The 144,179-nt window shown below is 48.0% G+C and overlaps 1 long non-coding RNA gene across 3 annotated transcripts; it reads right to left on the bottom strand.

Annotated features, from left to right (window-relative positions):
* Nucleotides 1–46,485: 46,485 nt before the first annotated feature.
* LOC138580626 (uncharacterized) lies at nucleotides 46,486–99,085 on the bottom strand. Of its 3 annotated transcripts, XR_011304306.1 has the most exons (7): nucleotides 99,013–99,085; nucleotides 98,523–98,636; nucleotides 48,069–48,237; nucleotides 47,889–47,932; nucleotides 47,635–47,704; nucleotides 47,309–47,462; nucleotides 46,486–46,917 (listed from the first exon to the last, which is right to left on the bottom strand). It is a non-coding gene; the product is annotated as an uncharacterized lncRNA (long non-coding RNA). The 3 variants fall into 3 exon arrangements; XR_011304304.1 differs by lacking the exon at nucleotides 47,309–47,462; XR_011304305.1 differs by lacking the exons at nucleotides 47,309–47,462; nucleotides 47,889–47,932; nucleotides 48,069–48,237.
* Nucleotides 99,086–144,179: the final 45,094 nt, after the last annotated feature.

Raw genomic sequence — 144,179 nt, 5'->3', positions numbered from 1 at the left:
TTAGCTCTGCCTTCCATCCACAAACAGATGGGCAGACTGAACGGCTCAACGATACTCTCGAGCAATACCTACGCTGCTTCACACTTCGTTTCCAGTCCTCTTGGTTGGCGTTGCTACCACCCGCTGAATTCGCTTACAATAATTCTCTGCATGCCGCTTCTGGTGTATCTCCCTTTTTTGCACTTTACGGACACCATCCGCGGTCCTTACCCCTGGATCCTGACCCCCCGCTCGCTTCTTTCTTCAGCTGAGCGTGGAGAGCGGTCGCCGGTGGCCCTAGGGGAACAGCAGGCCTGGGAAGCCCTGCCTGGGCCTCCGTGAGTGTTTTTAAAATAATATTGAATAATTTGTTTTTCGTGCTCTGAGCGCGGTGTTTGGCCTGCTCCTGCTCACCCCCTCCCACTTCCTGGTCCTCCTCTCCCTTCCCGCCTCCCTGCCCGCCCACCCCCCCCTCTGATTGGCTGTGTGCCTGCTTCCCCTCTGGCCTACTCGACGGCCGTTCCCCCCGCTCGCTTCTTTCTTCAGCTGAGCGTGGAGAGCGGTCGCCGGTGGCCCTAGGGGAACAGCAGGTCTGGGAAGCCCTGCCTGGGCCCCCGTGAGTGTTTTTAAAATAATATTGAATAATTTGCTTTTCGCGCTCTGAGCGCAGTGTTTGGCCTGCTCCTGCTCCCCCCTCCCACTTCCTGGTCCTCCTCTCCCTCCCCGCCTCCCTGCCCGCCCACCCCCCCTCTGATTGGCTGTGTGCCTGCTTCCCCTCTGGCCTACTCGACGGCCGTTCCCCCCGCTCGCTTCTTTCTTCAGCTGAGCGTGGAGAGCGGTCGCCGGTGGCCCTAGGGGAACAGCAGGCCTGGGAAGCCCTGCCTGGGCCTCCGTGAGTGTTTTTAAAATAATATTGAATAATTTGTTTTTCGCGCTCTGAGCACGGTGTTTGGCCTGCTCCTGCTCCCCCCTCCCACTTCCTGGTCCTCCTCTCCCTCCCCGCCTCCCTGCCCGCCCACCCCCCCCTCTGATTGGCTGTGTGCCTGCTTCCCCTCTGGCCTACTCGACGGCCGTTCCCCCCGCTCGCTTCTTTCTTCAGCTGAGCGTGGAGAGCGGTCGCCGGTGGCCCTAGGGGAACAGCAGGCCTGGGAAGCCCTGCCTGGGCTTCCGTGAGTGTTTTTAAAATAATATTGAATAATTTGTTTTTCGCGCTCTGAGCGCGGTGTTTGGCCTGCTCCTGCTCCCCCCTCCCACTTCCTGGTCCTCCTCTCCCTCCCCGCCTCCCTGCCCGCCCACCCCCCCTCTAATTGGCTGTGTGCCTGCTTCCCCTCTGGCCTACTCGACGGCCGTTCCCCCCGCTCGCTTCTTTCTTCAGCTGAGCGTGGAGAGCGGTCGCCGGTGGCCCTAGGGGAACAGCAGGCCTGGGAAGCCCTGCCTGGGCCTCCGTGAGTGTTTTTAAAATAATATTGAATAATTTGCTTTTCGCGCTCTGAGCGCGGTGTTTGGCCTGCTCCTGCTCCCCCCTCCCACTTCCTGGTCCTCCTCTCCCTCCCCGCCTCCCTGCCCGCCCACACCCCCCTCCCTCTCCCTCTGCCTATAACCTCCCCCCTCATGGGCAGCCCTCTGCCCGGCAGCCCCCGCGGCTAAGGGCCCCAGGCCAAGGGCGACTCCTACAGTGCGGCTCCCTGTGTGTCTGCAGGTGTCCGCAGGGGACGCCAGGCGCCAGTTCCACCTGTTCTCCGTTCCCCGGCCCACCCCTCCTACTCCTGGTTACATCCGCATGGGGCCTTGCCTCACTGTATTCACAGTTGAGGTAAACTAGGGTGGTATCCTCCCCTCGCAGGATTCTCAAACTTAGGTGGCCCGGTACCTAATACGCATTACTGTTTGCTCTGAACTGTGGTAAACTAAGGTGTTTTTCTCCCCTCGCAGGTTTCTCAAACTTAGGTGGCCCGGTACCTAATACGCATTACTGTTTGCTCTGAACTGTGGTAAACTAGGGTGTTTTTCTCCCCTCGCAGGATTCTCAAACTTAGGTGTCCCGGTACCTAATACGCATTACTGTTTGCTCTGAACTGTGGTAAACTAGGGTGTTTTTTCTCCCCTCGCAGGATTCTCAAACTTAGGTGGCCCGGTACCTAATACGCATTACTGTTTGCTCTGAACTGTGGTAAACTAGGGTGTTTTTTCTCCCCTCGCAGGATTCTCAAACTTAGGTGGCCCGGTACCTAATACGCTTTACTGTTTGTTTGCTCTAATTGTGGTAACTTGTGCTTGCCGCTCACTTCCTGTCTGCGTGCTCTCGTTTCGTCTGTCTCCCCCCCCCCTCCCTCCTACTCCATGGTGCTCTCTGTCTCGCCTATCTTCTCTAACTGCTTCTCCATTGACTATCCTGCTCTCCTCACTAAATCTGGTAGGAAAATGTTTAAAAAGGACATCCTGGTCTCCAACCCAGGCCTCCCTATCGCTGACACCTACACTAGTGCCTGCTCTAAGGAAACTCTCACTGACATCCTCTTTTTCGTGCCTTCACCTGACCTATGGACCCTTCATATGGTCTCTGTGCTCTCTCCTTTCTCCTCCTCTCCCATTAATGGTGGCACCCGTTGGGATGTCCTCTTGGCCCCTTCCACTCCTCTAAGGCCATCATTAATGTCTACGCTAATGGGACCATCTTGGTCCAAGGCCCTCAGGCCAACCTTCTCCTCTTTGATAGATGCTTCCCACACCTCATCAACTTCCTCTCCTCTCCTGCTGTCCCCCCTCCTCTATCCTTGGCTACCTTGCCTCTACCCTCCCTCCCTGCCCCCTCTCGTGCTCCTTCTTCACCTCCTTCTTCAACACCTCCGCAGGGCGTACCTCTGATCTGTACCCCTCCCCGGAAGTTCTTCAAGGAGGGCAACCTTCTCCACATTGCCACTCTAAATTCTCGCTCTGCCATCAAGCACTCCTCTGATATCTGTCACCTTCTTGAGGAACTGGACCTCGACGTCCTCTGTCTCACTGAGACATGGTTCACAGCCAGCTCTGCCACCAGCTTTGACACACTCCTACCTGACGGTTACAAGATCCTCTCCATGCCCAGGCCTAACCGTGCAGGGGGTGGTGTTGCCCTTATCTTCCCTGAGTGGATTCCTGCCACTGTCACTCCTACGCAGACCTACTCCTCTTTTGAATGTCTTGTCTGCCGACTCTCTCTCTCTCTCCTAGCCATTCCCTTACCGTGGCTACTATCTATCGGCCACCTGGTCAAATTTCCTCCTTCCTCTCTGAGTGGGCTGACCTCTCCTCCTCACTCCTGTCCTCAACCACTCAACTCCTCTTTCTTGGCGACTTCAACATCCACCTTGATGCCTCCAGTCCCCCCACTGCTCTCTTTCGTGACCTCTGCGACTCTCTCTCACTCTCTATTCTCCCGTCTGGGCCTACTCACTCTGCTGGGCACACTCTTGATGCTCTGATCTCTTCTGACCTTCCCCTCTCCGTCCCTCTCTCCACTTCTCTCTCCTGGAGTGATCACTTTCTCCTATCCTCCCACCTCACCCTCCCTACCCCACAGGCAAAGCCACCCTCTTCACTGCCACCCACCTTCTCGGTCATCCGACCCATGAAGCGTGTGTCAGTTGAGGCTTTCGCTGCTACCTTCTCGCCCCCCCCTGCCCCTTCGGCTGACTCCCACCCTGACACAGCCCTCTCCATGCTCCACTCTGCTATATCTGTTACTCTTGATATCCTTGCCCCCGGCATGAGAATCCGCCTGAAGCCCAAAGCCAAATGTAACTCCTGGTATGACTCGGATCTCGCCACCCTAAAACGCAAGTGCAGGGTTGCAGAGAGGAAATGGCGTGCTTCATGTTCATCCTCTGACAAACTGGCCTGCCGCCTGCTCCAAAGGCCGTATCGGCTCTCCGTTCTCACCAAGAAGAGAGCCCTTATCCAAGCCCGCATCTCTGCGGCATCTAACAACTCCGCCGAACTCTTTAAAATCTGCAAGGAGCTGGCCAACCATGTTGCAGTCTCTACCTCTCCTGTCCCCTCCCAGGGCTTCTGCACTGCATTGGCCTCTCACTTCATCTCTAAAACTCAGGACATCCTGTCCTTGCTCTCCTCCTTTCACCTCCCTCCCTCCCTTCCCGGCTCTTCCTCTGGCCCTTCTGCAGTCACCCCTCCTCCCTCTTTCTCTGCCTTTCCACTTTTCTCTGCTGACGAGGTTTCCAGACAAGTCCGATCTATGAAAGTCTCGTCTAAACAGGTTCACCCCTGTTCCTCCAAAACTATCAAGGACCACATCGACTCCCTGGCTCCTGCCCTGGCTGACTTTTGCAACCACTCCTTCGCCTCTGGAGTCTTCCCTTCCCCCCCCTCAAGCACTCCCTTGTGCACCCTCTTCTCAAGAAACCCTCTTCCGACCCCTCCTGCCCGGCTAACTATCGCCCTATCTCCATCACTCCCTTCCTGGGCAAGCTCCTGGAGAAACTGGCCATCTCCCAGCTTAACCTCCATGCTGAATCTGTTGGTAGTCTTCATGACCATCAATCTGGTTTCAGAGCTGCCAGAAGCACGGAAACTGCTCTCCTGAACATCCGTGAAGACCTGCTCTTGAACCTCGATTCCAACACTCCGTGTGTTCTCATTCTGCTCGATCTCTCCTCTGCCTTTGACACTGTCAACCATGCCATCCTGCTCAACCGTCTCCGTGAAAACCTGGGTATCACTGGTCAGGCTCTGGCGTGGCTGACCTCTTTCCTTTCAAATCGACCCTCCCAGGTCCAACTGGGGTCCTTCCTCTCCGACATCTTTTTCTCCACATGTGGTGTCCCCCAGGGATCTAATCTCTCTCCCTGGCTGTTCAACCAGTATCTGGCACTCCTTGCCCACCGCATCGCCGCTCTCTGCCCTAATTTCCAGTGCTATGCGGACGATACCCAGCTCATTTTCAGGCTACCCTCAGCCTCCCCCTCTCCTTCCCTCATCTCTGACTGTCTGTCTGCTATCCAGGAATGGTGTGCCGCCAATGACCTCTGCCTTAATGCCAGTAAGACTGAGATTCTACTCATCGGTACACCCACTCCCTCCTTCCCTGCAGCTCTCTGGCCTGCCTCCCTTGGCCCCCTCCCTGCTCCTACCTGCAATGCAAAAAACCTTGGGGTCATCTTCGACTCCACACTCTCCTTCTCTCCTCATATTTCTGACGTCGCTAAGAAGTCACAGTACCAGCTGCACCTCCTCAGAGGTATTCTTCCCTTCCTCTCCTTCCCCCAGAAGCTCATTGTTTCCCGAGCCCTGGTTCTCTCGAAGCTGGATTACTGTAACAGCCTCTATCTTAATCTGCCTGCCTCCACTCTCCGCCCTCTGCAACTCATCCAGAACAGAACTGCGAGACTTGTCCTTGGCCTCAAGCCCAGGGACCGTATCTCTCCAGGACTGAAATCTCTATACTGGCTCCCAGTGGCTGCGAGGATAAAGTTCAAAACCCTCTGCATTGTCCACAAGGCCTTCTGGGGCCTTGGTCCTAAATACCTTCAACTCTCTCTTCCCAAATATCTTCCTTCCCGAGCCCTTCGCTCATCCGCCTCCAACTCCCTCAGGGTCAGCCACTTCTCGAAGCAACGAGCTGGGGGTAGATCTCTCTCCGCGGCAGGGGCCTCCCTCTGGAACAGCCTTCCTGCCTCCCTGAAACTTGAGGAGAACCATCTCCGGTTCCGGAAGCACCTCAAAACCTTCCTCTTTGCTTCTGCTTTCTCTCTCCCTCTCCCCTGCTGAACAGCTAATATTCTTCACTGAAACTGCACTGATTCTGCAACTGGACCACTCTTAACGGCCTCGGTCCTGGGCCCAGCCACTCTCCACTTGCACTGATGCCCTGGAACCCCTCTGCACTGCGGGAATGTCTCTGTATCCCTACAGCCCCCCCCTTTTCCAGCACTTGTTCTGCACTTACCTTGCACTTGCCACCAGCTGGCCCTATTTATTTATTACTTTACGCCACTTACCTTGTACTGCACTTCCCCCCCTCCCCTTCCCCTTGCACTTTTCCCCCTCCCCCACCCCTGCACTTGCACGATCTGAATGACACCTGGCCTAGTAGGATCGTTGTCTGTCTCCCCTTGTTCCTCCCCTCCCTGCCTCGTCGCGCCTTGAAACACCTGTGTATAGGCGCGTTACAAATGCCATATCATATCACAATACAGCGGCTCATGCGTGTGTTTGGGACCTCAAGTCCATTCATGGGGTCGTTCGTCAACACTTGCTGCATGCTCAGGCAAAGAAATTTGCAGACATGCATCGGACACCTGCACCCAACTAACGTGTGGGTATGAAGGTTTGGCTGTCATCACGCAACCTGAGAATACCTGGTAAACGAATGCTCTTACCCAAGTTTGTGGGTCCCTTTCCTGTCACAAAGGTCTTAAATCCAGTTGCTGTGCGTCTTTCATTGCCCTCGTCCTGGAAACAGCACCCAGTGTTTCATGTCAGTTTGCTGAAGCCTTGTCCGGCCAACATGCGGTTGCCGGTCTGCCCACCCCCGGTGTGGGTGGATGGCAATGATGAATTCGAGGTGGTTGATATCCTGGATTTTCGACTTCGGAGGGGTCGTCCTTTTAACCTGGTTGACTGGAAGGGTTTTGGCCCTGAGGATAGGTCTTGGGAGCCTTTATTTAATATTCATGCCCCGGCCCTGCTTTGCCGCTTCCATGCCCGTAGGGGGGTGGTGCCGCCTTTGGGGGTGGATGCTGTTACACCTCGGCAGGCCCGCAGGAAGGTTATTGCCCTCCGTAAGGGTATGCGTCATATTGCAAACCCATTCTACGCCCACTGGCAACTGCCCTGGAAAATAGTGGCTTCGGCTCACTCCGCAGCACTCTGCGGCAAGTTTGGACTACGATTCCCAGCTTTCCGCCTCCCGCTGTCAGCTGAGAGGCGATGATGCGTGAGCCTCGGTTTCGTCCAGTTCCGCCTTCTCCTTCCCGATTTAAACCTCGGAACCGGGCGAAACGCTGCTTCTGATTAAAGTTGCATCCCGGTATTTAGAAGTTCCGTCTTCAATCCTACTTTACTTACCTGTGTACCAGACTTGTTTCCTCTTTCACGGACTGCTTTTGCCTGCCGCTTTTTGGAAAACTACTTACCCGTGTACCAGACCTGTTTCCTCATTCACGGACTGCTTGTGCCTGCCACTTTTGGAACCTTGTGATCACGGCATCGGTAAGACTCTTCTTTTCACCACTTGCTAACAAGCATATCTCCTGTACTCATGGTACCTTGCCGCTGAACTATATCACCTGCAATACTCCAACTCAATTGTGTCCTTTATTGTTGCTGTTACCATCCTTTCCACAATCAGACTTCCATTGGACATTCTTCAGTAGTGCACAAGGACGCTTTGCGGATAGTGCACCTACCCGACTGTAGTGCGGCCCTCGTTCCGCCCGGGTTCAGTTTCCCTAACTAACCTACCCATTTGTTATTTTGCACTTCCGTTTTTATGAACTCTTTGGGACAACACAGACTCAACAGCACATCAGTGGTAAGGGTTTTCTTTTGTATGATTATCCATTCTCCTTAGCTAATTGACAACTATAGTCAGGATAGGTTACATTCTCCTCTCTTACTTGTAGGTGGTTCTGGTTGCCTTGAAACAAGGGGAGGGCATAGTTCTGGTACTACTAGAAAGAAGTATCGAGGGAAAGGGATCTTTCTTAAATTTCCAATTGCTCACCTCTTGTTTTTCCTTTACAGCTGGGTTCTTGGCGGCGTGTCCTCCCCGCCCTTTTGAGCGATCAGTCCCTCTGCCTGGTCCTACCCAGCAGAGAGTCATATCGTTAAAAAGGTCTTGTGCCCTTACAGAGAGGAGGCTAGGTTGGAGGCCCTGACCTAGCTCTTCAATCAATAGTTCAGTCCTGTGCCTTCCGGCCACCGATTTGGTATACTTCCCGTCCGGTGAGTAACATTTGGCCTTGCTCAGAGTGTGTTTTCGTGCTGCGCCTTTTATCCCTATGGGGAAAAGGAAGGGAAGTCATGTGTGTGTAATTCTCTGCAATTGCCTGACTCTGCCTGACCCTTGTGTTGGGACAAGTCAGGTATATGGCTCTAGTGTTAGTCTGTCGTCTTTCCTGGTAATCGGTCTGTGAGAAAGTGTTTGTGTCAAGAAAGGGGCAGGGGTTGAGTTTCTAGATATCCTATGGGGTAGAATGGGGACAAGGTGTCATAAGGAAGGGGGTACTGGATCTCACCCTTCGGCTTCCCACTTCCATCCACCGAAGACCCCTCACCCAGGTGATCCTCACACACTATACCACCCCCAGGTACTGGATCCAATAGCGATGGCCGTGCCCTGGCCACCTGAATGACAGATGCCCAGGAACTAGCTAGGGAGACACCTTCAGGTTTCTCACATTACCCACTGCAAACCATAATAAAGAGGGAATAGATATAAATCCAGCAGGAGAACTCTGTTCTCTTGACCCTGTCAATTTATCAAGGTACGTTCACCATTGCTTCGTTGCCATGCTGCACTCAATCTACAATAAAACAAACCCTCTGCCCGGAGAAGTGCAACACTTCTTTTGGAGAAAAGAATATCAATCCAGAGGAGCACCACACAACCACATGCTTTTGTGGATAAAGGATGCTCCCAAATGTTGCCATGGCAGTGATGCCCCTGTTTTACAGTTTATTGAAACATACCTGCAACATCCCTTCAGAAACCACACATAGTAACCTGCATACACAAATCCTATGCTTCCAAAAACTTAAGTGTGGAAAATACTGCCTGCGTAGATATAAAAACAAAGGTAAATACTATACCAAATGTTGCCTGTGCGTCTCTAGACCAGTATGCAAAAAAGGAAAAGTAAATAGCTTGATTTCTTCTGTTAGACACAGTGTAATAGGCATAGCCCCTAAAAACAAATACAACATCCAAAAGGACGAAGCATCCAAGTACATAAATGACTACAATGCAATCATTGCCCTCTTGTGGACTGTAAATATAGACATAAAATACATTGCAGGCAATTCCACTGCAGCTGCAAGATATGTCACAGCCTATCACATCAAAGCTGAGAAAAGAGAGCTGAAAGACCTCTGGCATAACATATCATCTGACAAAACACTGTCACAAAAATTCTACAGCTTCGATATGAAAATGTACAGCTTTGTAGCTCCCATAGAGAATGTGGGTGCTACGAAGCTGCAGACCTTTTAACAGGTACAGTCTTATATGGCAAATCTGACCATATGATCTGGCTAAACCTTGGTCCAGCTTCATCCCGAAAAGGAGTACTTAAATCCTACAAAGAGATAGAAATAATAGGCACAAATTATACCAACAGCCAGGACATAAAAAAAATAAAACAACTGAATTGATACATACTACCCAAACAGAAGTACTGCTTTGGAAGATATGTGACTCTACATCATAGTCCAAAACTACTCCTACAAAAACAAGCCCCACCAGATGAGACAGCTGACAAATATTCAGTCTCAACTTGTGAAGAAAACCTAGTAAAATGTACGAAATCCAGCCTAATTAATCATACAAAGTTATCATTTAAATCCCTGCAACATAGAGAACTTAATTACATTTCCCCACTAAAAGTTTTCAAACCTTTGAGAAAAGAAGAAGAATTATTTGGTGACCATGACTAATTTGAAGCTGCATTCAATGCTAATGAAAGCAGTATAACAAATGTCAATGTTAAACAATCCAAACACATGTTGGACAAGAGCCCCAACAAGTGGAAGAAATTGACCTTCTACTAGATAAAGGCACTCCTGAGGGCAGTCAACCTTCTCCTACAGGAAGCCAAGAACCACTTGGAGAACCGCTAATTCTAAAAGAAGCAGAAATAGCCATGACTGAGGTAGAACATTCCGTTTATCAATATAAACAATCTGAAGAATGCTTGTCAGTGCTGAAATCACAGCTAAATGATGAACAACTCACCATGTACATAGAAGTCACTGAAGACATTGAACTTGGTTGTACACATGAAACTAAAACGTCTAGCTGTAAACATTATAAACCTCTGCTCCTGTATGTAAGTGGTGAAGCTGGTTCTGGTGAAACATTCTTAATTAAAATAATCAGCACATTTCTACAAAACTTAACAAACAACAACCTTTCGTCTGTTGTAACAGCCCCCACTCTGTGTTCCTCCTAACATCCCACTTCTCTCATAAATAGGGAGTCCAAGATACTGGTCAAGGTACTAGCTAATCGGGTGCTGTGGGTGATTACCTTGCTGATACACCCAGATCAGCGTGGGGTTCATCCTGAAAAATCCACCCACATGAACATTAGATGCCTTCACCATTGGACTGGCCTTCAACCCTTCCTGCGCCCCTAGCACTCCTTGCCATATATTACGAAAAGGCCTTTGACTCAGTCCTTTGGGAGTACCTCTGGGGAGCTTTGGCAAGAATGGGATTTGGGGACGGGTTTGTAAATTGGATAAGACTCCTGTATGTAGCTCCTGTGGCTGCAGTCAGAGTGAACAGGGTTCTATCTAGATCTTTTCGCCTAGGATGGGGGACTCATCAGGGTTGTCTGCTTTACCCCCTACTGTTTACACTCGTTGTCGAGCCACTGCCTATAAAGCTTTGCTGGGCCGTGGCATGGGAGGGTTGCAGTGGCCCAATGGTGGCATTGATGAGATCTCCCTCTACGCAGATGATTTATTGATCTTCTTGAGCAACCCAAGGGTCTCTTACCCTTTTGTGGCGCAGTGTCTGCAGGACAGCGCGGCAGTCACTGGACTAAATATTAACTGGAGGAAATCAGTATTGTTACCGGTGAAGTGGGGGGACCTAGCAGTCCCCCCTGATAGTGCCTATGCAATCTCTCAGGAGTGCTTCTGTTACCTTGGCATCCATATTGGGCTTGACCCTCTCGACTTCCTCTCTCATAATCTTTAACCGATCATGGAGTGATTTCAACACGATGTGAAGCATTGGCGTAGTCTTTCCATAACACTGTTGGGGAAGGCTGCATTATTCAAGATGCTTATGTTGCTCAGGTATCTTTATGCCCTCCAGAATGCACCTCTTGCGGTCCCCCGGGCAGAATTTGCAAATTTGGACTCAGGTCTTAGAGATCTGCTATTGGCAGGGGAACAACCCAGGATAACCCTCTCCACATTACAGCATTCAGTGTGGGAGGGAGGCGTCGGGCTGCATAATGTGGCACGTTAATATTGGGCCTTACAAATGTCAGTGGTTAACGACTGGCTACACGGTGACCCTGCTTTACCCCACATCAGGGCTTAGTGGTTCATTTGTGGTCATTCGGATCACCCATCCTTCCTGCATTTATGTTTTTGACTCACAATGTACTTCATTTCCTCATTTCTGCTGTATCTGGAATCCGTAACTTTGTAATGTCTGTCACTTAATTTGCTGCTATGATGTGTTGTGTTTAAATTCAACAAAATGTGTTATAAAAAAAAACATATGAACAGAAGACCTTGGCTAAGGATCAGGTCGATGAAAGGCAGTGGACTAGTTGGGAAAACAAGGAATGAATTGATGCATCTCAAGCACCTAGGTTTTGTTTTCACTCACGTGCTGCTAAACAAGCCGAAAGTCCAAGGTTGGATGGGGTTGCCAACCAATCATGTAGCTAGCCACACAATTTACATACAATGTTGTATTTACCAATCCACTGCCATATTCACTGCTATAATCAGTATATTACGAATGTAGAAGTAGCTCAGGGTGTGGCCCACAGACAAGGAGAAGCCAATGATATATTAACCCTTATATAATTCTATATGTAGACATGTTCCCCTAACCCAATTCCCCCTGGTAATAGATTTTGCAAATGCCACGTAGGATGACGTCATAAATGGCATTTGTAAAAGTTTATTAACTCTGTACAAGCAAGACAAAGTGTGAATATGCATGCATCTAATTTGATAGCTGTTATATCTCCCTGCTTTCTTTCATTGAGATTAAAGCAGTATTTTACCATCTTCCCTGGGTTTGTCTGGTTATTTGGTCTACGATATTTACTGATAATTCCATCTAGCGCATAGAAGACACTTCAAAGTGCTAGAGCACACTATCTCTCATCTATGTTCTCAGTATAGTCTCCTACTCATCCTCTTCACCCTCAATTCCTATTCTTTTTCTGTTTCTAGACCTCCCTGTGCTCCTTCTCGCTTTTGTTGCTTTTCCCTTTTAGCTCCAAACACTGGAACTCCCTCCTCTATCTTTTTGCTCTTCACCCTTTCTACACAACATTCTCTCCTGTCTTAAAAATGACCTTCTTTATGCTCATTCTAATAACTAGCTTCATCCACTCACCCCCTACACTTTTTCAAATGTATATCTTTTTTCCACCTTTGCTAACTTGTTGATGTACTGCGTTTGATAAATTATTGTAAAGTGCTTTGGTGAAAGCATTAATACATGTCACTAATTACAAGTACAAATGAAAATCAAGGTGTTGAATCAAAATTATGGGTGTAGTGAACTTGGCTCATAGTAAGTGCTCTACAAAGTTCCGGCTGAAAAATTGCTATTTGGCTGCGGCAGAATAATTTCCTACCATTTGGCTCAGAGTTGAATACTTTGGGCCCGATTCAGGGAATAATTTGTGCTGAAATCAGGTACATGAGTGCGAAATTGCACGCAAGTCCCCGTTCATTGATTCATGGAACACAATGCGCAACGCTTAAAAGGGACTTGCGAGGAATCAGCGCCTGTCCAACACGTCACTGTGACCCGACGAAATTCTTTCAGTAGACTCCAAGAAGAGGGTTGGCTGGGCCTTCGCAGCCACCTAAAAGGGGGCAGAACACGCGGAATGAGGAAGAACAGGCAAAAATGTGGCTGTTACGAGGAACACTCCACAGTCAAACAATCGCACCGCCCATACGCACACAAAACAACTGTATTCATAGAATAGAACAGGGATGGCTGGTGCGCGAAAATGCAAGCGCAAGTCCAGAAACACCTACGCCACGTGATAGCAGGCATAAACGTCAACGCGCATACAAACAAATGTATAAAAAGCATGCGCGATCAACAAACTCATGTAAACAGCCACGATGAATGCACCATTCTGGGACACTGCAGGAGGAGGACGATGGCCAGGGCCCGGATCTTCCACCCAAAGTCCAGCTTTTTGGGATGCCTGATGACCAGGTCTATGCCAGGTATAGGTCCCCCCCCATATCATCCTAGACCTGGTCACAAAGTGGGAAGATGCCCTCACATCACCCACCCTGTGCTCCCAAGCACTGAGCCCCTTTCAAACGTTGCTCACTGTACTGCATTTTTTGGCCACTGGCCCATTCCAGTGGACCACCACCATAGTTGGTGGCATTTCACAGGCCATGCAGTCACGCTGCCTACACCACGTATTGGCAATAATAACTGCATATACTTCTGTCGCCAGCATATCTATATGCCCAAAACACCTGCAGAAAGGCAAGCAGTGGTCTGGGATTTTTAAGGGGTGGTGCACTTCCCAAAAGTGCTAGGTGCCATTGATTGCACCCATGTTTCACTACGCCCACCTCGAGAAACAGAGCACATCACTGAAGTGTATGCCAACTATCCTTGCAGCACCATGATAGTTGATGGGATATGTGACATGCATTTTCTGCATGTCATTGAGGGGGGAAGGCAGTGTGGGGGATGTTTTTGTTTGTCAGTGTGTGTTTGATGTGCAGGCATTTTTCAAGTGTTTGTGCATGTGTGCTGGGACACATGTTGATGGTTGTCTTGTGAGTTGTTGTTCGCATGTGTTGTATGTCACTGAGGGGTGCCCGTGGGTCTTCCATTTTTAGGGGCATGGATGTGTTACCTGCACTATGTTTCATTTTGTTCTTTGCAGATCCTTCCATCAGGGAATGATGGCTATTTCATGGCATGAGATGTGACTGTCAACTGCATGGCAAGGGAACATGTAAGATGTTCATTTATATTGATCATTATGGAATGTTGAGGAACTTGTGGGTCAATACTGCACTTTTTTTCTACACCTCACAATAGGGACATGATTGCGTGCATCATGCACAATCTAGTACATGTGTGCATATATTTGCAATTGTGCTTGTTGAGCTTTCTGTACACGTAAATAGCTGACGCCATGTATGGCTTGCAGATCAGACATGATGTTTCTGGATTTATAGATGCTTAAACATTTGACCAGTATGTTAGTTAGTCAGATCCACCACAGCAGAAGGGGACCACTTCAGTGGGTATGGGGCACAGTATAATGATCCTTTTTACATTACATATCAGATGGTTTTGATGACACAGAGGTCATTTAATTGAATGGTTGGCATGGTGGTAGTGGCGTACTCCCTCTTCAATGTGTTTCTTTTGGAAACACAAGATGAAATGTCTTTTAGTTCTAAGGGATGCACACAATTTAGCACTTCCAAGGGCACTTTCTCAGGGTGGTTTTCTGGGCACAGTGGATTGCCCCATTGTCATCATTGAATGGCACCTGGGATGTAGTGGGACTGTGTGCACTCCACAGGGGAGGGATTTTAGGTGAAATACGATTGCACAAGCTAGGTGCATGTAGCCACTCGATGTGCCCTTTGCCCAGCCATACGCAAGCAGTGGGCCTGTGGGTGTGGATGGGCTGCCACCACCATGTCCTCTGGGACGCCATGCCGTGTTGCAACATTTTGCAGGGGCCATGCTGCCACAATGATATTGCAGACTACTGGTGGTGCATATAGCAACACACCACCAGAGTGCTCAATGGAGCAGAAACATGACTTGAGCACTCTGAATGTGGGCTCCACTATTCCCTGAGTTGCAATATGGGCAGTGTTGTATCGTACCTCTGCAGGTGTGTTGGGGTTGCGTATGGGCGTCATCATGTATGTGCTCAGAGGGTATGCACTGTCCACTGTAAAGGTGAGAATGGCTGTCATTGTAATTTGTTGACAGTGTCTATTGGTCTGTGCTCAACATGCATGCATGTGCATGGCCATTCATATTCACCAATGAGCCATGTGTTGGCATGCATCCCAGCTTCCAGGGCCCGCTGTAGAGGGGACACCCTGAAGATGTAACTATCATGGGTGCTCCAAGCAAATGATGGATAGCCCCTTCTTCATGGACATCGGGGGAACAACCTATTATGTAAACCACAGAGTGTGATGCCTCATGAAACATGAAATTGATTTAGATTAACTTCATTTTAAAGGGCTCTGGAAAAATGTATTTAAACAAAGGATCAGTGTAGACTAATTATTTAATAAAATTCATATTTATTATTTTGAAGTATACATATTTTATACAACCCAATATATAAACACCACTGAATAAGTCTAAATTCACTCTTTAGCATACTTCTAACATCTGATGAAGAAGAACTTGTTGAACAGAAATTGGTGAATGTTCCTCTTAACTTACATAGGAGCTCAAAGGACATTATGAAGATTTAGCGAAGTGTCAGTGTTTTATTCTATTTTCATTATGTTTTTATGTTTTTTTGTGTTTAGTATTATCAATATACACTATGGGATGGTAAGAACAATAACAAGAAAGATCATCTCACCATTTTTCAAGTCCTGATGAAGACAGACATCAGCTACCATTTGGGCCCTAGATGTTGTTTCCATCGCAACTATTGCTAAGGGAGATTTTGAAACTACAGATAGAGGGGTTCACCCATGTTCCTACTCCTCTTAGATACCTTTAGTTGACAATTACTTGAATGACCCATATATTTTGAGCCTCAAATTTGGTGTGCAAAAGAGTTTTTTAACTTTTGTACATTTTTTCTTCAGAGTTGAATGCATTAGATTGGTTCAGTAAATTTGATAATTACATGCATATTTGCACATGTGAACTTTGCACTTTAGCTGGAGACTAGTTTTGCACATTAAAATGAATACATGTTTTTTAGATGTATGTAATATCACGTTTTAATTGTTAGAAGTATGCTAAAGAGAGAATTTAGACTTATTAAGTGGTGTTATAAATCGTTTTTTATGGAATATGTATAATTCTAAATAAAGAATGTGAATTTTGTTGACTAATTAGTGTACAAAGATCCTTTGTTTACTTCACTTTGTCCAGAGCCCTTTAAAATGAAGTTAATCTAAATCAATGTCATGTTCCATGAGGCATCAAACCCTGTGGTTTACATAATAGGTTCTTACCCGATGCCCATGAAGAAGGGGATACCTATCCTTTGGTTTGAGCACCCATGATAGTTACATCTTAAAGACGCATGGCAAAAGAATGGAGACATGCGGGAAGAAACAGGTGGAGATGGAAGGATGGGAGGAGAAAGGGCACAGAATGATTTTGTAGGAATGGATGTTTAGGAATGAGCTAAGCCAGTCCACTGCCCGCTCTGAGATAACAAGTGTATCATGGAGCATTTTAATGAGGATGGAATTGTTAACTGTGTCAAACACAGATGAGATATCAAGGAAGATGAGGACAGCATGGAATTATTAATTGAGTGATGTGAACAGTACTTCATGTGTGTGCAGGAGAGCAGTGTCCCTGGCTCAGGAAGGTTTGAATCCACACTGGTCTACATGTACACCACCAACTAGTACGCCATGGGCGTTCATTTGGGGGAGGGACAACTTCTCAAGCAGTTTCCCCAGGAAGGGTGTGATTGAAATGGGGTGGTAGTTGGCTGAGCAGGAAGGCTGTGCAAATGGTATTGTAAGGGTGGGGTGTACACAGGAGTGCTTGAGGGAGGATGGAAACAAAACAGCAGAAAAGAAGTGGTTGCAGAGATCAGCAAGAGCAGGGGCCAGAGAGGGCATATTGCCCTTGATGGTTCTGGATGAGCATGGACCCACCTGTTTGGAAGAGAACTTCATGGGGTTGACAACTCTGGTGACTTTATTAGGGGCAGAAGATACAACCGATGAGTTGGAAAGTTTGCAGCACATTTCGTAGAGTGCAGCCATGATGCAAACCACAAGAATGCAAGTACACAAATACTCACCTCTTGCACTCCTGGCAGGACCATGCTTGATACATACATTCACAGAGGCTGATGTCACAATGGAATGCTGGCCACAGAGGGAACTGCTATGGAAGACATAAGCAGACAACACAAAGCAATGTGACACAGCAAGCAAGGATGAATGCATGATAAATATAGGATGCAAACAAAAAGAGCATGGCCAATGTAGACTTCATTGTCACATCATACAATTGGTCAAATACTGCATTCAGTAGAATCCAGCAGTACCATGCACCCAGGTGCTGTAAACTTGAAGCTGCAAACACCATGGTGCAGCATGCATGGTACATGCATGAGACAGCAAAAACAGCACTAAACCTAATGTGCTGGTAGACAACATAGCATCCCAAAAACATGCATAAATACCCACATGTTCGTGGCTTTCAACTGGTGCTGCACACTGGTTGATCCATAATCAAGACAGCCCAAATGTGCCGTCGATCCATAACCTCACAATTATTGCAAGCATTGTGAAGTGTCACTCATTACAAATGCTCAAAGTGCCATGAGACACACACCTGTACAACCAGCAGCACCTGTCACAGGCGACAAACAACCGGCGATGCAACCCACTCCCAAACACCCATGAAATGCCCACACAGTTTGAATGCCGACAATTTAGAATGTGAAACCAGTGGCCCCACCTATCCATCAAAACAACACCATGCCCAGACCCATCCACAGAAGCACACCCTCTGAAACATGCAACCATGAAGAAGTACTGGTGGCCCACAAGACATGTCACTCCCAAGTGAACACACACAGTGGTAGACTCCCATGCAAATACCACACAAGCGTCTGCTAATGCCCTTGCCTTACCTGTACAGGGTACCCATCTACTATGAATATGATGCCACCATCGGGAGACGCTTCCCCTAAATGCAATCACATGCATGATAACAACAGAAACAACATGCGCATCCATGACAACACATGATTTGATACAGAAAATATGCAGAGACCACCCACTGCAGGAGCAACACAGGGTGCAAGAGTGTGACAGGAAATAGATTGTGATCAGCCCAGGACTGGAGTGTACCACAACAGAGGGAGGGAGAGAGAGAGAGAGAGAGTGACACTGAGAGGGAAGCCCAAGGAAATGCCACATTAAGGAGTACACTGCCTGGATTGGAAATGGACAATGACATGCTCTACAGCAGAGTAGGTGCGGCCATAGCAGAATTCACCAAGGTAGGTAACAGAGTGACATGAGCACCACTTAAACAACCATACTGGCATGTTAGCATACAAAGCACATATATGTTAAGTAACACATGCAGCAAACATGCAGACTAATCATGCATGCTCAACATGCAAGACAGGGCTCATGCTTACCCGCTGAGTGCACCAGCATGGTGTGAATCCCACATCACCTTCACCCGGAACGTCTCCTAATCAGGTACAGGAGGGACAGCGCCTGGTGGAGGGCATTGGGAGCATGGACATGAAAGTGTGCAGTGTGTCTCCCCTGGGACAGCAGTCACCACCAGATCACGAATTTCTGAAACAGCATGGGAGAAGACATTACAACAAGCATAGTGAAGTACCATGCACGCAGCACACAAGTGCGATGGAACACTTAAGCCATATTTACCTGCACATGCCATCCTGTGCACCACCATGCAAACATGCACGTTGACCTCACTATGCATGCCTGCATGTCCACCACTGCAAACATCATGGCCTTGAGATGTTAACAGCACACCTCAAGGAAAAAAATAGTAAAATACTAAAAAATAAACCAGGAAAGGGCAACTCAAAAATAAAAATGCCCACATCCGGGCCTTTGGCGAACAAAACTGTCCAAAAACTAAAATAAAATAAATAATACAAAACAATGTCCATCATGGACTGAGGGGGGGTCCACCCAGGAGAGGGGAGCTGCAGGGTGCATGTTAACTTCCACATGGTTGAATGTTAAAAAAACATTTTTTTGAAAACCTCCATGGGCTCACGGACCACACAGCTATGGTGGACCGGGAGGCATGTCTCCGCTGGCACCCCCATCATGGTCGAATGTAAAGGTGGTAGTGGTGCTTGAGGCTGACCACACAGTGCCCTGGCCTGGTCCTCAGTGGCAGCGGCCATGCGTGACACTGATGAATGCACCAGCACACTGAGGGCTTGGAGGTTACCATGCACAACATCACGGTATGCACGGAGTTCCCCCAAGATATTATCCGGCCTCAATGTTAGCATCTTCTGTTGGAACAGTCTCCTGGTGGCTGCCTCTTCCTCATGGATTTCAGCTCTGTGGGCCAACAACTCTTGCCTCAGGGCTTTCCTCTGTGCCCGACCATCTGCAAGCAGGGATGCCTGCAGAGACCTCAGATTTGCCCGTCGGCTCCTGATGTTGGTCTCCATACGCAGCATGTGGGAGCAGCATGTGGACTGCATTACCTGCAGCTGTTGCTCCACCTGTGTTGCTGATGGGATCATGGCACTGTCCACCCTATCCATGCCCTCAGCCAAACTCTCAAGGGCAGTACCCTGTCGGTGTGTGGAACACAACATATGCTGTTTCCACTCGGTCTGCCCAGGCTGCACATGTCTTCATGTGTACGGGGCCCATGCCTGCCTGACCTAAGGGAGCATGGCCCTTGCTGTGATGCCACTGTCTCTGGCTGCAGGACTGCATCCCTCCCTTGGACATCTGCCCCAGGACCCGAAACCAACCCATGGGAAAATTACCTTGCATCTGTAACCACCACAGGTGGCGCTGACTGGACTTGTGAAGGCACCTAACCCCCTGCAGACTCATGGCCCCAACTGCTCCAACAATTGGTGCGCTCACCTCAGCCAGCATTGAGGACTGCACATCCGGTTCAGCATCAGATCTATTGGAGTCCAAAGAGTCTGAATCGTATGCAGGAAGGCCGAGGATGGTCTGTAACACCAGTAGATTCTCACAGCCTGCCACGCCATGTCCTCCAACGGTGGTTTAGACCACCATATACTCTTCTTCCTCCTCTTCCTCCTCCTCTTCAGCTGGTGACTCCTCACCTGCACAAGGACAGAAAAAGAAATGAGGAGTCATGTGCAAAGTGTCTACAGTAAATATGTGTATCACATTGCTGTCATGCAACAAAATGCAGGGCATGTCACCATGAGTGAAACAGCATCTACACACTATGCACAAGAAGTCATCTGATCATGGCATATGCAGACTGGCAACACAATTCCCTGCTCAGGGCCATGCAGACAGTGGGCATATTGCCAACAAATATGGTTGTTAGCAAGCACATTATGGCACATGGCACAGCAAACTATTGACTGATACCAGTGAAATTGGCATGGTCATGTGGCTCTGTGACATGCTATTACATGACATGTTAACAGGAAGACACAGATATTCATATCCAAGTATGCATCCATCACATGCCACTCCAGTGTTGACCTGGCACAGGGACTGCACACAATGGAACATGCCCTAAGTGTTGAAAAAAGGAAACAGCCCCAGTTGAAATATGACTGTAGGAGTAACACCTAGCCAAGGTCTGTGAAGTGGAGAGAGTAAGTAAATGCAGGCGGAGATAGGAAGAAGGAACAGTGACCCACAAGAGGGACAGGGGCATGGACCCATGGAGTGTGGTGAGTGTGGGAGGGCACAGGGATCAGGCCTGACAAGGATTTGACTCTGGAGTGATTGCCATAGTGGCAGTGGGGATGTGCACAGTCTAGACATATATACACTCACTCATGGCACGCAGAGAGGCATGTTGGTAGTCATCCTCTATGTTCTATGTAGCATAGAAGCACCTACGTACATGTGGGAATAGGGAATCTATGCCCTGCAGTGCATGAAGTGTAACCCGTGCTTCAGACACAAGCACATGTCTAGCAGAGCAGAGTCACTGACATCAAGGATGCAACTAACAAGATGGCATGTTGTTGTATCATTTTGCAGATGTTAGGTGGTATGCTAGTGGGGGATGAGTACTGTCACGCAGCCATGTTCAACTGATGTATAACACATTGGTTGTATCCACTCTCCAGTACACTGGACAGGAGTCAGTACATCATGACATAGTTCACCCAGTCAAGTCATTCAAATGCAGCTAGATGCGCAACACAATCATACATCTTGGTTATGCTTCACTAGACGCACTCAGGATGCACAATCTTGGTCACTCACTGGACTTGCCCTTGTAATTTGGCAGGTCTTCCACACCTTGCATCTGCTCCATTAGAATGAATTGGCTCATAGCCTCTTCACGTTTGGTGTGCTCCTCCACCTCTGTTGACCCCCCCTCCAGTTTCCATAGCAGAGGCGAGGTTGACAACCCAGTTTGGACTTGGTGCGATAGGTGAGGTCTTTCCAGCACTTCACTACCTGAGCAGCAGTCTGCCTCTCAAACCCTAAGGCATTGATCTCATCAGTGACATGCTCCTAATGCACCATACAATGAGCAGGTGGATGTGTGCTCCCCGGTTGCAGGTGCATGTCACAGTGGTATTCTGTCACATAGTCCATGAGGATCTGGAGTTCTTCATCATTGAAGTTCCTCTTCCTCACCATGCCAGTGTCCTGTGCCGTGCCATGGGGTTGAGCCTGTTCCTGCTGTGCAGGCTTTGCCTTTTTGGCACGTGGTGTTGATGTTGACCCTGTGTGGCTGAAATGACTCTGGGCTCCAGATGCCAGACCACTAGTGGCCGGGGGCATGGCATTACGCATTGGGGCAAGGACAGCTGGTTTAGCTGCATGTCCCTTACCTTTCGGGGCTGGGATAGCTGGTTTAGCTGCACGTCCCTTACCCTTTGTGGCTGGGACAGCTGCTTCTGATGCATGTCCCTGGACCCTTGGGCTGGGACAGCTGCTTCCACTGCATGTCCCTGGACCCTTGGGGCTGGGACAGCTTCTTCCGCTGCAGGTCCCTGGACCCTTGGGGCTGGCACAGCTGCTTCCACTGCACGTCCCTGGACCCTTGCACAATCCTGGGCCCTTGGGGCTGGGACAGCTGCTTCTGCTGCACATCACTGGACCCTTGGGACTGGTACAGCTGCTTCCGCATTATAATGTTGGCCTAAGCACGTACACATTGAACTGCGCTATTGAGGCCTCCAAACGCCATCTTGGTTGTTTTGCTCCCATTCCAGAGTTTTCATTCTGAACGTGGTGAGAACTCACAAAGTCACCACTTCGGAAACTCTTCCAACATGCCCCATGCACAGGAATACTTTGACTGTTGAGCGCATTGTTTGTCTTTACCCTTATTGCCTTGAAATACTGGCATGAATGTAGCTAATCTGTAAATTAGGTGCCTTTCAGTCTTCCCGGGCACTCTTGCCCTCTCCGCAGCTAATTGTGAATGTGTATCCAGACTATTAAAGCAAAGCACAATTCATGGCATATGTTGTTCTAAAATCCCGAGTTACTGAGTAGAAATACAGACTGACCATTTACTTCAGAAATAACATAGATAAAGTAGCGTGAGGAATGTTACCTTGTGTTAGGAACACAATATACTCCTACACCCCACTCCGCTCTGCTTCCAAGACATTTAATTGTCTGCGAGATGACGTTGAGTGCTCTAGCACATGTTGCTATGGTAAAATGCCCACATCTCTAGGTCTGTAGCTCATGAGCCATCATCACGTGATGAGCATTCCCAAATTCATCATGGTATTCCAAACCTGTATAAAGTACATCCACTTCCCCATGTCTTAGCTCACTTTTTCTATGCCTGTATACATGCATTGTGAAACCTGAGTCCGCTCAAGCGCTAATAAACTGTTGTTTATATATTTGTTCCTCGTGACTGGAGTGTCTTCATTTCTTTGCAGTAGCCTCATATTTTTGAACTAACAGAATGGCGCCAACGTGGGGCTCTTCTGATTATGACCTGTCGCTTTGCAAGGACGAAGTGGTTGGACTGAGATCAGTGAGTATCATGGGCACCTGCACCTTGAGACGCGATTCCTCAGCAGGCCTCTGCTTACGATCTCCGGATGCCACGCTTCACCCAGAGATCATGACGGCAAGATACCCGGACTAGAGACTTTTGGAAAGATGGCCAGCCACAATGATTTTGGTGCTTTGATGGGGGATCCCTCTTTGATTGGATTCAGGTGAGTCTGTTTCAAACTGACAGTGCCTGATGTTGTTTTGATTGGTAAATACTTTTTACATGTACAAATATTGGCCTGGTAGAACTGCTTATTTTAGACATGCCAGGTTTTAGTAAGTTGTCATCCTGTTGGGCAACACTTTGTTGTAGGGGAAGACAACTGAATGATTTGGACCATAGTATGCCGGCACCACCTGCAGGGTCCCCGGCATATGAAATCTTTGTGAAATGTGGTGTAGGAGCTATAGTATTCAATAGTATTTGGCATCGTCAAACCAGACATGAACCAGAACTTCAGTGGCCGAGATTAGGGAGTTTTGAGATAGCGAGAATTGGGCATTTGGAGACTTTAATTATTACGTAAGAAAGTGAGACCTGCTGTATTTGATGTTGTTAGGGATTGGTGAAAGGGAGCCACCGAACGTCTCAAATGCAGAGAGAAACAAGCTGGTAAAGCCTTAGCGCATGATCAACAAAAAGAGGAAGAGGCTATGAGAAGTATGGATAGGGGGTTCTAATTAGAGGTACAGAAGATATACCCATCAAAAGATTTGCAATCATCTGATAAACTGATAAATAAACTGTTAAATTAGAGGAGAACATCTCCTACTGCACTGCCTCCTTATGTACCGCCACAGCCGCAAGCACCACAAGCATTGCCTACACCAACTACACAGCCTGATGAATTTCCTTTGCCTCCTAGTGCACACGACTTACTCTTACTTTCATTAATGACTACTTCTAGCACTCCACTGCTGACGTACGACGATACTGCTAGTGATCAGAGAATTGTAACACATAGCACAATACCACCAGCACGTAAAAGGATTAAAGGGATTAGGCAGATAAATATATAGAAGAGGTGACGAGGCAGCGACTTCGCATTTTCTATCAGACCATGGGGGTATTCCTGAACAAAAGATATTGATAGATGAAATGGGCTCATACTTAGCTGAGGTTTGGGGTGACTTAACTGATTCAGCTGTACCACAGGAATTACGGGATTTTAATTTCTTGTCTCGTACTAGAGATACCGCACTAAAAGTGCGCAATCATGTGTCAAAATTATTTTTCTATAAACATGAATTAAATCGTTTGCATCAAATAGCATTAGACGAGGGTACACGATTGCCATTGTATGTACAGAAAAGATGTTTGCCTTCATCGAAACTAGTTAGTGAAGAAATGCGCATATGTACAACAGACGCTCTAAGATGGATATCAGATGCCCCCATTTCACCTATCGAAGTTTATGACACGTTTAGCCAATATTCTCCGCCTATGCAGAGAAAGATATTACAAGCTATGGCAGAATATTTACAAGATGAATGTTTGAAGAAGAAATTGTGTTGTCCTGCTGACATTATGGTAATTTACAAACGCGCATTCTCTGCTGACACCACGCTAACTTCATTGTCAATCGATTTGGCTTTACTCCTTAATAAATGTTCAGAATTTCCCACTGTACAATTGCCTATGAGCGAGGTTCCTCCAACTCTTGTTCTGAAGGTGGAGGTACCTGATCTAAATGGAGCAGCTGCCATGACTATTCCAGCCCATTAAATTTCACAGTTTGTTCATGTTCCATTTTCACGACAGGAAGTAAACACTCTTAAACAATCTGTTCCCGACATTAGAAAGAATCCAACAGGATTCTACAAAGAAATAGAGTCAGTTCTGAATTTGTCGGTTTTCACTTCAGGTGTCATCGACTATTCCCTGTAATTTTACCCACAGACTTATGGAAGCAAATTAGGACCATAGACGATCAGCCTGCAATGAGCAATACTTGGGTTGCCCTGGAATTAGCCGATAGATTTTGAAAAGCTGGAGAGAAACCGCTTCAAAACATACTAATGTTACCAAACCACATAGTAACTAAACTTAAAACTTTAGTGCCTGAAAAGGGAATTATTTGGGATAAATTAACCACGTGCATGCAAGGAAAGACAGAGGGAGCAACCACATTTTTCAATAGGTTTGAACAAGTGTTTTCAGATTTTAGTGGCCAAGACTTAAGCACAGAACCTGGAAAGAGATTGTTTATTGACAAGTTTGTGCGAAGATTATTGCCAGACATTCAGTCACAGATCATTGCTTCTGAAAATGCATGGCAGACAAAATCGCAATCAGAAGTTGTTACATATGGCTCAGTATTATGAAAATAGAATTAATAATGAGAAAGAGAAAATATAGAAGAAGAAAGGAGATTTAAAGACTAGGGTCCTTTAGTAACAGATTGCAAGGGGATCATGGGGTGGGATAACACAACGAGAGGCCAGTTAATGCCGCAAAAAGGGCCTGTAGATATGAATCAATGTGCCTATTGTAGGCAAGAGGGTCACTGGAGGGCACAGTGTCCAACCCTCCAGCAGAGAGCAGCGAATGGAACGATCGGTAGAAGATTGAGAGCACGCAATGGCATGTCCGGTCTAAATAGGAATCAGTTTGCTCAGAATCAACAAACTAGCCACAGGATAATAATGCGGGTAATCAGGGAGGTCAGCAACAGAATACTGGCAATACGAACACTTTTGACACCAATTTGCACTCCTATTTCACTGAACATTTCACATCTGATTATGTGTTGGTTCGTTAGGACAGCCCAAAGCAGAATTTGGAACCTATTCCTATTCCCATAGATCAGAAAGGACCCTACGTAGAAATAAAAGTAGGGAATAGTGCGCATATTTTTTTAGTAGACAGTGCAGCACACAAGTTTTCCATTGACCATCTGCAGCTTCCAGATATCCCACTGTCAGGGCAGAATAATGGTTCCATAGGGTTTTCTAGTACTCCAGTAGTGAGTCCAGTTTCTCGATCGGTGGCAATAGCTTTGGGTCCATTCACTGATTCATGTCCATTTATATTATCTGGGGTTGCTGTTGGCACTCTTGTTCAGAGGAGAATTGCCTAGCATTTCGGTGCTGGAATGCCCCAAGGCAGGACAAAGATTGATAGGTTTGGGATATTTCTTCTCTGTGAAAGCTAGTGAGCTAAAGACTCTGGGTAAGTCTCTCGTAACCAGGACTAATGTCTGTCAGAGGGACTCCCAGGACCCCCCTTGTTAATTTGCATTTGTATTGACTACAAATTGTGGTTAGAATCCTCTGAGATTAAATCTGTTAAAGAAATTGAATGCAGTGATTTATTGCTCGCCAGACGGAGTGTATTTGACCATTTCACCCCAGCTGAACCCTACTTCACAATTTATGACTTTGCCTTTACCGAGTGAATTACAACAGGTGCCTACGCATTTATGGGCAGTAAATGATAACGATGTAGGGATACTAAATGTTGAACCTGTACGCATAGTATTCAAATCTGGTATTACATTGCCACACCTTGCGCGGTATAAAGTATCTGTTGAAGGGAAACAAGCCCTAAAAAGTATTGTTTCTGATTTAATGCATCAAGGTGTTATTGAAGAGATGTCTGCTAGTACATATAATAGTACGGTTTTGCCCGTTTATAAGAAAGGTGATAAGGCTTTACCCTATCATTTTGTTATTGATCTCTGCGCAATTAACACTGTAGTAACGCCACAGTTTCCCATTGTCCCTGACATTACTAACATCCTGACTATGATTCCTGCTACGGTTAAACATTTTTCCGTCATCGACTTGAAGAACGCATTCTTTAGCATAACCATACACTTGGACAGTGGATGCTTATTTTCATTTTCCCTGGGAGGACACTCTTTCACTTCTACATGCATACCGTAAGGGTACACTGAGAGTCCTAGTATATACAGCCGAGCACATAAGGAACAACTCTATATGCTTGAATTGCCTTCCACTTGCACATTGATATAGTACATTGATGACCTACTTATTGCTGCAGATTCCGAGGACGCTTGCAAGGAGAGAACTGCGTTATTATTGAAGCATTCAGCTGAGCATGGCCATAAAGCATCTTTAAAGAGGTTCCAATATTGTCAACATGAGGTCACCTATTTGGGCTATCTCCTGTCAACGGAGGGTAGGTGGCTTGCACCTGAATGTATACAAAGCATCTCTGGTATGACTGTTCCAAATACGCAAAAAGAAGGTAGGGCCTTTATCAGTGTGGCTTCATATAGTAGGCAATGGATTCCGAATGTTTCACTTTTGATCAAACCAATGTTGGCATTGACAAGGACGGATGTAGCGTTAACTCTACCTTGGGATACAGATTGTCAAGAAGCTTTTGAACTGCTCAAAACTGCATTATGTTCGGCACCAGTTTTGGGCACACCAAGCTATACAAAATACTTTTTTTTGTTTGTTCATGAGCGGGATGGATGTGCCTTGGCTGTTTTGACACAGGAAGATGGGGGAAGAAGCAGACCATGAGGTTATTTTTCCTCCATGTTAGGCACTGTTGCATGCGCTTTGCCAAAATGTCTCAGGGCTGCAGCTGCTGCTGCCACCTCAGTAAAACAAAGTGAGGGTATGTTTCTGGGTCACTCCTTAACTATGATGGAACCTCACTCAGTGGATTTTTTGTTAAATAGAATGCAGAATCAGTATCTCATATCTGCTAGACGTATGAGGTATGAGTTGATTCTATTTGCACCTCACATCAACATTAAGAGATGCTGTTCTTTAAATACAGCTGAACTATTGCCTCCTTTGAACAAGGATTGCACTAATAATGCATCCCATGACTGCCTGTACGTTACTGAACAGGATACAAAAGGCAGAATCGATTTGAATGATACACCATTGACATCGCCAGATGGAGAGCTATTCTGTGATTACTCTTGTTTTAAACTACTTGATGGCACTTCCACTGCTGCCTATGCAATCACCACTTTAGACAACATTATCGAGAGCAAGGGCATTACACAGAACTCCGCCCAGGCTGTGGAGATAGTTGCCTTGACTAGAGCTTGTGAGATATCCCAAGGGCTTAGTGTTGATATTTATACTTATAGTCAGTATGCCTTTGGAGTCGCTCACAACTTTGGAAGATTATGGGCTGAAAAGGGATTCTTAACATCTCATGGTACAAAAAGTTAGCATGGTGCCTTGATAGTGCAATTGTTATTGGCATTAGCCCTTCCCAAACAACTAGCTATAATGAAATGCACAGCACACCAGAGGATGACTGTTGACATTGGAAAAGGAAATGCCTTTGCAGACAAAATAGCTAAACAAACTGTCACTGACCCACACTCACGAATGTAGATTCTGCTAAGTGAGTTGCTGACACTGGGATGATGGGAGAGGTTGTTAGTAGCGTAAAAGAGATTCAGGTTGAAGCCACAAAGGAAGAGATTGAATCTTGGGCTTTGGGACCTGCAGGGTTGGATAAGGAGGGATGTTGGGTTGATCGGGAAGAACAGGAATGGATGCTGCCAAACGCATATGTAACAGCGATAGTTATTATCACATATGGGCCAGCACACATTAGTGTGAAGAGCATTTGTAAATGCTTAGACACAGTCTGGTATGATGATAACATTCCCAAAATTGCAGAACGATTAGTTCAGAACTGTATGATTTGCCTAGAACATAACATTGGTAAGGGTACACCAGCACCCAAAGGTAGTTTTGCACCTCCCTCTTTGCCATTTGAAGTGATACACTTTGACTTCATTGAGATGGAGCGATGCCAAAACTACAAGTATGTGTTAGTAGTGATATGTGCCTTTAGTAAATGGGTTAAAGCTCTCCCTTTGAGAGATAACACTGCCATATCCACTGCAAAAGTAATGCTTAAAGAGTATTTCCCTAGATTTGGATTACCCAGAGTATTTTGGTCCGATAATGGACCACATTTTATTGTGGCTATCATGTTACAGGTATGCAAGGTACTACAAATAGATAAGGGATTTCATTCAGCGAGGCATCCACAGAGCGCCAATTTAGTAGAACGTCATAATGGTATTCTTAAGAATAAACTAGCAAAGGTGTGTGCACATAATAAACTGAAATGGCTTGATGCCTTTCCATTAGCCTTAATGTCAATGAGGACAGCGGCTCAGCCTACAATGGGACTTTCTCCCTACGAGATCATCATGGGGAAACCTGCTAATACATGGAATGCACCTGGACCTAAGAAACTATGTGAAATAGAGTACCCGTTATTAAATGATTACTTTGATCAATTGACTCAAAACCTGTGTTTGATTCACCAACAGGTTTGAGCTGCTTTGCCTGAGAAATACAAAGGACCTGGTCATCGCATTTGACCTGGGGACTTCGTCCTAGTGTAGGACTTCGAGAGGAAGTCCTGTCTTGCAGCTCGTTGGAAAGGACCATATCAGGTGCTACTGGCTACTCAGATGACTGTTCCAGTTGATGGCAAACGCCACTGGATTCATGCAGCGCACCTGAAATGAGTGCCCTTACCTTTAAACTGTGACAAAGGGGTTAAGGAGGGGTTTAATTATTCTGATTACATAAATGTGCCTTTGAACAAAGCCACCCATTCTGATCCTGGGCAAAATTTTGGGCACAAGCAACTCAAGAATTCTTCACTTTTTTCAGATTCTATTCCTTTGTTCACCGACCTCATTGTACCTGGAGTCACGAGGTACAACCTTCGACCACGGAAATAGTTAGGGAATTAAATTTATGATAGATTAGGAAAGTGTAGTTTGTATACTGCCCCCACAAGAAACCTGTGACCTTCCCTCCAATCCCCCTAAAGACAGTTCAAGGAGTTCCATAGGGGGCAGGGCAAGAGGAAGACTACAAACAAGATTGGTCACGTGTTCAAGTGCCACCTACGGATGAACTTATAAAGCCTGTTTCAGTGAGGCTTCGTAACAGACACTGAAAACTATGCCTATATTTGGGGGCACATAGAATGGAGGACATGGACAGGATTGCCACTGGAAAGCCCATATCTAGAGTGCTATGATCAACGAAGGAGAGGTTAATAATAATAGCAATTGTAGAATGTGTTGTGATCACATTAATATCTGTATTATGGTACTTGGAGAGTTCACATCTGCTTAGTGTACTACTGCCTACTGTCAGCACTACTTTGTCTCCCCTCTATGTACACTCTCACACTCTTTGTCCCCTAGATCTGAAACAATGAGAAGGTTATCATTATAATACTCTCATACAGATAATCAATGCCACTCATGCAATCCTAAACAAAACTAACTGCTGGGTATGTTCTCACCTACCAAAACACAGTGAGAAAGGTTTGGGATGGTACATCTATCCGCTTCCATTATTGACTTCTTGTTATGCATCCTTTAGAGCCCTATTTTTTGGTAAGTGGAACGATAGTGCCACTGGTAACTTCGATGGGACGAACATCAAGGAATTCGATCGACTAGTTTTGCTACCCCTAGGATGTTCTGTCTTTGCGAATAAGAGTACGACCAATACTGCCTCCATTAAAAGTACTGATAAGCATGCTAGACCCTACCAATCCATGATCTCATTTAGAATGTCACCAGTAGGAAAGCGGGAAGCAATTCCTCCATCCTATACCATTAATCATGATCCGGATATAGTACCATTTTGTTTGCGAAAAGAAGGTTCCCGATATATGGTCATGTATGATAAATGTGTAAATACTGCAGTTCTGGTGAAGGAAAATAGGCCCTTGTACATTGGGGGACCCATTTACTTTGTGTGTGGAAAGGAAGCCTATCCATGGTTACCTAAAGATTGGAAGGGGACTTGCTATCTGGGGTTATTACTGCCAGGAGTTTATGTCACATCCACTGCAGACATACTAAAACATCACCCTAGGAGGTGAATAGATGTTGATACCCCCCTCCAGGTATTGGGTGATGTACCAAAAGCTATGGTTCCCTTTTGGGGCCAAATCATACACTCACAAGATATTAGGAGACTGGCTATAGTCTTAGAGAACACTATCAATGAAACCACTGACATATTGTTTAACATGACATTAGAACAAAGCGCAATTAGATTAGTGGCTCTTCAGAATAGAATGGTTTTAGAGGTCATGTTGGCTGAGCATGGTGGTGCATGCAAAATGGTCGCATGTTGCGTGTACGCACCTGACTCCTCCCCAACGGTGTTCCAAGCGATCAAACAATGACACATACTTAGTACTGAAGTTCACGTTCCTGATGGGGATTGGAACAGAGAATCATGGGCCTGGAATTCGCTCCGAACCTGGGGTTGGAAAATATTCTCAGCACTTGCTGTTATCATTGGGGTAATTCTGTTTTGCTGTTGTTGCATACAATGTTTGCCCATTCTAGGTTCTACATTAGGGGACTGCTGTTCTAGGTCTTTGTATTTGTATTTGTATTTGTATTTGTTTTATTTATATAGTGCACACCAGGCCCAAGGGCAACCAGGCGCATATCTTAGAAGAGCGTTACAGGCATGACATAGTTACAGTGGTCACAATAAATTGTGAACAAAATATACAATTGATGTTACCATTCAGAGCAACGAGCAGAAATATACAATTGATGTTACAGTTCCGAGCAACAAGCAGATAAGTAATGGAGGAGCAAAGCATAACAGGGACACAGTGGTCCAGCCATGATCAGAAGAACTGTTGTTAGTGAGATGAGACTAGCCAGAGCTTGGCTTTGTGTTTGAAAAGGTTGAATGAGGGTAGGGTTCTGATAGAGAGAGGTACGGTGTTCCAGAGCTTGGCCGCCAGGACAGGGAAGCTGGCGCCCCCTGCAGATTGGAGCTTGAATCTAGGGATCGCAAGGCCTTGGGATTGTGCAGATCTGAGTACTCGCGATGGGATATGTTGTGTAAATCGTGAGGCAAGGTACGTTGGGGCCTGATCGTTTACACATTTGTATGTGAGGGCCAGTGCTTTAAGTGAGATTCTTTGGGTGACTGAGAGCCAATTGAGGTTCTTCCTGGTTTCTGAGATATGAGCAGAACGGGGGATATTGAGGGCCGCTCTGATGCCATTATTTTGGGTAATCTGAAGTTTGTTGAGATTGCCCTGGTTAGTGCCTTGGTACAGAGCATTTCAGTAGTCCAGTTTGGACATAACCAGAGCCTGGCCAAAGTAATGCAATTCTGAGTGGTAAGGAATGGGCGACAGGCTGAAATCAGTTTGCAGGTGTACGCAGATACGGTAGCTACTGCATTGGTTTGCCTAGTGAGAGTCAGGGAGGAGTCCAGATAAATACCCAAAGTTTTTGTGTCTTTGGAATCTTTAATTAGGTTGCCGTCAATGTTAAAGGAGCCGAAAAGAGAACTCAGTTTGTTAAGTCTCTGTTGCGTACCTAAAATGAGAAGCTCAGTCTTGTCATCGTTGAGGCACAGCTCATGTTGGGCCATCCATGCTTGGATGACAAGGTACATATCATTGAGGGCTTTGGAGTCGGCAATGTAGTCACCAGTGATGGGCATGAGTATCTGGGTGTCATCAGCGTAATTCGTGTAGGTGACGCCCAGATAGTCAAGCACATCAAATAGTGGTTTGGTGAAGACATTGTAGAGAGTTGGGGAGACTCCACAAGGGACTGGAGTGGGATCAGCCGATGAAGTCGGATAGAAAACTCTCATGTGCCTGTTGTCAAGGAATGACCTGATCCAATTGGATGCATTGTCGGAAAAGTGGGCGGTGGATTTCAGGTGCCGACATAGTATTTGGTGATTGAACAAATCGAAGGCCGCGGATAGGTCCAATAGAAGTAGAAGGGCCAGTTTGCCGTTGTCTTCAATGTCCTCAATTTGGGTTTTGAGGTCTAATAAGGCTGTTTCAGTCCTGTGCTTAGGTCTGAAGCCCGATTGTCTAGAGCCGAGGAGGTTATTGGTTTCCAAGTAGTTCTGAATTTGTAGGTATGCTGCTATGTCAAGTATTTTGAGTAAGAACGGTACGGTGCTGATAGGTCTGTAGTTGGTTGGAGTTTCAGGGTCTAGAGTCGTTTTTTTTAGGAGAGGGATAACCCATGCGTCCTTTAAGTTATTGGGTAATGTTCCAGTTAGGAACAAGGAGTTAATGAAGGTTGTTATGAAAGGAGCAAGGTCATGTGCCGCTTCCTTAATAATAGGTGCTGGGCAGGAGTCACCTTGGCAGTTAGATGGTTTTAAATTGCAAATGGTGTTTTCGACCTCGAGGATGGTAAGTGGGGTGAAGCTAAAAGGGGTGTGAGAAAAGGAGGTTGTGGGGGTTATGGAAGGTTTGGTAGGAGGGTTGGTGAGTAAGGAGGTTTGTTTGGCGTTGATTTTTGATTGGAGGGTGGTGATTTTGTTGAGGAGAGCGTTTTGGATGTTATTGCACCAATTGCTATCTTTAATGCAAGTATCAGGAGCAGGGGAGGGGGATTCCAATTCTTTAAGGATTTTAAATAGCTCCTTAATGTTGGATTCCGCTTGGGAGATACGTAGATTGTAAGTCCCCTTTTTGGCTTGTAGGATTGCAGCCTTGTAGTTGTGGGTGATAATAAGGCGATCTTTGTTCGAGTCACATGGGTGGCTCTTCCAGAGTGATTCAGATTTGCGTTTTTCTTTATGTAGGGTTCGTAGCTGCGGGGTGAACCAGGAGTTCAGGTGGGCTTGTTGTTTAGCTTTCCGTAATTTGAGCAGTGCTATATTGTGAATGGCTTTGAGCAGTGTTTGATTGAAGATTGATTTAAAGACACAGATAGATGAGCTGAGCTGAGAGATCAAGGAAAGACAGCACTCCTCCTTTTACTCGACCTCTCTGCTGCATTTGATCTTGTGAACCATAAAGTCCTTTGTAGACATTTGGACTCAGCCGCCCACTTCTCCACTCAAGCTATTAGATGGGTAGAATCCTTTCTGAGTGAGAGAACCATGAGAGTCTTTTCCCCCTCGGCAGCAGCAGACCCTATGCCTATCACTTGTGGAGTCCCCCAGGGCTCATGTGTCTCTTCAACTCTATAAAACATTTTCACCAAACCCCTCTTTGACGATCTGGACCTTCTAGGTATCACATACACTAACATGCAGATGATACACAGATTCTCCTCCCGCTTTCTGGGGATCACAGTAGGGATGGGGAGTTGGTGAATAGGGTGTATCTCATCATTCAGGCATGGATGGCATCCCATGGCCTCTGCCTGAATGATGATAAGACAGAGTTGATTATCCTAGGCACACAGACCAATATCAATAAGCTAGGCACGGACTACTCTATGTTCAACATAGACGGTAATGTCATTAAGGTCTCTAGGGAAGTAAAAACGCTTGGCTCTTATCTTGACTCTACCATGTCATTCACTAAACAGGTTAATGCCCTATCGTCTACTACAGCATATACCTGTAAATTAATAAGAGCAGGAAAGCCCGTCCTTTCTAATGATAGTTGCCTGATCCTGGTGAGAGCCTTAATACTCTCCCGACTCGACTACTGCAATGCCCTCTACAGTGGAGCTAACCAAGCTATCACTAAAAGGCTTCACATTTTTCAAAATAATGCCCTAAGAGCAGCTCTTGGCATAAATAAAAGGGATCATGTATCCAATATCAGATGCCAAAACAAATGGCTCTCTACTGACAACAAAATCCACTTAAAAATGATCTCCTTAACACATAAAGATCTCAACAATGCTGCTACTAGCTACCTGATGGACAAAATAAAAATAAAAACCTCTAGTAGACCTACAAGAACTACCAACTCTAATTGTCTGGTAGTACCCAGATTTAAACTTGCCAAAATTGGCGGAATTAGCTTCCCTGTGATAGCTGCCAAATGGTGGAATGCTCTGCCTCACTACCTTAGAGCAGACCAACCCTTCTCACTCTTCAGAAGGAACTACATTAATCACATCAATTCTAACAACCTGTAAATCCACTACCAGATGTGTATATTTGCTGCGCTAGCATATCTGAACTGTATATATGTATTATCAGAATTTGTACCTCGAATGTAAATAACTCTATTAACACTGTATATAACCCATTGTATCTTTGACATTAGTACCACGAAATTGCATCTTTTATGCATCATTGTAAATTATGTACTGTGTATATTCCTGCAACTCTGTAAGTCTCGCATATTCTTTCTGTTGCGCCCGGTTACCCCTGGGTCTGGCGCGCATTACAAATAAATAAACAAACAAACAAACAAGACATCTACTAGGACAGTGGGGTAATTGCAGTGGGATACGGAGTCATTCAAGATGGGAAGGATAAGTGGGAGTAGTTTAACCCTGGTGATGTCTTCTTTATTCCTTGTGGGGACAGCAGGAGCTATCGTAGGAATGGTGTGCGGATTGGTCGCTGGTATGTGGAAGATGATTGTGTGATGGTCAGACCAGGCGCATGCATAATTAGCACTTATGGTGGTGTTGCAATTGAGATTGGTGATCCAGTCAAGCGATCTGCCCTTAATATGGGTAGGTTTGTCTATGCGTTGGTGGAAGCCTTGGTTAGCTAGTGTAGTAGCGACCTCAGGGGCCAAGTGGTTCTTAGTGTCGGATAGGCCAAGGTTAAGGTCACCTAGAAGCAGTACCTGAGAGTTAGGTTTGGTATTGACGGTCAGAATGGCCGTGATCTCATCTAAGAAGGAGCCAAGAGGTCCTGGCGGTCTATAGATGAGGTGGAGAGTTAATGAAACTAAGACCTGGTCCTTATCTTCCTGTAAATATGACCAATGCCTATCATGCAAGATGTCACTATAAAACAGTTTATGGCTATCAATATAGTAGACAGTGATGACTGATGATGATGGTGATGATGATGATGATACATGGTCAGAGAATACTAGCAATGTGTTGGCTTAGGCCAAAAGGAGGGTTTGTAAAAACATATCTCTTTTGAATTATAATGTTGGCCTAAGCCCGTACATATTGAGACGCGCTATCGTGGCCTCCAAACGCCATCTTGGTTGTTTTGCTCTCATTCCCGAGTTTTCATTCTGAACGCGGTGAGAACTCACAAAGTCACTGTAAAGACTGGTAGGGGGTGTCTGTACTTCCGCTCTCTATATGATAGAGGAGAGGCACAGAGGACCCCAGCCAAGATTCTCTATCATTGGTACGTGGTCGAGCAATCAAGGCCTAGCTTCTCAGGAGGTGATGCAGGCTGGTTCTTAAGTACAGTGTAGTCCCCGAACCCCCACAAAGGAATGTCCACACACTGTATTACTGAAAACACAGTCTTTATATAATTAATATTCAAAGGTATGTACACGATCACAATAACGCACTTTGTACTCGGAAGTCAATAATGATAAATATATACAATTCTAAAGTGGTACCACCAATGTTATGGAATCTCATTAAAGTGCATCAACTGTACGGTTAAAATATCACACAGATCAATAATGAGTAAACCAGCAATAGAGATACGAAGGAACGCAAGATGGTTGAAACAATAGGCAGGATTCTGGCCCCGTTACCTAGACACAGCTCTGTGTGGAGATTCCCCCACCTGGGCAACCTGTAAATAAAGATATCTAGCACAAGCCCAGTCCATATGTTCAATAGTCTCACTTCTTCCTATTAAGGTTTTACCCCCCCAATGTACCTGGTGGAGTAGAGTTCTCCGACGATGCGTCGACCAATCCTTCTTGAGTGCCTCCCTTTAAAGCAGGAGCCACGGATCGTCAAGAGGCGTCGGGGGAACTTGACGTTCGGTGTCGGAGAATCGACGGCCCTTCTTGAGTGCCCTCCCTTTAAGGCAGGAGTCACGGGTCGTCGAACGTCCAATGGTGAACAGGTTGAACTACGGCAGAGAAGTGGCAGCTTCGTTCCTAGCGGTGCTCGTCGACGACAGAGCGTGGGCGTCCTGCAAGGAAGAGGCGTGCGGGGCGCCTCGGTGACGATAGTTCTGGACCGCAAAGAGATGATGAAGAACTGTGGCCCAGCAAGGGCATCGAGTCATCGGCGTCTCTGTGGTCTTTAGGTGACGGGAAACCCACCGGTGGATGCTCTTCGGCGCGTCGACGGTCGGGCCTTCTCCAGCGGGAGACAAGCGGGTGACGATGCAGACGAGAGCGTCCGATGATCAATTGAAGTTCTTAGGCAAACGGGAGCACGGCGGCTCCAGTCGGCGACGGCGGTCGTCGACAGTGGCGGACAACAGTCCGAGTGCTTCTCCTTGGAGTTCTGCAGCAGTCCCTGTCTCGGGTCGGCAGCCTGTCGAAGGTCTGTCTACCAGGGAGCTTTGGCAAAGATCAGCTGTGCACGATGGTCTCTCATAGCTCGGGAAGAGGGCGCCTTACCAGGTCCTCTCTGGGTCAGTCCTTGGAAACACAGCAGCTTTCAGATTGCGAGGGAGAGCCACAGCACTCCTTCTCGTCCAGCGGGGTTTCAAGGTCAAGCGTCAGTTACTCCAGTTACTCATCGTAGTGGACTTCAGCTTCTGAACACGATTCCTAGCAGTGAGAGGTCCCCAGATATACTGTTGATCTCCGATTCATTCCGCTGGGTCACACTCAAGCATCCAATCACAATTACGGGCATTCATGCAGGCAGGCAGCCAATCAGGCACACAGGGTATTCAGGCCATTCACTTCTCTCCAGACACTCACAACAAGTTATGTGTATTGGGACAAGTACCAAGCCATTCAACACTCCAAGCTGCATTCATACCGGTTTCGGGCAGGGTTGTCTCAGTCATTGTGTCAACCACCAGATACTAGACACCCACAACACAGAATGCATATTCGTCACACACTCTATTCACCCAGGTCCCACCCACAGGAGGTACCCACAACATACATCACCGGGAAGACTCCAGCTAGTCTGGCCGGGCCTTCACAACAACACCATATATGGCATTTCCACCCAACAGCCAGTCAGGGGGAAGGGACAGAGTCAGGGCTTCCCAGGACTTTGGGAAAACAAGGTAATGGGTAATAGAAAGCAAGAGGCCACAGGGGCCATCTTGTTTTCCATCAGGAATCAACTGATCCCAATGGCAGGGCCGGGGTATCCCAAAATGGAGGATACTCCGCGCACCTGTCAAGTTCAGCATGGAGCTGCCACCAGCCCATACCCTGCTCTGCGGGCCACCCACAGGTGCCCACAAACATACACTAGGGGCACAGGGTTGTACCCCCATCCATGGGTGCCATAAAGGTATCCCACGGGTCCGTTCACCAAACCAAAAGAAAGAGAGCTGCACCGCCAGGAGTCCCACATGAACTCCGGTGCTGAAAACACGACAGAACACATGATAAAAGCAGTAAAGGACAAGGATACGGAGGCCCTGTCCCTCCGATGCATTTCCAGCATCACAGTCGCCCCCCCCCAGACTGAGGTGGAGGGTGCCTAATCTCCCACGGGATAGACACCCTCATCCAGAGGGTCAACATACCTTCTGGACAGGCCATCTGCATTATCGTGACTCTTCCCTGGTCTGTGCTCTATGGTGAAGTCTAGCCCTTGCAGGCTAATGGACCACCTGAGCAGTTTCGGGTTTTCACCCTTCATCTTCCTAAGCCAGTTCAGGGGCTTATGATCTGTTTGGACCTTTAAGGTAGACCCCGTAAGGTAGGGCCTAAAATGCCTAAGGCTCCAAACTATACTAAAACATTCCTTTTCAACAGTAGCCCACCTAAGTTCTCTTCCCTTGAGTTGCCTACTGATGAATATGATAGGATGTTCTCTCCCTTTGTCATCTAACTGGGACAAGACAGCTCCAATTCCGGTGTCGCAGGCATCCGTCTGGACGATAAAGGGTCGGCTGTAGTCAGGCGCACACAACACGGGTGCATGACACAGACTTTCTTTCAAGCCATCAAAGGCCCTCTGACAGTCTCCATTCCAATTAACCTTCCTAGGCTGCTTGGGTGAAGTCAGAGCTGTCAGGGGTGCAGCTATGGTTCCATAGTCCGCCATGGAATTGCGATAATACCCGGTGAGGCCCAAAAAGGCTCTCACCTGGGTTTGAGTAGTAGGAGTCTCCCAGTCCTGTACATCCTGTACCTTACTGGGGAGAGGTTGGTCCTACCTCATGACCAAGATACGTGACTTTCCCCTGAGCTCTCTAGCACTTGGTGGCCTTGATAGTGAGGTTAGCCCTCCTTAAGGCCTGCAACACTCTACCCAGATGTGTGAAGTGCTCTTCCCAAGTGGAACTGTAGACGGCAATGTCGTCTAAATAAGCCATGCAAAAGGCTTCTAGCCCACTGAGAGCATGATTGACCATTCTCTGGAAGGTGGCAGGGGCATTCTTCAATCCAAAAGGCATGGCCCTAAACTGGTAGAGTCCCTCTGGTGTTGAGAACGCCGTCTTTTCCTTGGCATGGTCCGTCAGAGCTATTTGCCAATAGCCTGAGGTGAGATCAAAGGTGCTCACAAATTTGGCAGCACCTATGGTGTCCACGAGCTCATCAGCCCTGGGCAATGGGTGCGCGTCAGCTTTGGTGACGCATTGACTCCTCGGTAGTCCACACAGAACCTCCAATCCTTGGTACCTGCCTGGGAACTTGCCTTGGGGACAAGGACCACGGGACTGGACCAAGTACTGGTTGAGGGTTCAATAACACCCAAATCCAACATCTTGGCGACCTCAGCCTGGATGTGGTTCTTAACCGTATCTGACATTCGGTAGCTCCTGCTCTTGACAGGCATGCTGTCACCAGTGTCAATCTCGTGCTTACACCACGGTGTAAGGCCTGGCGTCAGCGAAAACAGAGAGGCATACTGCTGGAGCAAAGTCCTGCAGGCCCTCTGCTGCTCGGTTGTCAAATCTGGAGAGAGCTGCACTCCCTCCACTGAGCCATCCTGAGGGTTGCTATGCAGCAAATCAGGAAGGGGCTCACTCTCATCCTCTTCTTGCTCTTAAGCTAGCAAGAGACATGAGACTTCTGCTCGCAGGTGGAAAGGCTTGAGCCTATTGACATGGAATACCTGAGGGCCTACCCCTGGGACTCCCATGTCAAACAGATAGTTGACCTCGCCCATCTTGGAGATTATCCGGAAGGGTCCAGTCCATTTATCTGCCAATGCCCGAGGCTTGGTAGGCTCCATCACGAGGACCTCCTGTCCCAGAGTCCAATCCACTTGCGATGCTTTAAGGTCATGCCAGTATTTGTTCAATTCCTGGCTGGCCTTGAGATTTGCCGTTGCTTGACCCATCATCTGTGTCATCCTCCGTCTGAGGCCTAACACATAGTCCCCCACTTGCTTGGCGGGATGGGGAGGGGTGGCTTCCAAACCTTCTCTGATCAAGGCGAGGGGCCCCCTCATGGGATGTCCAAAGAGTAGCTCAAAGGGGCTGAAACCAACGTCTTCTTGAGGTACCTCTCTGTAAGCAAACAGTAGGCATGGCAGGAGGCGATCCCATTTCCTCCTTAGGGGCTCTTCCAAAGCACCTAGCATGCCCTTGAGAGTTTTATTAAATCTCTCAACCAGACCATTGGTCTGGGGGTGGTAAGAAGTGGAGAACTTGTAGGTTACCCCGCACTCTTTCCACATGGTTTTCATGTAACTAGACATGAAGTTGGATCCTCGGTCAGAGACAACCTCGTTGGGGAATCCAACACGGGTGAAAATGCTCAGGAGAGCCCGGGCAACCACCTTGGCCGTAACAGTCCAAAGGGGTATAGCCTCAGGGTACCTAGTGGCATGATCTACCAAAACCAGGATGAACCGATGTCCACCTGAGGTGGGAGGGACAAGGGGACTGAAAATGTTGATGCCCACCCTCTCAAACGGTGTGCCAACCACTGGCAATGGCTGCAGTGGGGCAATGACACTGCCTCCAGTCTTGCCAGACAACTGACAAGTTGGGCAGGTCCTGCAGTGGGACTCCACTTCTACTCCCATCCGGGGCCAGTAGAAATGGGCAGAGAGCCTCTGCTTAGTCTTCTTGGTACCAAGATGACCAGCCAAGGGCACCTCATGCACCACTGCAGTAGGAAGGGCCTGTAAACCTGGGGTACCACCAACCTCTTGAGGGCACCAGGTTCAGGCTTAGTGGGCTCACTAACAAGGAGCTCACTCTCCCAATAAATCCGGAAAGTCCTAGGCACTTCTCCTTGTGCCTGGGACAGGGCCTGTTTCCTCAGACCCTCGAGAGAGGGACACTCTCTCTGTCCTTTACAGAAGTCTGCCCGGGAGGGTCCCCCTTCAGCTAAAGAGCATTGAAGATCGGGATGATCCTCCGGGTTGAGAACCTCTCCCAAAGGAGAGTCTTCTGGCTCTTCTCCCGCAGGAGTGGAGACGAGATTTACCACTGGACCCAGCCCGTCTGGAGCATGGATCTCAATGGGTGCTGTAGGAACAGCAGCAAGAGAAGGAGCTCCCTCCACAGAGGTGGCCTTCTTGCTCTTCCTTCGTCTTGCCTTAGGCTGCGCCTTCGGCTCGGGTACCTGACTCACAGCCAGACCCGGTGTCACCTGTGATCTAGTGATCACAGCAGCAGTCAGGGGAAGACCATCCGCGATCAATCCCAACTCGACTAGATCGATACCTAACAGAATGTTAGCAGGGACATTGTCCTGAACCAGGACAGGAAGCTTTGCTGTCTTGTCTCCAATTCCGAGTGTCACTCGGGCTACAGGCGATAATTTGGGAGGCCCACCAGCTAACCTGGTGGTTCTCAGAGGAGCATCTACATAGTCCTCTGGCTTGAGCAGGGTCCTGTCCACCACTGTCATGCTTGCCCCAGTGTCTCTCAAACCAGTAGAAGGCTGGCCATTCAGGAGGATACTTCTCAAAAATCTACGGGTGTTCTGTGGGATAGTCGCCAGTACTTCCGTGTACTGGTCCCAGGCCCCAAGGGACACTAAGGAAATCTCTACGGGAGCACCAAATGTGATCCCTGTAGAGGAGGGGAGGACAGTGGCCTCCACCTCAGACATGCGGTATGGGTAGGTCAGGCTGACAGCCTGTACTCCGAGTGCCTTACCTTTACACTTGGAGTCACCCCTTTTGTGATCCAGAACCCCACAGTCCCAACAAGTGCCGGGAGTGCGGGGTACGGTACTGGAACCACCGGGAGCCTGCTTTGCAGCAGGTGGACCACTACTCTTATTCCCACCCACAGATTACTTATCCCCACTAGATTTTTGGGTCTTAGGAGAGGAGGGTTTAGGTTTATTCGACTGTGGCTGCTTTTGGGACTCCTCAGCTTTCTGAGAGGCCCCCTTTTCTTTGTCCTTGTCCTTCCCACTGGAGTCCTTATGGGGACTCCAGTGGGAAGACCCACTTGTCAGCCAAACTAGCCAGTTTAAAGGGATCCAAAATGTTCTGGTCAGCAACATACTGACGCAGCTCCGGTGAACAGGCTTCAGAAAAATGCTCATAAAACAACAGGTGGGACAATTCAACAAAAGTTTTCACCTTGTAACCATCAATCCACCCCATCATATTCATGTGTGCAGCACTCACCCAGTCAACCCAAGACACATTCTCTCTTTTCTTAAAATCCCTGAACCTTTTAAGGTATTGGGTAGGTGTCTTGCCAAACTTGGCAATCAAAGCAGATTTCACACACTCATACTGACCCCTTTCTTCCACACTTAACTTCAGAATACAGTCATATCCAGTTTGAGGCACTCTGCTTAGCAAACACTTAGCCCAATCTCTTTTGTCAACATCATGAATTGCACAAGCCATTTCAAACGCTTCAATCCATTGGAGGATATCAGAACCCTCCGAAAACACACCAACCAAATCCTTCATAAACTTAGTTGCTGGGGACCTGACACTCTCAATGGGTTTCGCTGAAGTCTCCACTCAAGCTTTCTCTAGCTGGATTCTCTGACATTCGGTTTCCTTGTCTTTGAGTTCAAGATCCCTATTCTTGAGCTCCACTTGTTGAGCCAACTCCTCCTTCTTAAGCTCAGCGTCTATTTCCAACTTGCGATATTCAAAGGCCAATTTCATCCTTAATAACTCAAGTTCCACGGAATTGATGGGGTTCGGAGCAGAGGCAGCAGGAATGGCGGCATTCCCAGAAACAGATTCAGTAGAAACCCCAGGGGCAGAGTCCTCATTGGTTGCATTCCACCCCTCATCAAGAGTTTCACCATCGGTCTGGTAGTCCACCAGGGCAGCTATCAGCTCAGCCCTAGACTTATCCACAAAGTCTAACTCCTTGGCTTCACAAGAACTCTGGAGAACCTCTAAGCTCATCCGAGTTAATTTACCATTCGCAATAGACTCCATTGCTCGTAATGCAGTTATTTTGAACACACCCAAACCTTAATCTAATAAAGTGCAGATATTTTGTAAATGGCACGGTTATACACTGATTCTTAAAACCATAAGCATCCCACCACTGCCACCAGTGTAAAGACTGGTAGGGGGTGTCTGTACTCCCGCTCTCTATATGGTAGAGGAGAGGCACGGAGGACCCCAGCCAAGATTCTCTATTATTGGTACGTGGTCGAGCAATCAAGGCCTAGCTTCTCAGGAGTTGATGCAGGCTGGTTCTTAAGTACAGTGTAGTCCCCGAACCCCCACAACGGAATGTCCACTCACTGTATTACTGAAAACACAGTCTTTATATAATTACTATTCAAAGGTATGTACACGATCACAATAACGCACTTAGTACTCGGAAGTCAATAATGATAAATATATACAATTCTAAAGTGGTACCACCAATGTTATGGAATCTCATTAAAGTGCATCAACTGTACGGTTAAAATGTCACACAGATCAATAACGAGTAAACCAGCAATAGAGATAGGAAGGAACGCAACCCGTGACTCCTGCCTTAAAGGGAGGGCACTCAAGAAGGGCCGTCGATTCCCTGACACCGAACGCCAAGTTCCCCGACACCTCTCGACGATCCGTGGCTCCCGCCTGAAAGGGAGGCACTCAAGAAGGATCGGTCGGTGCATCGTCGGAGAACTCTACTCCACCAGGTACATTGGGGGGGGTAAAACCTTAACAGGAAGAAGTAAGACTATTGAACATTTGGACCGGGCTTGTGCTAGACAAGGATACGGAGGCCCTGTCCCTCCGATGTATTTTCAGCATCACAGTCACCACTTTGAAAACTCCTCCAACATGCCTCTGCACAGGAATGCTGAAACCCCTGAGCGTATTTTGTGTCTTTAACCTTACAGCCTTGAAATACTGGCACGAACATAGCTAATCTATAAATTAGGTGCCTTCCTGTCTTCCTGGGTGCTCGCAGCGTATTGTTTGTCTTTAACCTTAGAGCCTTGAAATACTGGCACAAACATAGCTTATCTGTAAATTAGGTGCCTTCCTGTCTTCCTGGGTCCTCTCGCCCTCTCTGCAGCTAATTGTGAATGTGCATCCATACTATTAAAACAAAGCACAACTCATGGCATATGTTGTTCTGAAATACCGAGTTACTGAGTAGAAATACTGACTGACCTTTTAGTTTAGAAATAACAGATAAAGTAGCGCAAGGAATGTTACCTTGTGCTAGGAACAAAATATACTCCTACACCCCACTCCGCTCTGCTTCCCAGACAGTAAATTCTCTGCAAGATGACGTTGAGTACTCTAGCACATGTTGCTATGGTAAAATGCCCACGTCTGTAGTTCTGTAGGTCATAAGCAATCATCACGTGATGAGCTATCCCAAATTTATCATGGTTTTCCAAACCTGTATATAATACATCCACTCCCCCCATGTTTTAGCTGACATTTTCTATGATTGTATACATGCATTGTGAAACTTGAGTCCGCTCAAGTGTAATAAACTGTTGTTTATATATTTGTTCCTTGTGACTGGGGTGTCTTCATTTCTTTGCAGTAGCCTCATACTTTTGGACAAACAGGAAGGCACACCAAGCAAGTGTATGTGATGGAAGACATACTTCTATGGTCCAGCAAGGCTCAAAAGTACCCCATGTGACAAAAATACAGGATGTGCAACACACGGGCACCCCAAAAAATGACAAATTGCATATGCGAGACCTGGATAGCTTCCGTAAAAAGAAAAAGTGTTACGCGAAAAGCAGTGGCACCCAGCAACACTAAAAATGCATGTGAATCCCTGAAACCTACAGTAAAGGTAGGAATAGAGGCGCGTGATACACAGGGGCACCCAGAGAAGGAAAAATGTGTACGCGATTCACTGTTAGCCTCTGAAAATAAAAAATTAGACATGCGTATGCGCGGAGGCAAATCGCCAACCAAAATAAGAAGTTTGTAAAGTCCCTGAAGTGAACGAATTGCGTGGCACCCCAAAAATCGCAGTATTCCACTCATCCATTTCCTCCCTTCGCACGTACGGTCGGAGTTGCTTCTACACGTACTTATGTATCCCACATTCTGGCATGCTCAATGCCAGATTGCAGGGTGTCTCACATAAGTTAAACACCGAGGGCCTTTCCTCGGATTTCACATGCCCACGCTCATTTTTTACGTGAAAAGTCCCATCACTCTGTTTCTGCCTGCCCATGGAATAATACACAGAAGACCCACGCTCCTGCCTCTGTGCCATTTTACCTGCCTTCTACTGCACTGAGCTGCCTCCTCCTAGCCATCTGCTACTGCCTGTCCAGTGTATGTGCCTGCTGCCCCCTGCACTGCGTTTGGAGTACCTGCTGTCCAGCCATTGCCAGTGCTCCTGTCCTTGGTGCTGTGACCACCTCAGCTGCTTCACCTGACTCCCACCGTGGCATACCACCACCACCGCTCCGGAGCCCAGCTCCAGGACCAACTTGCCCACCCACACCTGCCTCGGGGTGTCTGCACTGTCATCTTCAGACCAGGGCAGCAACCCCATGGTAGCGAGGCAGAGGGCTGTCAACTTCACTGCCAGGGAATTGACATCCTGGTGTAGAATGTCCTAGAGAATTATGATGCCCTTTTCAACCCAGTGATGCAACATGGCAAGAAAGGACGTCTGCAGATCTGGGACGGCATAATGGATGCCATCAATGTGGAGGGGGTGGCATCCCGGACTTTGAAGACAGTGCACTAGCGCTGCAAGGGCCTGAAATCCAGGACCCACAGCAAGGCCCTGCTCTACATTCAGGCCCATGCCACCGCAGAGATGCACTGTGTGCGCAGGTGCCGGCTGTCCAATACGAACAAGTGGGTCCTGGAGAAGTTTTACCCAGCGCTACACACCCACGTATGTGAGTAGCCTGAACATCTAGAGTCCACTGGTGAGTATCCATGTGTTGCTATGCTATACAGTGCATATGCATGTGGCTGCATGTTGGTGTGAGCCTCTTAGGCTTGCAGCAAGTATGCCTCTGAGACAGATGTCTGAGTGCCTGCCCCAGACATTGCTCTTAATGTGTGCATTGGACCATATGTATTTTGAATGGGATATCACTTGCATTGTGTGTTGGAGTGCTGCCTTTTAGAAAGTACACATGTATGGTTACTTTTGTCTGAGGCGGGCCAGTGTGGCAAGTGTGACAGTTGAGGTAGTGTTGCCCTTGTCATGTGCATTCATGATGTTCATGTGTATGTGCTGAAGATGGAAATGTGTGACTGGCCTTCACTCACCCCTGGATGCTACACGTGAATTTGGATGTCTGACGTAGTCATGGAGTGGGATCCAAAAACAAAGGTGGGGACCCCTACATGGGCATCTGGGGTGAGTTCAATATATACTAAACAGAGAGGATGCCCTATGTGCTGAAAAATTCAATAAATGTGTTTCAGAAAACGCATGCTGAGGACCAGAGAGTGTGTTCTTCTTAAAAATATATCATTTTATTATGTTACAATTTCATAAAATACATCATTTTTGATCAATTACAAGACAACAATTCATTTCCAATCAACATATATTTTTGTGAACAAAGGTTTTTTGTGCAAATAGGACATTTTTGTGTAAACATTTCTCCTATGTGTATATCACTAACACACCATTCTACCATTCATCTTCACAATCAAATCTAATTTGTGTAGAGACATTCTAAATAACTTTTACAGTAGTAATCTTCCTACTTTGACAGTCCACCATTATGTATCAACTATACGTATCCAAGATTATTCTAGTAGTATTCCTCTCATCATTGGATTTCCTTTTGTATAGTTTCGACTTGACATCAATTGGCCAGATTTTACAGAACCATTGGTCAACGTCTTCTCCAGGATTAGTGACTTATTCAAAGGCTTTATCAGTGCTACAACATATAAAACAACAACAACACCATGATTTAAAACATTAAATAATGCTTAAAAACATAGACACAAAACACTGTTAAAAACACGATCTCTGAGCTCCCTCAGTATGCTACCGTTATTTCATAAATGGGGAGCAAACTTCAATTTTGTTATAAACTCAGACCCAAGATGATCAGGGTTAGTTAACCTCCTAATGCAAAAAACAGGGGTAAATGAATTACCATTGTTAAAATTGGGCCACAAAGTCCCCAACTGTCTTAAAATAGAAACCAAGAAAACCCCCTTAATGTACATTCCTGTCAGTTCAAGCAATTATAAACCCCCAAAGGGTGCACCATACAGAAGGCCAGGGTTATCGATATCTTTAAAGCAAAGCAATCTCATTTGTACCTTTAAATGTCTGTTTAGAAAAAGTTTTCTTTCTACAGCTTTGCAAAAAGTTCTGATTCCTGTTTCCCACTCTGTCTTTCCACTAGCGTTCAGTAAGCGAGTGAAATATTTATAGCTCCACCTCAAAGGCAAAGTGTTCCGCTAAATACAATTCCTGTGAATATAGTAGTATACAATAGATAAATGTTAGCTGAAGCATAATGTGTCTCTAGTTACAAAAAACGGTGTTGTACCATATCTGATTAACAAGAACGGTATAGTACCATTATGCTTTTGGTCTTTCCAGTGCTAGTGTTCATTTTTGCATAGGAAAAAAGTCATTTTACCTTAAATAAGTTTCTTCCGAACTGGGGCACACTTGATTCCCTGCTACCGAATTCGCTCAACAGTAAATATCTACCAAGAGAAAGAGGAGGGAAGAGAAGGAAGAATAGTCAATGGACTTATTATTTCTAATGTGTGAAACTACTTATCCCATAATTCCATTTTCATTTGCTTAACATCAGAATTCGTCAGAGAAAGGGTGCTTTAAGTCTTTCCATTGCTAGTATAGATTGTTACATGAAAAATGTCATTTTACCTTCAAAATGTGTTCTAGCGCGCTGGGATACACTTGCTTCCCCGCTGTCAAATTCACCCACCAGTATTTGACAAAAGAAAGGGGAAGGTGTTGGGAAAGAAAAAGATGGATAGTCAATAGACTTAGCCCTTTATTTAGCATCAGAATTTGTATGTGAGAAGGGGTCCTAGGTTAGCTTACCTTGAATGCTGGCTTCAAAAACAAGGGCCTCGTCTACTCAGAAACACACGAAAAACGGCAGAGAAACAGAACCGTGGCAGTCAGCTGTTCCAAACTGGACATTAGGTTTACTTCCTGCTTCCTTTTAAAGGGGAACTTGCAATCTCATCTGCCAATCGCGCGACTGCTCCTTCAATCATAAAGGAGATAGAAAGAGGACTAGGCATTACCTCAGTCTAACCCAAGCTCAGGGTGCACTCATAGAAACAAAAAATCCACTATTTCTTCAAGATGAATTTAGCAAAAACACTCTCTAATGCATAAAGGTGGAATACGATAAAGGCTGAAAAATAAGGACAACCCAAGTTAGTCAAAAAATAAAAATAAGAAGTATAATTATTAATGTAGATTATAAAAAGGAAAAGGAAATAAATAAAAAAACGAAAATAGATTGAATAAAATAAACTGAATAAAGCAGCCCAGCTAGCGGCTTATGTTTGAAAATACACCCCTGGGGACAGCCCCCTTACACCCAGCATGCTGCACAGAGCCAACAACGTTTCATTAAATGGGAAAAAGAAATAAAGATAATAAAGAAAAAGAAATAGGTATAGAAGGGCTAACTACTGTTGCCTAGGAAAGAGAGAAAGGGTCTAACAGCTGTTGCCTAAAAAGAGAGAGCATCTCCTCTTAATCGTCACTATCTAAGAAGGACTTGCCTAGCGGCAAAAGGCAAAGAAGCCGATGAGTCCATATGTCTGAATGTCTATTGTATCATTAGGGAACAACAGGACCGCCAAAACCGGTGTATGATATTTTGCAGCATTACTAAAGACAGGAGTGTAACCATAGCAGATATATTAACTCCATTCCTCCTGCGAATTAAGCCCGTCAGTATAACCTTTGGTATGGTAGATCCACCATTGTTCCCTTTGCGAAAGCCTTTTTGCAGTGTCTGCTAGATCTGTGCCTCTTACTTTCTCAATGGCCCACCATTTTAGGGTATCATGGTTATGATTAAATTCTAGAAAATGTGCCACAAGCGGAGCATTAAGCTGTTTATTCCTTAGTTTTGATCTATGTTCAGTGATTCTTAATTTCACTTGTTGCGATGTCTTACCTATGTATGTTTTACCGCAGGAGCATACAATAGCATAGATAATGTTACTGCTATTACACGTAGTATGATCCCGCAGGGCCCAAGTCCTCTTATTGATAGTGATGTTTTTACAGGATGTGGTGAGGTTGCAATTGCAACATCCCCCACAGGGGTAATGGCCTAGAACTACTGGCATACACCAAAGAGTAGTAATTAATGGTTATTTGTCCTGTATGCTACTCCTATCTGCTTTACTGATCCAATTTTTTATATTCTTTCCTTTCTTAAAGGCAAACATAGGTTTGGCTTGGGTAGGTAGATTTAGTTGAAGCAAATGCTAATGCTTGGCTATAATCTTTGTTATCTTATTTTGATTTGTGTTGAATGTTAATGCACATACAAGTCGATCATTTGATGGTCTTTGTTCATTATCTTTTTTAGACAATAATATCTCGCAGTGTTGGTTCCTGGCTCTTTTTTTGGAGTTTTGAAGTAGTTTAGATGGCTATCCTCTCTCCTTTAATCTCTTTTCAATAATATTAGATTGCTTTCCAAAGTCCTCTAATTGGGAACAGTTTCGGCGGGCTCTAAGAAAATGACCATATGGGATATTGGATTTAAGCACCTGTGAATGGAAACTTTCATGATGGAGGATGGTGTTCCTATCTGATTCTTTCCTATATACATCCACCAATAGAACACAATTGGCTTCTTTAATCAGTAGATCCAAAAATGGGAATTCCTTGTTATTTGCCTGTATTGTGAATTTCAGGTTAGGATTTAACTCATTTATCCACTTAAAGAAGGCAAGATGATCGCCTTCTTTTCGATCCCATATTATAAGGATGTCGTCAATGCATCTTTTGTAGAATTTCAAGGCTTTTGTGAAAGGATTGTGGTCTGCCAAAATGTTACACTCTTCGAAGGCCCACATATATAATGTTGCATAATTAGGGGCAAATGCTGCCCCCATCGCAGTACATTTAATCTGTATAAAATGCATATTCTTAAAAGCGAAAGAAATTTTTTGTCAACACAATCTCCAAAAGCTCAACTAAGAAGTCACTAGGTACTGTAGCTTTGTCTGCCCTTTTCTCTAAGAATTTTTTAATTACTCTTAATGAGTCTAATTGCGGAATGTTGGAATATAAAGACTCAACATCAAGAGTGATCAAAAGGTCGCTACCCACGTTAAAAGGTAATAGTTCTACTCCCCTGATCACATTGGTGGAATCCGCTAAGTAGGTAGGTGTTAATCTGGCCAAGGATTTCATTAAAAAAGTCCAGATATTGACCAATGGGTTCTAGAATAGACCCACACAGGGATATGATGGGCCTTCCTGGGGGATTAGTTGTACTCTTATGTATTTTTGGCAAAATATATATTAAAGGAGACCTCGTCTTGTTAGGAGTTAAGAACAAAAATTATTTTTTGTTTAGGATACCCTTTTCTAGAGCTGTATTGCATAATTCTCTAGTGTCCTTCAAAATGGACTCAGTAGGATCACCTTGTAGTTTGACATATATATCATTATTGTTTAATTGCCTCATCATTTCTTCATTATACTTATGTGCATCCCAAACAACTATTCCTCCTCCCTTGTCAGCCTTTTTAATTACTACAGATTTGTCATTTCTTAAAGATTGCAGACATTTCCAATCTGTTTTGAAGAAATTGAAACTATGTTCTGTGTTTTTTTCACAATTTTTCTTTTCATAGATGGCCCCAAAGTCCCATAATACGGCTTTTTCAAAGGTTGCTGTCTCCTTTGAAATCATATTCAAAGTGGGGATAAAGGAGGAAGCTGGTTTAAATGGGGTATTAGCCCCTGTCATTTGACTATTCATTTCATTAGCACCAAAGAAATCTTTAAGTCTATCTTTACACAAGAATGCTTGTAATTCTATTTCTGTCTCCATCTGGCTTGGGTTCTTCATAGGGATAAAGGAGAAGCCCTTTTCCAAAAGTGAACTTTCTTCTAATGAAAGTGTTCTATTAGAGAGATTAAATACTGAAGAAGGTGAACTTACCTTCTAAAAGACTTTCTTCTTGTTTCAAACACATTTTGTAAAGGCGGTGGTCCTACCTGCTGAGGTGGAAAAGGGAGTTCCTGGGGAGGAAAAGGCAAACCTTGACCTTGAATATTGAACCCTTGGGGATAACTGTACGGGGGAAAAAAGGGAAGAAATTCTGGAATCCTCTCCTGCTTCCCCTCGCATGCCCTCTATTTCTCTGTCTAGGGTTGTACTGGTTGCCTCTTTGGCCCCTTTGGCTACCATCTCCGTCATCTGAAGACGTGTCAGAGAAGGTCATTCGCTTAGTTCTGGTGGATGCACCCATAGTGCTATTGTCTTGGTCCTTCCAATAGTGTAGTCCTTGATAGTCAGGGCTCCAATAGGGATATGCTAGCTCCTTGGAGAAATTCTTGATATCCTTAGCCAATTTTTCCATCTTTTTAGTTGTAATTTTGATGAACTCATTCACTTGTTTTTCTATAGTTTCTAATTTTTCTTTGATATTCAATATGGTTTTGTCTGTCGCAAAGGCTAATTCAGCTTTCTGAATTTCTTCTTCTATTAACGTACTCTTTTTTTATAGCTGTGTTTATCGTCAATAGCATCCAATCCCTGCTGCATTTGGTACCAATGCCTGAAAACGCATGTTTGTATTCTGCATCATCTACAAAATGGCAAGGTTAATTGTGAACCAATAGGCCGATAGGGATTATATTTTTCTTTAAATATTCAGTGAGAAGATGGCTGTGCATTTCTGTACTAAATTTCTTCTTTTTGAGCCTAATAATACTTTCACTAGAAATGTTTAGGTAATCCCCTGTGACATTGTCTACCTGTAGCTTCTCAAAATATGATGGCTCTTTAATTACCTCTGCCAATTGCTCTTCACTAAACCAAACTGCATCCGATGCAGCCATGATCAGAATGTTCACAGGACGCTTTCCCACTTCAAAAGAAGACAGGGTCGCTGTGAGGGATACATTCAAACCTCACTGCTAAGCAGAAAAAATGGTGAAAGCACCGTCTTCCCACACAGCAAAAGGTTGCTGCGCTTGAATCCAAAAACAAAGGTGGGAACCCCTACATGGGCATCTGGGGTGAGTTCAATATATACTAAACAGAGAGGATGGCCTATGTGCTGAAAAATTCAATATATGTGTTTCAGAAAACGCATGCTGAGGACCAGAGAGTGTGTTCTTATTAAAAATATATCATTTTATTATGTTACAATTTCATAAAATACATCATTTTTGAACAATTATAAGACAACAATTCATTTCCAATCAACATATGTTTTTGTGAACAAACTTTTTTTGTGCAAATAGCGCATTTTTGTGTACACATTTCTCCTATGTGTATATCACTAACACACCATTCTACCATTCATCCTCACAATCAAATCTAATTTGTATAGAGACATTCTAAATAACTTTTACAGTAGTAATCTTCCTACTTTGACAGTCCACCATTATGTATCAACTATAAGTATCCAAGATGATTCTAGTAGTATTCGTCTCATCATTGGATTTCCTTTTGTATAGTTTCGACTTGACATCAATTGGCCAGATTTTACACAACCATTGGTCAACGTCTTCTTCAGGATTAGTAGACTTATTCAACGGCTTTTTCAGTGCTACAACATATAAAACAACAACAACCCCATGATTTAAAACATTGAATAATGCTTAAAAACATAGACAAACAACATTGTTAAAAAAACAATCTCTGAGCTCCCTCAGTATGCTACCGTTATTTCATAAATGGGGAGCAAACTTCAATTTTGTTATAAACTCAGACCCAAGATGCTCGGGGTTAGTTAACCTCCTAATGCAAAAAACAGGGGTAAATGAATTACCATTGTTCAAATTGGGCCAATAAGTCCCCAACTGTCTTCAAATAGAAACCAAGAAAACCCCCTTACTGTACATTCTGTCAGTTCAAGCAATTATAAGCCCCCAAAGAGTGCACCATACAGAAGGCCAGGGTTAACGATATCTTTAAAGCAAGGCAATCTCATTTGTACCCTTAAACGTCCATTTAGAAAAAAGTTTTCTTTTTGCAGCTTGGCAAAAAGTTCTGATTCCCGTGGTTTCCCACTGTGTTACAGTTAACAGGACTCTAATATGATTGCTCATCACACTGCTTGTGGCCTTTCTATTGATGTGTGTGCATGACATGTGTATGTGCTTGTTGCTGTGGCATGCTGACATGTACATGTGCATGTGTGTGGACCATACGCAATTCATTGGTTGTGACAGTGGCACATAGTCTGATGTGAATGTCTGGAGTGATGGGCCCACATGTATCTGCATGGATTTGGATTGCAGGTCCATGTGTGTGGTGGTGGAGGATGATGGTTGTTCCCTTGACTAGTCATGTGAATTTTGGTATTGCTATGCATAAATTGGTGCAGTACACTGATGTTTCTGTTCTGTGTCTCCTTTTCCACAGTTGCATCTGATGAAGCAGGTGGTAGCAGTGCTGTGGAGCATGGCCACGGGGATGCCTCCACCAGGCAGAGGCGCAAGGCCCAGCCATGCCCCCAAGAAAGCACTTCTTCGGGGAGTGGCGTGGCTGTGGCCCCGCATGTGACATTGTGCAATGCTGCTGGGGGTACGTTCAAGAAGGTGAGGTGGGAATGGACTCCTCAGCAGCGGAGGGGACAGGTGATGCCACACAGGGGCCATGCATGGTGGAAGACACCACAAAGTCATCCAGGTTGGTGGGGGGAGTGGGAGGAGGTGGTCGTTGAAGTCCAGCCGATGTGGTCAGGTGAGGGTGTTGAGGTTGGCGTCCTACTGCAGTCCTGTGCCAGAGGCATGAGGCTGTGCAGGCCACTATGGAGGTTCCTGTGCTAATTCAAGTCCCTGGGCCATCGGATGCAGCTGTATGCACCTGCCGGGATACCTCCACCCAGACCCACCGCCCGATGTCAGCTGTGTCCACCCAGACCAACACCCCCTTACCATCTGGTGTTGCCATCCGGGACTACGTGCTACCCATGCAGGCCGGGTGGCAAGGCGCACATCCATCATCCATGATGATGTGCAGGCTACATGTAGTCTGCTTGCACATCATCACAGTGAGGTATGCCACCCCATCATCTGGCTTGCAACATGCATGTTCCATGTTGATCTCCAATGGCTGTTCACTGATGCAGCCCCCCACCCCCCTTGTCTTCCTCCTCTGTGCGTCATTCGTCCTCCAGGGTGCTTTCCATCCCAGATACCACCAGGTCCCCCTGTGCACCAGTCCCACCCACATTGCCAAGTCTGGTGGAGCCAACATCCCTGCCCGAGTTGGGAGTCCAAGGTCAATCGGCTGAGGTGGTCACAGTGCCTACCCAGGCACCAACAGTGTCACCGGCAATATAGGGACAGCAGGCACCCAGAATCAGGGCACGGGCCATATGGCCCCGGGCATCGTCATCAGCCCAGAGGGCGTACACACAAAGCAGGCCCCGGGCACTGTGGCAGCAGCTGGCAACCAGGAGGAGGCTACAATTATCAGGGCACAACATCCAAAGAGGGTAGGTGTGCAGTGTGAGGCGGGAGGAACACGTGGATCTGAGGGACAGGATGTCTTCCATGTTCCAGAGATATGGGCAGCAGATTGGAGCAGAGAGGCAGCGGACTCGGGAGGCGGGGATTGTGTCGGCCATGGCTGGGATTGCGCTGCATCAGGCAAGGAGGCGGGCTGCTATCTTGGAGGCCACTTGCAGGAAGCAAGGTAATAGAGACACAGATGCTGGAGAACCTGCAAGCCCTCCAGGCAAGAACAGAGGCCTGCCTGAGGAGTGATGACGTGGCGTTGGACTCAGCCCTGGTAAAGAGCCTGCGTGAGATTGGCGCGGAGGAGATGGACTATCCCACTCCCTGTGTACATAGTTTTTTAGGTGTAGGTCTCCTTTCTTTTCTTTATTATTTTTCCCAGACTTTTTAGACATTCCTTCCCTGTTTTATTGTATATAGTTCTTTAGGCTTAATGATTTATTTGTTGTACATATTTTACATGGACCACTTTTACCTTTATTAGAATTTTTTTACAAATATTTCTTCAATATACATCATTCTCTTTGTTAAATTCCACGCTTTGTGCAGTTCATTTGTGTGTCAGCCTGTTTGCTACTTCTATTTTTAGCCAGTGCATCTCTACATTGCAAGCCATGTGTCTTGTTGCGTGCATGTTTGTGTTTTGTTGTGGTAGGGATGTTTTTGGATGGCAGGATGCACATGTGCCTGACCTCGGTGGTGTGTCCATCAGACGAATGGGTGTGCACTTTGTATTTGGATTAACATTTACCTGTGCTGCATCACTCTGTGTTTGACATCAGCGTGGTTGAGGTGTTCATAGCACATTACTTTGTTATTGCTGTGTGAAACACATGTTATGCATACACCTTCACCAGCATGTGCAGTCACACAATGCCTTCTCTCATGCGTTGCTCATCCTCTGCCACTGGAATGCAGTAGTGGTACACATTTGATCATCCTGAGTGGTTGCACAATTCACCAGTCTCTGTGATAATGCTCTCTCTGACTGTGCTACCATCACCCATGCATGGACCCGTCATGTGATAGTTCCCTGACAGGTAGTTTGCCACCCAGCTCACTAATGCTCAGGCTGTGATACGCCTGGCCATTGTTTATGGATCATGCAACAAATTATGGTAGGTTTGCTTCTGTCGTGGACACACATTTTGTCACTGTGCTTTGATGCCTTTGAAATGTGGCATTGGCAGCATGCACATGTTTTTGCACTCACTTGTCACATGTGTATGTTGGGGGATGATTAAGTCCTCATGGATGGACCTCTGGTGATTCCAGTAGTTCAGGTTTGCGGAATACATGTTGGTGTTGCAATTCTTGGTCAGATGTTCTGGTGAGCAACAGACATGCATTGCAGTGGTAATGTGTCAGACTGTCAGGGTGCTGCTTGTGGGGGGAGTCACTGGTGAGGGGGTTAGGGGGTGGTGTCACATCTGGAGGGGGCTTCCTGTCTGTGGTGTTACAGGTGAGGGGGCCTGGCAGGTGGTGTCCCGTCTGGAGGGTACTGCCTGTGGAAGGTGTCACAGGTAAGGGGGGCTGGAGGTGGTGTCCTGTCTGGTGGGGTCTGCCTGTGAGCAGTGTCCTGTCTGGAGTGGGCTGCCTGTGGGGTGGTGTCCCATCTGGAGGGGCTGCCTGTGGGTGATGTCACAGGTGAGAGGACCTGGGGGGCGGTGTCCCGTCTGGAGGGGGCTGTCTGTGGGTGGTGTCACAGGTGAGGGGGCTAGGGGTGTCCCTTCTGGAGGGGCCTGCCTGTGGGGGGTGTCCCGTCTGGAGGGGCTGTCTGTGGGTGATGTCACAGGTGAGGGGCCTGGGGGGCGGTGTCCTGTCTGGAGGGGGCTGCCTGTGGGTGGTGTCACAGGTGAGGGGGCTGGGGGCTGTCCCTTCTGGAGGGGCCTGCCTGTGAGGGGGTGTCCCGTCTGGAGGAGGCTGCCTGTGGGTGGTGTCACAGATGAGGGAGCTGGGGGGGTGGTGTCCCATATGGAGGGGGCTGCCTGTGGGTGGTGTCCCATCTGGAGGGGGCTGCCTGTGGGTGGTGTCACAGGTGAGGAGGGTGGTGTCTCATCTGGAGGGTGTTGCCTGTGGGTTTCAAAGACAAGTCGAATTGTACAAACTTGTTTGTAAGTTAAAACTCAAGACATTTTTTGCTGAAACCACTCCATCAACTATGGCATCCTCAACAACTACAGAATACATCGAATTCAAACCTCACAGCACGTTTTGTCCTCCTATTAATGTACCATCGATAGACATTTTTCAAAAAATGGTACTCAACGATTTGAAGAAGATACAATTTCATGCACCCAAGAGGCACAACTTGAATAGGGGCTAATTGTCACAAATTAAAAATCTCTTTACAGATGAGACTATCACCATTCGACCAGCTGATAAAGGGGGAGCTATTGTGATTCAGGACACGTCTCAATATCATGAAGAATGTTTACGACAACTTTCAGATGTCAATACGTATAAGAAACTGTTGCATGATCCGACACCACACATTAAAAAGAAACTAGAAGAGATTCTTGAACAAGCAGTAGAAGATGAATGGATCAGCACCAAAACCAAAGCATACTTACTGACCACACATCCCGTAATGCCCCATTTATACACCTTGCCGAAGATACATAAACGATTAGACAACCCACCTGGAAGGCCCATAGTGGCCGCAACGCAAAGCATTCTGCAACCACTCGGGACGTACATAGATTTTTTTCTTCAGCCAATCATCCAAGCCACAACCACATATGTCAAAGATACCACTCATTTTTTGAGAATATTAGAAACAATAACATTAACTCCAGAAGACATTCTATACACTATTGACGTGGTCAGTTTATATACCAGCATTCCACACGATCTTGGACAGAAGGCAGTTGAAGCTCTACTACTACAAACAGCTGAGATTGGAGCCAATAAGGAATTGTTAATGATTCTTCTTGATTTCATTGCTAAAAACTCAAACTTTACGTACGATTGGAAATACTATACACAAATATCAGGAACGGCCATGGGAGCCACAATGGCACCTGCATATGCGAATTGTTTTATGTACCAATTTGAAACGTCACATGTACTCAATAACCAAAGATGGAAACGTCACCTCAAGACATGGGTTCGGTACATTGACGATATTTTCGGTACATGGGCAGGCAATCAGAATGAACTCCAAGAGTTTTTGGAATACTTAAATGGAATTGACCATCGTATCCAATTTACACTTGAGATAGGGGATCCCGATATCCACTATCTAGATGTTCAGACCATTATCAAAGACAACAAGATAAACACTACTCTTTACACCAAACCAACAGATCGAAACAACCTTTTGCACCGCATGAGCTTCCATCCTCCAAATACCTTGCGCAACCTGCCTTATGGACAGATGTTACGTATAAAAAGGATAGTGAGTGATCCAGAAGACTGTCACATTCAGCTTCAGAAACTGCAAGAAAAAATGCAACTGAGAGGTTATCCTGAAACAGATCTATCTGCGGCCAGAGTTAAAACAGATACACAATGTCGACAGGAATTACTTGACAAAAAACATGAAAGTGCCAGTCCGGATCTTGTGTTCGTAACAAAATTCTCCATACAAAGTAGGCAGATCAAAGCTATCATACACAACAGATGCAATGTGCTTACCAGCGACGAAAGAACAAAAGAACTATTTCCACTTCCTCCGGTTTTTGCATATCAGAAAAGCAGCAACTTACGCAACATGTTGGTTGACACCAGAGGCAGGGCATCCTCGATTAAACCAGACAAACACCCTGGAACATACCCATGTATGAGTTGTGGGAATTGCAACAACATTATCAAAGGCAACATAGTCACGCACCCACGAACAGGAGAAAAAATCAAACTGAAACAGCACGCCACGTGTCTATCAGAAAATGCTATTTATGCGATCAAATGCCCTTGTGGTAAATACTATGTAGGAGAAACATCACGAAAAGTTTGCATCAGGATGAATGAGCACAAATCGAACATTAGGAACAAGAACAGAACGTCGGCAGTTGCCAGACACTTCAATGACAATGGACACTCAATCACCCAATTAAGGTTTTTGATACTTGAGGTGATATCCACCAAAGGTCCTAACCGTGACATTAAGAAATGGCGAGCACAAAAGGAAGTTTATTGGATTGATAGACTGGACTCACAATCACCTAATGGGATGAACGAAGAATTAGACCTCAGTTGTTTCCTTTAGCATTCTTGAGTTACGACACTGACTTTATTCAGGTCTCTTAAATATTGCACACGAAAGTAGTCTTTATATGTCAATTCACATTCTAGTTATTTCTGATGGAGATTATAGCGACAGACCTTAAGTTACTATGTTGGGCGATTTTTGTGTTAGGCGAGAGGGAGATTAATGATCATTTTTGGTTCCCCTGTTTCATCCAAGCACGATTAATGTCAATATCAGCAGTTGACCTTTTTGTCTTCTGATGTATACCTACTTGAATTGAATATATAGTGGTTAGCAATGTAGCAAGGTGGTTAACCGTATTTGCATCCCATAAGTCCATATATGTCTTGCCAGTGACCAGCAAAGGTTTTTTCTTGCTTTCTCTCCTTTACTATCATCTTGATTTTTTCATACTATGACATTATGACTGTTTATGTTTTGGAGATATGGAGATTTTTGTAACACATTGTAGGTCCTTGTGCACCACGCAAGGTTGATTTTGAGTTTCACTGAGTATTATGAACTTTCAATCAGGCAGTAGAATACCATATTAGCATACCCCCGTTCACCATACCAGGCAGACCTCGAGTCCGGCACAGCATGATGCACTCGTTTTCAGACAGTAGCTAGCCTACTCACAGATGCCACACGTGCGCATCAAGATACATCCTCGTCCTTTTCTTCACGATTGTAGCGCCTGCTACACATTCCAGCACATATCACTGCTTACCATGAATTACGCTTTAGCAGGATAGCAAGACGTTATTTAAATATACCAGAACATCTATGCCGCCAGCATTCAATCCCAATTTTCTAATCATTATTATTTTCTAAATTTTAAGTTCTATTTATTTATTTACTCGATTTTTTTCATTTCGAGTTAGAAGTCATTCCATCAGGTTCTTGGGGGACGCAATAGAGACTAGACTTATTAACACAGGGAAAGATTACATTTAGCATGACCCAACAGTAATTATATATGTTATAAGATGGCCGCCACGTAACGAAGCATTGGGCTGTTTCCATGGTTACGCTTTCTAAACAAGCTGGAGAATCTAGTTATTCAGCACAGGACTCGCGCGCTTTCGAGGCGTCCTTCAAGGATTCACTCTTGTGGTTACTAGGTAAGTAGCCCGTTGATTTCACACGCTATCACAATGCACCTTTTAATCGCTTTCAAGTCTGTGCTAACCGCACGTACATAAGACCTGATACTTTCACTTGTATACATTTTCTAGCGCTGCAGTCTTCGCTAGCCAGCCATACTGAGCAGTTTTTCCGTGCTACTCTACAGTATAAGTACTGACACTGGATACACACCAAGGTCAGTACCTCTAGTTTATTGATAGTAGTTTTACAGCATTTCACATTAGCGGACAATCAGCTAATTTAGTAAATCCTATGTTTTCTCATTCATTTTTTCTTTTTTTCTTTTCTTCTTTTTTCGTACCTCCGCGACTCGGCACGTATGTATGGGCTATATTTCATGATTTTATATTACACTCATAATCTAAATGATGCGCTTTGTATTCTCACACATGTGACACTAACTTGATGATGATGGTGGCTGATATGATCAAATGCTGACGCGGTGAAAATTCACTGGCCTCATTCGGAATGTTAATCATGATGATATTGCACCTTACTGCCTACTTATGCCTTTGTTCTATTCACAATGTAACTACTGTTTACCATAATACTCTCTGTATGAAAACACTGCACCACTATTTTGAATGCCATTTATACGATGTATGCCTGACATATATACCGATGATAGGTTTTTGACACATTGAATACTACATGAGCTGGCCCTGAGGAAGGATATTGACTCCGAAATGCATAGGCCAATTTGGGCTCTTGTGACGCATCTGCTAAAACAGTGATACATAACTGTAGAGCACTAAGGAAATTAAACTCTATTTCTTTATAAATATTAACAGAGTATTTGAATGATTATTACCTCTGATTGACCGACTGAAAACAGTTATACCACTCTGTGGTTATTGGGAGTGCAGCCCGCACCGCTGGCCTCACGGCCTTGGTCCACTTTTTTCGTATACTTTAGCGTGCTACTTCACGGAGGAACCTTACCAGCGGGTTTGCACCCCGTCTTGAATCGCATTTACATTGAACTAACCGAATAACCAACACATCAACCTAGGTGGTGCACGTTCACCTCAACCCATTTGCCTGTGGGTGGTGTCAAAAGTGAGGGGGCCTGGGGGAGCGTCCCATCTGGAGGAGTCAGCCTGTGGGTGGTGTAACAGGTTAGGGAGTCTGAGGGGGTTCCGTCTGGAGGGGGCCACTTGCGGGTGGTGTCCCTTCTAGAGGGGGCTGCCTCTGGGTGGTGTCAAAGGTGAGGGGGGCTGCGGCTGGTGTCCTGTCCAGAGGGGGGCTGCCTGTGGGTGGTTTCACAAGTGAGGGGTCTGGGGGTGGTGTCCCGTCTGGAGGGGGCTGCCTGTGGGGTGGTGTCCCATCTGGATGGGGCTGCCTCTGGGTGATGTCACAGGTGAGGGGAGCTGAGGGGGTGTTGTCCCTTCTGGAGGGGGCTGCCTATGGGGGTGTCACAGGTCAGGGAGTTGGGTGGTGGTGTACCATCTGGAGCAGGCTGCCTGTGGGGGTTGTCCCGTCTGGAGGGGGCTGCCTGTGGGGGGTGTCACAGGTGATGGGGCCACGGGTGGTATGTATACTACAGTGGTTCATAAGCAGTAGAGGGGTATGTGGACAGGATGGGTGCAGAGGGTGTAGGGGGGAACTCACATTTTTGTAAGGAGTGTAGCCTACGCTGACGAGGGGGCGCGCTATTGAGCTGGGGTACAGGCTGGGCTTGCGAGGGAGGGCATGCATTTTCTTTGTGGTGCGGCCTGGGATTGCGAGGTGAGCTGAGCAATTTCTCTGGGGTGCTGCCTGGGCTTGTGAGGGAGGGCACGCGTTTTCTCTGGGTGCGGCCTGGGATTGCGAGGTGAGGTGCATGATTACACTGGGGTACGGGCTGGGCTTGCGAGGGTGGGTGTGCGTTTTCTCTGGATTGCGGCTTGGGATTGTGAGGTTAGGCACGCAATTTCTCTGGGGTGCGGCCTGTGATTACGAGGTGAGGCACTCAATTTCACTGGGGTCAGAGGTGGCGCTGAGGTTTGCCCCATGTTAGTCCTTTGACTTGCTTTTTGGTGTGCATGGGGGCGTGTTGTAGGCGTTCCTTAGGCAGCTTATTGTGACTTGCGCAACGGCTAGTAATGCGTCTTGGAATCCATTAATACGCGTGGCACGCAATATTTTTTCGGCGACACAGCTCGCGCAGGGTCCTTCTCGGCGCTCAGCCCTTGCATCATTTCTGCACCGGATTCCATGAATCGGGCCCTTTGTCTTCTCACTTTAATATAATGTAACAACTCAGAGAGGCACACATGGTGTGCAGATTTCAAAAGGGAATGTAATTAAAATTTGAAAGAAAGCATTCTTGATTAAATATAAAACTAAGATGAATATGTTTGTGTATTGCAGAAAAGGAGTGGTGAGGTGAGCATGCTTTGTTCCTAAAGGAATTGTCTATGGAAAAACTTCAATTCATAACAGGTGGTGGAGACGTGTCGGGCTTGGGTAGGCCATTGTTTGTCAGGCAGAGTGATATGACCCCACCTAAGAGGTCAATGAGGAACTTCATGTTGGGATTTTGGTCCATTATCCCAGTGAGCCAGTAAGCCAGAGAGATTATAGAGAGGTAGGTGTGAGGGCTCTGCATGGTTTGTTGTAACATTGGTAGAAGAGAAGGATGCTTGGAAATCAGAAGACTTCCCAACCAGTGGGATACCTCTTCTAGGTCTATAGTTACATGTCAGTTAGTGCAATATGCAGCATACATTTCCCAAATTCATGTTGGCCTCTTGAGAGAACTTGCTTATTGGGAAATCTCATAAACATCATTATAAGCCACTCTGTACAAACAGGAAATGTATGACACATTGTTCTGTGTGGACACAGAGATAGAGAGCACTGTGTCTATTGGGATCGTGGGATGGAGGGTTGAAGAGTGATAGGAAAAAAATAGTAGACCCTTGCATCCCCTTGTGGGGTGGGAAGGAAGTATGGTAAATTGACAGGGATTGAGAATTGGTGAAATTGAGTGACTATCCAACAGACAAGTGCCTTCTTAGAGCTTGCAGGGTGTGGGCAGATTCACCCACATTCTAGACCTTCCATCCTTTCCAATCCCATCTCCAACCCTCCTGGAGAGTCATCTCCCATGTTTGGTGTATGGGGGAGGTAATCCCATCTAAAATAAAAGGGAGATACAGTTCAATCACCTCACATGTACCATCAACTGGTCTTCTGCACAAGCAGGCAGAAACCATTTACACGTTTCTACATTCGCTGGAAGGTTTGCAATTCACGTTCCACATAAGCTAGTGTGCAGCTCACATGAGATTGCAATGCGTGTGATTTGCAGTGGCAGTTGCACGTTGCAGTATCCGTGCTATTCACTGCAACCTGGCACTTTGCAGTTGTGAAGCCTCCAATGTTAATTGGCACTGGTTTTGCATGTGCAGCATCCTTCCATACATATGGTCACTGCTTTTTTGGTAATCTGATATTTTCTAGCTTGTGTGCTTTAAATAAGGAGATGTTCATTAAAATAAAGAGGATAACTGAAACATAGAACACCTTTAAAATAGTGCTTTCAGTTTATGACAAAGTGTATTTTTGAAGTTTTAAACATGATTTATTAAATAAGACAACTAGTCAGCTTTATTATTGGCTTCGGCTGAATACTTGGCTATTTATTCAGTATTCGGCCGATACCTAATTATGATTTTCGGTACACCACTATTCAAAATCTCCACAAAAAAACAATTCTTAAACGTGTCCTTAAAGTGGACAACATTGCAACTCATTTCTGCGAAACCAGCACACTTATTGCACATGAGTGAACGTGATGGTTTTCTGTCTGTGCTGCCACCTGCACAGGTGACAACATTAATAACACAGCGGCCATCTGACTTCCAGTGTTGTCATAGTGCTGATAATGCTGAACCAACTCTTGCCAAGACACGGTCGTTTTCTTATTTTCTTTTTAAACTCTATGGTGGAGAGATGAGATATCATACATATTGACGTAGTACACAGCACAAGAGAAATGAAATTATAATATATCAAAGTGTAGTCTTGTGCCATGGGGTGGCACGCAACACCTGCTCTGCCTTTTCTGAGCAGTTTGACCTCCTCGGAGATTCTGCTCCGTCAACTCTTTCCCGGGACTGTTTGTGAAACCCGAGGCCAGGAGGATTACCTCTAACGGGGTGCACATGTGACCCTGTATGTCATACGAATCTATTTCGGTTCCCGCATTGAAAATGGCGGTGCAGGGAGCGACAGGGTTCATTCTGAAAACCTCCGTCCTTTTCGAGGACTAGATATTCCCACGAATCCAAGCAGCACCCGACAGCGATCAGTCCTGACACCAATTTAAAAATCATTTGTGCAAAAACAAACAACCAGGGGCTGGCCACATCCAGCACAACTGCCTAGCACATAGACGTAGGAACTCTTTGGAAAGTGTGGGTGAGAGGTTTTTGATGATGATGTTGGCAATGTCGATTATGTCGGACTGAGACAGAAAATGGGGCCTGGCACAACAACTGAAAAACGCAAATCTGCAAATCGTAATCTTTGCCTTTTTTGCAGCAAACTAACTGGCATTTTGTGAGGAACATCTCTGCCGTGGGGTGCATTGTGCCCACTGCCAGTCAGTAACATTGGCCAGAACATGTGTGCTATAGACTGAGCAGCTCATTATGGCTACATGAGAAGCCGAACGTTCCCTTGGCGCCACCCCATCACCAAGCACGTCAGTGGAACAGGGCAGGCGCGTAGGGAAGGAGCTTGAACTATCAATCGCCTGAGTTCAGTGCACTCACTGCACTCATGCAGTGAATCCGATCTGCTCTCGGTCTTGCACACCTGAGCACAGTAGAGATGAGCAATGGCAGCCACCATTACAACAACACAAAAGGTTGCCGATAAACCATCATTGAATTCCATGGCTTGCGCCTGGATATTGCAGGCAATAGCAGCATACATTAGTCCATTCCACTAGAATCATACTTTCCCTGCTTCGTGGCGTGTAGAGTGACCTCTTTGGTGCCAGTTCACATTCTGGAGCCAATGTCATTCATCCCCCGAGAAACTGGAATGTATGGATATACAAAAAACCAATCTGGCGTGGATGTGTACAGATCAAAATGAAGCCCAGCATCATCAAACGGAATGGGCCACGGCACTTCAAGGATTGCCCAATAGGGCATAGTTCACTTAAAATGCTGAAATGGCATCATCCGGGTACCCATTGGGGCCGATTCTCAAACATGAATGCTAATGAAAAGAAGCACAGTGGATGCGCTTTTATTCATTTGCATTTCTTTGCTAAAATCTACAGATCACATAGGGCCTGATTCATAGAAATGTGCGCAGAAATCCTGCAAGAGCCGCGTGCCGAGAACAACACTGTGCAAGCCTGCGTGCAAAATAAAAAATGCGTGCCCGGCATATTCATGGAATTGTTTGCGCAAAGTAACCGTATTCGCAAGTCACGGCCGGAATCGCACCCGACACGCCCACATGCAAAGCATGAACAGCCAGATAATTGCGCGCTTCCCCGGGCGCAAATACATGCACCTTTCAATCAGTTTGTGGGGTCCCCCGCAATAAGACCTGCATCTCAGGGACCCGCCGCAGGGTCTCCTGCAACTGTTTCCGGCACCCCGATAACCTGCGTATGAAAAATCATAACTCGGTCTTAAGTCAGAAAATCTGCATACGAAACCCCTTAAACCATTCCTGCATCACTCTACACTGCTTACGCACACCCCTAAGCTACATCGAAACCCCGGTTGAGTACATGCACCCTGAAATCCGACATGCAACCCCCCTCCGCGCTGCAAATCCTACGTGCAGGTGTACCTTCGCCTTCGGGTGGCAGATCATATGAAGGACTTGCGTGGCCATTTCCCGGCTAAGAAGTTGCGCAAGAGCATCCATGAATACGTCTCGTGGCATGCAATTGTGGGCGTGCGAAGGACTGCCTGCAGGCCGTCCCTCGGAACGCCCACTTTTGAGCAAGTTCTTCCCCATTTCTACTGTTCCATCCCCTTCCTAGCACTCTGCACAAGCCATACCCACACTCTGCGTGTAGTATTGTGGAAGGTCCTCAACAGCTCACAGAGATGTGCAGAGCCTGCCCGAACTCCACCCAAGTCCAGGAAAGGTACCACACACTCAATTCCATGAATCAATGAACACTGATTTGCATGCAGTTTGGCGCACAAGTACCCTTTTTTCCACGCAAATTATTCCATGAATCGGGCTCCTAATCCACAAAGGTAACCTGTGAATTTCTTGAGAGCTGTGCTGTACCACAAAAGAAGTGCTGGCCAGCCCGCTTGCATACATTAGTGTAGGGGGCGGGCTCCTAACACTTCTCTATGACAAGTTCCCAGCACCCAAGCTGGTGCTGTGAGCACATTTCATAGTGGCAGACCATTCAAGGTAAGGTACTGTTCCACAGGATTGACCTTGTCTTGCAATGCTCACCTCACAGCTAATGTGCATTTCTAGATACAGGATGTGCTTTTGAGCAAAGGGGGAAGAACAAGGTATTTGAATAACCTTTGAAGATAGGGTGCATCCTTTTTTGGTGCACATGATGAGATGCAGTAGCGCATCTCATATTTTGCACCCATAAACGTTTTGATAATCTGCCCCATATTAGAACTTTGAGGTACACTTCCTATCAGCAGGGCTCAAGTCGAGTGTACACGAGGGGGAACGGAGTACCACCACTTTTTACAGAGGGCACCTTGATATGCTAATTTCTGGTGCACCACATTCAATTGGTCTGTTAATGAGTCCACCCACTTTTTTAGGACTTGACCCCTGCATACCAGGGCATGTTTTTAAATTAAATTATATCGAGGCTCTCTTGCCTTTAATCTGTCTGTGTATTCCTCTTATTACGTTTGTATCTCCTTTGTTCGAACTCTTCGTACCTAGGGAGTGGGGCTAGGGGGATTTCATCGAATATGAGGCGATTATATGTTATATAATAAGGCATGTGTTCCAGTTCAACAGGTTTGTATAAAAGAGCTTAAAATATGTTATAAGTAATAGCTCCGCTGCCACTGATTTTCGACACCCTATTTTACAAGGCATTGCGATTTTTAATATCAAATATCCATATCTTGAAGTATTTTGCATTTTTCACTGCTGGGTGTCCCCTCTATCTGTTCTCCCTGGTCAAGGATCCACTCTAAACAGCATTTCGGCAGAGAAAGGAAATACACTTAGGGGTGTTGACTCTTGTCACATAGCTCAGGTGTTTTTGGTGAAAGCCTCGGAAGCTGTTCACGCCCAGAGGCCTGAGGTATCCTGTGACAGTTGAGAAGTCTCATTAAGTACTCTTCAACGTCTGGGTAGCTAGCTTTGAGAGCCACGCCCACTTTACACACCAATGAAAGCAGCCACTCTGTGCAATGTTTATGAGGCAACAGCTGTGGAACCGAGGATGGCAATTAGCAGAGAATGCAAAACAAGCTTCAGGTTTTTGAAAGGTTTAGTTTACATTGCATATAGCTCACCCAGAGCAGCTTATGATATAGCCTCTTGTTTCAGCGAGGAAGTAGTCCCTCTCCTGAAAGTGGCGTTTAACCTGCAGGTCGCCGGTTGCAGTCCGGGTGGCGTGGTTTGGGCCTCTCGTCCTTTTCACGTTGATTTAATGAGCACCAATTAGCTGGGTCTGTTACACCATTTTCATGCTTACATTTTCTTATGCTAAATTTGAGCAATACACTCCAGAAATTAGCGGTTTCGCCACCTTGTAAAGGCCTCGGAATCAAATTAGAGGTCAAACCGCTACAATGGCCTTAACGAGCAGCCCAGTAAGATACCAGGAGCCTTATTTAGAGACTTATGGCTGACCCGTCGGTCGTTCAAGCTCACCATGAAACCAGTGTATAACGACATGTATGCCACAGCAGCATAAAGGCAACGTGTGATAGGACAGCAGAGACATATGTGACGGCGGGTCCACCAACGCTATCCCAACCTAACCTTTTCCCGGTGGAAATGACATTGTGCCACTTCCGGCATCTAAGTGTATACCGCTGAAAATAAATTCGTATAACTCCCGGAGTGCATGCTGGCGGAAATGAAGTCATGCCAGTTCCACCGTTGGAGTGTATGCCAGCGTAAATGATGTCTGGCCTCTCCTGCCATCCGAGTGTATGCCAGCAAAACCCTGCTGTACACACAACAGGCCCCATGCCACCAAATCCACCCGCACCAGGGAGGCCATGAGACATCCAGGAAGTGGCCATGTTGGCAGGAAGGCAGGACTCACATCGAGAGGTAGTTGTAATGCCAGGTGCTAATGACCCCCATTTCACAGACTCAGAACTGTAGGTGCTTGTGGCGTTGCCCCGTAAGGGCTGCGCACGCGGCGGCGTGACGTTGCACGTCGCCGCGTGCGGCTTAAATAAACGGGACGTTCCCGGAAGCGGGAGAGCGACCGGGGAGCCCGAACCTGATGGACGTGTGAGTGTGAGCGTGAGCTCTGTTGGGTTGGGGCTCATGGGCACGCCTGGGGGGCAAAGGACAGACCCCCAACAGTGGCGACGAGTGATGTCGGATGCCCGGGCCCGGCGGTGAAAGGCGTCCGGAATTTTTTTCAAACGATCGAAACGTTCACGGACGTTTCGTTTCATGCCGTGGCTGCGGACCGCACACGCGGCTGGCGGCCATTTTGCATACGAGGCCGCAGAACTTCTCGGAGCTCCGGTTCGGACCGAGAAGGTGATCCGGGTCTAATTTTTTGATTTTGTGGTTGCTGAGTGCATGACCTGCACGCCCATACCCAATTTGTGTGTTTTCATCAGATTTTGGGACTGTTACGTCGAGTGTAAGCCAGGATAAGGACTAATATGGGAGGGCCTGCTTAGTCCAGTCCATCCACGTGGCTCAATTTTTGGGACTTCTATACAGCAGTGCTTTGCTGCAAGGTGGCAACAAGGCACTTCCTCGCCCCCTTCATCATCAGGACACTCTTTTTGATCCTCTTCATCATCACGAGGTGGTGGCCGTTTTGGAAGTTCTTCGTGTGTTTGCACCAGGCTGTGTGTGGCACGGGGGTGCATCCTTCCGCATGGTGATGGTGGGAATCTGAGTTGCGGCCCCAGGTCTGGTAGTGGGGTGCCTGTGCGCTCAGTCCCATGTCCGACAGCGAACAGGACGGTGACACCGCGGATCCTGGGGAAGAATCTCAGGACGAAGGTCAGGCGGCCCAGCCTGCAGCTCTGCAACCGCTGCCACCGGGGAATCAGGGGCCTGCACCACAGGCACCACTAAGGGCACAGCCTGTCGCTCCACAAGGGCCCCCCATTATGGCTCAAGCTAGAGCCCAGGTGGCCCTGCAACCGATACCAGAATTCGATCCTACGGGCCCCCCGTCCAGTCTGGGGCCCCGATGGAAGAGGTGGGTGGCCCACCTGGACATGTACTTCAGGGCTGCTCGAGTGGATGACAATGACAGCATGGTAGCCACCATGCTGTACTCGGCGGGAGCCGCGGTTCAGGAGATCTTCGAGTCGCTGACTTCGGTGGACCAGACCTATGGTGAGGCGAAAGCGGCTCTCCTCGCACACTTCCTTCCACTTGCCAACGTGGACTTTGAGAGATTCGTGATGCTGTCGGCCAAGCAGAAGGATGATGAGACCCTGGACACGTTTTACGGCCGCCTACGCCGCCTTTCCCAAGGGTGCGCGTGGGGGGACGCGGAGGACATGATACGGACAATGCTGATCCAAGCATGCTCCTCCGGCAAACTGAGGAGACAGGTCCTCAGAGAGCCGGGAATCACTCTGCCCCGTATACTAGAACTGGGTCGATGTCACGAAGTGGCTGAGGCACGGGCAAACAAGATGGAAGCGGGTTCACGCTCGATCAAGGCCGAAGAGGTGTGCGCTGTGTGGCGGGGCGGCAGAGGAACAAGAAGGCCTGGTGGAGCCCCCCGAGACAGGGCAGGAAGATCGGGGGAGTCATGTCAGAAATGTGGCTATGACCTCCCCCACCCCACAGAGTGCCCAGCCGCAGGAAGAACATGTGGCCGATGTGGACTGCCGGATCACTTCTCGAGAGTGTGTAAGTCGGCTCTACCTGTCATGGTACCCAGAGGTCCTGCCCGAATCTGGACTCCGCGCCAAACCCGGCCATCCAACGTGGCCCAGGTGGATCAAGCGGAAGAGGAGGCTCAGGCAGAGGAGGCTGAAGTAGAGGAGGAGGAAAACATCTTCTTCGTCTCAAGCATGGGGATCCTGAAAGGCAAAAGCAGGAGACAGCCAAGGTGCGTGGTGGAGGTGAACCGCTCGCCTGTTCCCGTGCTGGTGGACACAGGGGCATCGGTCAATGTTATGGCGAGGGGACATTATGACGCTCTTGACCCATTACCGAACCTGTCTGTGCCAAGAGCTCGCATCTTCGCCTTCGGTGGACTCGAGCCCATACCGCTGGACGGAGCGTTTGTGGCGAAGGTGGAGCATGAAGGCTCGAAGATCAGAGCCCGGTTCTATGTGACCCCCATAAGCAACAACACCCTGCTGAGCTGTGCGGCTGCGGAGGCACTCGGGATAGTGAGTTTTGCGTACTCAGTATACCTGGAAGATATCAACGATCTACTGGACAAGTACGCAGCCCTGTTCAATGGCATTGGGAGAATGACCGGTGATCCAGTCCGGCTACACATTGACGACTCAGTACAACCAATTGCCCTGAAACACCGGAGAGTTCCTTTTCATCTGAGGGAGCAAGTCGACAAAGAACTGGACAACCTGGTGGCCTTGGACATCATCGAGAAAGTGGAAGGCCCAACACCATGGGTGTCCCCCATTGTCGTGGCCAGGAAACCAAAGCAGCCGGACTCCGTTCGCATCTGTGTGGATATGAGGCTACCCAACAAGGCCATAAAAAGGGAGCGACACCTGACCCCGACCATCGATGACATAATTGCTGAGGTACAGGGGGCCAGATTCTTCTCCAAACTCGACCTCAGAGCAGGGTACCATCAAGTTGTCCTCCATCCGGAGTCCCGGGACATTACTACATTCACCACCCACCGGGGACTCTACAGGTACAAGAGGTTGAGGTTTGGGGTATCGTCAGCTGCCGAAGTGTTTCAGAACATTATCCGGGGTGCACTTGCTGATCTTGAAGGGGTACTCAACATCAGTGATGACATTTTGGTGTTTGCCAACACGGAGGTGATCCACCTGAAGCGCCTGGCCAAAACCTTCGAGAGACTACAGTCATTGGGCCTCACCCTCCATAGGGACAAGTGCGAATTCCTGCGCCCATCAATAGAATTCTTTGGGTTCGTGTTCAAGGAGGGAGGGGTGTCACCCGACCCGCGGAAGGTTCAGGACATAAAGAGTGCACAGCCCCCGGAATCCGTGTCGGAAGTGAGAAGTTTTCTGGGCATGGTGACCTACTGTGGTCGGTTCATCCAAAACCTGGCCTCGAGGTCTGAGCCGCTCAGAGCTCTTACCAAGAAAGAGACTGCCTGGCACTGGGGTCCACTGGAACAGTCGGCGTTCGAGGACATCAAGAGCGCCCTAACAACGGAAGACACCATGGCGTTCTTCGACCCGGCGCTACCCTCGGAGATCGTGGTCGACGCCAGTCCGTTTGGCCTGGGGGCGGTCCTGACCCAGGTGGACCGGGATGGAAACCTCCGGTCCGTAGCATACGCCAGTAAGGCGCTCTCGGAAACGGAGCAGCGGTACTCCCAGATCGAGAGGGAGGCCCTGGCGGTCTTGTGGGGATGCCGACATTTTCGCTTCTATGTGCTGGGGCGCCCGGTGACTGTGGTGACTGATCATAAACCCCTGCTCCCGATTCTGGCGGGCTCGTCATCAAAGCCCCCGGCCAGAATTGAGAGATGGATGCTCGCATTGCTTGAGTACGGGGTCACGCTGGTATACCGGCCAGGTGCCAACAATGCAGCGGACTTCCTTTCCCGTCATCCCGGAGTGCGTGGGGGAGTGGCGGGAGACACCTGCGCAGAAGAAGCGGACGACCATGTCCGGATGGTGGTGGAGGGAGCAACACCAAATGCACTGCCCCTGTCGGAGCTGGAGGCTGCGGCGGCCGAGGATGGGTGCTTCCAGATACTGAAGCAGTCGATGCAGAGCGGTTCCTGGGAGCTCATCTTGGAAGCTCTCGCAGGGCGGACCCATGAGGCGAAGACCGCCCTTGAACAGCTGTGGAAGGTGAAAGATGAGCTGTCTTTCTCTGAGTCGGGGCTCCTGCTCCGGGGGGATCGCATAGTGGTCCCCCACTCCAAAGTGGGTGAGGTGATCGCTTTGGCCCATCACGGACATCAGGGTGCTGCCAAGACGAAGGCGAGGCTGCGGATGAAGGTCTGGTTCCCGGAGCTGGAGAAAAGGGTCGATGACTTTGTGGCAGCCTGTGTATGGTGCCAGGCAGCCTCCCCGGTGCAGAGGGAACCGGCTATCGAAGCAATGCCTCGAGGGACCAGGCCCTGGGAGGTCGTGCATGCGGACTTTGGGTCCACGTCCGTGGGCACCCATTTTCTGGCCATAGTCGATGAGTACTCCCGGTACCCCGAAGTGGAGTTTGTGGAATCGGTGGCATTCGAGCATGTGGTAGTCGGCGTGGAAAAGATCTTTGCAACCCACGGATTTCCCCTGACGCTGTGCTCGGACAATGGGTCGCCATTTCAAAGCGAACGCTTCTCAGAGTTCCTGGCCAGCTGTGGAGTTCAACATCGAAAGATATCCCCGCTGTGGCCTAGGGCCAACGGCGATGCAGAAAGACTGATGCGAACACTAAACAAGACATTTCGGATTGCGCAAGAACAAGGCCAGCCCCTCCAACGGGCATTGTATCAATTCCTGAGAGTGTATCGCACCACCCCACATGCCTCCACTGGTGTCGCCCCGGCGGAAGTGCTGTTCCGGCGATGCCCCCGGGGTCTACTGCCGGAGGTACAGGAGAGAGAACCCAGGATTATCAACGACCAGCAGGTTGAGGCCGACCGACTGGCCAGGATCAGCCAAGAGAACGTGCGCCGGGGCCTGTGGCCCCAGCGGCTGGAATCCGGGGATGAGGTGCTCATCCGGAACCGCCATCCTCACGGGAAGTTGTCCCTACCTTATGAACCAGTGCCCCTGGATCTGGTCGCCGTGAAGGGGTCAATGGTGACGGCCTCCGATGGGCGAACGGCTGTCACCCGTAACGTCAGCTTCTTCAAGAAGCTGGGGGACTCGAGAACTGAACCCCCTCTGGACCCTGGTGTCGCCGAGATCCCTGAGGAAGATGGGCCCCCTCTCGGTGTCCCGGCCTCTCCGTGTCGGGAGGCTACTGTTCATGGACTGCCGGTGCCAGAGGTGAGCGGGAGGTACCCCCAGAGGACTGGGCGAGGGAAACCCGCTTACCTCAGTGAGTATGTGTTGGGACAGTTGGAGAGTCGTCCGGGGTGAGGGTGGCTGACATTAAAGGGGCCTGGGTCCAGGATGGGCAAGTTGTTTGTTGTGTGATATGTTGTGTTTAACTAATAATGTAATTGTGTGTCCTCCTGAAAAAGGAGGAGTGTGGCGTTGCCCCGTAAGGGCTGCGCACGCGGCGGCGTGACGTTGCACGTCGCTGCGTGCGGCTTAAATAAACGGGGCGTTCCCGGAAGCGGGAGAGCGACCGGGGAGCCCGAACCTGACGGACGTGTGAGTGTGAGCTCTGTTGGGTTGGAGGCTCACGGGCACGCCTGGGGGGCAAAGGACAGACCCCCAACAGTGCTTAAGAAGAAGATGGTGGCGGAGGAGACACGTCTCCTGGGATCCAAGCACTATACAACCACTAGTCCCAAGAAGAGAGATGTGTTTGAGTGTTGTAGCGTCTGTCAATGGATTGTCCACTCTTTCATGAGAAAAGGAGTACCTACGCAAGTGCTGGAAGGATCTGACATGCCCCGGCACAAGCATATTTCCAAATCCCAAGAGGCAAAGGACAGCATTGACAAAGGGGGACCACACAATAATTTGGATATCCTGAGAGCAGAAGGTTCTTGCCATCATTGAAGTCGAGTGTGTGACTGGCTTGGCAGAGGGGCATGATACAGGTCACTGTGGAACATGCATTTGACAAGTGACTTACAGCCGCAGACAGCTTACATGGCACACAGGTATCCACTCCATTCAGGCACAACATTGGCAGACACACAGCAATGACTCACTCAACAATGACCTGGCAGACAGCGACAATCACGCACACGTGGGTCTTGCTACTAAATGAGAGCCCCTAGGTGTACTTTGTGGAGAGAGACTGGTTGAGGCTTTGCTTTTTGCTGTAGCTAAAGTAGAGCGTTGTGCAAAACTCAGAAAGTCTTTTCAGCAAAAAATACATAAAGGGGTTAGCTAATCCTAAACGATCCATAGAAGTTCATAAAAGCTTAAAAGATCATAGAAATGCATAAACGTTCACACACATCGAATAATCATGAAGTTCATGGGTGTATGGGTGAGGAACACAACGACAGCTTAGAGGGCTGCCATAGTCCCCCAGACGCCACCCAAAAAACCTGCACTTCTAAATAAAAAAGTATAAGATGGATGGTAGCAATGACTGCTACACAGCAACACTCTTGACCACGTTGGAGCAATTGAGAGAGGACCACAGGAAGACTGTGAGGGGAAGAAGGAGACTGTGTACTTGCCTCATCAAACAGGTGTTTAACTGGAGCTGTGTCTGCCATGGGAATCCTGCAGCGGGCCTTACATGTTGACTTTGTACTATGTCAAATGCTCACACATTTTGTGCAGGACAGGTTGGCCACAGTATTGGACTGGCAAAACCAATTGGTGCAACACATCTTGTTCCATTTGGACAACAGTGAGTCTATAGGAGGCAACGTACCCTGTATTTATTTGGTGTACCAAGTCTGGGGCTGATCATATTTGGCAAAAGAGAGCCGGCACAATAGGCAATGTTCCTGCGATTTTATCACATACCCTTCCAGGGTGGGCTGTGTGGATGAACAGTGCTTTGCAACACACCTTTGGACGTGGACCAGACACTACAGGTCACTGCTGCATTCATCTGTTCCCCCACTGTCATGCAAACATTCCCAGTGACCTGAATGATGGCCCTGTGTAGCTGCAAATGGGCACATGGGGTGTGGCCGTTTATAGTAACGTGGGGCCGGTGAAGGCAGGTTTATGTGAGGGCTATTGCAAGTCCCTCCATGCAAACATTTTGCACTCAGTGTGATCCAGTGTGTATGCAAAGTGGGTGGACAGCTAGAGCACCTCCCCAGGCATGTGTCATCATGCACAGCTGGCCTACTAATTCCCAGTGTTGTTGCCCACGGTCGGGCGGACTGTGATCAGGTGTTTCAGGCCTGGGACTCAAGGGTGGCAGCCTTGAGGAAAAGATATTTCGTTGTATAATATTGATTGCGGAAGTGTTTCAAGTGACTCGGGTGTGCTGCAGATGGATAGTTTTGAAATTTTGTCTGTGTATCCCAACCTGCGGAGCGCAGAGGCTGGGAGTGTGTTGTGTGTTCCCTTTCTGGCATTTGTTAAAGGAAGGGGGTGTGTTGTGTCTTGTCCTGCTTGGATGCCAGGGCTGTGATGTCACTGCAAGAATGTTGAGCAAGTGCAGAGAGTGTTGGTATGTGAAAGGTGTTCCGCACCCAGGCAGTTGGAGCTGAGTTGCCTGCATGGTGGGAGCCAGTTGGCTTCTGTCCTGTGCCCTCTACCATGATGTATTCATGTACTGTTCCTGTCCTCATGTAACCTGTATCTAGTAAAGGAGCCTCTTAAGAACCTACATGCTGCCTCCAGGAGTCCCTTCTTAACAGTGATGAGTTATTCTATATGGGAAATGAAGGCATCCAGCACCTTTGTCAGAATGGCACTGAAAGTCTGTTGGAATATTCCTACCATGCCACCCACTGTGATATAGAATATTCTAAAGAAGTGCAGGATCATCACCTCCAGGGTTGGTGGTATTGGAGTGTCAATGTCAAATTGTGGCTGAAGGTCCACAGCCAGGGCATCGCTTAAGTCCATGATCATCTCCTGTTTATCCAGACGGTACATACGGAATGCCTCTTCATAGAGTCACACATGTGCGTGTAGGCACATGATTCACTTGCATGTGATGCTGCATGCATCAGGGCTATTTACCCCGTTGTGTTGTGTTGTCTGTCAACATACTTTGTATGGTGCACAGCGATGGCCAAGAGGGATGCGTGTGACGTGAGGTAGCCCCCATACTGCGCTGCTTTGTTTCTTGTGCCCTCCAACATTTGGGCAGAAACACGTGTCGACTCATGCATCAGGTCCAGTTGAGACTGGCAACTTAGTCAGACCCATGCTGAGCTTCTGGGGGAACTGGAATTGACACCGTGGAGAATCTTCTATTTCGAATTGTCCTTTAGATAGACACAATTCTGTTTTTGTAATGCTCTTCTGACACCTGGTAGGTGGACAATATCAACCCAATTCAATTAAGAGGTTCTTTCTGAGTGCCCAGCAGTTATCTGTTTGTCGATAGGTTTTCAGCGTGTTGTGCCTTAGGCACAGAGTTCCTTGGCTGGATCTTGTTCCGTAAATCTGTAACTTCTGGTGTTTTGCTTCTATTTCCCACACTCCAAAGTCTGGTGGCTAATGTTCCGTCTCTGATGAAGACATAAGTTTGCCGGTCCGGAAACAAGGCTGCCGGTACGTGTATGCGTCTGCCTGCCAATGCCGCTGTGCCCGACAGGACAGACCCTGCCGGGCGCAGCGGCCACCGTAGGTGGACCATTCATGGAAGCACCTGCACCGTTAGTAATGGTGCCAGTGCTTCTGAGTCTGGGACTTACATTTCACCGGCACCTCACTTCCCGTCTGCCGAATTTGGAATCTCCCGGTAGTACCAGGAAGTTGTTGGGTGCCGGTAACATTTTACGAGTCCGGCGGCAACCCACCGGTAGCACTGGCAGGGTTACCGCCGGACTCTTAAGGAGGCCCATTTTTGTATGGGTTTCCACCATTCCCATTGATCTCCCGAGTTCTGCCCAAAATCAGAGATCAATTGTTTGAAGTGATTTTATTGGTCCTCTGGGGGCTGGGACTGAGTAGATTTCTCTTACTGAACCAACTGGCACTTGTCATCATTTCCATCCCATGTTTTTCTGCCTTTTGCGGAATTTAGTCTCTAAAAAGAACGTTGCAGGTGGGAGGTTAATCTGCAAGGCTTACATTAACAGGGGCTCTCCTGGGAGTTATCTCTGCTTACCTAGCAAATTAACACCTGTCCTGAGGTCGTCTGTTTGGCATTGGCACGCATGTTAGGGATGCTGTATCAGGAAGGGTATTACCATTTTGGAGTTCCTTTGCAGTGACATAACTGTTTTTTTATTCATGCTGGGTTCCGCTTATTAGACTCGTCATGCTTAGGTGTGCGTGTATATTACACATTACATGCAGAATTTCGGGCGAATAACGTGGCCTTGCCTGAAATGCTTTTTCCCTGCACGGCAAAGAGAATTGCTTCCCAATGTTTGAGTATATTTCTATCTAATGTTATGAACCTGTACATAAAGCGGCCACGCAATTCAGAATTCCTTGCACAATTCTTCCTGCAGCCAAAGGAGTTTCAAGTGGGAGAATCTCTCGTTTTTATTTTTCTTTCTCTGAGAACGATATGTCAAGCTGTGTGTGTGCGTGTCTTCGTTGCTCATTTATCGTGTGGCCATGTGATGAAGACGTCTCTGGGACTTCTGAAGGCTTTGCATCTATCATCTCAGCATAATATTAGTAGTGTGGGATGTTTTTACCCATGCATCCAAGCCCTACCATAAAACTGTGCAGTACTGGCATGGAAAACATCATGATGGCCAGAACTCCCCAGAGAGTGCACAGGGAAAACATGAAGAATAGGCTGCCACCCATTTTTGCCTATGTTGTGAGCACAGGAGGGCACTGCCTAAAACCACCATTGGGCTACACACACAGTAGCCTGAAACCATTGGGAATGGCAATGCTGATTGCCAAAAAGCAACTCAGAACTGTGGGGAATTCATTTTCTTAATCCCAAAAATGGTTGCAATACTGGTACTCACCACTATCAGAAAGCCGACGTTTTAAAACCACCAGACTTTTGTGTAAAACTGAACAGAGGAACCCAAACCAGACCAAGGAAAGACTTGCTAAGAGGTGGATACAATGTAAAACTATATTCTGAAATGACTTGAAGGAAGTAATTATTTAATGTATATGTAAAAATTGTAAGTTTTGATTTAAACTGGGAACTAAAGTGACATTTAGCTGAATTCTGCCTGACAACAACCCCCGACAGGAGTTGAAACTTGATCAAACTGCATTCCCAGGCCTGGCTGCCTCCCGCTTCCCCGCCAAAAGGAGATCACACCTCCCTGATTGAATTAAGGGAGGGGACCTGCAGACTGCAGGAGGTGGAACAAAGCCTTGTCCTGGACTCAGGCAAATGTTATATTGGGGGGGCCGTAAAGTGGCTTCCTCTTGGGAGAAGTGGGAGGAGAAGTGCCTCTGGGAGCCACCCGAGCTAGAGGCGGGGGCAGACAGAAGCTTCCCCCATGTGCTTTGGAACCTAAACCACACCCATCTGGGCCAGAGCATAATTTTAAAAAAAGATGGATAATTCATAGTACGGCCTTGTCAGAATTATATAAGTAACATCATTATTCTTGTGATTTTTTAGTGCACGTTTTAAGAGGTGTTAGGACCCTGTGGTGTATGCTGGGGGGTTGCTAGCGGAAAATAGGGTCTTACTCCAAATGTCTGCATGTTAAAAATCTGACACTTCATCAATTAATGTCCATACTCCTTGCGCACATGTGTGTAATTTTTGGTAAATGTCCGATATTGGTAACCCAGTCAAAAAGCGCAAAATGTTGTCATTTTTGAATGCAAGCCCCCAGGAAGATCAGAGGCGGACAAGCATGGACCATAAGGAATATATAATGTGTACATGTAATTTCAACAAATTGTGTATCTGGGAAATATGTATTTGAATCAAATATAGATTTGTGGGCAAATTGACCAGGGGAGGATCCTCTGACCCATAAACAGACCTCATCATGATGACAATCCATTTCCTTCCCCCAATCATGGGAGAGGGGAGAATTGGGCCAATGACAAGTAGAGAGGGGCAGGCTTAGCTAGGCCCAGGCACACACCCATTTTCAAAACACATAAAAAGAGACTGCTGGGACAGGTAGAGAGATTCAATTCCATTTTCTGCGGGACTCTCTGCCGGGAGACTCCAGACTTCACATCCATCAATCTTCAGAGACCAGAAATTTACTTCAGAACTTAAAGCAAGGGCCTAAACCCACAAACTGAGAGCTCTTCTCAGCAGGCCTCGGCATCCTTAAAATCATTTGCAAACTATTCCACAGCCGGGCGAGCTGTCTGAATTCTTTTGCCAAGGACTTTTGCCAGTACCCAGAAAGTGTTACATCCAGAATCCACTTGATCCGGACCGGAAAGCAGAGCAGTATCCAGAACCAGAGGCCGCTGTATCCAGAGAGGCTAGACCGGCAGAGCAGAGCTGACCCAGACCGCTGTGAGCAGAACCAGAGATCCGGATCGCTGTGAGCAGAACCGGTGCCTGATTGACCCGCCAAGCAGACCGAACTGCCGCCGGACGTGTTGACCAGATCCGTGACTAGGCCTAGTTCAAATTTATATTGTGAGTACCTAGCAGAACTGTGCAGAACCAATCTCTTAGTTAAAATAATCTAATTCAAGCTATTTTAACCTAAGTAGAACTGCCTCCTAGAAATCGTGTCATCTGTCATTTTTAAAGCTGCACAACTGTCACCTGTCAATTCTGCAGCTGCAAGCTGTCACCTGTCTTTTTGAGTTTTACTTTAAATCCGAAAATCTACCTTTATTAAATCGTCCGTATCTCTGGAACTGTTTGGGTTCCAGAGATATGGACGAAATTAAACTTTCATTTTAAAGCTGTGAATCTAGGCTTTCCAACGAACCTAGAACCGACTTCCTACTCCCTATACTTTTTCCGCAATCGCGATTTACGCACTCGCGAAATTTACCGCGATTAGCGATTTTGGCTCAATTTCTCCACTTGTCAAAATAGCTGCTCCATTCTTTCCTTTGTTAAAAATATCCGTTTGCAACCTGGTAATAACTCATAGAGCATTGCTAAAGTGAGCCTGAACTAATACCAACAAGCATCTCTCACACACCCTGAATCTCTAGAGGGAATTAAAATCAGTTAGCACATTTTCCCATCCATTGCCATCACATTTAAAAGCATTTTGGGCCTGTGTTTCAAACTTCTGCCTGTTTCCTCTAAGCTTGCTGGGGTGGAACTGCATTTCGTATTGCATTTTGTTGGGATTCTTGAAGACTGTGTGCTCTCCTTCCATTTCTTACATTGCATAGGGGGGAGTGAATTGTCAAGGAAAAGTGATTACATTGTCTTTTGTGGAAGCCATATCAAGTTATTTTCTGTACTGTATTTCATTCATCATTGCGTTTCCTTGAACCATATAAAGCATTCTTTCCCACCTTATTCTTCTGTTCCTATTCATAAGTTACCTCTTGCTGATTACTGCTCATATTCACAAGTGTAATATCCATTATCAATTTATTTATAGAAGTGTGATATATATATATATATATTGTTTACATTTTCAAATAAACCTTTTAATTTGCAAAACAAGCCTACTTCTTGGCTCAGTGGGGTCAGGGAGATTCTAAGAGGGGGGTGTTATACAAGGGTTGTCATCCAGAGTACTGAACTGGACATAAAAATACATCAATAAGGGTTTTCCTCAGCATCCCAGACTAGGCATTGACTTAGCTGTAGTGTTGGATGAATATCGCTTAACAGTAGTTACTCGAATAAAAGTTATTCAAACTTAGACTTTTTTTGATTTTAAAAGTAGACAAGCATGGTTCCAAAAATGTTCGCTGCACATTTTATTCTTTACAAATGTTGGGCTCCTGAAGATGGTTGTTCAGAATGAAACATGTTGTGCAATATCACTTCACCATATGTGCTTATTAAGATTGCTTTCATTTGAATTTTGCTGGAAAGTCATTTTTTGTATTGAGGTCTAGAAGCATCCCTTGGACTTTACTGTTGATATTCTTATAAAAGATGGTTATGTTCACATTTCAAGAACTTTAAAAAAGAAGTCTGTCTAGTAATCATCAATGAGGCATTGTTGCCATAAAGAGTGCAGTATCAGTCAATATTCATTGATAGTGCAGCTGGTATCAATCTGTGACATTTGGTGCTTTAGGTTAAGGGAAGCAGATTTATGCAGTTTATATGTTCTCAGATGGATAGCTCAGGTGAAACATACTCGCCTTGGGACCATATGAAACAACACAGGTTCGATCCCCAGGTCCACGCTTAGAAACCTCTGGGTATTAGGCATGTTATAAATAACCTATCACATATGAGCAAGTGTATCTGTTCAATGATCTCTTTAATATATTGCTTTATCAGGTGCTTCCTCTTTCCTGGTGTTTTTGGGGTGGATCTCCTGGAGATGCCTCATTACGAAGTTGGAGGTAGCCTTGCTGGTAAAACCGACAAGGCTACCTCCAAACTCGCATCCGGGTCCGGCACCCGCGAATGGGCAATTAACAAGCTATTCCAGCCAAGCCAGCCGGACCCCGTAATTGCCCTTCCGTGGGTGCCGGGCCCGGTACTTCACCATTGCCAGTAGCGATACCGGCGCTGTTGTTGCCTTACGGCCATACTTGTAATGATTGCTGCTTCTCCAGCTATGGTGCAGAGGGATCTCTTTGGTTCGTATCTGTAAGGCACCGAACTGAGCAGCCTTATACCATTACTGTCCTCTTCACCTAGGGGACACATGAGCACACAGTTTAGCATTCCACAGACGCTTGGAGACAAGTAGAATTCTGCATACAATTGTAAGGTGAATTCTGTCTGGTTTTGAAATAAATGAATTCTTTCAATTTTCCAACAAATTTGAGCATAAAAAAAAACATTAAAAGTCACCCAACCACATGCAAAAGAGTATTAAAATGCATGAAAGTTGCCCATCCCTAAAAGGTCAAATTAAAAGAAGAAACACAGCAAAGTTCCACTTGCGTCCATCTAAAGGAGCATGTTCAGTACGAAAAATGCTGAATATAGAACTAAAAGTATTGGTAAAAAACGTCAAATAACCTGGGCCTATAATAAAGCAAATATCTTTTCACTTTTCACCTGTGCTACATTTGGTCCAAATCCATGATAAGCTTTGGAATACCTCATTAGCAAGCAAGAGGGCTATGCAAGTAATATCTACTGGCCTAAAAAATAGTCCTACATCTCCTCCACACACTATCCTTAGTCCCCACCCTACCCTCCCTCAGCAAAGGGGCTTTAATTGAGGTGCGCCTTTTTGCCAGCTTGAATATTGACAGATGAATTATGAGCATTAAGGGCGTTAACAGACTCATCTGGAAGGAGAAATAGGGGTATGCAAGAAATGTGTGTGTGTATGCATGCAAATGCCTTACCAATAATTCTGAAGTAACGTATTTTCATAGTGATAAATAATCCAAAACGGTGTATAAATGCTTACAGGCCGATTCATGGAATAATTAGCGCGGCGCAAGTGGGCAAAAACGTGCGAATCGCAGTGGAATAGCGAAAATCGCAGTGAACGTGCGAAAATCGCACGAAAAGCAGCGCACGTCGATTCATGGAAGGCCGTGCGCGAGAAAACCAGCGGATGTGCGAAAAAAAAGTGCGCGGCGCACGTTGGCGCACGTTGGCGCACAGGCCATCTAACAGCGTGCGCCAGGTCACAGCGAAAATCGCACAGGCCACAGCGAAATTCGCACATAGCGCGGCGCACGCAATAAAAGTAGGCGGAACACGGGCGTAACACTCGGAATGGGGAACAACTTGCCAAAACGTGGGCGTCACGGGGGAAGTACAGGGCACAAGTGCGCGGAACGCCCACACGCTCGCCTACAACACGTATTCATGGAATAGAATAGGGGAAAAAAGCGCACGCTCAAACCAGCGCACAGGCACAAACACGACCGCCACAAGAAAGGAGGCGGTAGCGTCTCTGCGGCTGTAAGAAATGTGCGCCAAAAGGTGCGCCAACAAATAGCACCTATATACTGCCATGATGAATGTCCCATACTGTGGCCCTCCAGGAAAAATGACGTGCAAAGGGGTACCCACAAACACGGACACCCGCTGACAAAAAATACGTGTGCATGTATACCGGGGTGCGCGGGAAGTGTCACACGCGATTTGCAGGGTACGTGCATCACAGGGGTTCGCGTGAAGTTATTCACACGATCGGGCCTGGGGGAGCGGGCTACGTGTATTACAGGGGTTCGCGTGAAGTTCCTCACGCGATCGGGCCTGGGGGAGCGGGCTACGTGTATTACAGGGGTTCGCGTGAAGTTCCTCACGCGATCGGGCCTGGGGGAGCGGGCTACGTGTATTACAGGGGTTCGCGTGAAGTTCCTCACGCGATCGGGCCTGGGGGAGCGGGCTACGTGTATTTCAGGGGTTCGCGTGAAGTTCCACACGCGATCGGGCCTGGGGGAGCGGGCTACGTGTATTACAGGGGTTCGCGTGAAGTTCCACACGCGATCGGGCCTGGGGGAGCGGGCTACGTGTATTACAGGGGTTCGCGTGAAGTTCCTCACGCGATCGGGCCTGGGGGAGCGTGCTACGTGTATTTCAGGGGTTCGCGTGAAGTTTCACACGCGAATAGCCTGGGCGCGTGTATTTCAGGGGTGCGCGGAAAGTTTTACACGCGATTTCTGCACGGTACGTGTATTTCAGGGGTTCGCGTGAAGTTTCACACGCGAATAGACTGGGCGCGTGTATTTCAGGGGTGCGCGGGAAGTTTTACACGCGATTTCTGCACGGTACGTGTATTTCAGGGGTTCGCGTGAAGTTTCACACGCGAATAGCCTGGGCGCGTGAATTTGAGGGGTGCGCGGGAAGTTCCTCACGCGATCGGGCCTGGGGGAGCGGGCTACGTGTATTACAGGGGTTCGCGGGAAGTTCCACACGCGAATAGCCTGGGCGCGTGTATTTCAGGGGTTCGCGGGAAGTTCCACACGCGAATAGCCTGGGCGCGTGTATTTCAGGGGTGCGCGGGAAGTTCCACACGCGAATAGGCTGGGCGCGTGTATTTCAGGGGTGCGCGGGAAGTTCCACACGCGAATAGCCTGGGCGCGTGAATTTGAGGGGTGCGCGGGAAGTTCCTCACGCGATCGGGCCTGGGGGAGCGGGCTACGTGTATTACAGGGGTTCGCGGGAAGTTCCACACGCGAATAGCCTGGGCGCGTGTATTTCAGGGGTTCGCGGGAAGTTCCACACGCGAATAGCCTGGGCGCGTGTATTTCAGGGGTGCGCGGGAAGTTCCACACGCGAATAGGCTGGGCGCGTGTATTTCAGGGGTGCGCGGGAAGTTCCACACGCGAATAGCCTGGGCGCGTGAATTTGAGGGGTGCGCGGGAAGTTCCTCACGCGATCGGGCCTGGGGGAGCGGGCTACGTGTATTACAGGGGTTCGCGGGAAGTTCCACACGCGAATAGCCTGGGCGCGTGTATTTCAGGGGTTCGCGGGAAGTTCCACACGCGAATAGCCTGGGCGCGTGTATTTCAGGGGTGCGCGGGAAGTTCCACACGCGAATAGGCTGGGCGCGTGTATTTCAGGGGTGCGCGGGAAGTTCCACACGCGAATAGCCTGGGCGCGTGTATTTCAGGGGTTCGCGGGAAGTTCCACACGCGAATAGCCTGGGCGCGTGATTTTGAGGGGTGCGCGGGAAGTTCCACACGCGAATAGCCTGGGCGCATGTATTTCAGGGGTGCGCGGGGAGTTCCACACGCGAATAGCCTGGGCCCGTGTATTTCAGGGGTGCGCGGGAAGTTCCACACGCGAATAGCCTGGGCGCGTGTATATCAGGGGTGCGCGGGAAGTTTTACACGCGAATAGCCTGGGCGCATGTATTTCAGGGGTGCGCGGGAAGTTTTACACGCGAATAGCCTGGGCGCGTGTATTTCAGGGGTGCGCGGGAAGTTTTACACGCGAATAGCCTGGGCGCGTGTATTTCAGGGGTGCGCGGGAAGTTTTACACGCGATTTCTGCACGGTACGTGTATTTCAGGGGTGCCGGGGAGTCCCACATGTGATTTGACAGTGTGGGTCCTCCCAGGTGTACCCTGTACACCCTCCACGGCCCCTGCAGGCAGCCCACACCACAGGGGACTACCCTGCATCCCTGGTCATGTCCCGCAGGCAGCCCACCCAACATGGGCATGCCCCCCAGCAAAGGCACATGTCTCCTTGAACTAATGAACACCAACACATGTCCCCTTGCACCCCCACCCCCCAGCACTGTGGGGCACATGCCAGCAGTCCCCCACCCATGTCCAACTCATGTCCCCCACCACCCCCACCCCCCAGCACTGTGGGGCACCTGCCAGTAGGCCCCCACCCATGTCCAACTCATGTCTCCCACCACCCCCACCCCCCAGCCACCAGGGTCACCCTCCACCAGGGCCCCACTCATGTCTCCGACCACCCCCACCCCCCAGCACTGTAGGGCACCTGCCAGCAGGCCCCCACCCATGTCCAACTCATGTCTCCCACCACCCCCACCCCCCAGCACTGTGGGGCACCTGCCAGTAGGCCCCCACCCATGTCCAACTCATGTCTCCCACCACCCCCACCCCCCAGCACTGTGGGGCACCTGCCAGCAGGCCCCCACCCATGTCCAACTCATGTCTCCCACCACCCCCACACCCCAGCACTGTGGGGCACCTGCCAGCAGGCCCCCACCCATGTCCAACTCATGTCTCCCACCACCCCCACCCCCCAGCCACCAGGGTCACCCTCCACCAGGGCCCCACTCATGTCTCCCACCACCCCCACCCCCCAGCAGTGCAGGGTCACCCTCCACCAGGGCCCCACTCATGTCTCCCACCACCCCCACCCCCCAGCACTGTGGGGCACCTGCCAGCAGGCCCCCACCCATGTCCAACTCATGTCTCCCACCACCCCCACACCCCAGCACTGTGGGGCACCTGCCAGCAGGCCCCCACCCATGTCCAACTCATGTCTCCCACCACCCCCACCCCCCAGCCACCAGGGTCACCCTCCACCAGGGCCCCACTCATGTCTCCCACCACCCCCACCCCCCAGCAGTGCAGGGTCACCCTCCACCAGGGCCCCACTCATGTCTCCCACCACCCCCACCCCCCAGCACTGTGGGGCACCTGCCAGCAGGCCCCCACCCATGTCCAACTCATGTCTCCCACCACCCCCACACCCCAGCACTGTGGGGCACCTGCCAGCAGGCCCCCACCCATGTCCAACTCATGTCTCCCACCACCCCCACCCCCCAGCCACCAGGGTCACCCTCCACCAGGGCCCCACTCATGTCTCCGACCACCCCCACCCCCCAGCACTGTAGGGCACCTGCCAGCAGGCCCCCACCCATGTCCAACTCATGTCTCCCACCACCCCCACCCCCCAGCACTGTGGGGCACCTGCCAGTAGGCCCCCACCCATGTCCAACTCATGTCTCCCACCACCCCCACCCCCCAGCACTGTGGGGCACCTGCCAGCAGGCCCCCACCCATGTCCAACTCATGTCTCCCACCACCCCCACACCCCAGCACTGTGGGGCACCTGCCAGCAGGCCCCCACCCATGTCCAACTCATGTCTCCCACCACCCCCACACCCCAGCACTGTGGGGCACCCTCCACCAGGGCCCCACTCATGTCTCCCACCACCCCCACACCCCAGCAGTGCAGGGTCACCCTCCACCAGGCCCCCACTCATGTCTCCCACCACCCCCACCCCCCAGCAGTGCAGGCTCAACCTCCACCAGGCCCCCACTCATGTCCCCCTGCACCCCCACCCCCCTGCCACCATGTGCAGCCCCCACCAGGTCCTCACAATCCCCAATCATGTGCGTAATGGTCAGCCTCCACAGCCAAAAAGACCTACCAAGTAACCCATTCACCCACATGGAAATGGAAATCACATGTTACACCCCCAATGTACATGAAGCAAATGAACCCATGTCCGTCACACACATATTTTCAAATTGAATGGGAAAACACACAACATGACATGCATGAAACCAATGACATGAAACCACACAGTGAACAATGTAAAAAAAAATGTATTGAAAAAAATACAAATGCCAAAGAAAGAAAACTAACTACAATGTAAATGTGAAAAAATAAGCTGCATGTCCGCATAAAAACACAAAACTAGAAAATCAAATCAAAAAAATTATGTCCAAAGTGAAATGTAAAAACTCTCCATGCAACAAAGAACTATGTACAAAAATAACAAGGGTCCATCATCACAACTGAACTAAGGAAACCTCCTAAAAAACCTACCTAAATATCAACTATATACAAAAAGTGGAGCAGTGTCCGTCGACTCCAAATAATAATAAGAACGAAAGGAAACCTAAAACTAAAGAACTATATACAAAGGCGGCGGGCAAGTCCAGCGGCTCACTCTGTGGTGTTCCGGGCCAGGGCATCATCGAACTCCTGTTCGATGTCCCGGAGGCGGTCCAGTTCCATGGCCCCGAGGGTCCGCAGGGACGACGCTGTGTCCTCCTCCAACCCCCTGCGGATTGCCTCGAGGCACTCGGCCCGCCTCAGGGCCCTCCGCATGGAGTTCTCCGCCCTGACCATTGTGAGCCGCGCCTCTTCCGCCCGCCGCCGCTCCGCACCTATGGCGTGGCCCAACCGCTGCCACACGGAAGACACTCTCTGTCCTGGGTCCTCCTGCCCTCCGGCCGATGCCTGCCCCTCCGATGTCGAAGGCCCCGAGCCTTCATGGCTCCCACCATCTTGCTGCTGCTGCTGCTCTGCCTCTGCCCGTGCACTGCCTCCTGCTGCCTGCACATCCTCCGCCGGCTGGGGTGCACCTGTTGATGTGGCCACCCCTGCTGGACGTCCGACTCCCGACTGTGGCAGGGATGCCTCCTCCACCAGCCTGGCCGCACTGTCAGAGGCAGCTCCACAGGGCACCCAGGTGACTGATGGGTGGGAAGATGGCACAGAGGACGACTGGCGCGTAGGGGGTCCAGTTGAGGAGGGGGTCGGAGCAAGCCCCATCAGACAGCGGAATCCGGCCTGGGTGACCTGTCCCAGCAGGCTGACGTGGTCAACGAGCCATTCGAGATGACGTGCAGTCTCTCCATGAAAAGACTGCAGGTCACCTCGCATGGCCCGTTGACGCAACGCCACACCAGCCAGGACAGGCTCAACCCGGTCCTGGATGGCCACGTCCGCAGGCAGAGGAAGGCCAGTTGACGTCAGCTCATCCCCTGCCTGAAAACGGGTCTGGACGTAGGCATCCCTGCTGGTGCAAGATGATGCAGGGACAGGATCGGGGACAGGATTGCACACAGGCACCTCCGCGGCCGCCTGTGCTGCCTCCTGTCCCTGGTCCTGGACTGCACCACTAGCACCAGTGGGATCCCCACCTCCAGACCCCGTCTCTGGTGCTTGCACGGCCTCCTCCTCCACCAGACCCCCCACCAACCTGGATGACTCTGTGCCATCTTCCCCTGTTGGGCCCTGTGGGGTCCCAGCTGCCCCTTCTGCTGCCGAGGAGTCCAACTGCAACCTCCGCCTCTTGGACCTCCCCCCGGCAGCTGCGGCCTGGGACGCGGCACCGGACTCCTCACTCCCCGACGAGATGACAACACGGGAGGGGAGCCGGGCCTTGCGTCTCCGGCTGGCGGTCGGATCCCCGCCGCTGTGCTCCACAGCACCTTCTCCGCCCTCTTCATCAGTTGACGCTGCAGACAGGGAGAAACAAAACACAGGCATCAGGGCACTGTACAATGGACACATACACGCATGACAGTTGCACATGAGTGGCATTGGCAAACCTCAGACATGTCATCACAATCCCCAACAGACATGTCATTGCAACTGGCACACATGAGCCATACCACAGCCATATCGCAACTGCCACCACCATCCCCACACATACAACAGCATCAGCAGCCAAAGGGGAGCCATACATCACATGCAACACAGGAAGTGCACCACACATGTACACACACCACCACACTTGCATGCATGTCTACACCTCTGCCAAGTGTCGCACTGTTCAGACGGGCATCCATGTCACATCTGCCAATCAGGCTTCCACATACCGCTGTCACATGCATCCATGTAGCATCACTGTTGCACCTTTGACAAATACACACACATGCACATGTACACAGTGCTCATACATGCAGCCGAAAACAACATACATGCCTGACATCACGGACATGTCTACTTACATACACATTCATCCAAACATGTGTGCACGCACAACTGCATTTGCCATGCAAGCCCACACACACAAGCACCATCCATGTCTCACACATTACAGCCCTCGCATGTGTCAGCCCCACGGCCCTGTACACCCCCACCCATACTCCACCCCATACAAACAGATGTGCAACTGGCAGAATGGGGAATGATCACCACACGCCCTGCTCACAACCAGGATGCATGTACACTCACCGCTCGACTCCAGACGGCTCTGCTTCTCTAGGACCTGGACGTGGAGCGCTGGGGATATGCGTTCCAGGACCCCCATCTGTTCTTCCGACAAGTGGCCCCGGCGCCCCTTGGCATCCGCTGCCTTCAAGAGGCGCCGGGCCTTGTTCAGGGTCCTGGACCTGAAGTCCTCCCAGCGCTTCCTGACATGTTGTAAGTCCCGGACTGCCACCCCCTCCGCGTTGATGGCAGTCACGATGTCTGTCCAGATCCGAGTCCGTCCTTCCTTGTCGGCGCCGGAACTTCCAAAGAGGGCATCATACTGCCCCAGGACTTGCTCCACCAGGACACCAACTTCGGTGGCACTGAAGCTGGTGCCCCTCTGCCTCTCTGGCCGGGGGTTGTCAGTGGTCACAGATGGTGTTAGCCCCGACATGACAACCCCAGAGGCAGGAGTGGGTGGGCAACTGGGTCCTGGGGCTGGGCTGTGGAGCGATGGAATTCCAGTCGGGAGTCTTCTGTTCCAGCAGGGGTGGTCACAGCAACAGCACCCCTGGCTGATGTGCAGGCAGCAAATGGCAGTGCACGTGGGCAGCAGGCAGTCAGGCAGCAGCAGATAGCAGGTGGGAGCGTGCTCGGGGCTCTGGGGGGCAGTAATTCGGCCTTCTGGGCAGGAGCGTGGTCTCCCGTGTGCTCACGCGTGGCCAGCTTGGTACGGAGTGAATTGGCACGTGAAAATCCTGCACGTCAGCGTGAAAACCGAGGAAAGGCCCTTAGCGCGTAAGCGCGTCAGCACGCATACGCGATTCCATTGGACCAAAGGCCCTCAGCGCGTAAGCGCGTCTGTGACGTGACCCGCACGGGTGTTTCCCACACAGCACGTGATGACAGAGCACACGTGGAAAGACTGCACGTCAGAGTCTCATCGCGTGTAATTGGACAAAAGTGCGTGTACACGCGATTGGCCTATGTACGTGTATATGAGGTGTGCGCGGACACTTACACACGCAAGTACGTCAGCGCACCTGTATCCCGGTGTACGGCCATTTCCACCAATCACACGCAATGAGACTCTGACGTGCAGTCTTTCCACGTGTGCTCTGTCATCACGTGCTGTGTGGGAAACACCCGTGCGGGTCACGTCACAGACGCGCTTACGCGCTGAGGGCCTTTGGTCCAATGGAATCGCGTATGCGTGCTGACGCGCTTACGCGCTAAGGGCCTTTCCTCGGTTTTCACGCTGACGTGCAGGATTTTCACGTGCCAATTCACTCCGTACCAAGCTGGCCACGCGTGAGCACACGGGAGACCACGCTCCTGCCCAGAAGGCCGAATTACTGCCCCCCAGAGCCCCGAGCACGCTCCCACCTGCTATCTGCTGCTGCCTGACTGCCTGCTGCCCACGTGCACTGCCATTTGCTGCCTGCACATCAGCCAGGGGTGCTGTTGCTGTGACCACCCCTGCTGGAACAGAAGACTCCCGACTGGAATTCCATCGCTCCACAGCCCAGCCCCAGGACCCAGTTGCCCACCCACTCCTGCCTCTGGGGTTGTCATGTCGGGGCTAACACCATCTGTGACCACTGACAACCCCCGGCCAGAGAGGCAGAGGGGCACCAGCTTCAGTGCCACCGAAGTTGGTGTCCTGGTGGAGCAAGTCCTGGGGCAGTATGATGCCCTCTTTGGAAGTTCCCGCGCCGACAAGGAAGGACGGACTCGGATCTGGACAGACATCGTGACTGCCATCAACGCGGAGGGGGTGGCAGTCCGGGACTTACAACATGTCAGGAAGCGCTGGGAGGACTTCAGGTCCAGGACCCTGAACAAGGCCCGGCGCCTCTTGAAGGCAGCGGATGCCAAGGGGCGCCGGGGCCACTTGTCGGAAGAACAGATGGGGGTCCTGGAACGCATATCCCCAGCGCTCCACGTCCAGGTCCTAGAGAAGCAGAGCCGTCTGGAGTCGAGCGGTGAGTGTACATGCATCCTGGTTGTGAGCAGGGCGTGTGGTGATCATTCCCCATTGTGCCAGTTGCACATCTGTTTGTATGGGGTGGAGTATGGGTGGGGGTGTACAGGGCCGTGGGGCTGACACATGCGAGGGCTGTAATGTGTGAGACATGGATGGTGCTTGTGTGTGTGGGCTTGCATGGCAAATGCAGTTGTGCGTGCACACATGTTTGGATGAATGTGTATGTAAGTAGACATGTCCGTGATGTCAGGCATGTATGTTGTTTTCGGCTGCATGTATGAGCACTGTGTACATGTGCATGTGTGTGTATTTGTCAAAGGTGCAACAGTGATGCTACATGGATGCATGTGACAGCGGTATGTGGAAGCCTGATTGGCAGATGTGACATGGATGCCCGTCTGAACAGTGCGACACTTGGCAGAGGTGTAGACATGCATGCAAGTGTGGTGGTGTGTGTACATGTGTGGTGCACTTCCTGTGTTGCATGTGATGTATGGCTCCCCTTTGGCTGCTGATGCTGTTGTATGTGTGGGGATGGTGGTGGCAGTTGCGATATGGCTGTGGTATGGCTCATGTGTGCCAGTTGCAATGACATGTCTGTTGGGGATTGTGATGACATGTCTGAGGTTTGCCAATGCCACTCATGTGCAACTGTCATGCGTGTATGTGTCCATTGTACAGTGCCCTGATGCCTGTGTTTTGTTTCTCCCTGTCTGCAGCGTCAACTGATGAAGAGGGCGGAGAAGGTGCTGTGGAGCACAGCGGCGGGGATCCGACCGCCAGCCGGAGACGCAAGGCCCGGCTCCCCTCCCGTGTTGTCATCTCGTCGGGGAGTGAGGAGTCCGGTGCCGCGTCCCAGGCCGCAGCTGCCGGGGGGAGGTCCAAGAGGCGGAGGTTGCAGTTGGACTCCTCGGCAGCAGAAGGGGCAGCTGGGACCCCACAGGGCCCAACAGGGGAAGATGGCACAGAGTCATCCAGGTTGGTGGGGGGTCTGGTGGAGGAGGAGGCCGTGCAAGCACCAGAGACGGGGTCTGGAGGTGGGGATCCCACTGGTGCTAGTGGTGCAGTCCAGGACCAGGGACAGGAGGCAGCACAGGCGGCCGCAGAGGTGCCTGTGTGCAATCCTGTCCCCGATCCTGTCCCTGCATCATCTTGCACCAGCAGGGATGCCTACGTCCAGACCCGTTTTCAGGCAGGGGATGAGCTGACGTCAACTGGCCTTCCTCTGCCTGCGGACGTGGCTATCCAGGTCCGGGTTGAGCCTGTCCTGGCTGGTGTGGCGTTGCGTCAACGGGCCATGCGAGGTGACCTGCAGTCTTTTCATGGAGAGACTGCACGTCATCTCGAATGGCTCGTTGACCACGTCAGCCTTCTGGGACAGGTCACCCAGACCGGATTCCTCCGTCTGATGGGGCTTGTTCCGACCCCCTCCTCAACTGGACCCCCTACGCGCCAGTCGTCCTCTGTGCCATCTTCCCACCCATCAGTCACCTGGGTGCCCTGTGGAGCTGCCTCTGACAGTGCGGCCAGGCTGGTGGAGGAGGCATCTCTGCCACAGTCGGGAGTCGGACGTCCAGCAGGGGTGGCCACATCAACAACTGCACCCCAGCCGGCGGAGGATGTGCAGGCAGCAGGAGGCAGTGCACGGGCAGAGGCAGAGCAGCAGCAGCAGCAAGATGGTGGGAGCCATGAAGGCTCGGGGCCTTCGACATCGGAGGGGCAGGCATCGGCCGGAGGGCAGGAGGACCCAGGACAGAGAGTGTCTTCCGTGTGGCAGCGGTTGGGCCACGCCATAGGTGCGGAGCGGCGGCGGGCGGAAGAGGCGCGGCTCACAATGGTCAGGGCGGAGAACTCCATGCGGAGGGCCCTAAGGCGGGCCGAGTGCCTCGAGGCAATCCGCAGGGGGTTGGAGGAGGACACGGCGTCGTCCCTGCGGACCCTCGGGGCCATGGAACTGGACCGCCTCCGGGACATCGAACAGGAGTTCGATGATGCCCTGGCCCGGAACACCACAGAGTGAGCCGCTGGACTTGCCCGCCGCCTTTGTACATAGTTCTTTAGTTTTAGGTTTCCTTTGTTTTTTCTTATGATTTGGAGTCGACGGACACTGCTCCACTTTTTGTATATAGTTGATATTTAGGTAGGTTTTTTAGGAGGTTTCCTTAGTTCTGTTGTGATGATGGACACTTGTTATTTTTGTACATAGTTCTTTGTTGCACGGAGAGTTTTGACATTTCACTTTGGACAACATTTTTTGGATTAGATTTTCTAGTTTTGTGTTTTTATGCGGACATGCAGCTTCTTTTTTCACATTTACATTGTAGTTAGTTTTCTTTCTTTAGCATTTGTATTTTTTTCTAATACATTTTTTTTTACATTGTTCACTGTGTGGTTTCATCTCATTGGTTTCATGCATGTCATGTTGTGTGTTTTCCCATTCAATTGGAAAATATGTGTGTGACGGACATGGGTTCATTTGCTTCATGAACATTGGGGGTGTAACATGTGATTTCCATTTCCATGTGGGTGAATGGGTTACTTGGTAGGGCTTTTTGGCTGTGGAGGCTGACCAATACGCACATTGTGAGGACCTGGTGGGGGCTGCACATGGTGGCAGGGGGGTGGGGGTGGTGGGAGACATGAGTGGGGGCCTGGTGGAGGGTGCCCCTGCACTGCTGGGGGGTGGGGGTGGTGGGAGACATGAGTGGGGGCCTGGTGGAGGGTGACCCTGGTGGCTGGGGGGTGGGGGTGGTGGGAGACATGAGTTGGACATGGGTGGGGGCCTGCTGGCAGGTGCCCCACAGTGCTGGGGTGTGGGGGTGGTGGGAGACATGAGTTGGACATGGGTGGGGGCCTGCTGGCAGGTGCCCCACAGTGCTGGGGGGTGGGGGTGGTGGGAGACATGAGTGGGGCCCTGGTGGAGGGTGACCCTGCACTGCTGGGGGGTGGGGGTGGTGGGAGACATGAGTGGGGGCCTGGTGGAGGGTGACCCTGCACTGCTGGGGGGTGGGGGTGGTGGGAGACATGAGTGGGGGCCTGGTGGAGGGTGCCCCTGCACTGCTGGGGGGTGGGGGTGGTGGGAGACATGAGTGGGGGCCTGGTGGAGGGTGACCCTGGTGGCTGGGGGGTGGGGGTGGTGGGAGACATGAGTTGGACATGGGTGGGGGCCTACTGGCAGGTGCCCCACAGTGCTGGGGTGTGGGGGTGGTGGGAGACATGAGTTGGACATGGGTGGGGGCCTGCTGGCAGGTGCCCCACAGTGCTGGGGGGTGGGGGTGGTGGGAGACATGAGTGGGGCCCTGGTGGAGGGTGACCCTGCACTGCTGGGGGGTGGGGGTGGTGGGAGAGATGAGTGGGGGCCTGGTGGAGGGTGCCCCTGGTGGCTGGGGGGTGGGGGTGGTGGGAGACATGAGTGGGGGCCTGGTGGAGGGTGCCCCTGCACTGCTGGGGGGTGTGGGTGGTGGGAGACATATGTGGGGGCCTGGTGGAGGGTGCCCCTGGTGGCGGGGGGGTGGGGGTGATAGGGGACATGAGTGGGGGCCTGGTGGAGGCTGCCCCTGCACTGCTGGGTGGTGGGGGTGGTGGGAGACATGAGTGGGGGCCTGGTGGAGGGTGCCCCTGGTGGCTGGGGGGTGGGGGTGGTGGGAGACATGAGTGGGGGCCTGGTGGAGGGTGCCCCTGCACTGCTGGGGGGTGGGGGTGGTGGGAGACATGAGTGGGGGCCTGGTGGAGGGTGCCCCTGCACTGCTGGGGGGTGGGGGTGGTGGGAGACATGAGTGGGGGCCTGGTGGAGGGTGCCCCTGCACTGCTGGGGGGTGGGGGTGGTGGGAGACATGAGTGGGGGCCTGGTGGAGGGTGCCCCTGGTGGCTGGGGGGTGGGGGTGGTGGGAGACATGAGTGGGGGCCTGGTGGAGGGTGCCCCAGCACTGCTGGGGGGTGGGGGTGGTGGGAGACATGAGTGGGGGCCTGGTGGAGGGTGCCCCTGGTGGCTGGGGGGTGGGGGTGGTGGGAGACATGAGTGGGGGCCTGGTGGAGGGTGCCCCTGGTGGCTGGGGGGTGGGGGTGGTGGGAGACATGAGTGGGGGCCTGGTGGAGGGTGCCCCTGCACTGCTGGGGGGTGTGGGTGGTGGGAGACATATGTGGGGGCCTGGTGGAGGGTGCCCCTGGTGGCGGGGGGGTGGGGGTGATAGGGGACATGAGTGGGGGCCTGGTGGAGGGTGCCCCTGGTGGCTGGGGGGTGGGGGTGGTGGGAGACATGAGTGGGGGCCTGGTGGAGGGTGCCCCTGCACTGCTGGGGGGTGGGGGTGCAGGGGGACATGAGCAGGTGTGCAGGGTAGTCCCCTGTTTTGTGGGCTGCCTGCAGGGGCTGTGGAGGGTGTACAGGGAACACCTGTGAGGACCCACCCAGCCTAATTGCGTGTGATAATTCCCGCACACCCCTGTAATACACGTACCAAGCCAAATCGCGTGTGATAATTCCCACGCACCCCTGTAATACACGTACCTGGCCAAATCGCATGTGAAACTTCCCGCATACCCCTGTAATACACGTACCCTGGCCAATCGCGTGTTGAACTTCCCGCGTACCCCTGTAATACACGTACCCTGGCCAATCGCGTGTTAAACTTCCCGCGTACCCCTGTAATATACGTACCCTGGCTAATCGCGTGTATAACTTCACGCGTACCCCTGTAATACACGTACCCTGGCCAATCGCGTGTTCAACTTCCCGCGTACCCCTGTAATACACGTACCCTGGCCAATCGCGTGTTAAACTTCCCGCGTACCCCTGTAATACACGTACCCTGGCTAATCGCGTGTTAAACTTCCCGCGTACCCCTGTAATACACTTACCCTGGCTAATCGCGTGTTAAACTTCCCGCGTACCCCTGTAATACACTTACCCTGGCTAATCGCGTGTTAAACTTCCCGCGTACCCCTGTAATACACGTACCCTGGCCAATCGCGTGTTAAACTTCCCGCGTACCCCTGTAATACACGTACCCTGGCTAATCGCGTGTATGACTTCACGTGTACCCCTGTAATACACTTACACTGGCTAATCGCGTGTTAAACTTCCCGCGTACCCCTTTGATACACGTACCCTGGCCAATCGCGTGTTAAACTTCCCGCGTACCCCTGTAATACACGTACCCTGGCCAATCGCGTGTTAAACTTCCCGCGTACCCCTGTAATACACGTACCCTGGCTAATCGCGTGTATTACTTCACGTGTACCCTGTAATACACTTACCCTGGCTAATCGCGTGTTAAACTTCCCGCGTACCCCTGTAATACACGTACCCTGGCCAATCGCGTGTTAAACTTCCCGCGTACCCCTGTAATACACGTACCCTGGCCAATCGCGTGTTAAACTTCCCGCGTACCCCTGTAATACACGTACCCTGGCTAATCGCGTGTATGACTTCACGTGTACCCCTGTAATACACTTACCCTGGCTAATCGCGTGTATGACTTCACGTGTACCCCTGATATGCACGTTACCCGCTTTGCGTTCCTTGTTTGGCTGCCCTGTAAACTGGTCCAGGGTTAGCGCAGCCCTTTGCGATGATTTAGCGATTTTGCTGGCTTTTCCTTGCGCGAGGGCGTTCTTGGGGGCGTTACTGGCGCTGCTGCAGGGTCGCTGCGATACTCTGCGCCACGGCTGGTTTGGGAGCATGAAATCCATGAATACGCTGTGCGCGGAAATCGGTTTTAGCGCACGTGCCTGGCGCAGTCAATCGCACGCGGACACTCTGCGCCAGCCGCTTGCGACACTTTTCTGCGAAATTCTATGAATTACCCTGTTAATGTTTTGAACATGGGAAACAAGCCTGCATGTTAGCCGCCTTCCGTCATTACATTTTGATTCGAGGAACATTTCATTTTTACAGTGGTAAACACAGATAAAAACTCTTTGGGTGCTTTGTTTAAAAATACCCCAGAGCTGTGCCATTTTGCAGGCCCAGGCCTTTGCCAAAAAATACATTTTGAACTAAATAGAGATTTTCAAAGGAGACATACATACACAATATATACATATATATTTTAATAACTCAAGTTTATTATAGTCAACATTAAAGGCAGCCGATAAACTTGGTCATACAAGAAAATATGAATTATCTGTAATAAATAGGTAAAAGTTATCCAATCCCTCAAACCCCCCCAAAGAGAATAATGACCACCCATATTTACCCCCCCCCCCCTTATCCCCACTCTCCTTTAATTGCCTACCCCAGAAACCAAAAAAACAAACACCCCATCCCCCAACCTCTACCCAGTGATACATATTTATGTAGGCGGAAACATGTTCAAACCAATAGTAAGTAGTTTACATAAGTGAAGTCAAATAGATTTCTTTAGCTTGTGAGATATTGAGACCCTACCTATACAAATATGACCAGCCCTCCATGAGCAGTGAAACCTCTTAAGGAAAATTATGCTTTGATTCAGTCTGTCAAATTGAGAGTCGGAAGAGGAAAGAGACAAAAAGATAACAACTGCCATGGAGTAATTGTAGCATGGCGATCTTCCACCATTTTCACCATAAAACATGCTGCAGTATCTCCAGTTCAGAATCCATGCAAGAGTCTCTCTAGTTTGATATCCATACTCTAAGGGTGCAGAAGTAAGACTCTGGCACAGAGGGGTCATAGTATTTGCAATAAACCTTTATTCAAGGATAAAAAGTAAAGGAAAAGCTCTATCTCACCCTAACTCTAAGAAGAGATTCCCTGCCTCAACTGAAAAAACTAGTGTCAGTTTCGTTCCCGAATGGTAGATTTGACGATCTACAAAAATATATTAAACAAAAAGTGCCATTAAAAACAAAGCTCCTACTACCCAGCTGGTTTAAAGGTGATGATTCATATAGCATATCTGAAGAATCACCCATTTCACCCACCTGTTGTCCATATAGTGTGATTTTAGGACTTCTGAGTATGTCTACTTGGAATTATTTATCCAGTATACAAAAAGTTCAGAAAACATAAAGAAGATGGAACTAGTGAGTATTCCGTTATTTCTACTATCGGATTTATCTATATTCAAACTGGAACTTACAGTAAATCTCTAATGTAGCCGTAATCCAATTTTAGTTGCTTAATCTGGCTAGGGCCAGGCAATGGCAGTCTGGCGATTTGGAGCGGCACTTCAGGAATCCTTCTGTTGTGCTATCTGTGAATGATGAAAAGACATAGAATTGTGGACGTTGCACCCTTTATTTGTATCATGGATGTGTCTATAGTTTAAACTTTGACAGCGATATCTGTCAATAAAAGGGAGGAGTATTTTTAGCCTCTCGTGGTGCACTTCGCGAGTGTAAACTATTTCATATATATTATTAATCGTGCTGTTAGCTGTACTACTGTAAAGGGCATATCAAGGATTTATAAATGTGCCTCTGTATTTCTTTGTAAACTTAATGGGTCCGTAATATTTTGTAAAGCATGGTGATGAGATCACATGGCAGAGGGTTGCGTCTGCCGTGTTCTACTCTAGGCAAAGATGCCTTAAAAAAGCAAGAGGAATTTACTAAGCCCGTTCGACTTACCTTGCTGCAGCTAGTAGTAGGAATGAATTCTGATCCGAAACGGCTGTAAAAGTCTTCCTTATTACCAATCACGTGACTCGCGTCATGTTGTCACGTGACAATTTTTGTTGTACGAACATTTAACAGGACGTAACTTTTTTCAAGTAACTTTCTAAATGTGTTTGACAGAATATTGGTGTTCTTGTCTGCCCATTTTCTTTACATGGCTTTTTTAAAGGAAAATTGATGCTTAATGTTACGTGCTCATCTGACAGTGTGTCATCACGTACCTGTGTTATATTGCAAACGTCTATAGATCGATTAATTAAATCGATGTATCAGGCGCAAAGGCAGGTTGTTTTTATGATCTCACTTACTTAACTTTGGAAAGTTTTTTTCTTGTTTGATAATATTACCATATTACAGGTAATAGGGACTCTCAATCTCCTATGGTACATAGGTGAAGTGACCTGACCAATCCGAGTATGTGGACAATGACCCCGTTTGTGGTATTGACATAGTTATGCATAAAGTATATATTAATGCCATAATGTTACGTGCTGTTGCCATCTATGGAGCTGCCAGTGGATGACCCTCATGTGTATGTCAGGTGGCATACAGGGCTTTATATGAGGAAAGGTGAATGATAGAGGTATCACCATTTATAATTAAAGATAGGTCCCCTTATCTGGGTCTTAATACGGGTACAGAGCTTGACCATGGTGTGCAGATCTGGTTCCCTTTCACCAGGTGCTGCGACAAAGAAGAATTGCATGGACAGACTTTCCAAGCTGAAGGGGGACTGTGACACACGCTTAATTCACTAACCAGCCAAGCACTTATATGAACTGTCAATCAAGTTCCAGTCCTCTTCATCTGGGTGTGAGTCCAAGACTCGCAATTCAAAGCTCAATTTTCCCTTTTCTGGGCCTGGTTAACTCTCCTGCGAAGACCTAGTTCAACTCTGTGCACTTCTCTGGCTTTTCTCTGACTGCATAAGGGTCCCAAACCCTCCTTTCCCGATTTCCCATGTGTGCCACAACCTCCTTGAGCCTTCACCTCCTTTCTGACTACCTGCATACTTTCGAGTGTGGTCTGTGTGGTTTACGCCTCCATTGAGGTAGCTGGGTTCATTTGCAGGGCTCCGGTACCATACTGCAGCTTTCATTGCTTTGCAGCATCTCCGTGGTCTTGCTTCAGGCCGTGCAGTCCTCATGTCCTGGACTGTCCCCGGACTCTCTATTCTTCCTCTTGCCATCCTGGCCAGCACCCGTATGTACGCCCGGTTCCTCATGGCTCTCACGATTCCTCCAGGGAGGGCTTGACAATCTGCCAAGTCCTTCTTTGGATTTATCTTGCTTCTTCCAATCAATGGCTGTGAACCAAAGGGGTTCCAATGGTTATTCAGCATTACTCGGTACCTCCTCCTCATCCAAGTACTAAGTAAGTATTGTGTGATAACACACTAGTAATCTTCCACATCTCAATACTAAGTGTGTGCTGGTATGGTAACTCACTAGGATTCTTTCTTGTCTCAGTACTCTCTTTATGGACTGCTTTAGAAAAGTACATATGGTATAAGGATAGGAGTGAAGAGGACTGAGGTGAAGGAGAAGTGGGGTAACTGTAGGTAGAATGTCTGTGGTCATGGGATTGGTGAAAATACTGCATTCTCCCCGGATAGTCGTCCATGGTCCCATAGGGGGGATCCCTCCCCATGAGATCCTCCCGCTGAGTACCACCCCCCAAGGGGACTAGCGGCCTCACCTCCCTGACCTCATGAAGAGGGACTCGCCCTAGGGGGCCTAGGGGAGAAAGGACAACATCCGAAGACTTGTCACAGTAAGTACACAGAAAGATTAACAGATTAAATGGTTTCAAGTTGATGATGAGTACAGCTCACATTGGGGTCAATGCATTCGTCTCTGATCAAGAATATTATCCAATTGCCAGCTTCTAGGACACTCACAATTGCAGAGAAAGCTTGCTCTTAATGGTGGAGCTGTTCCTGGTAAAATGCCAGGTACAATTCCATGCCAATTCTGCTCTGTTGAAAGGTATAAGTAGAATCCTATTTAGTAGGAACCAACTGTTGAGACTGGGTGGAATGGTTCATCACTCAATATTACCTCATGTGAGCATAATGAAGGACTGTTTGCTGTCCAAGTCGATAACTCTGTCTTCTTCTTGTGCACCAACTTGATTGTTATTCATTGCAGCACTTCACTCTCATGGTTAGAGATCAGCAACAGGCACCCCTGCTGCGGTGCTTTGCAGGAGGCATACAGTAGGTACTGGGGAACTGTTGTACAAGAATAGGATAAGTAGCACTGGTGCTACTGGAATCGCTGTACTATTTAGGATAACCAGTTGCACCTTCCTGCCAACCTGAGTTGAGTGTAAGAATGTCCATTCTGTTCTCACCTTAGATTGCTTTGATAAGTGCAACAGGAAGTGATATGCCAAAGTTACTGCAGATGCAGTCCAATTGTTAGCAGACGTAGTCCACCTGTTTACTCTCAAGTCTGTTTGTTCACCAAATATGATTACAACAGTCGTGCTTTTGGTTGCTTTCAGGGCATGAAGAAAACAATGAGGAGAAACAGAATTACTCCAACTGCAATGATACAAAAGAAATCTGGAATGCCAGTGCGCAGAATTCCTGCATCTGTCCTCATCCATCTGTTTACTTTCAAGTCTGTTTGTTCACCAAATATGATTACAACAGTCATGCTTTTGGTTGCTTTCAGGGTATGAAGAAAACAATGAGGAGAAACAGGATTACTCCAACTGCAATGATACAAAACAAATCTGGAATGCCAGTGCCCAGAATTCCTGTATCTGTCATGATGACAATCTGTGGATGTTCTGTTTCCAGAAATTCGATTTTTCCTGAAAAGGTAGACCTTTTGAAGATTGTACTCATGCCATCTGAGCAGATTTAGCTGCTTTCCACAGGAATATGGTCAGACACCTTGCCTTATCATCTGATTCTTGGAATGTCTCGGTTGTTCTGGCAATGGCTAGGTTCTTCATTGTGCCAACATCAGTGACAGTAGCAGGAACTGGAGATATGTGACATGACTTCGGGCTATTGCAGTTGCATTGGTTCAGCATGTACTGGGTGGTTGGTGAATGATTCCACAGCAAGTGAATACATTGGTGACAGTGACCAGGCAGAACATTCTCACTGGCACAAAACAGCACATTTTGTTAACCTGAGCAATGTAGGATCCATTGGGTAACACGTATGATCTGCTCAGAATAGTTAGAACCCATGTAGCACTCATGGTGCCGACGGTAGAATCGGACATCAGTTGACCGGTCTGTATTTTTGTGATGTCTTGCCATTTAACTTGAAGTGTACTAACAGAGGGCTTAATTCTCAACCCTGTTTTTTATGCAAGTGGCGCATCTCCTCACCTGAGCAAAAAATATAAGCAACCCAATTCACAAAAGGTATCTGAATGTGCTCCCCTTTTGTGCATTTGCGCAAATAAGGGGGGCATTTCAGGGCATTTAGAAGTGCAACCAGAATTAAAAAATGGGATGCACTTTTAAATGACCTGAAGTGTGACAGCCGCGGTTGGGAATTGTAAATATTACTGTAGTGCCTTTTATACTATGCGTATATGTGTTGGGCAAACCTTAAGTAAGGCCTAGGACAGCTTGCTTCTAGGCTTGCATATCTTTATCTGTATATGCAGAAGAACATGTCACTGCTGCCACCGCAGATCTTGCATTCTGAATTCTAGCTGACAAGTCTGCCCATTGCATTGCCAGACCTGTGCACAGAATCTGTTCTGTGTGTGTTTGTGTACGTAACGCATACAGGCTGGATTCATCTCTTTGATGTTATAAACCTTCTGCTAGAACTGTTCAGCTACTATAGATTTCTCTCTGGAATCTTTTAAGTTACTTTCTACCTACCATTGCATGTCTGACATTTATCAATTGACAATGTATAACTAATCAGAGACAATAAGTGTGGGCTTGTGCAGAACAACTTTTTGGAGAACTAGGAGAAGTCAATCTAACGCTGTTGTTTGCACTTATGTGTGTTGCAAGTGCTTTTCTTTTTGGGTGCTGACTTTCAAAGGTATTATTATGGTTGCATTTGCAGATTACAGAAGCACATGTAACTGAATATGTCGAGTTTGTCCCAATGCCTAGAATTGCTGTCCCACCACTGTAATATACCTCTGCAAACCCTCACAGCGGGATGTTTTAGGACCACTTCTTGTGCATCTGATTGTAACGTCCATTCAGGAGCATACATCTAATTTAACTCTGATTTGCAATGCTGCTGCACACCAGATGTTCCTGAGCAGAAGCACATTAATCCATCTAGTGTGAAGTGCTTTAACGCTCAAGCTGCTTGAGGGTGTTGCCGCTTCCCGGTGAACTAGTAGAGTATTCAGGTGTATAGTGCTGTCCACAAGAACCCTCCCTTTTTTCTGTCCAACAACCTGCCCTGCTGTTAAGACCCTTTGTTGGGGAGTGAACATCAGTCCTGGTTTTGTGGAGCCCTGTGAACAATATGCTATTGAGTTGGTCTCAACATAATTACAAACTATGCATGCAAATGTACTCTGACCAGGAACCAATGTTACTTGCACATCCTTGTCAGTGATCAATATCTTGAAGAGGAGTGCTTTGATTAATTTGATTGTAATGTTTTGCTGAATTTGTTAGCTTTCCACTCTGATCGATGGAAATTTAATTTTACTAATGCATAAATTAGTCTCATCAATGCTGCATAGTTTTCTTCATATGTATGACCACAGATTAACAAATAATATATTCCGGAAGCTGTCTGAGTGTGAGAGGATTCAGCAAATGTGCACAGTGTTTTAGAAACTGTGAGGTGCGATTCTCCCCTCATCTGACAATAGGAATCATACAAATGTAACCTCTCTTTGTGCCAACTTTAATTTGTTTAAATTGAAAACATGCACCACTTGGCAATTAATATTTTTATGATTGAATATGCCGTGTGAGTGTGGATTTTCAAATGATCATCTTTTGATGTTATCCATATACTTCCAGCAATCAATAATGCCTTCTAATGGACTGTATTCTGCTTGAATATGTTCGATCACATATCACATAAATATACCAGAGATTGACTAGCTTACAACCCAAGTCAAGCTACATGCCTGGAGCCTCATTTCATATCTATTGGTTTTGACACACACTATGTTTGCAGTGCACAGAATACACGCTTATGGGTCTGCTTTATACTTTGAAAGCAGTGGTCATATTTCATGAAGACATTATGCCATGGCCTGTACCTCTGAGCAATGTTTCACATTTCTCTGCCGCTCTGTGGACAAAACTCTCTCTGTCTTTATATATGTATTGTTTTCAAAATAATGAATCATTGTTAATTCTGCACTGATATGTAAAGTTTAATTTCCATGCCTGCTTTTTAACATTCAAGACAATGGGCCTCATTATGACTTTGTCGGTCCGTAAACACCGGTGCCGGTAAGCCTACTGGCACCAGTGTTTCCGGATCGGTACAGTACGACTCTGCGGATGGCTGCCGTCCCTCCCGCCAGGGACAGACCTGGCAGGCAGAACAACACCCGCCCGCAGAGTTTCACGGAAGCACAGGCACCATTGTGGTCCCCATTGTGGTCCCCATTCCCATTCTATGGGAATGGGGACTTGCAAAATCACTGGAGCCTGACTTCCCGGGGGCCTGGGTCGGAATTTTACCGGCACAGTTACAGCCCGACCTGTAATGAGGCCCAATGTATTTCATTTGTATTAATAATGCATTTCACACACAGCTGCCACTTGTAACAACCTGAGTGTGACATTGTATTTCATGAAATACGATGAGTCATTAAAAAATGATGGGCCTGATTAATGGAATGGGGTGCAGAAATTGCACAAGGTCCATGCGCCGAGATTGACCCTGCGTGCAGAAAAAAATATAATAACAAGCTGCATGAGGAACACCCAGACCTGTCAACAAATCATAGGACATAGAACAATTTTACTCCTGCCAACTCTTTGGAGATCAACTTGTGCAGTGGCCCAATAGAAGCCATAAATAAGAATATTGGTTGGGATCTAGGCCACCATACAGTTGGCAGTTTGTTGTCCAGTTTTTTTAGAATTCTCTTTTGTCTACTTTGTTCAAAAGTTTGAAGAAAAACCTATTTTTAGGGTTTTGTGTTTGGTGTCTCTTGACTATTAACCTTCCAACCATCGGACAAATGCTTTTATATGTTTGCTATGTATTATTTACACAACTATTTCTTTGTTAAATACATATTTTTTACGTTTTTTCAATCATCAGACTACCCTGTTTGCTTTCAGAGTCTGCTACAGCCTAAAAATTTGAGTGATACCCTTGTGGTACACCCTGACAGATAACTTGTTACTCGAACTAATTATTAATTAAACCCACAGCAGTACGGACCCTCTTGTTTTAGTTGAGGAACACCCACAACATGCCCCCAAACACAGCAAAAAGCAAGCAAAAGGACTAACACGGCGCAAGCCTCCGCGCCACCCCTGGCCCACCGTCCAGTACCCCTGTGAGAAGGTGCACCTCACAAGCCCAGGCTGCAGCCCAACAAAATCGTGCACCTCACCTGGTAAGCCCAGGCTCTACCCAGCGAAATTGCGCACCTCACTTCTCAATCCCAAGCCGCACCCCAGAGAAAACGAATTCCCTCCCTCGCAATGCCAGGCTGCACCCCAGTGAAATCGCAGCTCTCAACTCGCAAGCCCAGGCCACACCCCAGAGAAAATGAGTGCCCTCCCTCGCAAGCAAAGGCTGCACCCCAGATAAAACATGTGCCCTCCATCGCAAGGCCGAGCTGCACCCCAGTGAAATCGCGAGCATCACCTCGCAAACCAAGGCTGCACTCCAGCAAAAATGTGAGCCCTCCTTCGCAAGGCCAGACAGCCCCCTCCACACATGACACCCCCCAGGTATCCCCCTCCAGACTGGACACCCCCTGCAGGCTGGACACCCCCCAGGCATCCCAATCCAGACCGGACATCCCCCATAGGCATCCCACTCCAGACTGGGCACCCCTTCCAGACTGGACACCCTCCCCTCAGGCATCCCACTTCAGACTGGACACCGCTCGAGGCATCCCATTGAACACTGAACACCCCCTTCAGAGTGGACACCCCCCAGGCAGCACCCTTCAGACTGACACCCCACAGACATCCCACTCTAGACTGGACACACCCTCCAGACTGGACACCCCCCAGGCATCCCACTCCTGACTGGACACCCCCGCCAGAATGGACACCCCTTCAGGCATCCTACTCCAGACTTAACACCCCATCCAGACTGGACACCCCCAGGCATCCCACTCCAGACTGGACACCCTCTCTGAATGCTTTGCACACCCCCATTTCATCTACCTTGCCCTACCTGGCCTCTCTCCTCCAATGAGAAGATTGTGCCTGTGAACACACACCCCTCGCAACAGGCCAGTGACATAGAAATGGGACGACAGTTTTATAGCAGTCCCGTTTGTGTTTATTGTAGTCCTACTTCTATGTCTATGGCATGTCCCTTTTTTCATTTTTTTATCGGGTCATCCTAGGTATGGTGGCTGATATTTTACATAATTACAGCCCCATTAAATTGAAATCATACCACAGGGAGCTCAGACTAGCTAGGAAAGGCTACATGGATTCCAGGCATGCCTCGATTTACTCTCTCATAGGATGGGTAACTCCTCCCTTCCAAAACAGGTAGCTCCCACCAGGCGATCTCCTGAGATTTTGGCTTTAAATAGGCCAATCCAAATCAAGTGCCTGCCTCACACAAGGGGGTGGCAGACTAGAGAGCCTAGAAGCTGCTGGCAGAGAGAGGGTCAGACTTAGGGCCCTCAGAGAGCACAAGGATGCATGGTTAAGGGTTGCTCCATTTTGTTTTACAGTGGAATTTTCTTTCTTTCCCTTCCCTTGGTATTGGATCAGAGGTGCAGATTGCAACGCAACCTCTGTCTCCAGTTACTTTGTGTAACATTGCCTGGGATGTCTCTGCCCATACGCTTACCTGTTGCCTCCCCAGTGGGCACCGCTGGCACTTCCTCCCCAAGGTGACCCTAATTGCACTTACCGCCACCCCTCCTTTCTTTTCACTGCACTTGCATGCTCCAAATGTCACAAGGCCTAGAAGAATTGCTGTTCCTTTCTATTTATTCATTGTCATCATCGTTTATTTTCTCCCTTGTTTCCTTCCATTGTGCCTTGTGGGGCTTTGAAACACTGGGCCTCATTACGAGCATGGTGGTAGCCGTGCTTGTATGGCAGGTACAGCTACTGCCATGCTCGCAACCGGCACCACCTCCCGTGATTGGGCAATAACCGGCCCATTACGAGATGAGTGGGCTCGTAATTTCCCATTTGCGGGAGGCGGTAATGCCGGGCCCCCGATCCCCATCCTGCCCCATAGGGCAGAATGGGGGTGGGGAGCATGGTTGCACCGGCACCGTTGATAATGGTGCCGGTGCATTCACGAGTTCTGCTTGCGGGTGCCGCACAGCCCCTGCAAGCAGAACTTGTTATGTGGTGGTCCGATATGAACGGTGCCGGTGCCGTACCAGCAAGGTTCATACCGTGCCCGCCACTGTTATAATGAGGCCCACTGTCTTGTTGTATAAATGTCTTATAAATACCCAATAAATAAATAAAGAAATAAATAAATCAGAGCACCTGTGATTTCTGAACCTGTTTTGTGCCACTGGAGAACAGGAGCTGCAGATTAGGGAGACTGATGCATCAGGGCACAGATGTACATTGTGCTTTTGTCATGGACTTTAATGAAAGGGGGTCTGGTTAACAGACCACCCTTTCTGAGATGCAATAACCCACATCATTTTATTATTTAATAAACATAAAAAAGCGACAGCTTTTACATCCTTACCAGATCGCAATTTCTCACACTGGAGAACAAGTCCAATACTTACCTTGTTATTTTGATTTGAGTGGGAAGCAGTGAAGAAGGATCAGACCCAGACTACATCTGCTGCTGGAGTTTGTGCCACAGGGTTTTGAAAACTTTCCACATGAAGTAGATAATATCATGCAAATCTGTGTCTCTGGAGTTCCATGCCATCATCTGCTCCATGCAGAGAATGCATCCGGATCACTAATATATGTGCATGCATGCAAGGTAGTTTGTTTATTAATTTGATAATGCGCACCAAACCCTCAGGTAGACGGGCGCAGCAGTAAAAGAATTCTCGAGGCTTGGTTACAATGCCAGTTTTAGGCAAGTACATACATGTAAATAAAATACAGTAATAAATGCAGTTAAGTACAGTGTATATTACAAAAGGGTGTAGCTGATTAGGTACAGCTCAAGACCGCTTATTTACAATACGTTTATACAATATATACATGTGAGTGCAAACATATAATACAGTGTGAAATACCGGATCTCGCTGATCAAGGTGCAAGTTAGAGACCGGGCTAGGCGAGTCAAGTAGGGATGGTAAGGTGACAAGGGGGTTATAGGTCGTTGGTGCGAAGCCAGTTGATAGCATTGTGTCTAAATCTGGTTGAAGGTAGTGGACGTCTAAGGTGAATTGGGAGTGTATTCCATTATTGCGCAGCTTTGACTGGGAAGCTAGTTCTTCCAGCCATGGACCGCTTAAATCGTGGGGTTTCAAGCATGAATGAATTGGTGGACCTGGTAGGTCAGCTTGTAGTTCTCCTTAGAATTCTTTCCGCTAGGTATGAGGGAGCTAAGTTGTTTAGGCATTTGGATGTTATGGAGATAGTTTTGAGAAGAATTCTGTCTTTTATTTTTAGCCAGTGGGTTTCTTTCCTGAATTTAGTGATGCGGTCTCTGGTTGGGACATTCAGTGCTGCCCTTAGGGATTGGTAATAGAGGCTGCCATATAAAAACATGGTGGTCGTCGATTACCATGGACTTGTGGACTTATGGACTCTGCCTGCCCATTGCACAAGCAGTGAGTATAATGGTAAGGGGGGGCAATGGGAGTGCATGGGAGTACAAAATTCTCACAATACCGCCAGTTTCCCTTTTACTGTCAACCTGTTCACACAGAACCGCATTCCCTGCACAGTGTAGAGATGAACAGCATGGATTCTGTGCTTCGTGCCCCACTCCATCCAGGAAATGCTAGTCAAAATGGGTCAGATACGGTAAGACACACACAAGCATAAGAAACATTATTAGTTATGTGCAAAATTGCTTCAATTACAGTGGAAAAAATATTGTTTTTTGGGAATACCGTGGAATAACACAATACTACTTTGGACATTGTATGCATGGTACTCATAGATGTCAAACTAACTCTATACACTTGCACATGCATTGCATAGTTAGCTATACACATTAGCTGATATTGATGATTCTATATATTATTTACTCATAAGAGTTTCAATCATGAGAAATGTGCCATAATGACTATTGCTTTGCAGGAGTATAGGGATGAGTAGTGGCTAAACTGCCTAAAAAAAAGCCCCACACTAAAACGAAACCAGTAATAATGACAGTCTTAAAGGTAACACAGGCACACCCGAAGGGTACACCCTCTTTGCCTTTTATGGTAAGGTAGGTAGGCTATACCCTTAGCAGGGTTGTGGGGTGATATAATATGATATTTTATTAACGGCGCACCTGTACACAAGTGTTTCAAGGCGCAACGAGGCAAAGGAGGGGAACAAGGGGGAACAAGATAACAATCTTACTAGGCCCAGTGAAATTAAGATCGCGCAAGTGCAGGGGAGAGGGAATGGGAGAAGTGCCAGGGGAAGGGAAGAAGGAGCAAGTGCAAGACATAGGAACAAACATCAAAACCAAGAAGTGCGGCCAGGAGGTTGCAGTGCAGGGTTAAGTGCAGAAAAACATGTGATAGATAAGTGCAAGTAGGTGCGGTTGTATGGTGGCATGTACAGCCCCAAGTGCAGGGCTGCCATGGGGCAGTGCAGGTGTCCAACTGGGAGGGCAGGAACCTGGGCTTGTGGTTCAGAGGGTAGCCATGTAAACCAGTGCAGTATCAGACAGGAGATCAGTAAGAGAGAAGGCTGAAGCAAAGAGGAAAGTCTTGAGCTGCTTCCGGAACGATAACATTAGCAACCCAAACAGCAATAGTACCAAGACTCCAAAATAAAATAATGTCCAATCAAGGTTCTACAAAATGCATGCACTTTAATTAAACAATAAAGTAAAAAAAAAGGATGAAAAACACTACAATAAAATAAATGTAAAGAGAACACAGAAAATGCAGACTGGTTTAGCATGGCACTCTGGGTGAAAGCGCAGAGTTGTTCAGGCAACACATTGCAGCAATGTCACTGTTCAAATGATATGTTCTTGAAGAATATGCTGAAAAAGGGAGCTTGCAAGCAACTAAGCTCCCCGAAAGTGGACCAGGGGGACAGGGTTTCTTAACCATACCTTTTTCTTGTCTTGGGAGGCTTGACAGCATTGACATAGGCGTCTTGGCACATTTTAGTGGTTGAAACGGTTTGGAGATGTTGTGAGTCACATTGATCCAGCAGCGAGTCAGCACTGAGCCAGTGTTGAGACAGGATTTTGTGCAGTTTGAATCAGATATCGAGAAGATGCGGTTTGATGAATCCAACATGGTAGAGTCGGTGGTCCAGTCAATTGAGATGGTAGTTCAGTTGGGCAAAGTCAGTGTGTGACATGATGGCTTCCACTGGTTTCAGTTCAATCAAGACAAGGTCCTGTTGGCTTGAAGCAGTGCTTGAAAATGCATTGAGTCAGGTGTCTCCACTGCAATGAGTCGGCATTCGAGTCAAGGCAGAGAGGAGCACTACTGTTGAGACCCGGCATTGAACTGGTTGAACGATGCAGTCAGTGGGTCAAAGATGCAAATGAGTGGAAAAAGAAGCACCCGGGATCCAGGGACGGCTCAAAGGTGTCAAGCATGGTTGAAGCAGTTTGAAGATTGTTTCAGCAGAAAAACTGGATTCCAGGATACTTTTAACTTTTCATGTTGTTGTGAGTCCTAATTCTGGTGCTCCGGAAAGTTGAGTCCTGTTTGCTCTCCATTCCAAGTCCATGGAGTTTGGTTGGTGCATAGAGGCGTTCCTTCACCTACAGCAAGGAGCCTGGTTTTAGTGCAGCTAACAGAGCTGCAAGCAATGGTCAACGGCAGATCACTGCCAAGGTTAATTGGGGATGGCTGTAGGACGATGCTTACCTCAGTGTTGGATACCTTCAGCCTTCCTCTCAATGTCAGAGGACTTTGGAATGGACTGCACTCCCAGTAGAGGACCAACTGTGCCATCTTCTTCTGATGTCCAATGTTGAATCAAGGAAGAGGTGGGAGACCCCTTCCTTATAAATGCAAACTGTCATAGGGGATTAGCTCCACTCAATCCTGTTGTAAAGGGTCCGATCCCTGTTGCTGAAACAAGTGAGCCTTGCCTTCTCACATCATACCCAGAGTGTCTTGTTCTGCATGAAATAGACGGGACATGAAGGCAACGAGTCTCAACAGGAAACCAAGAAGGTGGAACCCCTTCTCAGATCCACTGTCTCTCTCTAGCTAATCTAACCCTTCCCCCTTCTCAAACCTGAGACAGCAAAAGCCCCTTGGTATGTGTTAGGCTGACCTATATTATTTGAGTGTCCCTTTAAAGCAGGGTTCCCAGGAGATCTCCTGGTGAGAGCTCCTGTGCCCTGAGGGGAAGTGTTACCCTTCTTCCTCAAGAATCAAAGAAGACAGCGTCTGGGCTATTGTCTCACTTCGAGCAGTGGAGAAAGTCAGACTAGCCATGAATGTACCTTGAAGTCACGAGCAGGGCACACATGGTTGACACTCACTTTATATTGAATTGGGTTAACTTTAATATTTCTATTTCTATTTGTCAGTCACTCTACAAGAATCAGGTATTTCAAATTCTTAAAGATTATCCTGTCACCAGTCTGAAAAGGCAACAATTATAACATTAGAAATTTGGAGTGGGCGCATTCTTGTAGTTAAAAAATGCAAACGCTAAAGTGCTACCTCTGTCTGCAGGGACTTACTGGTCCAGCAACTGACAGGAATGCACATGTGACCTTTGAACCTACTGTGTGCTTCAGCAGAAGAGGGGCTACAGATGTCAGAAGACTGGGGCAGCAAGTGTACATTAATGCACTATGCTTTTGGCATCCAGCTTTTTATGAAAGGTGGTATGATTAGCTTTTTTAAAGAAACAGAATTACCTGCATCTGCAAATTTAAAAAAGCCAGGGCTTTCACACCCTCACCAGATGGCATTATGTCACAAGAGAGAGCAATTCTGTTTTTGAATTCTTTTTTGGGGGGAGTTTATTTCTATACATTAGCTAATATTTATTATTCTGTGCCTTGTATCATTTTAGGAGATTCAATACCAATTACTGAAATTTAATTATCTAATTATGATGATCAAAAGTGCATTAAAACAAAGCAAACTCTGATGAAGATGGTGGGAGGAATGTCTATATCTTATCATTGTTGTAGACATCTATTGGTAGCTCCTATTCTTTGAGACATGTGTACGTTTAATCTGTGTTGTCCGTGTAGTGTGTACCATTTGACTTGATTATTATGATTTATTTACTTGTATATTACTTTGTGGGTGAGATTTCAAACTACAGATTTGGTTTACATATTTGTATTTTGTTCATGCTCATCAGATGTCAATAAGTTGCCCAACGAGAGTTACTTATGACTTACAATATTTTTTGATTTGTTTAACTTTAATTTGAAATGGCCAAAGGAGTGCTCATGGATATATTTAGAAAAACACAAATGAAAATGATGTGGAACAATAACATTTGAGTAGGGCAACCATAACTTTGTCTTTTTTGTATGTTCTCATCCTGAAGCTTTCAAGCTGAGTTAAATACTTATATTGTCCTTCTCTTGAATGGACATTAACTCACCTGGCTCATGAAACATTTGGGAGTCACCCATGGGAAAATACATGCAGTTCAGCTTTCAGCCAATGGAATGGGAGAAAGGTTCACTGGAACACTAAATAGATCTGTGGAAAATATAGCAAAGCTAGAGGGTCGCCTTCAATCATCTGTTCATTGTTTAGAGATTTCAGGAGCTCACCCCATATCACCACCATCCTGGGCCAGAATTCACACACAATTTTACCAAAATACCTGTAACAGAACATCCTGATCATGCTGATATCCTGGCTCTGGATGGAGCCTGAAATAATATGCTGAAACAATTCTCTTTCTAAGTCATCACCTGTGAAAACAAGAGATTGGGTAATTGTATGAAAAGGAAGGGTCCAAATGTGAGATAGCACGTTTGACATTGCATCACTGTGGTGACCTGCATCAAAGGCTACCAGAGGATAGAGATCAAACCCTGCTGAGGAATGCAACACATTTCAGAAAACATAGAAATGAGGAAGTGACAGATGAAAGCATGTAGCAAGAGATGAAGTATGGGAGTTCAGAACTTGAGACTGAATGCACAGAAGAGTTGGCGCTGGAACAGACGCTCGGCCATATCACTTGACATCTGCAAAAGACTTTGAGGGAATTAGTTATATATAAACAATGGCACATGTGACCTCCGCGCCCAACCTGCTTCATCCCTAGTGACACCTACCCATCAGGGCACCTGGCAGTCAGAGGTAGAATTGGGCTTACAGTCCCGCCTTGGAGTGAATGCCCTTATACCAGTGGTGGACTCCTTCCTGAGAAAAGACTTTCAAATCTCCACCTCTAGGTCAATAGAAAGATCTGTAGCCACCAGGGGGAGCAAAGTGGTCCAAAGGGAGCCTATAGTACCTACATCCAGCACTACCAACAATTTAGTACCAGCAAATGACAAAGATACGATTGCCAATAGCAGAATCTGGGCAGTATTACCAGACATCCTGACACAAGTCTTTCAGAAACGGACTGCAAATGAGTCTTCGCTATAACACAAAAACTGTAGGTGTAATTAGTTGGAACACCCGTGGTCATGGAAGTTTTATGAATGACACTGAATGCCGGAAAATGCTAAATGACCACAACCTTATCCTATTGCAAGTAATTTGGCTGCTCTCTGAAATAGTTATGGATGGTTTATGTACTGTATGCCAAGTTTCCAGCACCAAGGGCTTGGGGCGGCCATCGTGGGGTTTGTTAATAGCCTCGAGAAATTGTAAATTTGCAAAGTGAAAGTCATTTCTGACAGTATTTATGGCATTCTAGTTGTGTAACTAACTTCTGGTCGCTATTATGGGATGAGGTACCGTCTGGTGCTGAATTTGTCCTATAATCCTGCTTGTACTTCGGCTGAAAATGTTCTGGAATTAATTGCTGAAATTATTCTTAGTTGTGTTAGCAGATTAGGAAATCTTCATATCTTAGTAGCAGGTAACTTGAATGCAATTGTTTTTTGAAGCAGAATACCAGATAGAGACCCAATTTCTCAGATGATAGGGGCTCCAAGTGGGTACGCTTCTACAGGGATTGCGATCTATTAATTGGCAATGGAAATGTTTTGGGTGATTGCCCTCCAAGAGGTACCACTTTGCTGCTGAGCTATCCTCCCTTGTATGGCCTGGATATTGAATCGCAAGTCTGGGACCTAGATTGGGACTACTGGGAGGGGCAAGTATGGAAAAAGGCCTTGGGTCTTCCTCTGTCTACTCCAATGAGCTCATTGAGATATGTGCTAGGCCTAAAATCCCTGAGAGTATGTCAACCATGGAAACTACTGAAATTATTTAGACTTATCAAATGTCCTCTGGAGAACATCGAATCGATTTAGCACACGAAGAAAAGAGGGAGTCAAACATCTTTATCCATAAACTGAAGATTGAAACCATCTTAGTACAATCAGAGAAAAGCATTACCGATCTGTCTACAAATCCTAAGGCCTGTAAAACGGCCCTATTTGAAATGGATTGGATACGTACATATGTACAATCAATGCAATGAGAAGCTTAAAACTCAACGGAAATCCTTGAATCCTAGATAAAAATCAGGGAATCCTCCCTCGCTATCTTGTGCAATTTCCTGATAACCGCTCTAGAGATGCAATACTAAGACTACGGCTGAATTTGTTGCCCTCTGGTGAGATTTTGGCTAGTAGACAGCAGATTAGACTAATCAGAAGTGCTTGTGAGCTGTGCAATCTCTGTGTCAACCAACTTCAATACCACATCTTGATAGAGTGTGCTGGAACTAGAGCTCAAAGAACCCAAATATTCTCTAGATTTGTGAAGCGATTGAGCTGGCACTAATGCAGGGACTTTTGGCATCGCCTATCCTCGGGGCATGAAACCTTTCTATCCTTGGAACTTTATAAATTACTTAAAATCTTGAAACTATACAAATACCATTGGTGGTATATGGATTGGTGGGCTGAAAATGGAAATTTAGAAAAATGTGTAAGATCTTTGAAAGAATTGCATAATGTACTACTTCTCTGTGGTTTGGGTGTGTTTGATCGTCTGAGAACTGATTGCGGGAAACTGTTAAAAAAAACCAGTCTGCATGCGATCAGTTCTCAGAGGACGAAACGCACTCACACCAACCCCCCACCCCACAATCCCCTTACCCCCTTACCTGATTCTGTCGCCCGGTCCACTTCAGCCCTGTAGCATTGGATCTGTCCCTCTAACGCGTGTCTGATCCTACACCACAGGGTCCCTTTTTCTTCTTTTTTTTTTTGCCGTCCCCCGCCTCCAATATTGAGGAAGCGGGGGACAAATCTGCAACCCCCAAGGCAAGTACATGCTGAACGTGGGGGGCGGGGGACACCCCCGCAACCCCTGCTCCACATGTTTGGTATGTAGTAGCCTAATTTGCTCAAATGTATCATTAAATCAAAAATAAAATGAACAATTTTGCTAATACCCTTCTCTGTTTGTGAAATATTCTTGTAACTTTAAGAGAAAGGTGAAATTATTTTTTTCTTTTTAATTTTTTTATATGCTACATTGTCTTTGTTTTTTGAAAAGGCAGATAACTGACTATAGCACAATATTAATAAAATAAAATAAAATAAAATAAAAAAAGAAGAGATGGAGGGTACAGGGGCACAACCAGGAACCTAGTGAGAAAGGATAGAAACCAGGGTTTTAAGTGGGCCATGGCTAGCCAGAGCTGAGACCAGCCAGGATCTGAAAATAGTGTCTGAGACGGGGCCCTGCCAGGGCTCCCTAAAGTCCCCTGCTAACCCCAACCCACCAGGCTGTTAGATGCCAAGGCTTTTTTTCTGAAGCCTAAACCTCTCGTGAGTAAGGTTGTGCTTCAGACTTTACACAAAAAAAAGACTTGCTTTTTCATTGTGACCCCATCTGCCAGACACCCCTTTCATTAGAGATGCAGGAATCATCACCCTGCACCCCAGGTGAGATGGTAATGCTCCCCACATCTCAAGTGAAATGGGGGCGTAGCAGGGCGTCAGTGTCGCAATTAAAAGCCAAGGCAATGGGGGGCGTGGCTAAGCGCTGGGGAAAGATGGCCGCTTAGAGGTGCAGCTCCGCCTCATATAATATTTATAATGCGTTAGGTCTTATTAGAAGATTTCTAACAAGTAGTAAAGGTGAGAGAAAAGTGATAGGGGGCTGCAAAAAGGGAAAGGCGATATAAGCTTTCAAGACCATGAGCAGATAGGAATACAAGAGAAAGGAAAAAGTGGAAAAATAATACAGGCATACAACTGAAATTAAAGCACTCTGCATTATATTTTGAATTCCTTTTGCGTAATCACTCCTCTCCTTTAAATATTATAACAATTGCCACGTCTTGTTGCCAGAATTTTTTTTTTGTTGTACTGAATATACAGATTGGACTATTAACACCTAACCTGTACGCCTCCTCAGCCCTTCAGGCGTGCTCCTCTCATTATTATAGTCTGCTCTGGAAAACTGTGTTTGGATTACTGGAGGATAGTGCAGATTCCTACCGGATCTCTTCATACTTTTAAGCTTCTGTAGTATATGCCTTATTTTTCTCTGTTTTTTCCATTTTGGTCTCTTTATCTAAGAGTAAAACTGGAAGAATAATATGGATGTAATAATTGTATACTATGTAACATTATAGAAAATATCTACAAAGAGCTAAACGCCTTAACAACAAACATCAATCAACAATTGTTTAACTATGGCTTCCAACAAAGCTAACCCAAAAAAATGTTCCCTCTACTAAAGATGCCTACTCCTCTTAAAATCTTAAAAGACCCAAAAGTGACTCACCACCTCCATTAGGTATCTCAGATCCTGCTATTGAAGCCATTCTTGCGGAAATTAGGGCTCTTAAACCCTTTATAGAAACCACAAACACTAAACTACAGCAATTAGATGAAAGGTGGATGGGAATCAACAATGAAAGGTGGATGGGAATCAACAACAGAGTGGATGAGGTGGAGAAAAGAGTTGGCCATCTTGAAGACATATCCCCTAAGGTTGCCACTTGGCCCACTCCTCGCCTGCAAGCACAGGTAACGCCCCCACAGCCCCCTGGCCCCAGGCACCCAATAAGGAAAGAGACACCCGCGGCCAGGCCCACTGCCCTCCCCAGCTTGCCACTCCCCTCCCAGCTCCCCTTCCTGCATCCCAGCCCTCCCGCCTCCCATCACACCCCCAAGCCCTGATTGGAGCCTAGCTCCGTGAGTCTCTCCAGGTCCATAGACCTAAGAGAGCCACTCGGCCCACTCCTCGCCTGCAAGCACAGGTAAGGCCCCCAGAGCCCCCCGGCCCCAGGCACCCAACGAGGAAAGAGACACCCGCGGCCAGGCCCACTGCCCTCCCCAGCTTGCCACTCCCCTCCCAGCTCCCCTTCCTGCATCCCAGCCCTCCCGCCTCCCATCACACCCCCAAGCCCTGATTGGAGCCTAGCTCCGTGAGCCTCTCCAGGTCCATAGACCTAAGTGAGCCACTCGGCCCACTCCTCGCCTGCAAGCACAGGTAAAGCCCCCACAGCCCCCCGGCCCCAGGCACCCAACGAGGAAAGAGACACCCGTGGCCAGGCCCGCTGCCCTCCCCAGCTCGCCACCCCCCTCCCAGCTCCCCTTCCTGCATCCCAGCCCTCCCGCCTCCCATCCCGCCCCGAGCCCTGATTGGAGCCTAGCTACGTGAGCCTCTCCAGGTCCATAGACCTAAGAGAGCCACTCGGCCCACTCCTCGCCTGCAAGAACAGGTAAGGCCCCCACAGCCCCCCGGCCCCAGGCACCCAACGAGGAAAGAGACACCGGCCAGGCCCGCTGCCCTCCCCAGCTCGCCACCCCACTCCCAGCTCCCCTTCCTGCATCCCAGCCCTCCCGTCTCCCATCCCGCCCCCGAGCCCTGATTGGAGCCTAGCTCCGTGAGCCTCTCCAGGTCCATAGACCTAAGCGAGCCACTCGGCCCACTCCTTGCCTGCAAGAACAGGTAAGGCCCCCACAGCCCCCCGGCCCCAGGCACCCAACGAGGAAAGAGACACCCGCGGCCAGGCCCGCTTCCCTCCCCAGCTCACCACCCCCTCCCAGCTCCCCTTCCTGCATCCCAGCCCTCCCGCCTCCCATCCCGCCCCCGAGGCCTGATTGGAGCCTAGCTCCGTGTGCCTCTCCAGGTCCATAGACCTAAGTGAGCCACTCGTCCCACTCCTCGCCTGCAAGCACAGGTAAGGCCCCCACATCCCCCCGGCCCCAGGCACCCAACGAGGAAAGAGACACCCGCCGCCAGGCCCGCTGCCCTCCCCAGCTCACCACCCCCTCCGAGCTCCCCTTCCCGGCATCCCAGCCCTCCCGCCTCCCATCCCGCCCCGAGCCCTGATTAGAGCCTAGCTCCGTGAGCCTCTCCAGGTCCATAGACCTAAGTGAGCCACTCGGCCCACTCCTCGCCTGCAAGCACAGGTAAGGCCCCCACAGCCCCCCGGCCCCAGGCATCCAACGAGGAAAGAGACACCCGCGGCCAGGCCCGCTTCCCTCCCCAGCTCGCCACCCCAGGCCCCCACGCATCCCCTTCCAGCCCTGCACCCTCTTCCTGCTCGGAGCGCCCTCCCGCCTCCCGACCCGCCCATCCCCGCTCTGATTGGGCCTGGAGCCCTTCGTCGCTGGTCCTCCCCGGGCCGGGGGCAGCTCCAGTGGAGGCGACTCCAGGAAGTGTCAGGCCCCCCAGGAAGTGTCGGCAGGTGTACACAGGGGAAGCCGGTGGCCAGCCATCAACCAGCAACTACGAAGACCAGTACGGTAGGGTGGTTTGGGCTGGGGAGAGGTACAGCTCTAGGCAAAACCAATGTTTATCAATGTGATCACCCCCGTTGTCCCAAACTGCATTGATAGCGGGGCCTCTGTGCCCAAATTGCATTGCCTGATCTCCAAATTGCATTGATAGCAGGGCCTCTGTGCCCAAATTGTATTGTCTGATCTCCAAACTGCATTGATAAGCCTCTCTCCTACTAAACAGGTGTCTCAAACTTAGCAGGGCCTCTGTGCCCAAAGTGCATTGTCTGATCCCCAAACTGCATTTGATAGCAGGGCCTCTGTGCCCAAATTGCATTGTCTGATCTCCAAACTGCATTGATAGCAGGGCCTCTGTACCCAAATTGTATTGTCTGATCTCCAAATTGCATTGATAGGCCTCTCTCCCACTGTACAGGTGTCTCAAACTTAGCGGGGCCTCTGTGCCCGAACTGCATTGTCTGATCTCCAAAATGCATTGATAGCAGGGCCTCTGTGCCCAAATTGTATTGTCTGATCTCCAAACTGCATTGATAGGCCTCTCTCCCACTGTGCAGGTGTCTCAAGCTTAGCAGGGCCTCTGTGCCCAAGTTGCATTGTCTGATCTCTAAACTGCAATGATAGCAGGGCCTCTGTGCCCAAATTGCATTGTCTGATCTCCAAACTGCATTGATAGCAGGGCCTCTGTGCCCAATTTTCATTGTCTGATCTCCAAACTGCGTTGATGGCAGGGCCTCTGTGCCCAAATTGCATTGTCTGATCTCCAAACTGCATTGATAGCAGGGCCTCTGTGCCCAAATTGCATTGTCTGATCTCCAAACTGCATTGATAGGCCTCTCTCCCACTATACAGGTGTCTCAATTTAGCAGGGTCTCTGTGCCCAAAATGCATTGTGTGATCCCCAAACTGCATCGTTAGCAGGGCCTCTGTGCCCAAATTGCATTGCCCGATCTCCAAACTGCATTGATAGGCCTCTCTCCCACTATACAGGTGTCTCAAACTTAGCAGGGCCTCTGTGCCCAAATTGCATTGTCTGATCGCCAAACCGCTTTGATAGGCCTCTCTCTCACTATACAGGTATCTCAAACTCAGCAGGGCCTCTGTGCCCAAATTGCAGTGTGTGATCCCCAAACTGCATTGATAGGCCTCTCTCCCACTATACAGGTGTCTCAAGCTTAGCAGGGCCTCTGTGCCCAAATTGCATTGTGTGATCCCCAAACTGCATTGATAGCAGGGCCTATGTGCCCAAATTGCATTGTCTGATCTCCAAGCTGCATTGATAGCAGGGCTTCTGTGCCCAAATTGCACTGTGTGATCTCCAAACTGCATTGATAGGCCTCTCTCCCACTATATAAGTATCTCAAACTTAGCAGGGCCTCTGTGCCCAAATTGTATTGTCTGATCTCCAAACTGCATTGATAGGCCTCTCTCCCACTGTGCAGGTGTCTCAAGCTTAGCAGGGCCTCTGTGCCCAAGTTGCATTGTCTGATCTCTAAACTGCAATGATAGCAGGGCCTCTGTGCCCAAATTGCATTGTCTGATCTCCAAACTGCATTGATAGCAGGGCCTCTGTGCCCAATTTTCATTGTCTGATCTCCAAACTGCGTTGATGGCAGGGCCTCTGTGCCCAAATTGCATTGTCTGATCTCCAAACTGCATTGATAGCAGGGCCTCTGTGCCCAAATTGCATTGTCTGATCTCCAAACTGCATTGATAGGCCTCTCTCCCACTATACAGGTGTCTCAATTTAGCAGGGTCTCTGTGCCCAAAATGCATTGTGTGATCCCCAAACTGCATTGTTAGCAGGGCCTCTGTGCCCAAATTGCATTGCCCGATCTCCAAACTGCATTGATAGGCCTCTCTCCCAATTTGAGGTGTCTCAAACTTAGCAGGGCCTCTGTGCCCAAATTACATTGTCTGATCGCCAAACCGCTTTGATAGGCCTCCCTCCCACTATACAGGTGTCTCTAATTTAGTTCACTCTCAAATCTAGAACAGTTGCAAATTTAGCTAACTCTCAAGTGAGGCAGAAGCCACCAGTGAATAACGGTGCTGGGTCTTTCTGACTAGGGCCTCTCGCATCACAAGGCGAAAGTCCGAACTGCGCCTGTCAAAGCCAACCTCCAACCAGCAGAAACCCTTCCCAACCCACACAGCCTGCTCACCACAGTGAACCGCGCTCAGGGAGAAGGACAGTAAAGAGAGCTACCGATAACACCCAACTTAATAACCCTTATCACCCCCCTTCCCCTCCTAGGACATAAACCCGAACGAGTCGCCAACTTCAGCTGGAATACCACCTACAGACGGAGCCCAAACTAGTAGCGGACACCCCCTCGCCCACCACTACACCACAAGACCACAAGACTACCAGACCAAAGCAGGACTAACTAGACGTCACCAAACAAAGACTGAACAACTCTCAATATTACAATGCCGCGCAAACAACCCATTCCAAGGAAAAACAAAGAGATGAAAGAACAAACACTCCTGAACAGCAACTTAGAACAACAACCATAGACTGGGCCCCCACAGACAGGAACACAAACCGAAGCAACTCTGAGAGAAGAGAAAAATCCCTCTACCTAACTCCATACCTCGCAGACAACTGGCCACCACGGCAATCCAACCCAACATTAGAAGCAACAACATCAAACAACCTAACACAAGCAAGTAAAAGAAGGATGAACAAAACAAACAACAAACAGAAGACCCACACAATAACCCCCTACATCACCAAAGCAAGAGGAACTTACAATCAACAACCACAACTCCCGGAAGACGAACCCAAGGAAAACACTAAAAACCCAAGACAAAACCTCGAAGAACTCTTCAAAGATGCTGACACCCCGAATCCCACAGCCCAACAAGTGCCCGTCCAGGAAGGAAACCTCAACACCAAACAGAAGACGACCTCGACAAAACACAAACCAAACAACACCTCCAAACTTCACTGCAATCTAATAAACGCAAGATCCATGTAAAAAAACTCAACAGAGATCTTCAACCTACTCGACAACAACGGCATAGACATCCTGTTCATCACAGAAACATGGCTCGACGACAACTACAAAATCACACTCCAAAGCTGCCTTCCGACTGACTTCAAATGCCTACAAATAAACAGAAAAAACAAAAAAGGAGGAGGCATCGCTATAGCATTCAAAGAACGCCTGAAAATAAAAACTGACGAACCACTCAACATCCTCAACTGTGAAACCATGGTAATACACCTAACAGCAAGCCCAAAAACCAACGTCACATTCATCCTGGTATACAGACCACCGACATATGATGCAACATTTGTCGATAACTTCATAGAAGCCATCACCAATTTAGCCATCAACCACGAACACCCAATCATCCTGGGGGACTTCAACATCTGGTTTGAAGACAACCACTCCAACTCCCAAAGCTCACTAATTGAACAACTCAGCACCATGAAACTACGACAACTAGTCAAAGGAGCAATGCAGTACACACCCTAGACGCAATTTTCGCCAAAGAAAAACTCATCACCACGGCACCTCCAATACAAATACTGTGGAGCAATCATCTCATCATCCCATTTGTGATCACTCTGCCTACCCAAGCATACATCCAACATCAGAAACTCACTACCACCACCAAAAGAAACTGGAAACACGTCAAGCAAAGCAACCTATTCGAACAACTGGAATTAACGAAACCCTCCACTACAGAACTGGACGTAGTTGACCTAGACGGGAAAGCAGAGATACTGCACAAATGGATTGCAGATACAATAGACAAGATCGCCCCAGAAAAACCATTCACCCCATCAAAAAAAAAGAGCAATGGCAAAGTGGTTCACCCCATTATTAAACACCATGAAAAAGGAAAACAAAAAGATGGAATTGGAATGGGGGAAAGAATACAACACAGGGAAAAAAAACACTGTACCAGAAACAAATCCACGCATACAAGAAGGAAATTCAAAAGGCAAAGAGAAGACATTATGACGACAGAATCAACAATGCCACCAACACACAAAAAGAAATGTTTAGCATCATTAAAGAAATGAGAAACCCACCAGGCTGCGATAACATCCCGACCCCCTCAGAGAAACTATGCAACGACCTGGCAGACCACTTAAAAAAAAAATCAATTCCATCCGACAAACCATACAAAAGCGACCAACCAACCACAACATACAACCCAAGCAACCTAACACGGAACCACAGCACAAACTCCAAAGCTTTCCTAAAATATCAGCAGAGGCATTCACAATGCTGGTAAAACGTAGCAAGAAAGCGGGATCACCCATGGACCCCTGTCCCCGAGACATCTACAAATCAATCCTCGCGCAAGGATTGCCAGCAGAACACTACAGAAATCTTCTAAATCTATCACTATCAACAGGAACTGTATCAAAGATCTTCAAATCAGCATACATCAAGCCACTCTTAAAAAACACAAGTGGTGACGTCGATGACCTTTCCAACTACAGGCCGATCTCTAACATCCCCTACCCTGCAAAACCTCTAGACACCTACGTATAGAAACTAACCCAAGAACACGTTGAAAAACACCACCTGCTGGACCAAGCTCAAATCGGTTTCAGACCAGCGAGAGGAACGGAAACAGCACTATTATGCATCTGGGACAACCTTAAAACTAACGCAGACTCAAACACTACCACAGCCCTTATTCTGCTTGACCTCTCCGCAGCCTTTGACACAGTTAGCCACAACACCCTGACTGAAAGACTAGAAGACATAGGCATAACAGACACAGCACTACGCTGGACCAAATCATTCCTAGCGGACAGAACAGAAACCGTATGGATCAAACCTTTCAAATCCACTCACGAATTAACGACTGTGGAGTGCCACAAGGATCCTCACTATCTCCACTGTATTTCAACATCTATCAGACTCCGGTCATCAGAATCTTCAAAAAATACAACATTACATGTTACAACTACGCAGATGACACTCAGATCATCTACAGAATCAAAGACACTGATACTGACCATTCAACCCTAATCGACTGTCTAAAAGAAGTCTTCAACTGGATGGATGCCAACAACCTGAAAACCAACCCGGGAAAGACAGAAATCATGATCGCATCCAAAGACCAAGAGAACAGAACCACCATCCCATGGCCTATGGAAATGGGAAATGCACCAACACCATCGAAGGTAGTAAAAAATCTGGGAGTCCTAATGGACAACACCCTAACCCTGGAACCACAAATAAATGCAACAGTGAAGAAATGCTTTTTCCTCCTCCACACGGCAAGAAGAATTCTACCTTTCCTCTCCTTCACGCACAAAACTCTCACTATCGTCACCCTAATCATGTCAAAAATCGACTGTGCAAACAGCCTTTACCTCGGAATACCAGAATACCTCCTGAGGACACTGCAACGGATCCAAAATGCAGCAGCAAGACTACTCCTCAAACTATCCAGAAGAGACCACATCACTCCACCCCTAAAAACACTACACTGGCTACCAGTAAAACATCGCATCACCTTCAAAACAATGTGCATAACGCACAGGGCAATCAGCGGACAAGGAGCAGAATTCCTACAAAGGAAAATAACAGTCTACAAACCAGCAAGTCCCCTCCGATCAAGCAACGAAATCCGCCTGGAACTCAAACCATACCTTAAGAAAAAACTTGGAGGCACCTCCTTCTACCACTTAGCTGCAAAAACCTGGAACAACATCCCAAAAGAAATAAGAAACACTGAAGATCACCTAAAATTCAGGAAATCACTAAAAACCTGGCTCTTCAACACCACAGACTAAATCTGGAAACCAAAAAAACAGAAAATGGATGACTAAAGGAAACCGGAAAAGACACTGAAAGGACACTGACATCCAGACCCGGGATGGTAGCTCCCACGGCACCCGGACAGACTGGAACACAGACGGCACACACGGACTGGCCCTCATTACGACCCTGGCGGTAATTTGCGGACATTACCGGCATGGCGCAATCAACGTGTCCATGCTGGCCATGTGCGCTAAAAGCGGCACATTACGACCTCTCGGGCACAAGCATTGCGCCATGCCGGTAATGTAACAACCGCCATGGCAGTAAAGCACTAAAAACGCCACTTACCGGCATCTTATGCCGTGCAAATAGCGGGTCCGCCACCACAGCCATTGTTATCAAAGATCACCGCCATTAGCGGCGACCACAAAAAGCGGGGACCGCTATTAGCGGTGACCGCAAAAAAGCGGATCCGGAAGTTGCGTCAACGCACAGGAACGGGAAAGAGCACGGCGCCCATCTTCGAAAACACAATCCATTGCCATCCGCCGCAACCAGTGGACACCTGACCCCCACAACCTCGGCAAACCTTCCTCTACATCAATCCTTCATCACAATGCCAAAAGTTGTTAAAAAAAGTGGAGAGCGGCTGCGGCAGGAGCGCTTCTCTAAGGAGGAGCTGAACATGTTGGCCGACACACTTCAGGAACACGCAGATGTGGTGTTCTCCACTGAGATCACAAGACCAGCAATAGCCCGTATGAAGGCCATATGGGCCATGCTTGCACAGAGGGTAAGTGCAGTTGGCACTACACCCCGCAATGCATAACAGTGCAGGAAGAGGTGGGATTACCTACGGCTCCGCGTAAGGAGCATTCTTTCTGCCAACAGAAACCTGGCCATGGAAACTGGTGGAAGAGCACAGTCCCCAATAAAAATGCAGCCATGGGAGGAGACATATGCCGCACTCATTGGCACCAAATGCATCGAGGAGGTCGGAGACATGGAGAGAGGAATCCCGACCTCATGTGACGCAGGTAGGTGCCTCAAATTTAGCCATGCCAAAGTCACTGAAGTCCACTTTGATGGGAATTGCAATGATGCCTGACAGGGTTAATACAACACATCTGCACAATACTGCCAACAGGCAGTTCTGACCTCCACCTTGTACACATGCAGTATGCACACCCTTCCCGTAGCCACCCAGTTGCCTCCATGCTTATACCACCTAAAAGTATGTCACTGTCTCCAACATGCAAAATGTAGAAATCAAATTGAATGCAGCCATCACAATGCCTGCTCAAAGTCCACAGAGGCATCTCTAACCCTTTCCCCCCTTTGCACCACCACAGGCTCTCATTCGGACAGTGATGAGGAAGACACTGCCACCACACCTGCAATGAAAGCCAGGCCCGATTTCCCCACACAACAACCCTCCACCTCTGCTGTAAAAAACAAAATCCCGCAGCAGCCAAAATCATCGGCGACAACACAGGCCGTGGGAACAGATGTCCACCAGGCCAAGCACCATGGTAGCACCAGCATCACACACCCAGCAAGTGTTGCCCACCGAAGGCACTAGTTCTGCCGGAAGCAGCACAATGGGCGAGACTGCTGCCACCGCAGGTGGCTCGGACGATGATGCAAGGAATGCAGATGTAGTTGTAGGTCCCCCCACTGGCCACCTTCATTCCCCCTACCTGTCCCCATGCAGCCTGCAGGATGAAGGCATACACGGTCAATCCCCTGATAACTCTTGGCCAGCCACTCCATCCCCAGTTGAAAATGTGCAGGAGGGGAGCAGCACATTCGACACGCCACTGGCATCCTCGTCAGCCCAGAGAAACCAGGAGTCAATGGAACAGATAATCCAGCGGCAACAACAACTGTCCTCACTGATGAACCAGCATGTGGCCGAATGTGGAAGTGCTAGGGCCGAAATGCAAAAATGTGCAGTGAAGGCGGCAATAGAATCCTCAACCAAGGACATATGTACAGAATTAGCTGCAGTGCGGCACATGCTCAAAAACCTTGTTCAGGTTTTGAGGGACATGCGTCCTTGTGAGGGGCCAAGTACCTCCTCGGCTGCCAGTTCTGCCCCATCCAGCCCCGTCTGCTGATCGGCCAGGAACCTGCGGAGTACAGGCAGGGGTGCCTCCGGTGCAGGCAGAGGGGGGGCAATAGAGTCCACCCAGTGGGATATTCCCACATGATGCACTAGACCACAGGCATCCACACACTTTTGTGGGAAGTTGAGGGGGGAAGGGGGAGGGGGTGTGTTGGGGAGTGGAGGGGGGAGGGGGTGTGTTTAGTCAATTCACCTAATCAATACAGATTATGGTTATGCACAAATCACATGTGTGGACATTGATCATTGTGTACGTGTGCTTTATTGGTGAACAGGCCACAGTGTGCATGTCCTAGACACACACAGTGCCCCAAGTGCCATCTCTATGTAACACCCAACATCCATGTGTGCTAGAAGCATTGGTTAATGAGAGTCTGACGCATGGCACATCCTTCCTGTGCAATGCTTTCGCCCTGAGGTGTTGCCCCATCCCCACCCTCCTCATCCTCATCGTCAGGTGGTTGCAGTTCGCGTCAGGGGGCAGGGGCACATTCCGTCTGATGCACATATTGTGTAACATTAAACATGCCATGACGATCTTTGCCACCTTCTCATGGCGGTACAGGAGTGCCCCACCAGACCTGCTGAGGCAGCGAAACCGTGCCTTCAATAGGCCAAATGTCTGCTCAATCACCAGACGGATATGGGAATGTGCACGATTAAAGTCCTCCTCGTGCCGGTTCTGTGGGTTACGGACTGGGGTAAGGAGCCACCTCTTCAAGGGATAGCCTGCATCACCTGTATGTGGACAACAATGTGTGTGTCAATCATGACATTAGGTTTCAAATCATGACATAACACCATGGCATGCATTCATATCTTACTTTGAGCCCCACATCCATGCACGAATGCAGTCACACGATGTGAACGCTACATGTGTAATCCTCTTATGGACTGTTTAGCATGCCTTCAACCACTGTATGCAGGGGGGTCCTGTACCCTATGAGTGGCCATTCACTGTGTTAGTAGATAGCGGTTGTTCTGGTGATCTGGATGAAGTCCATGTGTTATCAATGCTCTCATCATGGCACCATTGCTGTCAGCCTCATGATGACCTCACTGAGAACTAAAAATCTCGTTTTGCAATTAATTTGGGCCTCTGTGTCCATGTATTGGTGTTTTGATGTTCATGTCCGTTTTGTGGCTCATTTGTGTGCAGTTATGGTGGACTGGCCATTCAGTTGATGGTGTTTGGTGCCGTGTATTGGCTGAAGTCATTGCATGTAGGTGCATTTCCTTGAGCTGGATGCAGTCTGATTTTGTACAGTGCACATGCATTTGGTTGGGTCATGGTTGGGACACATCTTCATTCACATGGTAGGGCTGCCTACATCTGGCATTATGTGGTCAGGTGTCAGCTAAAGTCTGGACTGCTTTAGGGTATGAGCTAGCGCCATTACCTCTGCCACTCGCAGCCAGGTAAAGTATGCATCCTTCCGCCCCCCCCCCCGTGTCAGCCAGGTAAAGTATGCATCCTCCCCCGCCCCTGTCAGCCAGGTAAAGTATGCATTGGTACGTCAATCACCTATCCACTTCAGAATTCCATGGCCATGACATGAGACTCACCAAGTAGCCAGGATCTCGGGCCTGCATGTCGCTTCATGTAGCGTGGTATTGTGGAGTTCCGCAGTACCATTGAATCATGGGTTGATCTGGGGTATCGGGCACAACAATGTGTGAGGATCCTGTTTGAGTCACATACCATTTGTACATTGATTGAGTGGTATTGCTTACGGTTGCAGTACGCTACCTCCATGGCATGTGGGACCACCAATTCCACATGGGTGCAGTTGATGGCACCAATGCAACCCGGTATGCCGGCCTGTGCATGGAAACCCACTTTGGTGTTTGCGATCTCCTGGGCAGACCGTGGTAAGGAAATGTAGTCGTCTGTGTGCTTGAGGAGGGAATTGAGCACTTGGTTCAGCGTAGGTGAGAATAATGGTTGTGAAATGCCATGCAAATGCCCCACTGTGTGCTGGTAGGTGACTGTGGCCAGGAAGTGGAGCACGGACACTACCTTCAGTAGGGGGGGGGGGGGTGGCGGTGGGTGTTTCAATCATAATGACAATGTCGTTGTGTATCATGTCCACTATGGTGGTGATGGTGTCCGGTCCAAACGGTCATGGTGTGGATCTGCTCAGCGGTGAGGTTGAATGGACTGGCTCTGATGCGTGGGATTGGGGGCTGCCTGCGTTGTAGCGCTGGCTGTGCTGGTGGGGCTTGCTGGCCCTGCCTTGCCCTCCTTCTCCTCCTGCGTTCCTCTGTGCTGCCTGTTGTTGTAGTAGTTGTTGTTGCTGTAGCGCTTCCATTGCAATCAGGTCCTCCAGCCCCAACATTGCTAGTCGTATTGGAATCATTGTGGAGTGTGACTGGGTGTGGGAAGGGGTGGGGGGTGCTCCTTTTGTACTTGGCCAGTCAGTATTGCCTCCACCTGTGCTGATTGTGTATACCTGTGACAGCTGGGAACACTGCACAGTGGCATTTACGGTTGGTCCGCGATGGCGGTATTTGCACCATGGCGGTAAGGTACTTTACGGCCTTCGCAAGGGCGTTAAGAGCATGTCCGCTTGACTCGTGATGTTCCCCAATTTGCGCCATGCTGCTATTTCCGGCATGGGGGGTCGCGTGCCCACGCCCTTGGTTCTGTTAGCGGCAGCGTTAACTACGGTGCCGCTAATCGCACTTACTCGGATTGTAATCGGACCTAGCGGTAAGCGATGCCGGTAATCCTTTACCGGAATCGTTTTTCACTTACCGCCAGTGTCGTAAATCAACTACACCAGAAAATACCACCAACACTTTTGCCCGCCCCGTAGTTATCAACAGGTACCACAATGGTGTGGAATTGTTGAGATACTGGAAATCACCACACTACCTGAGAGGTTGACATTGGCAGGTGCACTAGCCAAAAGAGTATGAAGGGAGGATAAGGGGAGCTATGAGAGAACATGTTAGAGGTGGGGGCCAGAGGAGTAAGGAACCTTGCAGGCCAGTCGGACCCAGATCAGGGCAGAACCGCATCAGGGGAGACTACGCAAGCCGAGCGCCTCAACTAGGATAGAGACACAAACTAACCAACCCTACTAACAAATTTCCCTTTCTGCAAACACCTCTCAAACTCCAAACCAAACACAACCAAAACCTACAAAACAACAAACTGCACAAACTTCACTACATTGCAACAGCAAAACAAAAGCACACATAGGGCCTCATTACAAGTATTCCGGTCCGGAATTAACACTGACGGTAAAACCATACCGGCACCGTTTCCACGTCCGCCGAATCATAACCCGCGGCCCCGGAAATAGCACCACCCCCATCCGCCACCGCGGAAATAAGTGCTCAGTTAAGTCAGTCTGCACGGAAACCCCTCCATTACTGGCAACACGAAACACCGCGAGCATCACAACTAGCGCGGACACGGAAACACCGCCAGAAAAATGGCGTTAAAACCATGATCAAAGTGGCGGTACCGCCGCCACCGTGAACATGACGTTAAACACTGCCTGCTGAACTGAATCAGGGCACAGGTGCACCAAATCAGCCCAGCTGGACCTAGCAGCCCACTGGGAGCCTACTAAAGGGCCACACCCAGCCCAACACAACACAGACATGCAGGCAGCAGCTCTAGTAGCATTGGGACTGGGCCTACTCAACCAACAGGCAGTACTGCACATGATGGCAGTAATGGCACAGAGGAGGAGGAGGCGGAGGAGGCACAGGCGGCAACCAGCCAACCCTGCACCTATGGCAAACCCCATTGTCCAGCCGGCCCTACCCCGCAGGCAGCCAGCAATACCACGCATCAGGGCCTCACCCTGGAACCTCACCCCAGGACAGATCCACACATTATACCGGCTGAACCGTGCAACAATACTGCACATCACCGCCATGATTGAGGACGGCATCAGCAGCCAAATTGACACCCCCACCGCCATCCCCCCTCCTGAAGGTTGTGGCAGTACTGCATTTCCTTGGCACTGACACCTATCAACACACAGTTGGTGAGTTGCACGGCATATCACAACCCTGTTTTTCAAAAATCCTGGTACAGGTACTGGATGCCCTGTTGCACCATGTGTCGGAACACATAGCCCTACCCCGCACCCTCCCCGAGGGTCATTGCCACCAATTTGGCCTTCCATGCCATAGCAGGCATGCCAAATTGCATAGGCGCAGTTGACTGCACCCATGTTGAGCTGACAGTACCACGTGCAATTGAGCTAGTGTTCCGCAATAGGAAACAGTATCACTCGTTGAATGTACAGATGGTATGTGATGCCATGCAACTGATCACACACTGCTGCGCACGTTTCCCAGGCTCAACCCATGACTCAATGGTACTGCGGAATTCCACGTTGCCACGGTACATGGAACGCTATGCCGGACAAAGCACATGGCTATTGGGTGAGTGCAGCTGACAATGCACCAACCCTGTCGAAGTGGTGTGTGTGTGTCCAGGCCAATGAGCATTGTGAGTGTGCCGCTGTGACTGCACATGCATCACCCCCCTTTCCATCTGCCAAATACACAGCGGATACCAAACATCACAAATGAAGACATGACAGGTCACCACAATGTGCCCGTGCACACCCTGCCACAGCCCATCCCGTCACTGTCCCATGAACCTTGTGCCACTGCAGACACCCACCCTCAAATGAAACACTGCCCTCAAAATGCACGAGATGCCTGTAAATGAGACGTTGTGCATTCACTACTTCAGTACAGTGGAGTCACTCTTCCATGTGTGGACAGCACTGCACTGTGACATGATCACAATCAAATGTCACCCGCAGGGCACAGTAGACATGCACGTTAATGTGTTGGCCCATATCCAGTTTCCGATATACATTCTGATGCCCAATATACACCTCCAAACACTGCATGGCACATATGCATGAATGAACAATGATACAAGATTGCACAGCATCAAATGAGTACATGATGCCACAAACACTGACATGTTCCCCCATCTACATCCCATGTAGGTGATGCCGGATATGCACTCACGCCATGGATGATGACACCTGTACGGAGACCAAGAAACAGGCATGAAGAGGCATACAATAGGGACAAATGACGGCACACGTGGAATGATTGAGAGGACATTCGGACTGCTGAAGGCACGTTTCCGCTGTCTGAGCAGATCTGGCGGATCACTGCTGTACAGCCCAGTGAAGACAGGTAAAATCACGCTCGTAAGTGCTATGCTGCACAATATATGCCTGCGCAGAAACATCCCAATGCGACCAGACGCAGATGAGGAAGATGGGGATGGGGATGGAGGTGGGGATGGGGATGGGATGGCACCACCTCCCCCTGGGGGTCCACTTGATGGCCAGAGAGCACGAGATGGCCTGATTCGCATTTACTTTTGAGACACAGCACATTCACAGCAATGCACGAACATGGTGACGACAATAACACATGTATGTCTTGATTTCAAATGGTGATATATTGATGTAAACACAACAGGGAAGGAGGTGCATTGGTTAGGTAAGCTGAATACCCGAGCCCACCTACCACCCAAATGTACCCACCCCCACCCAGGCCCCATAGTTCAAACCCCCAAAACTACCTCCACCACCACCCAAACGTACCCACCCCCACCCCCACCCAGGCCCTATTGTTCAAACCCCCAAAACTACCTCCCCCACCACCCAAATGTGCACACCCCTCTCACACCCTTTAAGTCCACGTGTGTCCTGCACTGCCCCACACACATGCCATCACTTCCGTGTGCGCTTTTGTGCCTGTGCAACCTTGCCCGAGGGCCCCGTTAGCCCACTCGAGCGCCTCCTTGGACTGGCAGTAGTGGAGCTGGATGGGGGGGTGGTGTTTGATGGCACTGAATCTGTTATTGATGGCATCCATGCCAGATTTGCCTGTTGCCCAATCAACATGGCATCTCTGAGCCTGGAGGTGTTGTCGTTACCCTCCCGCACATGGCGTGCAAGGGTGACTATTGTGCTTGCAAAGCATCCAATAGACCTTGACAGGCGACGCACTGAGGTGCTATAGCTCTCCCTTTGCAGCCTAGATTCTTCGAGCTGCCTCTCCACCAGCTGGGTGAGGGTAGCCTGCTGCTCCTCCATCCGCTGCATGCGGGTATTCAGCTCGGCCATAGATGGGGTGGGTGACCTCATGGGACTCCTGAGTGAGGTGGGGCTGAACTCCAGTTGATGGAAGGAACCCATGTCCTCAAATGTGGGTATCTCCCCCTGTGGCCCAGTATCAGAGTGCTTTTGCGGGGCACTGTTATCACTACAGGCCGCCCCCTCTGCAGTGCTGCTGCCTTCTGGGTTGGGTTGGGTGGCCATGATGGGTTCCCGTGGCACCTGTCTTGCCTCAGGCAGTGTGGAGACGGTGGGGATGTCGGTGGTGGTGGGCGGCACATCTGTTGCAGTTGGTAATGTGGGCAGAGATGCCGAACTGCCGGCAGCATCCTCTTGTGTGGTGGCGGTGGCTTGGCGCTTGCCGGTGCAGATTGCCTGGCCTGTTGTGCAGTGTCACTGTCACTTGATACGGCTGTGGGGACACAAAGGACATGCAATTAGTGTTGTGGTGGTGGCTGATGGGTGCATCACGTGTCATACAGGTTGGACATTGAATAGTGTTAGTTACATGCATCTGATTGCTGGGGATATGCATTTTTCTGATGTTGGTTGCCATACGGATCATGTGTCCTATGGGCCAGTCATGCACTGCTGGGGGGGATGGGGGGTTGTTAATGGGTCCTATGGGCCAGTCATGCACTGCTGGGGGTGGGTTTATGGGTCCTATGGGCCAGTCATGCACTGCTGGGGGGGGGTTGTTGATGGGTCCTATGGGCCAGTCATGCACTGCTGGGGGGGGTTGTTGATGGGTCCTATGGGCCAGTCATGCACTGCCGGGGGGGGGGTTGTTAATGGGTCCTATGGGCCAGTCATGCACTGCTGGGGGGGGGTTGTTAATGGGTCCTATGGGCCAGTCATGCACTGCCGGGGGGGGGTTGTTAATGGGTACTATGGGCCAGTCATGCATTGCTGGGGGGGGGGGGTTGTTGATGGGTCACTCCTGCCTCAGCCTCCCAATCCCATGGATGCCCTCAAGGTGGAGGACACTGCTGCAAGGCTCCTCCCATGCTTGCAGCCTCATTGGGGAAGGGGGTCCTCCGGCTGTACCACTGCTGCGTTGGCGGTGTGTGGATATCAGGATGCGTACCCTCAGCCTGAGGTCATCCCACCGCTTGTGGCAGTCCTTGACGCTCCACAATGTCACGCCCACAGCGGTGCACTTGCGTGCTGCTTCCGCCCACACTTCCTTCCTCCGCTGCTGTGTGGCACGCCGTTGATCGGCGCTGAACAGCATCTCTGCATTCTCCACAATGTGCTCCACCAGGACAATTAGCTCCGCCTCACTGAAGCTCTGTTTGCGCTGCCTCTGAGCTGGAATCCTGGCAGACATGCTGGTGGTTCCTTTTGCCTTCTCACAGTATGGATTGTGCTTGTGCTGACTCTGGATGGCAATGGATTGTGCTTTTATATGATGGCCGCCTCTCTGTTTCCTGTTTTGGCGATCATGGTATTTCTGGTTCTGTGTCCGTGGCGACGGAGGCGGACACGGGTTTTGCACTACTTGTGGCAGCACTAGGTCCATTTCCGTGACTTTTTCCGTGATGGCGGTAACAACGTTTCCGCGTCCGTGTGGTGCGCGCGACCAACAACATGTAATCGGACGGTCTTTTCGCAACCTTGCGGACATGGAAAAGTTTTCACCGCCGTCACGGATTTACCGCGGTCCGGCAGGTTGTAATGAGGCCCATAGTCTTGCACAACAGTACACAACGACTACCGGCCGCAAACACCCCAGGCCCAGCCAACAGACCCACCTATTGTCTCTTCCACTTCTCGTCCGATGCCAAGGACACTTATATTTTACTTTTTGGAATACTCTCAACTACAACTTATTATCTCTACAGCAAAACAACGCAAATCTCTCATTTGGCATGGCAGTAAGTTATTTATTTCACAGGATGTAGCCAGAAGCACAGCCAAAAGAAGAACAGTTATTCTATCATTCCGTCCTGCTCTAAAACAACTAAATATCCACTATGGTTTATTCCACCCATGCTCCTTTAAAGTAACACATGAGGGGCGTACAGCAGTTTTTGATGATCCAGAAGATTTGAAGTCCTTCATACAATCCATTAAAAATTACGGTATGGACACCTCCTCTCCTGTATTGGCCTCAACATCACTTACTACTTAAAACCCAGCCTTCACAACTTATATATTCTTTTTATTATTTACCTAATGATGTGATTATCCAGTCACATCAATTAAGCAGGGCGGGTGCTCTTTTGGTGCCCCTCTTCCATTGATGGTCGCTCTTTTCCTTTTGGCGACCCAGTTTGCGTTACCTATCCCCTGCATATCTTTATTCCCTGAACCTTCTCCTATGTCCTGTTTGATCTCTAAAACCACTTGTATCACATTGTCCGAATCCGCTCAATGTTGGATCAGACCCCTTCCCCCCCTACCTAACCCTCAATGTTCTAGCCTCATGTACAACTATTTGGGTAAACCAAATGACTAAAGATATGTTTCTATTATCATACTACAGCTATAGCTTGCATGTTTATCAATATGTTTCTGATTAAATGACCTTTAAGTGCATAACATGGAACATCAAAGGATGTACAAATCCCATCAAAAGATGTAAAGTTATATATCATTTGAACAAATTTAAACCAACAGTGGGTTGTCTACAAGAAACGCATTTATCCTACAAAGAAACAATGAAACTTAAGTCTCTCTGGGTAAAGGAAGTTATCTCCAGTCCTGCTATTTCCAAGAAAAATGGAGTTGCTATATTAATTAGCAAAAAACAACCCTTCAAAATTCTTGACCAAGACGCTGACATCAATGGTAGATGGGTTTGGTAAAACTTTTAATTGATTCCACACAAGTATCAATTTTAAACATCTATGGGCCCACACTACCAGATCCCCCCTTTTGGACTGCTATAAAACAAATGAAACTTAAAAATAACTTTACCAATTTGATTATGTGCGGAGATGTCAATCAAGTCCTAGATCCTTTTTTAGATCATAAATCCAGCTGCATGTTTAAACCCAATAAAACACATAAATCCTTTGTTAATTGCCTAGCAGAGATGGGATTAATTGACACATGGAGGTTATCTCATCCCACACAATTGGATTATACCTTCCATTCCCCTCCACACAATACATTATCACGCCTTGACTATATTTTTGCAACTAAAACCCTCTCTGGATCCATTATTGATTCTAAAATTTCTAATATTATCATTTCAGACCACGTACCGGTTATCACATCTTTTTGTCTCACAGAAGTGAACAAAGTTGCTACCAGATGGAAACTTAAGAACTTCCTATTAAATGATTAACAGTTTATTCAATCCATTCCAGCTTTCATTCAGCAATATTTCAATAACAATCAAGACTGTGATACCTCTGTTGTTAACAAATGGGACGCATTCAAAGCAGCATTACGAGGTCACATAATGGCCCTTTCAGGTATGAATAAAAAACTCAGGAAAAAGCATCTAGTTGACCTTTATTCTAAACTCACACTGGCAGAGCAACGCTACTATGTTAACACTAATTCAACAAACTTACGACAAGTAATTAAAATACGCTTTGAAATCAATAAAGAAATGACAGAGCTTGCAGCGGGAACCATACTGAAATACAAAACAAAGATATATCAAACGTCTAATAAATCGGGCAAAATGCTTGCTTCTTATTTAAAAACCAAAAAAGAAAAAAACGCAGATTTCTCACATCAAAGAGACTCAAGGCATATCTTATCATCGTTCTGATGAAATACTTGAATGCTTTAGAAAATATTATACTGATCTCTATACTCCAGAAAGCATTATTCCCAAAGATAATATAGATAACTTTCTGAATAATATTAGTCGCACCTCATATCCAAGATTAGACCTGTCTCATCTAGAAAACGAGATTACCTCCTCAGAAATCACTAAAGCTATCCATAGCCTTGGTAAAGGCAAGGCACCTGGCCCCGATGGACTATCCACCGAATTCTACACCAATTTATCTCAAGTATTAACCCAAAACTTAAAACACTTTTTTCATACTTTTTATCACAGAAATCTTCCTCAGGTTCCTTCTCAGAAGCTTTACTTATCATCTTCCCCAAACCGGATAAAGACCCTACCCTTCCCAGTAATTATCAACCCATTTCCCTTATTAACATAGAAAGCAAAAAATTTGCTAAGATACTAGCCAACAGAATTGAATCCTTACTCCCAAATCTGGTCAAAGCAGATCAAACTGGTTATGTAAAAGGATGTAACATATCTTCTAATGCCAGACTTCTACTTAATGCTATTAACCTAGCAGCCAAAGATAAAAAAGACAATCAAGGATACACTGCCATTGCATTAGATGCAGAGAAAGCTTTTGATCGTGTTGATTGGAATTGTATGTTCCACACCCTACGCTGGCACGGTTGTGGTGAAAAATGTATCTCGCTTGTTAAACTCCTCTATTCAGCCCCCAAATCCGCTATCTACTTAAATGATCAAACATCCTCATTCTTTCCCTTGCTCAGAGGCACGCGGCAGGGCTGCCCCTTTTCTCCATTGCTCTGTATCCTCTCACTTGAACCGCTACTAGAGCTAATAAGATCTAATAAGAATATCCCGGGAATTCAAGTAGGTACCTCAATTACTAAAATAGCTGCATATGCTGACGATATTCTTATCTTAATCAAAAATCCCAAACTTCATAGTCCTAATCTCTTGGATGCTCTATCTCAGTTTGGTCATGTATCAGGATACAAACTTAATAGACAAAAATCAGAAATTATGCCCTTAAATCCATACTGTCTCAAGCATGACATTGACACTTTTGGTCTTAAATGGTGCAGTGGTTCCATCAAATATTTAGGACTTTGTTTTGCCCCCACAATCTAAGAAACTATCAAGCTCAACACTAAAACATTACTGGATACTCTCAAGGACCTCACATCCAAATGATCTCCCCTCTACCTTTCCCGGTGGGGGCGTTTAGATACAATTAAAATGATGCTAACTCCCATAGTTTTATATTATATTCAGTTTCTCTCTGTTCCATTATCCCTTTCCTTTTTCAAATCTATTTATTTCATACTACTAAATTTTCTTTGGGGAGCAGGAAAAAGTAAAAGAATTGCGCTAACTAAACTTAAAGCACCCTATGAATTGGGAGGAGTTAGATTCCCTGACTTTAAGTTATACCACAATAATAATATCTAATAAAACAATTTCGCCATTGGTACACAGATCCAGAATTTGTCGACACCCCGACATGGTGTACATTAGAAAAATACACAGGGCCTCATTACGACCCTGGCGCTAATGGGTTAATGGTGCCGTAAAAGGCTGCGGCGCCGTTACCCCATTAGCGCCTGATTAAGAGGTCCCTTTACGGGACCCGAACTTAACGGCTGGTCTACACCAGCCGTTAAAGTAGGGACCCGCAAAGGGACCTTGGTGCTAAGTACGGTACCGCAATTTGCAGTACCGTACTTAGCGCCTTCCCCATTCCCATTGAGCCCTATGGGGCAAAAATGGGAATGGGGAAGGGCCATGGAGGAAGGGGGAATTACCACCCCGCCAACCTTGTAATGGGGTGGTAATTCCCCCTTTCTCCATGGCGAAGTCGGTAAGTTACCGGCATGGACCATGGTTTTCCACCTGGGTCGTAACAAGGCCCACAGTTCATCCACACAACATTACTGATTATATTTACATTTTTAAACATACCTCAAAAAACATCTTGGAACCTATTAAAGCATCTGTGTTAGCCCTACAAACATATCTCTTCCCCCGTACTTCCCCCATACTAAAACTCCTAATAAGTATCTTTCCCCGTTACTATGGCATAATAAGAATATAGTAATAAACACAAAGACCCTCAATCGTAAAATATGGATTAATAAAGGAATTAGATTCATCCAACATATTATAGACGGTCCTTCTATTCTCCCCTTTCAGCAATTCTCTACTATATTTTCCATACCCAAGACAGATTTCCAGTTTTACAATAAATTAATCAACTCTTGTCTTGACACACTCGGTCACTTTTCTCATGAGACTCTGACTCCAGACACCCTCAGACTATTGCAGCTTACCATGACTGGCGAGGTTAGAGCCTCAAAAATATATAACTTGCTCACCTCAACATTCAATTTTTGCCCAATCCGTCTGAAATGGGAACTTGACTTGGGTTATATGTTTGAAGATCACATATGGCTCCGACTGTTTTCTAAAACTAAACAATTATCGGTGTCCGCAAATATTACACAACACTATTACTTCTTTATTCATAGAGCATTCATTACTCCGGCTAAATTAGCTAAAGCTAAACCGGATTATAATGCTAAATGTTGGTCAGGTGGACTTTCTCCCGCCACATATATGCATATGTTCTTTGAGTGTTCATATATTGTCAAATTTTGGCAGAATATCTGGAAGCTTATTAAGAGTATCTTCTATGTAGATGTTCCGTTCTCTTCTGTGAATATATTTTTAGGAACCTTGGCTATTACAACATACATTCCACCTGACTCAGCCATATTATATGATTTATTTATTTGCATAGCCTTAAAATGCATAACAGCTAACTAGGAAGACTTCAGCTTGCTTTCTACTAAAGTATGGTGGAATACTATTTGTCACACTCATAAATTAGAAAAGTGCATGGCTAACAATCAAAGTATAATTCCTAAATACAATGCTGAATGGTACTATTTCACCTGCTATCTTAACTGTTTCAATGCAACTGCTCATGGCTCATGAACATATTTCCTCACATATACTGCATTATCCTGATGACTATACATGCATTCAAATGCTTGTTATATGCTATTACTAAAATGATACCCATTCTTCCCCCCTCTCATCTTTTTGCCACCTGTTTCCTGTATGTCTCCTAGTACGTTTCCCTATATTTATATTCTTATCTCCATATCAGTTACTCTTTGCAGACTTGCTTTATAATTCTCCATGTTCAATCAGTAATAAATATAACTTCTAATCCACCCTTGTTTAAATTGGTAAAAGTAGTTAAATCAGACCAATGCCTTGAATAGAAATCACAATCCAGTTTGTTAAGATCATTTACTCTGTTCATTCTTTATTGTTACCTGGTTTACTCAAGGTCTGTAACTTGCTAACACATGTATAATTTATGTCAGTATCTTGAACAATAAAAACCATTAAAATAAAAAAAATAAAACAATGTTAAAGCCAAGGCAACACTTGCCTGACCTGAAGGCTGTTAGTTTAGCCAGCGCCCCTGCCGGCCCTTTTTAAAAATCGAGCCGGGGCCGGGGCTCTCATGGGGTTGTGGCCTAAGAGGCAGCATTCAGGTCAGTTAGTTGTAGCTTTGGCATTTAACTAGAGCATCAGAGCGCAGCCCTGCCAGGCTACGAGGTTACATGTCTTTACATTGATTTATTTCCATCGAAGGTAAGTACCATAAAAAAATTCCAACGCCCCCCCTAAGAGACCCAGCTCGAATTTGCAGGCCAGTTAAAGCACTGGTAGAGACAGCTCTGTACACAACCTTGCCATAAGAGTAGATTATGGCAAATGACCATTTAACTATTCAACAAAATACTCATTTGTCTACGAGTAATTTTCTATGCTTCCATGCCCCTACCTTGGGACACAGTGGTCATTTAAGTTGGGAGCACAATGAAAAAATTAGTAACTTTGTCAATGTAATATTTCTGGGGTGTGTGTATATTACTATTTAAAAGGCAAGAGAGTATACCCTCTGAAGCTTACATGCCCAGTCAGATAGGCAAAGAAAATTATGTGCCGTGTAGATTGCCATTCTAAATTTCAGAAGTCTCATCTCGTCCCAGGTTTGGCATGTATGGAAACGTAGCAATGTTTCTCTGCATTTCTGCGTCATCGTGTCTTTCACCTTTTGTGCCCACGTCTTGCAGTCAGCCGTTGTTAAATGAGGCAGTGTCATAGTAGGTTAGAGGGTTGAGGAGTAGTCCAGTAGCTGTGCTGGTACTTCCGGATCAAGATATCCATCTCAGGGTCTTCTTCCTGCATTTCCCAGACCAGAGATATCAAGGTGCATGGTTCTGGAAATCCACTGTAATATTGTGGTGAGAGGTGCTGGTAGGGCCATTCAACTAGAGTATATAGGGGTCGGAGGAGCGAAAGATGTGCTAATGCTTCCTGGTGGGTGTAAGCAGGGGCCGTTATCTGATTAGCAGTGCTAGTCACTGGACTGGATTCTCCCAGATCCGAGATATGGAAAAAGATTTCTCCCCAGGAAAACTATTTTTGCCCATTAATATAACAGACCCAGTGGTGTACCGAGCGGTGTCTGACCGGAGCCTAGCCGGGACGTTTGTCAGTGGGACACCTCTCCTATTTGGCACCTCAATGAGGGTGCCCAACCGGAAAGGTGTCCCACTGGGATGACAATGTGTGCTGAGCAATTCCTGCTCAGCACGCTCATTGTCCTGGAAGCAGGACACCTTAACCTTTCCGAACGGGAGAGGTGTCCTGCTACCAGGACAATGGGCCTAATTACGTGTACAGCGGTAGTGGGTTAATGGCACCAGTAAGGATGCCGGTGCCGTTAACTCCTTACCGCTGCATTCCGAGGTCCCTTAGCGGGTCCGCTAGGGCCGGCTGGTTTTACCAGCCGCCCTTAGCGGGACCCGCTAAGGGACCAGGGAGCTAATAACGAACTGCTATTCGCGGGCCCATTATTAGCTCCTTCCCCATTCCCATTGAGCCCTATAGGGTCTCGAATGGGAATGGGGAATGATTTTCAGAATGGGGGCTAACCGGGTCCTCCAAGGTTGGAATGACCCGGTAAGTCCCAATTTTCGACTACCCGGACACGGGTTTGGAGGCAGCCATGGTGCTAATAGCACCATGGCTGCCTCCAAACTTGTAATGAGGCCCAATGTCTCAAGGAGCTCCGTAAGCTAGTGTGAGCCATTAGGCACTGATGGGAGGCAGGGGGGCTATTAGCAGGTACTTTTGTCCCATTCAAAATGTGCATGGGAGGGAGTGATCAGCAGTGAGAAGCGTGCATAATGCTGCAGGCTTTATAAAATAATGCCTATGGGTTTACCCAAGGGGGTTGCGGGGGTTGTTAGGCTAACATTAACTTTGCATGCAGGATGGGGAGAATAAAACTAAACCTATCCTCTTATTGCTCAATATATTTCTATGCTGATGCATATAGTGTAAAGTTAATTATGAAGTGGTAGTTTTAGATGTAATGTGCTTTGCTTCCAAAGCTTTGCTATAAAGTTTTATTTAAGCACATAAAATGCAAAGGGAAACCTTAATAAATATCTATATCAACTAAACCTCTGAAGATGTACTCAGTTGCTTAAACTGTCCACATCCTGGTTTCACCATTTAACCAAATACTGTGATGCTGGGCAGATCATTTAATCACACTCTTTCTTATCTGCAGCTCTGTGTTTCACTTCAGAGCTTATGTTAATATATCATGCAGTTATTTTACAAAAAAAGCCTGACCATAGAGTTACTCCATATATAACACTGGGGCAATATAGGTATTTTGCACCAGAAAGTTATTTGCCACTTTGCTTACTTATGGCAACTTATTTTAAAGTCGCTTCTATGGTGCCTCCAAGTATCAAAGACTGATGATGCTCCTTGAGATGTCCTTTTCTGTGAAGTCATTTCTGTTGGTGCAATCCATGTGCAAGTTAGGAGGTTTGTCTGTATTTTGGCCCAGAGCGCCTGGACAGAGCTATAATAGATGAGTTTCCTTCATCTGTAATGATTTTGCAGTTTTATTTTTTTTGTTATGTGTTAAAATGCCATCCTACCCCTGCCCTCCCAACCCCCACTTGCAATGCTGGATACTCCCCTGAACAGACCTGCTCCAGAGAACAGGATTCGAACTTTGGTCTTCAGGACAAAGGCAAATGTCTTATGAACTAGACGCCAGGAACGTCTGGTTGGAATGCTTGTGAATATTCCCCTCCAAAGATGCGCACCTTCTCTAATTTGCTTGCAACATTACAGGAAACGCTCCTTCTTTCTTTAATAATGTATTCATTAATCTCCTGAAATGTAAATGTTTATTTCTGGGAGAGGTTCTAAGAAAAATCTCCTGAGTTTCCCCCTCCCCCTAATTTACAACCTCCACCCTCCTAGCCTCCCCTGTCCCGCCACTCCCACTCTCCGCCCACGGCAGGTGGGATCCCACAGTAAATCGTGTCTATTTCCAGCACTGCTGATTAGTTAGTCCCTTGGGGGACAGGTTGGGCTCGGGAGCTCATTCTTTGGTACTTGATGAAGTGGCTTAAATAGATGCTGATAGAACGAACACTTGCAGTCCAGTCACTCGCTTACTTCAATTGCTAGAGGCCGATTCACTCCCCCTCCCACCCTCCCACCCTGGTGGGACCATTCCTTACAACGCGTACTTTGAGAGGTGTCTGGCAGGCAAACTGCTGGTGCTGTCTAACATACTTAAATACAAACAGGTTTACAATGAGCATGTGTCCGTTGGGTGCTAGACGTACTTTCCCACCTGTTTGCACGTATCCTAGACAGAGCAATTATCTATAACAGATGGCGGGTGTGTCATGGGTGGATGGGTGGATGGGTGGGCGTGTGGATTCATGAGTGTGCGTGCATGTGTGTGCTCCTGCTTGAGTTTTAACTCTGTTGGTTTGAGTAACCTTGCAGGAGCCTGTCTGTACTTGTTAATGGATGAATTGACCAGTACCTGCTTTTATAAGGCTGTTTGGGTGATTGTTTTCAAACATATGTAACACTTTATAACCGTTTTTAAATGTGATTCTCATTCAACCAGTCTTAGTGTCACCTTGTTCGGCAGGACACAACATTCATGTAAAATGTGTTGCTGATATGTAGTGGAGCAGGTACAAAGCGAACAGCTGTGTAGCGTGATATGGTGCAAACAGAAAAGTTGATTGCGTGTGTGGCAAAACGAACATTTCTTTATTTATTTACATACTTGCATTCTTAGTAACGCGCCGAATCGCCCGCAGGCCTCAAGGCTCCACATAACGGGGACAGAGATCAGGAATAGTTTGCCAGCGCTGCACTGCGGCGTCTTTAAAGTTGAACAGTGTAGGGTATGCAT

This window comes from Ambystoma mexicanum, chromosome 3p (assembly GCF_040938575.1).
Source record: "Ambystoma mexicanum isolate Mex_15411 chromosome 3p, UKY_AmexF1_1, whole genome shotgun sequence".
Lineage (NCBI taxonomy): Eukaryota > Metazoa > Chordata > Amphibia > Caudata > Ambystomatidae > Ambystoma > Ambystoma mexicanum.
The sequence above is the reverse complement of the archived record's forward strand: the minus strand, read 5'-3'. Positions and strand labels throughout refer to the sequence as shown.